We start from the raw sequence: 144179 nt of genomic DNA on the forward strand, positions 1-144179 counted from the left end.
TGTGGAGACAAAATCTTCATAGGCTTCTCTGACTTCTGCATCCATATGTAGACAAAGTCAGAGACTGTAACAAATCAGTGTCAGAGGAGGGAAGATCCCAGCTTGATAACATGTGTCAGAATGTCGACCCTAGCACGTTCCTGAAGTTCTATTTGAGTGAAGTGTTGGAAGAGTAGATTATTCTATTGGGCAAAGGAAGACAGTAATATCAAAACTCTATGTACGCGCTCCAGTTGACCAGGTACGAGATGCAGCCTCAGCACAACAATACAGAGAAACTTCAAAGGAAGGGGTCTTCATTTTGGGTCTGAAACAATCTTGTTATACTAGTTGAGACCCTCATTCTAGATTTGTTGGGCGGTGCCTTTACATTCAAGTCTTGTTTTTCAGAAGTACAGACACATTCCAACCGTAATGTCATTATCATGCATCTTGGATGCTACAGTTAGCCTCCAGCCTCCTGCCATCTCCTTCTCCCAGTTAGCCTCCAGCCTCCTGCCATCTCCTTCTCCCAGTTAGCCTCCAGCCATCTCCTTCTCCCAGTTAGCCTCCAGCCTCCAGCCTCCTGCCATCTCCTTCTCCCAGTTAGCCTCTAGGGTCCTGCCCCTTCTCCCGCAGGGATAGCTAGACCCTGCCAGAGCTACCCGCCGACACCACAGCTTCACTAACACAAGCCCAAAGCCAGAGGCTTAAGTTGCCCAGTTAGGAGCCTTTGGTCTACTATATTCTGATGAAGTTTCTTCTACAGATTCATGGATAACATCTGGCTTCTAAAAGAAAGGCTTTTCAATCACTTGCTGATAGGGTGAAACTGCACTGTTACCCATAACCATATGACCTAATTTAGAATAAATCCTGGCATCATGACTTTTGTTTCTGATCAAATTCACAATCTGTCTTTCAGCTTCAGAACAAGTCATGTTCAGTTTATCTGATAACAAGTTAATGCTGATACACTAGTGGATGCAACAAAAAGTCTCAGCTATGAAGATATGGGCATTTCCAATGAAATGCTCAAGACAAGCCACCAAGAAGTCATTCACAAGCACTGATTCACATTCCTTCATCTTTTTTTTAACCCCTCAAAGTCAAAGTTAATATATAAGCATTCAGCAAATTCTATCATTGTGTCTTTGTATCTGTAACACTCTTGTTGAATAACTTTTACTAGATCTTTTAGCACTGCCCGCATTTTAGGATATTCTTGTTTGGCTTGGCGCCTGTAGCTCAGCCACCTAGGGCGCCAGTCACTTACACCAGAGCTGGTGGGTTCAAATCCAGCCCAGGCTTGCCAAACAACAATGATGACAACTACAACCAAAAAATAGCCAGACATTGTGGCGGGCGCCTGTAGTCCCAGCTACTTGGGAGGCTGAGGCAAGAGAATCGCTTAAGCCTAAAAAGATTTTGAGGTTGCTGTGAGCTGTGATGGCGAAGAATATGTGGACACTTTGTCTGATTTGCATTAAGATACTGTGGTTGGGCTGGCCAGGTGGCTCACACCTGTAATCCTAGTGCTCTGGGAGGCCGAGGCAAGTGGATTGCTTGAACTCACAAAATCAAGAACAGCCTGAACAAGAGAAAGACCCCGTCTCTAAAAAAAAAAGACTAGCCAGGCATTGTGGCAGGCACCTGTAGTCCCAGCTACTCAGGAAGCTGAGGCAACAGAATCACTTGAGCCCAAGAATTTGAGGTTGCTGTGAGCTATGGTGCCACAGAACTCTACCAAGAGTGACAAAGTAACACTCTGTCACTCCACCCCCCTTAAAAGGTACTGTGGTTGGTAAAGGAAGAGATCAATAATATTATCATGACTGGGTAGTGCCTGTGGCTCAGTGAGTAGGGCGCTGGCCCCATATATAGAGGGTGGTGGGTTCAAACCTGGCCCTATCCAAACTGCAACAAAAAAATAGTTAGGCGTTGTGGCAGGCGCCTATAGTCCCAGCTGCTCAGGAGGCTGAGGCAAGAGAATCACCTAAACCTAAGAGCTGTGAGGTTGCTGTGAGCTGTGACATCACAGCACTCTACCCAGGGTGACAAAGTGAGACTCTGTCTCTAAAAAAAAAAAATAATAATAATTATTATATTATCATGATCTTTGGGATAGTTGAAGTAAACAAACAGACCAGAGAATGAGCCATGTTCTCTTCTAAGGAGACTGAAGTGGAGAACTCGCAGAATTATCATCTATGGCCTTTTTTTTTTTTCTTTTGAGACAGTCTCATTTTATCACCTTTGGTAGAGTGCCATGGTGTCACAGCTCAGAGTAACCTCAAACTCCTAAACTTAAGCAATTCTCTTGCCTCAGCCTTCTTAGTAGCTAGGACTACAGGAGTCCACCACAATGCTCAGCTATTTTTAGAAACAAGGACTCACTCTGACTCAGGCCTGTGAGTTCAGGCAATTCACCCGCCTTGGCCTCCCAAGTGCTGGGATTACAGGCGTGATTCACTGCGCCCAGCTCATCTATGGTCTCTTTTAACCGTGTAAGGTCTTCCATGGCTGCATCCCAATTCTCCATTAAGATTTCAGATGTCAGTTTTCTGCCATAGTGGATTTAAAGCATTTGTATCTATTACTGGAACCAACACTCTAAAAAAAAAAAAAAAAAAAGATATTCTGCTGCTCCTGAGTAACTCCCACATTCATACTGGAATTTTGCATACTGTGCAGTGTATCTAAATATTATGGCTAAAACCAAGCTTGTCCATCAGGTAGTCAAACAGCATCCAGCCATCTCTGATTGACTGTACTTGCCTTATAGTTTCTGCATCTTCAAACATCTCCACAATTGGTTCTGTTTCCACCTGTAGCTGTTTCAGGTATGCAACAACTGTGGTTCTTTTTTTCTCTCAAAGCATGAGGAATATCACTGGGATAAAGGTTTTTGTATACATCCATAGCAAAGTCTTTCACGCTGGTATCTCTAAGAAGACCCAATTGCCCTTGTAATAATTCTTTTTCATTCTATAGCTCCTTCACAGACAGAAACTCAAGGGGGGCGGCACCTGTACCTCAGTGGGTAGGGCGCTGGCCCCATATACCAAGGGTGATGGGTTTGAACCAGAAACTCAAGGGGCAGAAAGACAAGATGCTAACCCAAAAGAGCACAATTCACGTAGTGAAGTTGTACTCCACCATCTTGCCAAAGAAAGGGCAGAAGCGTATCTATTGATCAATTATTTTATCTTACTCTAGGAATTAATGAATTTCATATAAGTGATTCTTCACCATAGGAAATATTAGTTCCTAAAAAATCCTCCAAAGACAAGGCCAAGTAAGCCCTCAAATGTGTGAAATTTAAGGATGGAGAACAGGCTGGGGCACCTCCATCTAAAGACGTTCAGATTTTGAAATATTTTAAAACATTGAACTGGCCTTCCAAAACCAAAACACAGCTGCAGGCCAGTCTGGCACACAGGTGCTGGCTTTCCTCTCTGGCTCTCAGGTTAAGCAAAGAGATAATAAAAATCATCATAAGTCTGAAAACATTTTTGTTTTTTTTAACCACATGGTTTAAGTTTAGATAGGATGGTTTGACTCCCTGCTATGAAAGATGAGGTGATACAACTTCTTAACAATTTCTTAACAATTTCTCCTCCCTACAATTTTCCCCACTCCTTTTCTCATTAATTATATTTTACTTTGCCAGGTTATAAACTATCACATCATATTCTATAATTATGACACCCTTGTTATTTAGTCTTTGTTCTATTTTAAAATAGATCAACTGCTTATTTTCAGTTCTTTCACCACTCCTAATTTTTTATCTTGATTCATTTATTTGGCTGAATTTTGATGTCAAAAGTTTTGGTTTGGTTTGGTTTTGGAGAAGGGCTTACAGGTTCTATATCTTTTACACACGGGTTTCTAAATACTACATTCCCTCTTCTTTTTCATGTTTACGAAAGGCTGTTTATTGACTTTATAACCAGACAACAATTTTGCTGGTCCACACTTCCTCATCCTCGGAAGTTTGTAAATAGTGCTCCATTGCTTTTGTATAGCAGGCCCGGTTTTCCTCCTCATAGAAATACAAATATTATAAATTTCTTATTATTTTACAGTCTTTGTTCTCTATATTGACTGCCTTCTACTTATCTTAATCTCTTTTTCCCTTTTCTCTGTATTCACTGATTACTGTAAGGATGCCGTGTCATTAATTCTGTTTTCAACTATGTCTATCCTGTTCTCTGCCCTTCCAAAATTATTTGTGAGATCTGCAGTGGCTGTATTTCTGGTTTCAATTAGTTTCCTTAGCTCTGAAAATTCCCCCATTCATTTCACTCTGGTATTGAATTACCTCATTTTGAGCCTTAGTGTTCCAGAATAATAGCATTATAAAGTTATTCTATACCTTAAAGCACTTCCAGGGAATCTTTTTTTGTTTGGAGGAGGCATATTTCCATTATTTTAAAAGCTATTTTTTACTTTGAAACATGTGTCTTTTTACACCATGTTCTTTCTTTTTTCTCTTTTTCTTCTCCTCACTTCTTTTTTTTTTTTTTTTTTTTAATCACAGCTGTGTACATTAATGCGATCATGGGGCACCATACACTGGTTTTATAGACTGTTTGACACATTTTCATCATACTGGTTAACAGCCTTCCTGGCATTTTCTTAGTTATTGTGTGAAGACATTTACATTTTACATTTACTAAGTTTCACATATACCCTCGTAAGATGCACCGCAGGTGTAATCCCACCAATCACCCTCCCTCCGTCCACCTTCCCCTTCCCTTCCCTTCCCTTCCTCTTCCCCTGTCCCATATTCTTAGGTTATAACTGGGTTATAGCTTTCATGTGAAAGCCATAAATTAGTTTCATAGTAGGGCTGAGTACATTGGATACTTTTTCTTCCATTCTTGAGATACTTACTAAGAAGAATATGTTCCAGCTCCATCCATGTAAACATGAAAGAGGTAAAGTCTCCATCTTTCTTTAAGGCTGCATAATATTCCATGGTGTACATATTCTCCTCACTTCTTTTCCTTTTTGTTCTCATTCCTCCTGCTCTCACATGTTTGCTTACTCGCCCTGTCATTTCTTTTCATTTTTCTCAGTTTAAATTGCATAGCCCTGTCCTGACTTCTCATCTGTTCTGATACACTGTCTCTACTTTATTTAGGACCTGTCTGGCTTCCCTGTTTGGAGCTAGTTCAAGGCCTTGGGTTGCTGCCAATCCACTTATCTTTAGCCGGAGTGCATAGTGGGGGTTGAGTGAGGAGAGGCTTGCACCAGGTCAGAAGGAGCTCTGATTTCTCTTTTGAAGTCCAGTTAAGAATATGCAGCAGTGAACACCTTCACCTAGCTGTGGATCTATCCCTCTTGTTCTTCCAGCTCAGCACAAGGGCCTGGAAGATGGGAAACTATGGAGGCGCCCCTGCCTCTGTCAGGCCCCACGGGGTAAGCAGAGGCTGGTATCCTTGCCACATTTCCTTCTACCTTTCCCAGGACCACCTGTTTTCTTCTTCTGACTGCTGCTTTCCAAACTGGAAGACGTTAATAAAACTTAACCATGTTCTCAGCACTATCCCTGCCAGGGGTGGGTGGTGTCAGAAAGTTCTGCCATTTTCCTTGGCCATAGCTTTTTGATATTTATGATGAAAAGTTCTGCTCTGTTTTTTGTTTTTTCACCACTTCTGCTCATTTCATTAGATTTGGAGGCAGAGTACCTAATCTGGCTTTATTTTGGCCTTTGTAGTCAAAGATCTCTTTACTTTTTCTACTTACAAATCTTATATACTTATAATATTGAATGGACAGAAAATATTCAGAGAATTATTACCAATCTATAACTTGTCAAAAAATAAAAATTCTTGATCATACTGTTTCTTGCTCTTGGGTAAACATTCCTCAAAACTGCCACTGTGTGACAAGTAAGAGCTTGTACAGCACGGACTTCAGCTTCCGAACTCTGGAGTGTGACAGACCCATATCCACAGCCCGTCTCTGCCACTCACTCGCTGTGGGATTACCTAATGCCTAGAAGTCTTGGCTTTTTCATCTATAAAAGGGGCATGATAATAATACCTACCTCATCAATTGAAGAACTAATTCACATTAAATGCTCACATAGCACCTGCTACCAAATCCACCTATTTTCTAAGTTTTGTTTGCTGCTTCCCCTTTCCACGACGCAGCCCATGGAATAGGATCTTTTAGAAAGAAAGGAACCTTAAAGGTTATCTTATCCAAACCTCTAACATTACAAAAGAAGAATTAAAATCGTGAGAAATGACATCAGAAATTATATTATATACTGGAATTAGATTCTTGGTCAATGGATATGAACATTCTGATCGTTGGGAAGGGGAATTTCTCTTTGTAAATTATTAACTAGGTGTCCAATTTATTAAAAACACAACCAAATATTTTCAGCAGGACCTATGACAACAATCTAGGACCTCTGAATGTAGGTCCAGTATACTTTTTTTAAATTTCAGATTAATACGAGGGTACCCATGATTAAGTTACGTTGTTTGGGTGTCTAAGGTAAAGTTCAAGTTGTAGTTGAGCCTTTCGTCCAAGGATGTGCTGTATACCCTTACATTGTGCAACTTGTATGAGAGCTTACCAGTCCTCCCCTCCTTCTCTCATCCCTCTCTCACCTGTTCCCTCCCCCCGACTTGAGTATGCTTGTGTTTTTCTCTCATGTGGGCATATAGCTATTTTTCTATTGGTTTCATATTAGTATTAAATACTTGTATTTCCATTTTTGTGACACTTCACTAAGAAGAATATATTTCAACTCCATCCAGGTAAACACAAAAGATGTAAAGTCCCCATATTTTTTCTGGCTGAATAGTATTCCATGGTATACATATACCAGAGTTTATTAATCCATTCATGGGTTGATGGACACGTCGGTTGCTTCCACATCTTGGCAATTTTGAAGTGAGTTGCAGCAAACATACTAGTGCAAATGTCCTTGTGATAAAATGATTTGGTTCTTCTGGGTAGATGCCTTGTAATGGGATGCAGGATCAAATGGAAGATCTACTTTTAGCTCTTTGAGGATTCTCCATACTTCTTTCCATAGAGGCTGTATTAGTTTGCAATCCCCAGCAGTGCAAAAGTGTTCCCTTCTCTCCACATTCAGCTTTGGGATTTGGGGATGTGGGCTATTCTCACTGGGGTTAAGTGATATCTCAGAGTGACTTTTTTTTTTTTTTTGAGACAGAGCCTCAAGCTGTCACCCTTGGTAGACTGCCATGGCATCACAGCTCACAGCAACCTCCAACTCCTGAGCTTAAGCTATTCTCTTGCCTCAGCCTCCCCTCTAGCTGGGACTACAGGCACTCTCCACAACGCCCAGCTATTTTCTGGTTGTAGTTGTCATTGTTGTTTGGCAGGCCCGGGCTGGATTTGAACCCTTCAGCTCTGGTGTATGTGGCTGGCGCCTAAGGCACTTGAGCTACAGGCACAGAGCCTCCGAGTGGTTTTGATTTACATTTCTCTGATGATTAGGAATAATGAGCATTTTTTCATGGTTTGCTGGCCATTCATCCATCATCTTCCAAGAGGTTTCTGTTCAAGTCTCTTGACCACTTACAAATGGGTTTGCTCTTTTCTTACTGATTATTTTGAGTTCTCTGTAGATTCCAGTTATCAGTCAGATTCATAGGATGCAAATACCCGGTGAACAAGTCCTATACTCAAGGTTCTATAAAATGCTGCCTCCTCATAGAAAACATTAACATAGTCTGTTAGGGGAGTGTGCCTCCACACTGAATTTGGTTCTTAAGCTTTTGCAGCAGTTACAGTAAAAGCTAGAAGAAAGCCTTCCAATCATTCACGATAAGCAAATAATTTCCTGGTGCTAAATCTTACTAGTGGACATAATCCAATTACTTAAATCTATATTTAACAACTTTTTGAGTTTCAATTTTAAAGTTACCAAGAATAGTTTGCTCAGAAGAGATAATGGGCATGTTCAAAAAGTTTCTGGTATTAACTGAGATGTTGTAATTATAAACTCTTTCAGAAAGTAGATTGCTATTGGATGCAAATCCCATTCATAAATAACTCAGCTAGGGAACTGAGAAAGTTACTTTTGAGTCATTTCTTTCAGATTTATTAATACAAAGAAGCAGTCAGGAAAAGACAATCATCTTGAAATAAGAACACTAGTGCCTAGAAGTTTTATGTCATTGTGATGCCCAACATGACCATAACTTCTATTTCTACTGTGGCTACCACAAATAAAAGGAGTAGCATTATTAGAAGGAGAAAAGAAATGTGTAATTCTAATTCTTATATTTTTCTCTGGACTGCCACAGAAGGTAAGAATGGTAAGAAAATAAGAGCCTTGAATGGTGATGAAAGAGAAAGATATTGTATGTCTTCAGAGGACCTTCAGGAAACATCTGGAGAAGCTAGAGGACTTCCAGTTTTTCAAATTCTGTATAAGTCCTAAGAGTAACCTCATTTCAAAGTGAGGATTATTAATAGTGAACTACCTTTCCTCATCTTCTCTATTTTCACTAATGGGACAGTGATCACCATGTGACTCAGTCACAGAGCATTAGTCATCCATGGTTATTCCCTCCCCTTTACCCCACTTATTACTGTCACTGCTCATTGTTACTCGTTGTCACTCTTCCTCTTTATTCCCTCCACCACCGAGTGTAGGCACTTAGTAGCTCACATCTTAAACCATTGAAACAGCCTTCCTCTCACCCAAATTTCCAATTACCACATTCATTAATTCATTAGTTCAACATTTATACTAAAGGGTACTACAGAAAGTGCTAGAAGTACCACAGTGTACAAGTCAGACACCCTTCCTACCCCCATGGAGCTTATGTTCTAGAAAAGGATGTTGGCAAGCCAATTTTATGACATACTTGTCTTCAAATCAATGGAATAAACCCAGGTTTTATCCTATGCTATAAACAGAATTGTATTCCCTCCCCTGCAAATTCATATATTGGAGCTGTAACCCCAGTGTGACTGTATTTGGAGATGGAGCCTTTAAGGAGGTAATTAAGGTTAAATGACATTATATGGATGGGTCCCTAAACTAACAAGACTGGTGTCCTTATAAGAAGAGGAAGAGACATCAGAGATCTCTCTCTCTCCAAAGACACACAGAACCAAGGCCATGTGAGGACACGGCAAGAAGGTAGCCATCAACAACCCAAAGAGAGGCCAGAAGAAACTAATTCTGACAGCATTTGATCTTGGGCTTCTAACTTCCAGAACTGTGAGAAAATAAATGTCTGTAGTATTCTGTAATAGCAGCCTGAGTTGTCTAATACATCCTTTTACTCTTATTTCCATCAGACTCAGGCATTCTTCTTTAATACCATCTCTCAGCTCCACTTCAGTAAAATTCTCCAAAGATGCACAACTTCCTTTCTGTTCTAAACCTACCCTCCAGGTGCTTTTCATCATCACTAGACCTAATTCTCTTTTTTTTTTTGAGAGAGAGAGTCTTACTATGTCGCCCTCAGTAGAGTACCATGGCATCACAGCTCACAGCAACCTCACACTTTAGGGCTTAAGCGATTCTCTCACCTCAGCCTCCCAAGTAGATGGGACTACAGGCGTCCTCCACAATGCCTGGCCATTTTTTGGTTGCAGTTGTCTTTCTTGTTCAACCCCAAGCTGGGTTTGAACCTCCAGCTCCAGTGTATGTTCTATGTTCTAGCCACTGAGCTACAGGCACGGAGCCTAGACCTAACTCTTTTAACAAAGAACTCCATTATTTCTTAGAGCAGTGGTTCTCAACCTGTAGGTCGCTATCCACAGGAACTGTATTAAAGAGCCCCGGCATCAGGAAACTTGAGAACCACTGTCTGAGAGCATAACTTCAGGCAAAGCTTGTTAATATCCTTCTCAGAAATAACTGTCTATTATTGAAGTCTGAGTATTTGGAAGGGGAGGTTATAACTAAAGCATTGATAGGGGAGTTTCTTACTCTACTGTAGAAAAAATAGGGAACAAAACAACTTCTTAGGAATAAGAATCATAAATACAAGATAATTGGTTGCTTGGTAGATTTGCACCTGTCCAGTGCTTTCACTTAAATTTAAGAAATTTAAAATCTTAAATTTATTTCTTTTTGGGGGGCGGAGTTGGTTGTTTCTAGTGGGGGTTATTTTCTAATTTTTTGCAGAAATGGGGTCTCACTGTTGCTCAGGCTTGTCTTGAACTCCTGAGCTCCAGTGATCCTCCCACCTCAACCTCCCAGTGCTAGGATTACAGGTGTAGCTTCTGTACCCAGACTTAAATTTTATTTGTTACTTATAGAAAAGTAAAAAGCTGACAATTATCTTGGCCAAAACTAGGTACAATTACACATTTTATCTTAAAATAACTAGATATTTCACATTATAGCTTTTTGTCTTTATTCTTCCAAGAAAGTAATGCCCTAACATATTTATCTAAAAAAAAACAAAAAAAACACATTACCTATCAGAACTATCTTTTATGGTAATCGTGACAGCTTTGCACTGAAGCTCTCATACATATTTCACAAAATGGCTTATCTGGATTAAGGCTCATAGCAGTGACCAAATGAGTTTCTCCAAATAGTAATCACACTTGCAATTCACTTTCACCAGGTTTCAATGAAAAGAAGAGAAAAAAATGTACTGGGTTCCAGTAATTCATCAAATGTAGGATTTATTAGATAAAGCAAGGCCACGTGGTAAACTTGCTAACTGCCAAAGCTGAGTTTTCAGATCACACTCTCAGCTCTTGCGTCCACTCCAGCCAGCGCATCTGAGGTTACTAATTTACATGAACACTTTTGTCTTTCCCAGCAGGGACAGCTGTTTCTTTCCTTTCTGCTCAGCCACCAGAATAGCTACTCATTTTTTTACAGACCTTAGGTCTCAGATGAGGTTTGAAATGTTATTTTTTCCTTTCTGCTGGAGAAACTACTTATTATCTTCTTTATTTTTTGTTTTTTTGTTTTTTTTTCACAATTCACACTATTGGAAGTTCACAATATTTATCAACTTCTAAAGAAGTTTTTCCTTTTGGTGATGAAGGTTTCACCATTTTAGAAAAATATTATAAAGAAACTGAAAGCCTCTGGGTATATTAATAAATGACATGGATTGACATATCTTAACACTTAGCGGTAGTAGTGGTATTGTTTGCCAGCCTAGCCTCCATAAAACAGCACACATAAATAAATATTACAACTCTTTTCTTTTTTTAGAGACAGAATCTCACCCTGTCGCCCTCAGTAGAGTTCTGTAGCGTCACAGCTCACAGCAACCTCCAGCTCTTGGGCTTAGGTGATTCTCTTGCCTGAGCCTCCTGAGTAGCTGGGACTATAGGTGACCACCACAATGCCCTGCTATTTTTTTGTTGCAGTTTGGCCAGGGCCAGGTTTGAACCCGCCACCCTCAGTATATGGCGCCGGCGCCCTACTCACTGAGCCATCTGCGCCGCTCAATATTACAACTCATAAAAAGTGTTTGCAGAGCGGCGCCTATGGCTCAGTGAGTAGGGCGCCGGCCCCTTTTAATGAGGGTGGGGAGTTCAAGCCCGGCCCCGGCCAAACTGCAACAGAAAAATAGCCGGGCGTTGTGGCAGGCACCTGTAGTCCCAGTTATTCAGGAGGATGAGGCAAGAGAATCGCCTAAGCCCAGAAGTAGGAGGTTGCCGTGAGCTGTGACGTCACAGCACTCTACCGAGGGCGATAAAATGAGACTCTGTCTCTACAAAAACAAAAAGAAAAAGAAGAAGAAGTGTCTGCCAGGGAGGCATTTTAAATTTATATCTTGCTAACTAATAAATATCAGGGGTACCAAGCGGTGCCTGTGGCTCAAGGAGTAGGGCGCTGGCCCCATATACCAGAGGTGGCGGGTTCAAACCCTGCCCCAGCCAAAACCTGTAAATATCAGGGGTACCAAAAAATGTAAACATTTTAAGAGATATTGTCTTTGTATTACTTTTTGAAGTTGAATTGAATTACAATAGTAATGTATAGTATGACGTTAATCAAACGTCATAAGTATAGATAGTGTTAATCAAATGAATGCTAGCAGCACCACATGGCAGAAACACAGTTGTGGGTTGAGGAACATAAGATACCATTTTGAAGTGGTATTTAACGTTCTCCTGGCTTAAAACCCCTTGACTTCTACCTGTGGGGGACCTTAAAGCGTGGGGTGTGCCATAGAACACCAGCTACGCTGGCGGGACTTCTGGAAGAAAGTGAAAAGCCTGCGCAGATGCAAGTGGACACGCTGGTCAGCGTTGCCTGAGCAGTAAGTAGTTCACCATAATCAGAAGTTTCTGGATGCTGAGAGTAACCACCCTGAGCACCTCCTGTAGTTGCAGAAGTCAAACATGACTTGTCTTAATCCTTAATCTTTTGTTATCAGTACATATTGAGTATTACAGTTTTAATACAGTTTATTCCTTTCTTAAAATGTGTATACATATTTTTGGCACTTTGTTTTTTTGGGGGGAGCAGAGTCTCACTTTATGGCCCTCAGTAGAGTGCTGTGGCATCACAGCTCATGGCAACCTCCAACTCCTGGGCTTAGGTGATTCTCTTGCCTCAGCCTCCCCAAGTAGCTGGGACTACAGGCACCCTCCACAATGCCCGGCTATTTTTATGTTGCAGTTTGGCTGGGGCTGGGTTTGAACCCGCCACCCTCCTTGGTATATGGGGCAGGCTCCCTACCCACTGAGCCACAGGCGCCACCCAGCACTTTCAATACTACTTAACACTAATAATCCTCTTGAGACAAATTTTTCTGTGATCAACAATAAGCTTCTTCCTCAATTTTAAAAGACAAATAAAAACTTATTTTATTCTGGTTAATTATTTACATAAAATATTCAAACAATTCAGAAAAGTATAAAGTAGCAGTTCTTAACATGTGGGTCGCCACCCCTTTGGGGGCCAAACGACCCTTTCATAGGGGTCGCCTAAGACAATCCTGCAGAGATATTTACATTACGATTCATAACAGTAAAAAAATTACAGTTATGAAGTAGCAACGAAAATAATTTTCTGGCTGGGGTCACTACAACATGAGGAACTGTATTAAAGGGTGGTGGCATTAGGAAGGTTGAGAACCATCTGATAGAGAAAAAAGTAAAAACCACTCCAAATCCTAATTCCTAAACGTGGCCATTGTAAACTACTGTAAAAATTTTGGGACTGTCTTTCCAAATGTCTCTCAATCCACATATACACCTACACATATTCTACAATGTTAATGAATTTAAGGCCTGGCAAGGCCGCTGACCCCTGTAATCCTAGCACTCTGGAAGGTCAAGGCAGGTGGATAGCTTGAGCTCAGGAGTTTGAGACCCAGCCTAAACAAAAAGGAGATCCCATCTCTAAAAACTAGTGGGGCGTTGTGGCCGGCACCTGTAGTCTCAGTTACGTGGGAGGCTGAGGCAATAGGACTGCTTGAGCCCAACAGTTTGAAGTTGCTGTGAACTATGATGCCATGGCACTCTACTGAGGGTGACAAAGTGATACTCTGTCTCAAAAATAAATGAATAAATAAAATGTTAATGAACTAATATTTATTAGTGAATGACCTAAGCATGCTATTTTTTAACCTGATTTTTTTTTTTTTGGCTTAGCAATGTGGCATTCATTTCATGTCATTGAATAATTTATGTTCATAGATACACTTGTATAGCATATTCCCTAGCAGCTGCACAATATTTCTATTCTTGTATGTTACAGTATGTTCAAATAAACACTCCTTTAGGTTTCTTCCATTTTTTTTTTTTTTTTTGAGACACTCTGTTACCCTGGGTAGAGTGCTATGGCAACATAGCTCACAGCAACCTCAAACTCTTGGGCGCAAGTGATCCTCTTGCCTCAGCCTCCCAATTAGCTGGAATGACAGGCACCTGCCACAACACCTGGCTAGTTTTTCCTATTTTTTAGTAAAGACAGGGTCCCACTCTTCCTCAGGATGGTCTGGAACTCCTGAGTGCAGGTGATACACCCACCTTAGCTCCCAGAGTGTTAGGATTCTGGTCTTCTTCCAATTTGTTTAAGGTTATAAACTACAAATGTAATAACTATGTGATTTCACAATTTTTCTTTTTTGGATAGTTTCCTAGCAGTGGACTTAAGTGGATCAAAATATATTTACTTTTAGGATTTTGTTTTCTTTCCTTTAAATTGCCTTCAGAAAGCTGTGCTACAATTTGCTCTCACCAACATTGTATGACAATGCCTGTCTCCCAGAATCTTGCAAATACTGAGTATCTTTTCCAACTTTGGCAGTATAATAGGTAAGTTCTTCCTATTGCTATGTAACAAATCACCACAAACTTAGCTGCTGAAAACACATTACCTCACAGTTTCTGTGACTCAGGCCTCCAGCACACTTAACAACTGTGTCCTCCACTTGAAGGTCTCTCACAAGGCTATAATCAAGGTGTTAGCCAGGCAGGGCTGGGGTCTCATCAGAAGGCCTAACCAAAGGACGCACTTCCAAGCTGCTGCATGTGGTTGCTGGCAAGATTCAGTTCTTTGTGAGTTGTTGGCAAGAGGGCCTCAGTTTCCAACTAGCAGCTGGACAGAGGCTGCCCTGAGTCCCTTGACACATGTGCCCCAACATGGCAACTTGCCTCATTAAAGCCATCAGGGAATAAAGTCTGCTTGCCAGATAGGAGTCTGGATCTTTTGTAATCTGATCATAGCAGTGATGGTCCCTCAACATTGAAGTATTCTATGGGTTAGAAGCAAGTTACTTAAGAGAAAGGGATTACATAAGATTGTAAGTATCAAAAGATAGGGATCATTGAGGACCATTTTAGAAAATGCCTACTGCAGTCTACCCCTTGGTCCTTCAGTACATTCCCTGAAGCACAACTCCTCTCTATCTGCAGACCTGTGAAACTAGAGACAAGTTTTCCTTCCCTGGACACCCAACGTACAGTGGTGGTACAGGCAAAGGAAAACAGCAAGAGATATTCCCATTCAAAAGTGGAGGCTGCGGGGAATGGGAGGTACAAAGGCAGTGGCCTATAGCAATGCTGAAATGCACCTCAGCAAATGCTGGAAGTTCCTCGATTAGGTTTTCTGTGAGATTTGACGCAACCTTCTGCGCTATTGGTTCTACCTTCTGAATCTTCCTTCCTTTTCATGGAAGGCGTACGTGCTTAAAGCTGAGTAGTTTCTTGTGCTGCTTTCCATTAGTAGAATTTTGGAAGTCCAACATCTTTCCATTTTCTACTATTTCTGTCCCTTTTAGTCCAATCTTGCAGTGCTTGGGGTGATAGAATTGTCTCAAAAACTTATGTAGGCCTTCTGTGAATTTCACTGGGGGTTCACCCATTAGATAAAAGCCAGATCCAAAAATGTTATCAAGCTCCAGTGGCACAATGTGTTAGTTTGGGGTACTTGAAATGTTTTCTAGGTAAGATCTTCTCTACCTTGAGCTCCTGTATGCTGAGGAACAATGTCCTTAAACTGAAATATTCCTCGAAGCATAGTCTTAACATTTTTCAAGGGCTCTTTGTATAACTGAATACTCTGATTCTTTGGTTCTTGTGAGGATGTTGGTTTTGTTTTAAGAAACAGATCTTGGCTTGGTGCCCATAGCTCAATGAGTAGAAAGCCAGCCACATACACTGAAGCTTGCAGGTTCGAGCCCGACTCAGGCCTGTTAAACAGCAATGACAACTGCAATCAAAAAATAGCCAGGCGTTGTGGCGGACGCGTGTAGTCCCAGCTGCTTGGGAGGCTGAGGCAACAGAATCACTTAAGCCCAAGAGTTTAAGATTACTGTGAGCTGTGATGCCACTGCACTCTACCATGGGTGACATAGGGAGACTGTGTCTCAAAAAAAAAAAAAAAAAGAAAAGAAACAAGTCTCTGCTCTGTCACCTAGGCTACCACGTGGTGGCACCACTGAAGCCTTGAACTGAGCTCAAGAGACCCTCCCACCTCAGCCTCCAGTGTTGTGGGGATCACAGGTGTGACCCACCTCACCTGGCTAAACCACAAGTTACACAGTCATGCCCTAAGCTTTCTCTCTTTGCCACTTTTCCTGACAATGCCCTGAAGCCATTCATGTTCTAGCATCTTCTCCCATCTGAGAAGACTGAGAATCTTCAAAATCAACTCCCAGATCTTTTGTTTCACAGTTCTTCTCTCAATTTATTTCTTTCCTCTCACATCTTACTATAAATATCAAGAAACCCAGTGACAGCTTCAACAGTTTGCTCAGAAATGTCCATTACTATATGAAGGGGGTTGGGGTTACCAAACAGGGGGGCTTGGCACAAGGAATGAAGAGGCTTGACACAGAGTCTATGTCTAGGGGCGGAGGAACTCTGGGTGGAGCCCTCCTGAGTAAACCTCCGGGTCCCTATTTATTATCACAAAGCAGGAAAAAGTAGTTAAAAGTTACTTATCAGACATCAGCGTTATGAAAGTGTCAGAATGTCTCCGATTTGTTTCGCAAGATCTCTGCTTCTAGTCAAGACACCTTTAGAATCTAGAGAATCTTTAGTGTAGCCATTGGACCTGGTATTGCCACACCTCACATATACATTCTCCCTTGGAGGCCAGTTTTTTCATCTTCTGCATACAGACAACTCACATGCCATTCTCGTGATTCTCCAGGTCTCTCAAGCAAGAAGCGAGTCTTATGCTAAAGATCAGAGCTCAGTTTCCTCTTCAACTATATACCCAAACCTATTACTTACATGTTCTGCTTTCCACGTAACTGCAAGAGACAATACAACTAAGTTTCCTGCCATCAGATAGCAAATTCCCTTCCTCCAGTTTCCTAAAACATGTTCCTCATTTCCTTCTGAGCTTAGGAATATCTTTAAAGTCCACATTTCTTTTTTCTTTTAATTCACATAAATTTGAAGGAATAAAGTCCATATTTCTACCAATAACCTGTTCCAGACAATGTGGAGTTTGTCACCCTCCTCCAAATTCTTCTAGACTTGGACCGCTCCTTGGTTTCAAAGCCACTTTCACATTTTGGGGTATTTGTTAGAGCAGCACCACTACCACGTACTAAAATACCAAAATGCCAGAATCAGAAGTCTATCAAGGTGTAACAATATCACCACAAACTTAGCAGCTTAGCACAATTCACATGCACTGTCTCCTAGTTTCTGTGGGTCAGGAACACAGGCATAGCTGTGCCGGCCCCTCTGCTCTGGGATCTCTCCAACAGAGAGATTTGATACTCAATCATGGAGGATCTATTTGCAAGCTCAAGAGTTGCTGGCAGGATTCAATTCTTTCTGGGCTGTCAGGTTGTAGGTCTTGCTTTCTTATTGCCACTGGAGGAGGCCAACCTCAACCTCAAGCCTCAACCACATGAGGCTCTCCTCACGGATACTTAACTTCACCAAAGCCAGCAAGGTGAAGGGAAGACAGTCTACTAGCAAGATGGAAGCTACACTCTTTTTTTTTTTTTTGAGACAGAGTCTCACTGAGTAAAGTTCTGTGACATCATAGTTCACAGCAACCTCAAACTCTTGGGCTCAAGTGATCGTCTTGCTTCAGCCTCTTGAGTATCATGTGCCATCACACCCAGCTAGTTTTTCTATTTTCAGTAGAGATGAGGTCTCACTCTTGCTCCAATTCCTGAGCTCAAGTGATCCACTCACCTCGGCCTCCCAGAGGAAGCTACAATCTTATGTAACATAATCATGAAGCAACAGACCATCACTTTTTGCCATATTCTGTTAGTTAAAGCAAGTGCGGGTCCCTCTCATACTGAAGGGTATGAATACTAGGAAGTGGAGCTAGGTGAGAGCAATCTCAGAGTGTTTCCTTCACAAAATACTGCCTGATGTCTTCAGCTAGAGATGTACCTTTGTTTGCACCATGTGTAAATAGCTATTTTTATTCACATTAACATTAACACAAACTATCCTATAAATATGTTCTGAACACCTATCATGTGAGGTAGGGATTAAATTATGTTAGGCCTAGGTATAGTACAAAGGTGAGCAAGAACAGACACAGTTGTGTCTGAAAGAAAATTACATAAATAAATGTGAAATTATTCTATAATAGACATACTCTTATTTGACAATGTGAATGTTACTTTTTTTGCATTATTATTATTGCTCAATATTTTATTGCAGCAAACGTCTGATTTCTTTTCTGAATGTATTTATCTTTGTTCATTCTTTACGAGGTTTTTGTTTCTAGTCCTTATCTTAAACATTGTTATTGTTATTAAATTTTAAGCCTTTTTGATTTTGTGAAGGCAAAAAGTGGAAACCAAATAAACATGTATATGTTAAACAATTTTTTAATTAAAAAATTAAATGTAAAATTATGATTTTGACAAATACTATAAAAGTTCATGGTGCTATAAAAATAAATAACATGAGGAAGTGACCTGATTGGTCATAGCTTCTGGGGAAAAATATTTCATTTGAGATATAAAAAATCTGAGCAAGAGCTGGGCACAGTGGCTTGTACCTGTAACCCTAGCATTTTGGGAGACCAATGTGGAAGATCACTTAAGTCCATGAGTTTCGAATCAACCTGGGAAACATAGGGAAATCCTATTTCTTAAAAAAAAAAATTAGCCAGGTGTAGTACCCTCACCTGTAGTCCCAGCTACTCAGGAGGCTGAGCCAGGAGAATACCTTGAGGCCAGGAGTTCAAGGTTGCAGTGAGCTATGATTGGGATACGGCACTCCACCTGGATGATACAGTGTCTTTCTGAAAAAAAAAAAAAAAAAAAAAAGTAGGAACTAGCAAAAGCAAGAAAATGCATTCCACTCAAAGGGAAGAGTGCGTGCAAGGGGCTGTGACTAAGGAGAATATCAAGTGACTGATGAAAAAAAAGTTGGAGCAAGGAAACCAAGAGGTCCCTCCAACTCTGATCTCTACTTTGGGGTCTATGCCTATAAATCCACTCGCCTATTTGGTATCTTCATCTGCATAATTTTTACTTCTCAAAATCAATGTGTACAAAACCAGTCCTGGCTTATAAAACTTAATTCTTTCCCAACATTCCCTGTTTCAGCAACAGCACCACCACCTGTCCAATTGTGAGAAATCTAGGAGTCATCCTGACAATTCCCTTGTCTTTAATCCCTCACGAAATCCTACAGACTTTATTTCTAGTCTATTTATAATTTCCATTTAATCCCGATATACCATGTTGTCATGTTCCCAGACCTTCCCTTTTTCTTGTCCCCATGCTTGGAAATGCCCCTCCATCTTCATCCTATTTTCTTCTTAGCAATGTCCTAACTTATCCTTCAAGATTTAACCCAAATACATTGCATTTAGTGTTCTGCCATACCTATGCTGAAATAATCTCCTCTCCTCCATGATATCAAATACTTCATAAATACCTCCTCAACCCTGTTACAGGTTGGTTGTCTAAGAAGCACACTTGGAGACAGATCAGCATCTACGACATCGACAAGTACTCTTAGAACCAATGCCAGTGGAAGGAGGAGACAGGACTGGGCAGGGGGAGAACTGAGTTGACATGCAGTACCAACAGTCCTCAGCCACGCCCCTGCAGTGCTCTGAAACTGGTATGGTCCTTGTGATTTTTCCAGGTTTGGGTAAGAAGGCCATTACATTAACCCCCACCCTCCAACCAAGGCTAATGGGTCATTGGATATGGGCTATCCCTGGAAAAGCGACATGACCTTGGCAGAGAGTTTTCCTAATTTCCTCAAAAGTATAACAACTTAGGGATGTCTTCTGGGAATACTCCCAGGATCAAGGAGTACTCCACTCTTGAAAAGGAATCTAGGAGATGCATCACAGTACCCATTACAATCCCCAGGTTCAAATCAACTTACTGTAGTCATATTCCTTTGCACTAAGGAAGGCTCCAACATTCTCACTAGGTTTTGAGATTTTTGAAGATACTATGTATGTAAAGCTGAGAGTTAAATTTAGTAGAAATCTGAAGGAATGATTGAGTAAATGACCTGGAGAAGCCAAATGCAGTGGCTCATGCCTGTAATCCTAGCCCTCTGGGAGACCAAGACAGGTGTATTGCTTGAGCTCAAGAGCTTAAGACCAGCCTGAGCACGGGCCAGACTCCCAGCTCTACCAAAAATAGAAAAACTAGCTGGGTGTGGGTGTGATGGTTTGTGTCTGTAGTCCCAGCTACTTGGGAGGTGGAAGCAGGAGGATCACTTGGGCTCAGGAGTTTGATAATGTTGTGAGATACGATGACACCACTGTTGCACTCTACCCAGGGTGACAGAATGAGACTGTCTCAAAAAAAAAAAAGTATATATGACCCACAGAGACCGATTAACCAAAAACCCAGGACCCTGACAAAGCAGAGTGCCGTATTCTTCCTTTACACCAGTGTTTCTCACCATTTTTTAAATCATCACCTCCTAAGTCTTTTTTAATTTTTTTCTTTTTTTTTAATTTTTTTATTAAATCATAACTGTATACAATGATATGATTATGGGGCATCATACACTCACTTCATAAACCATTTGACACATTTTTATCACAGTGGTTAACATAGCCTTTCCGGCGTTATCTCAGTTACTGTGCCAAAACATTTACATTCTACATTTACCAAGTTTCGCAAATACCCCTGTAATATGCACCACAGGTGTGATCCCACCGATTCCCCTCCCTCTACCCACCCCCCCCTTTCCCACTTCCCCCTATTGTTAAGTTGTAGCTGGGTTATAGCTTTCATGTGAGAGTCCCAAATTAGTTTCATAGTAGGGCTGTGTACATTGGGTATTTTTTCTTCCATTCTTGGGATACTTTACTAAGAAGAATATGTTCCAGCTCCATCCATGTAAACATGAAAGAGGTAAAGTCTCCATCTTTCTTTAAGGCTGCATAGTATTCCATGGTATACATATACCACAATTTATTAATCCATTCGTGGATCGATGGGCACTTGGGCTTTTTCCATGACTTAGCTATTATGAATTGGGCTGCAATAAACATTCTGGTACAAATATCTTTGTTATGTTATGATTTTTGGTCTTCTGGGTATATGCCCAGCAGAGGAATTACAGGATTGAATGGCAGATCTATTTTTAGATCTCTGAGTGTTCTCCATATATCTTTCCAAAAGGAATGTATTAATTTGCATTCCCACCAGCAGTGCAGAAGTGTTCCCTTTTCTCCGCATCCACGCCAACATCTCTGGTCTTGAGATTTTGTGATATAGGCTAGTCTCATTGGAGTTAGATGATATCTCAAAGTAGTTTTGATTTGCATTTCTCTGATGATTAAAGATGATGAGCATTTTTTCATATGTCTGAAGGCCGTGCGCCTGTCTTCTTCAGAGAAGATTCTCTTCAAATCCCTTGCCCAGCCTGCGATGGGATCCCTTGTTTTTTTCTTGCTGATGCGTTTGAGTTCTCTGTGGATTCTGGTTATTAAACCTTTGTCAGAGTTATACCCTGCAAATTAGAACTGGGCTAATTTTTTTCTTGATTGCCCCTCAGGGCAGATTTTAACACCATAGATATATTTTATACCTGTGTATCTACTATATCTGAATTTTATACTTCAAGATTTTTTCCTCCAAGAACCAATAATTTTCAGCCCCATGGGAGCCATAGTGCTCCACCAAGAATGATGATTTATGCCAGTAATTGCTAAGAGGGTCAGTTTTACTAAAAGTCAGCTCTTCAACCCACTCTCTCTTACGAAGTAAAGTCTACGTAAGAAGCCACATTACCTTCTGGGTGTAGTGCACGGGACATGAAATCAGAGCAAAACGAAATACCTATTGAGCTAAGATCCTCCAATCTAGTTTCCCCCACTGTACAATTATAGCAACTCAGCAATTGTGAATCAGGGAGACCCCATTATTTTATCTAGACTCTTTGCAAACTATTGCCTTTGTCACTTAAATTTTTTTCTTTATTAAATCATAAAGAGGTAGATCATGTATACATTAATGCATTTATGAGGTACAATGTGTGAATTTCATATACAATTTGGAATGCTTACATTGTACTGGTTAAAATATCTCTCACTACATTTACTTAATTATTGTGTTAAGACATTTATACCCTAAACTTAATAGATCCAACATGTACCCTTGAAATATGCACCAAAGGTGTGATCCCACCATTCATCCTCCCTCCATCTGGCCTCCCCCTCCTCCAACCCTCCCCTCCCTCTTTCATCCTGGGCCATAGTTGTGATCTATTCTTCATATGAAAGTGTGAGTGCGGCGGCGCCTGTGGCTCAGTCGGTAGGGCGCTGGCCCCATATACCGAGGGTGGCGGGTTCAAACCCGGCCCCGGCCAAACTGCAACCAAAAAATAGCCGGGCGTTGTGGCGGCAGCCTGTAGTCCCAGCTACTCGGGAGGCTGAGGCAAGAGAATCGCTTAAGCCCAGGAGTTGGAGGTTGCTGTGAGCTGTGTGAGGCCACGGCACTCTACCGAGGGCCATAAAGTGAGACTCTGTCTCTACAAAAAAAAAAAAAAAAAAAAAAGAAAGTGTGAGTGATTGTAAACTGGTTTCATAATAGTACTGAATACATTGGATACTTTTTCCTCCATTATTAAGATACTTTACAAAGTAGGATATGTTCCAGCTCCATCCAAATAAACATAAAAGAGGTAAAGTCTCCATCTTTTTAAGGCTACATAATATTCCATGGTATACAAATACCACAATATATTAATCCATTCATGGGTTGATGGGCATTTGGGCTTCTTCCATGACTTGGCTATTATGAATTGAGCTGAAATGAATAATCTGGTGCAAATATCTTTGTTATAAAGTGATTTTTGATCTTTTGGATATACTCCTAGTGAAGGAATTGCAGGATCGAACGGCAGGTCTAAGATATCATCTAACTCCAGTAAGAGTGGCTCACATAACAAAATCCCAAAACTACAAATGTTGGCGTGGATGTGGAGAAAAGGGAACACTTCCGCACCGCTGGTGGGAATGCAACCTAATGCGTCCCTTTTGGAAAGAAGTATCACTTAAATTTAATTACAAAGTATTTCAGGCATGCAAAAAAAGAGAGATAATATAAGGAGCACCCTTACACCCATTGCCTAGTTTAAGAGACACATTATAAATGTATTTGTAGACCCCTATATTCTTCTTGCCAATCCATCTCTCTCCCACTCTCCCGTCTTTCAAGTTCATTATTCCCATGCATCCATGTATGCTGTTATATTCTTATTATACATGTATTTCACTATGTGAATATATCACAATTTACTTTGGTTATCACTTTCACAGCCTCAGTGCTTCCACTGACCCGAATACTGATGTTCCTGTGAGAAACAATTGATAAAATTTCAGTTTTTAGTTCCATTCAGATTCTTTTTTCTTTGTCACCCTCGGTAGAGTGAAATGGCATCACAGCTCACAGCAACCTCCAGCTCTTGGGCTTAGGCGATTCTCCTGCCTCAGCCTCCTGAGTAGCTGGGACTACAGGCGCCCACCGAAACACCCGGCTATTTTTTTGTTGCAGTTTGGCCAGGGCCAGGTTTGAACCCGCCACCCTCAGTATATGGGGCCAGCACCCTACTCACTGAGCCACAGGCGCCTCCCTCCATTCAGATTCTTAACGCATTTTCTGATCTCTTAAAGGACTTGGAAACATCCTGGCCCTTTCAGTAACACATTTATAAATATTTCAGTTTAACACTGGTGCGGTGGCTCACGCCTGTAATCCCAGCACTTGGGAGGCTGAGGCAGGTGGATTGCCCTGAGCTCACTGGTTCAAAACCAGCCTGAGCCAGGGTGAGATCTTGTCTCAAAAAAAAAAAAAAAATCCAGTCATTGTGGTTTGAGATTGCTATGAGCTATGCCACAGTACTCTACCAAGGGTGACAAAGTAAGACTCTGTCAAAAAAAAAAAAAACAACTTTTTTTAAATAAAATAAATAATAAATATTTCAGATTAGGATTCTGAGGATACTTCCAAGGATAATTTCATTTTTTCCTTTTCTTCTTTTTTTTTGAGACAGAGTCCCACTTTGTTGCCCTGGGTAGAGTGCCATGGTGTCGCAACCTCAAACTCTTGGACTTAAGCAATTCTCTTCCTTCAGCCTCCCAAGTATCTGGGACTACAGGCACCTGACCCAACGCCTGGCTGTTTATTGAGAAAGGTCTCGCTCTGGCTCTGGCTGGTCTTGAACCTGTGAGCTCAGGCAATCCACCCGCCTTGGTCTCCCAGAGTGCTAGGATTACAGGTGTGGGCCACTACTTTTTTTTTTTAGACGGAGTCTCACTTTTTTGCCCTGAGTAGAGTACCATGGCATCATAGCTCACAGCAACCTCAAACTCCTGGATTCAAGCTATCCTCTTGCTTTAGCTTCCAAGTAACTGGGTGTTGTGGATAAGTTAGTTACCCACAACGTCCAGTTAGTTTTTCTATTTTTAGTAAAGACATGGTCTCACTCTTGCTTATGCTGGTCTTGAACTCTTGAGTTCAAGCAATCCACCCGCCTCGGCCTCCTACACTGCTAGGATTTACAGGCATTAGCCATCACACTGGCCAATTATTTACTAATTCTTACTAGATTTATTCTGAAGATAACCTCTTCCTGACCATATCTCAAAATTCTTGCCATACTCAACTATAGTTTCCTGCCTTACTGTAAAATTATCCCCTTGTGTATGTAACTTAGTGACAATGCAGTTTATGATGGCAAGAATCTACATTGTGAAGACCTGAACCAACATTCTTCTTCACTCCCCCTCAACATAAGCTACTTAAGTGGAAGTCAGCTTCCCATATTGCAATGGTCTGAATGTTTGTCTCTCATAAAACTCATCTGCTGAAACCCTAATCCCCAGTATGCCTATATTTGGAGATAAGGCTTTTAAAGAAGTAATTAAGGTTTTAGGGGTCCCAAGAATAGGGTCTTGATATGATAACATTAACATGTTCTTTTTCTTTTTTGAGACAGAGTCTCACTTTATCACCCTCAATAGAGTGCCATGGCGGCATAGCTCACAGCAACCTCCAGTTCCTGGGCTTAGGCAATTCTCTTGCCTCAGCCTCCTAAGGAGCTGGGACTACAGACGCCCACCACAACGCCCGGCTATTTTTCTGTTTTGCAGTTTGGCCGGGGCTGGGTTTGAACCCTCCACCCTTGGTATATGGGGCCAGCACCCTACCCACTGAGCCATAGGAGCCGCCCACATTAACGTGTTCTTATGAGAAGGGATATCAGAGACCTCTCTTGCTCTCTCTCTGCCTCATGAGAAAACACAGAGAGAAAGTAGATATTTGCAAGTAGAAAGAGGGCCCTCATTAGAACAAACCCACACTGCCACCCTAACTTGGACTTCCAGGCTCCAAAACCGTTTAAGCCACCCAGTCTGTGGTATTTTGTTATGGCAGCTGGAGGAAACCAATACATGCAGTACTCTAAGAAATGACTACACAGTATACTGACAAGAGTCAACAGCAGTGGGAGGTCTGGGTTCTAGTCTGCGCTCAGGCAACCTGACTCTAGGGTATGACGTTTAACCTTTGGAAGCTCAGGAAGCAATCATGGATATTCACAAAGTTACAAGTATGTTCATGACAGATTGCATTTAATAGCAAGAAACAGTATGTTAAAGTACAGTAGAAAAAGACAATAGACTAGCCTGCCATTAGAAACGATACTGTAGGGCTGGGTGCAGTGGCTCAAGCCTATAGTCCTAGCACTCTGGGAGGCCAAGGTTGGTGGATTTCCTGCGCTCACTGGTTCGAGACCAACCTGAGCAAGAGTGAGACCCTGTGGCAGCTGACTGTAGTCCCACTTACTCAGGGTGCTGAAGCAAGAGAATCCTTCGAACCTAAGAGTTTGAGGTTGCTGTGAGCTGTGACCCCACGGCATTCTACCAAGGGCAACAAAATGAGACTCCTGTCTCAAAAAAAAAAAAAAAAAAAAAAAAAAGATACTGTATTAATCATGCAAACCTGTAAGAAAAACTTTTGCTAATTAACATCAAGACATGCAGTATCAAAAATCTTGTTCTGTGAAATCACAGACTGGCAAAAACTTTGTCTGAAATCCCATTAGTGAAAACAGAACTCAGTCATCTCACTTTTGTTAGGATCTGAGCCATATGAGTTACTTTTTAAAAACTTTTCTGAACTGCTTTACTGGAGTATAACTGACCCTATCTAATTAAACTGCAAAACATAAAGTATACGATTTGGTAAGTTTTGAAATAAATATGTATCTGTAAAACCATCATCACAATAAAAATAATGAATACATCCATCGCTCCCAAAAATTTCCTGGTGCCTCTTGGTAATCCCTCCCTCTATATCTCCTTGCTCCCATCCCACATCCTCCAATAAAAACAAATTTGCTTTCTGTCGCCATAGATTAGTTTGCATGTTCTAGTTTTATATAAATGGACTCTTTTGAATATGTATTCCTTTTTTGTCTACCTTCTTTCAGTCAACTAATTACATTGAGATTTATCCATGTTGTTGCATGTATTTATAGTTCATTCCTTTTTATTGAGTGGCATGCCAATGTGTGGGTCACTCCTAGAATAAAGTCCTTATATCCATCCCAGGTGCAAAACTTCAGTTAAGGGGTTTCGAACACAACATCTTAACTTTGTCACTTACAAGGAATTCGGATTTCCAGTCTGCTTAGGACAAACCTGATATTAACTCCTTTACATTCTTTGCTTTGAGTCTTTCAAAGCATTGCTTCATTTAAATTTTACCTAAACTCCACCCTGCTGTAAATGAATAAAGCTAACTTTGCAGGACTATAGGTGTTCATGGTGGGTTTTATCAGATAGGCTTTGTTAGTTGACATGCATGTTCAGGACCGTATTAAGTGCAAGTCAGTAAACAGTAAATATGACTCCATTTTGTTTTTAAAATGTAAACACATGGAAAGACAACAAGAAAGTTATGTATGAAAAATGAGGGCCCAGTGCCTGTAAGTAAGTAGTCAGGGCGCTGACCACATACATTGAGGCTGGCAGGTTCAAACTCGGCCTGGGCCTGCTAAACAACAATGACAACCACAACAAAAAAATAGCCAGGCATTGTGGCAGGCTCCTATAGTCCCTATAGCCCCAGTCCCAATTCTCCTAGAGAAAAGCTTAAGCCTTAGAGTTTGAGGTTGCTGTTAGCTGTTATGCCACAGTGGTCTACTGAAGGCCCATAGTGAGATTCTGTCTCAAATTAAAAAAGAAAAATGCGTTTATCTGTATTAACAAACACAGTAACCATATTTTTGTTTTTTTTATTTTTAAGATTAAAGGACAGTCACAGAAAAAAAAGAAAGACGATTGATTTACTGAATCAAGACTTACTAGTCTACCAAAGGGACTGGATATCCGAGTATAATTACTGTAAAAAGTGTAATTCCTAAGTCCACAGGTGTTAATCTAGAATAGTCAGTGGAACTTCATAGAATATCATGACCCTTCATGTCTCTGGAAGCCAAATATACAGGTAGGATTATAAATCTTATTTCACAATTATAAGGATAATTTAGAAACTCTAAGAGTTAAAGCAGGTCCTGATGACATCTTCTAAGTTTTTGGCCTTGTAATTTAGTCTATAATTATAAGCCTGTATAAAACTTAGCAAAAGTAGTTTATTTTTACTATTTATTCTTTACAAAACTCCCTTCCAAGCATTAATCACAGCATGCATTACAACACCGTTGGAAAATAGGTCAAGATACTTCCTAATAGATTTTTGGCATTCAGTGCTAATATTACCCGTGTCATATTCTTTGAGAAAGCCTGTATTTAGTTGGATTAAGACACTTGTTTACGGCTTGGTGCCCGTAGCACAGTGGTTACGGCGCCAGTCACATACACCGAGGCTAGCAGGTTCGAACCCGGCCCAGGCCCGCTAAAAAACAATGACAAATGCAACAAAAAATAACCAGGCTTTGTGGCAGGCACCTAGTCCCAGCTACTTGGGAGGCTCAGGCAAGAGAATCGTTTAAGCCCAAGAGTCGGAGGTTGCTGTGAGCTGTGCCACCAAAGCATGCTACCGAGGGCGACATAGTGAGATTGTCTCAAAAAAAAAAAAAAAAGGACACTTGTTTGCATGCTAATTATCATTTAATGATAAGACAGTTTTCTTACACAAAAATGGAATTTTATAACCCACCAGCACCCTCCAGACATTTTCTTTGTGATCAAAATCTGAAAAGCAATTCCATTCCTTCTAGCGCTGCATCCCAAAGATGGTCAACACAGAAAATAAAAATAGGATTTTGTAAAACTCTTTTTGCAGTGTATAAAAGCTTAAAATAAAACACAACGAAAAAGTTACCTCTACATGTAAATACAATCTAATGTGCTTCCTCTTATTTCTTATTAAAGCTACAAATGAAAAGAATAGAGCCGCCCACCAGCTTTCCAACTTGTGAACAGTGGGGACTAACAACACTGAGGAGAAAGAATGAATGAATGAACGCACCCTAGCCAGGCTGGCAAATGGCAAGTACACAGTATGTCAGTGGGCCCTAATGAGAAATATCCAATTTGTGAATTAAACCTAGGCCCTGCAGTAAGAGTGTCCGGCTTCAGTTCCGACTCCGCTGAGTTCACTCTAGAAGCACCCTAGAGTGCTTCCATCCCACACTTCCAAGCCACTTCCATCCCAACACCACTGCCGAAAAAGAACGAAAGCCCTACAACTGCCGGGTTGACTTTGACTTAGACCGGGTGACCTGGTTCCTCACTCTTCACCCTCCTCCCCCCGCCCGCCCCCACACTCATTCCGAGCGCCACGTCTCCTAGCACCGCGCCACCAGCCACCCGGCGGAGGCTTCTCCCACACAACCCCTCCCAGTCCCATGTCCACGGTTACCGGTTCCCAGGCTCCGCGTCTGAACCAGGCCCAAAGAGCCGACGCCAACCGCAACAACTGTGCCTTTGCTCCAACAGCGCCCTGCCCGCCCGACCACGCCCACGGCCACGTGACGGTCATGCCACGCCCATCGGAGTCCACGTGATCCGCGATAGTCCCCGCGTGCGGCGTGGATCGCGGCCTGAGCCGCCCTTTTTCCGCCCGGGGAGGACAGCGGGGCCTGGCGCTGGCGCGGAGACGCCGCTTAGCGGCGGCCGCTGCAGACACTCCCTCCCGCCTGCCCCCCTCCTTCTGGCGGCGGCGGAGTGAGGCTGACTAGGGGAAACCTGGGAGCCCCCTCTCCCCTCCCCACGGCGACAGCGGCCTGTCCCCGGCTCTGGCGCGAGGGGCGGCCGCGATGCGCTCGGCCTGAGGCTGCCCGGCCCAGCCCCTCCTCGCTTCCCTTGACTAGTCCGCGGCGTCTCCGCGCCCCAGCGTCATCCTGTGAGTACCCCTGACAGGAGGGAAGATGGCTGCGCGGAGCTGGCCGGATGAGCTGGCCCAGCAGGCCGAGGAGGGCTTCGCCCGGCTGCAGGAAATGCTCTCAGTTGGCCTAGGCTTTCTGCGCACCGAGCTGGGCCTCGACCTGGGGCTGGAGCCGAAGCGATACCCGGGCTGGGTGATCCTGGTGGGCACGGGCGCGCTCGGGCTGCTCCTGCTGGTACTGCTGGGCTACGGTTGGGCCGCGGCTTGTGCCGGCGCCCGCAAGAAACGAAGGAGTCCGCACCGCAAACGGGAGGAGGCGACAGCCGCGCCGGCCGCGACCCCTGGCGACCTGGCCTTGCTGAAGAACCTCAGAAGCGAGGAGCAGAAGAAGAAGAACCGGAAGAAACTGCCTGAGAAACCCAAAGTGAGTAGAGGAGGAGAAGCGGTAGAATAGGGGCTAGTGCCGCGGGCAGGCTAGGACAGACCCTCGAGCTAGGGCAGGCCGAGCCTCAGCTGAGAAGGGGAAAGAGAGGGGTTAGTCGAGGGGCACATCTCCCAAAGTGGAGAAGGTGATAGGTGGATGTGTTGTTTTTGGGAATGGGGAAACCCAGGAAGTATAGGACGAGTGGCAAAGATCAGTTTCCAGGAAGGAAGTTAGAACATCTGGGGGTCCCCTTAAATAAGTGCCCCGGGGTCAAACCCTTTTCGGAAAACTTGACCGCTGGAGTAACGTCCCAACCTTCCTTAAGATCTGCGAGGTAGTTTGTATATGCAGGGTAGTGGCATCGTAAGGCTGGAAAGTTAGGGAAAGACTGTGCTTGGAAGACCGATGTCTATCTCAAGTCACATTGAGACGGTAGCCAGTGGAGGAAATACGGTGACCTAAAAACTCCGGGGCTTACAGAGGATTAAAGGTGCCCGCGTCTAGACGTGCTTCCGTTTTAGTTGGGACTGTTAGAGGGAAATGGTTGCCCACTCATGTTCTGTGAATGTGGCCAACTGAGACCGGAACAGAAGCAAGGCAAGAAAGAATCGGTTGCCTAATAATACTTCGGGGTACATGGCCCTATGAGAAAAAGGTACAGCGAGGTCCGCGAAGTGGTCTGTGGTACCCCCTACCGTGTGGGAGGTTTATGAAGTAGAGTAAAAGGGGATGACAGGGCAGAATGGTGAAAGCTGAGAGGGGAATTCAGGCAGTGATTTACTGAGCCACGTGTGGAAATGCAGAGAGCATCACATCGGTTTTATCAAGCCTTCGTGTTTTACTTCTGCGTTCTTTATTGCCATTCCCATGATATCTATCATAGGTTTATATATATATATATATATATTTTTTTTTTTTTTTGTAGAGACAGAGTCTCACTTTATGGCCTTCGGTAGAGTTTCATGGCCTCACACAGCTCACAGCAACCTCCAACTCCTGGGGCTTAAGCGATTCTCTTGCCTCAGCCTCCCGAGTAGCTGGGACTACAGGGGTTTTTATATTTTTAAAAGACTTTACAATTGAGCAAATTAAGACTGTGGAAGGGTGTGCAGAATTGAAAACAGCTTCTAACCTATTTTTATAACCACTGAATTAAGTGCTTTCCCTTCTCAGTACAGTTCTGTAAGCCATTAGCAGGGCCTTATTGTGTATGTGTGCTCTGGTGTTTGGTGAGCAGGCAAGGTATACACATAGGAGAGTTAATCATGGGGACAGATTCATAATTACAATTTTACGTAGACTGATAGGTACTATAAAGTTTGAACAAAATGTGTGGAGGTTGGAAGACATTCTGTTGGAGGTCTTCAGGAAAGTTATTGGAGGAAATGGGGATTGAGTTCAAACTAAGAGTACTGTAGGTAATAGTACAAAAAAGTACACTACGTTAGAAATGTGACAGGTCACAGTGCGGTATTAGGCCTAGATAAGCATTCACATTTTGCTGATTAAGAAGTTGTGAGATAAGGGGCAGTGCCTGTGGCTCAAAGGAGTAAGGTGCCGGCCCCATATACCGGAGGTGGCAGGTTCAAACCCAACCCCAGCCAAAAAAAAAAAAAGATGTAAGATACATTCAAAACCTAGAAAAGGGCACAATTTTGTTAATGAGAATACTCCCTTAAGTTAGGAGAAGAGAAAATAGAAACAATTTGGAGCATACATAATTTAAAAATTTATAGAGAGAGTGGGCGGCGCCTGTGGCTCAGTAGGTAGGGCGCCGGCCCCATATACCGAGGGTGGCGGGTTCAAACCCGGCCCCGGCCAAACTGCAACCAAAAAATAGCCAGGCGTTGTGGCGGGCGCCTGTAGTCCCAGCTACTCGGGAGGCTGAGGCAAGAGAATCGCTTAAGCCCAGGAGTTGGAGGTTGCTGTGAGCTGTGTGAGGCCGCAGCACTCTACCGAGGGCCATAAAGTGAGACTCTGTCTCTACAAAAAAAAAAAAAAAAAAAAAGATTATAGAGAGCATCGGGGATTATCAAACATAATGTTCTGGTGGATATAGAGATCCTGGCTCCAAAGTAAGGGAAGAAGGGCCATGCACAGTGGCTCATGCCTGCAATCCTAGCACTCTGGGAGACCTATGAGGGAGTATCCCTGGAGCTCAGGAGTTTGAGACCAGCCTGAGCAAGAGCAAGACCCCATCTCTACTAAAAGTAGAAAAATTAGTCAGTTGTTGTGACAGATACCTGTAGTCGTAGGTACTCAAGAAGCTGCGGCAGGAGGATGACTTGAACCCAGGACTTCAAATTGGCTGTGAGCTAGGCTGATGTGCTAGCCCAGTAGGCTAGCCCATGACAGAGTGGGACTGTCTCAAAAGAAAAGGGTGGGGGGGAAGAAGGTAATCTTGAAAAAAACACATTAAGCATAAGCCTGTGTCTGAAGCAGGTTGTAAAAATTTCAGAGCCCTATTTGGGACATCTAAAATTTCAAATAGACTTGAGTCAAGAAACAGGTGCTCCAAGAGCCCATCTTAAGTGCATCATAACGTCAGATGACTAATCGAAGAAGGAACACAAACTGGTGAATGCTTATACAGTGTCGTGGAAAATGGTCATTAGACTTCAGACTTACCCTCTCCTTTTCATCTGAGTTAAGGAAATGGAAAATGAATAAAGCTAGTGTTACATTTATGTAGTAGAGAATGGGAAGACTGGGTGGGTGAGTATTAATCAAGTGAGAAAGTATCTTTGCCTACACAGTGTTTAAAATGTATTGGAGAAGTTTAGTTTAATCGACATTTACAAAACTGTGGCTTTCTAACTTTTTTGACTGCAATCCACAGTGAAAAATATTTTAACAATACACACCCAAAACTGGGGGGGGGGTGTTGTTTTTTGTTTTTTGGTTTTTTTGAGACAGAATCTCAAGCTGTCGCCCTGGGTAGAGTGCTCTGGTGTCACATCTCACAGCAACCTCAAACTCTTGGGCTCAAGCAATTCTCTTGCCTCAGCCTCCTGAGTAGTTGGGACTATAGCCACCCGCCACAACGCCCGGCTATTTTTTTGTTGCAGTTGTTTAGCTGCCCTGGGTCGGGTTCAGAACCTCCACCCTCCGTGTATGTGGCTGGTGCTGTAATCACTGTGCTATGGGCACCGAACCAAACTTTTTTTTTTTAATATTTTTTGTGACCCACAAAATTGGTTTCACATTTAATTGTGAGACATGACCTACAGTTAGAAAAACTACTGTTTTACAAGGCTAAGAAGTATTTTGTAATTTTACTGCCTTCAATCTGTAAGATAGTGCCTACAAATTGAAGGCAATAAAATGGAATACAGTATTAGTATATCTCACTGTGAAGGAGATACAAAAGTAAAGGCTCAGTTTCTCCCTGGGAGGTTTTTTTTTTGTTCTAGTTGTGGGAAAAGATATTCTTGAACATTTAACAATACAACCTTAGTGTGGGTCCAGGTGGGCTTGACAGGCCTTATCACAGAAGTGGCTTTCACAGTGGGTAGGAGCAAGATAGTGGGAGGGAGCTGAGAAGCAGCAGAGGGCCAGGGATTGGAGGAAGACTTAGCGCTGTCAGCCTGGCAGAAATGAGGAACTCTCAGGTTGAATAAGGCATTTAACCTTGCTGTGTTTAGCTTATCTTGTTTATAAGTTAGAGATCTTAGATGAGTTAAAATACTATAGGATTCTTCAAGTGTTATCTCTGTGTAATTGCAGTAGAGTCACTTTGAATGCTTGTTAAAATGAATAGATTCCTGAACTCCACCATAGATCTTATAAATTCAGAGTCTTTGATGGATGCAGGAAATCTACATTTCTAACAAGTTCTGTTGGTGAATCTTTGCCTATTAGTTTGAAAATCACTAGAATAGGGCTATAAGATTTCTTAAGTGGAGCTATGTATAATCTTATAATCCATCTCTTTATCACTGCATCATCTGATATACATTTTAGGATATATTTTGATTCAAGTGGATTTAGTGATATAAATAGCTACAGTTTCTTTCAAAGGACATTACATATTGTTTTAAAACATTGCTTAAATATAATTTATAATTTCATCTTTTTATTCCATTATTTTTAGCTTTTTCTTAAATCATTCCGATTTTGCTCCCATTTTCAAAAAAAAAAAAAGTTTTTTTTTTCTTTTTGAGACAGTCTCAAGCTGTTGCCCTGGCCAGAGTGCTGTGGCATCATAGCTCACGCAACCTCAAACTCTTGGGCTTAAGCAATTCTCTTGCCTCAGCCTCCCAAGTAGCTGGGACAACAGTGCCTGCCACAACACCCAGATATTTTTCTTGTTGCAGTTGTCATTGTTGTTTTTCAGCTGGCCCAGGCCATATTTGAACCCGCCAGACTTGGTGTTTGTAGCCAGAACCCTACCCATTGAGCTACAGGTGCTGCCTTCTAATTGATTTTTATTTGTAGAGTAGATATAACTTTTTTATTTGAAGAGTAGATTTAACTTTTTTAAATCTGTATTTACTTCAGCCTAAGCATTTTTAGAAATTATTTTATCAATATGGTTTTTATCCCCTAATAAAATCTTGTCATATGTCTTTTAGAGTATAAATTGTGGTTTACTCCCTTATTAAAAGGCGGAGGGGGGCATTTTTCATTGGACTTAGTCCTTGCCATTTTTGGAAATCATCGTTGTATGTATTTTTCCATGACACCTAGTTTGGTGCGGGTATAACTTTCTGCTTGATTTTTTTTTTTTTTTGAGACAGAGTCTCACTATGTCACCCTTGGTAGAGTGCTTTGGTGTCACAGCTCATAGCATCTGCAAACTCTTGGGCTTAAGCACTTCTCTTGCCTCCGCCTCCCAAGTAGCTGGAGCTACAGGCGCCTGCCACAACGACCAGCTATTTTTTGTTTGCAGTTGTCATTGTTGTTTAGCAGGCCCAGTCCAGGCTTCAACACGCCAACCTCAGTTTATGTGGCCGGTGCCCTACCCACTGAGCTACCTGTACCGCCTTTTGCTTGATTTTTTATCTGAATAATGATGAGATGGATGTGAGAGCTCAGATAACTGGTATATAATAATCATTGCTCTATATTTTTGCTCATTTTAGTGAACAAGTAATTCATATATGAGTGTAGGAGTTTTTATAAAGATTAGTATAATTGTCAATGTAGCTTAGCTTGGATAGTAAAAGGAGAGTGTTTCCTCTTGTTTGCTTCTATATAACTGCACAGTGCTTAGAACTCAAAACAATTACTGAAAGAATAATACACTAAAGTGTCCCACCAAAATATTTATACAGCTTGCTCCTATTCTTTATGCCTGGTAAATAGCCATTTTTTTTGGGGGGGGGATTTATTGAGGGTACAATACGCCAGGTTACACTGATTGCAATTGTTAGGTAAAGTCCCTCTTGCAATCGGTAAATAGCCATTTGAGTGAACGTTTTATTTCTGCAATAGAAGATGGCTGTTTGCCTCATCTGGCTATCATTTTGTGAGGTCCCTTCTAATATATGTATTACAGTCATATGCTCCTAATAATGTTTCAGTCAACAATGGACCCTATGTATGATGTGGCCCCATAAAAGTATAATAATTTTACTGACTTTTTCTGTGGTTAGATACACAAATACTTGTCATTGTGTTACAGATGCCTACACTATATAGCACAGTAACATGCTATACAGGTTTGTAACCTAGGAGCAAAGGCTGTACTGTATAACCTAGGTGTGTAGTAGACTATACCATCTAGGTTTGTGTAACCACACTCTGTGATATTTGTACAACAATGAAATCACGTTAAGTATGAGATTCTCAGAGTATATGCAATGTCTTATGTGGTGATTACTTCTGTTCCAGTTTCAGTGCCACTGCTCTACTTTAGGACTTTTACTACCTTTTGCTTAGACTGGTCTAATGTCCTACCTGGTTTTCCTGCTTCCAGTGTCTTGTTGCTAATCTTTTCTACCCACTCGTGTCAGTTGAATATTTGGAAAACCAGCCCTTATCATATGACTTTCGAAAATGTTCACATCTTTTCATTCTGTGGCCCTCAACACACACCCCCACCTACCATTACTGGTCTGTGGCCTATTAAGAACCAGTAGGAGGTGGGCTGTGGGCAAGTGAGCAAAACTTCATCTGTATGTACAGCTGTTCCCCATCACTTGCATCGCTGCCTGTGCTCCACCTCCTACAGGCGTTAGTAGCTAGAATTCTGCTGTAACCCTGCTTGTGCCTGCAAGGGATCTAGGTTGCACACTCCTTGTGAGATTCTAATCCATTCCCCCACACCCTCCCCATCAAAAAATTCTTCCATGAAGCCAGTTCCTGATACCAAAAAGGTTGGAGACTATTATTGTAGTAGTTCCCCTATCACCTGTTGAATAAAATCCAGAGTCTAGGGTGGCGCCTGCGGCTCAGTGAGCAGGATGCCAGCCCCATATACCAGAGGTGGTGGGTTCAAACCCAGCCCCGGCCAAAAAAACTGCAAAAAAAAAAAAAAATCCATAGTCTGTAATATCACTCAAACCCCTTATATCTCTATACCAATTTCTCCCTGTCCTTCAAGGCTCAGCTGTAGTGCTGCTTCGACCATAAAGCCGCCTTTAGCTCCTGAGCTAGTTATGTTACTTGTAACACCTACCATAGAAACTGTGCAGTTGCTGTATTTTTAGATCAAAATGGTGTAATGTCACCATTTAATGTGGTTCTAATAGTCATTCAGCAAGCATATGAGCATCTGTTAATTTATATTAGTAGCATACAGCACAGTGCTAGTCGTTTACACACATAAAAGGTACTTTATAAATAGTAATGAAAGGCCTTGTATGGTGTTTTACACTTGGAATCCCAACACTTTAGGAGGTCAAGGTGGGAGGATCACCTGAAGAAAAGAATTTGAGACCAGCCTGGGCAATATAGTAAGACCCTGCCACTTAAAAAAAGTAGTCTAACAGATCAATATGGTGAATTTGTTGTTTTAATGTTCTTTTTTCTTTAACCTAGTTATTATTTGCAGTAGTTTTGTAAAGGGGCCACAACTTTTAATTAGTACTGAACTAGTGCTGCAAGGAAAAACCAAGGTTAGGTTCCTATAAGCCTCTGGCCACAGTATTTTCATCAGCCAATCACTACGTGCCCTTATTTTACATTGGTTTATTTTTAAAGACATCTTAATATGCTTGATTGATTAACCTTGAACTCATTTCCAGCAGCACTAGAACCATATCTGAACAAAGCTTATTTAATGTACACATTTTCTTTTTTTTTAATGTACACATTTTCTTTGTAAGGTATGTTACAACCTTCATACACTTAGAAACACTAGGCCCAGGGGTGCTCAAACTATGGCCCACAGGCCACATGTGGTGGTGTGATTGTATTTGTTCCCATTTTGCAAAAAAAAATAAAAAATAAACTTCTTTCCATGGTCGATGTGTCTAGCACCTACTTTTCTTTTTAAGTTTTTTTTTTTTTTTTTTTGAGACAGAATCTCACTGTATTGCCCTCAGTAAGGTGCTATGGCGTCACAGCTCACAGCAACCTCAAACTCTTGGGCTCAAGCGATTCTCTTGCCTCAGCCTCCCTAGTAGCTAGACTACAGTCTATGTTCATTTGTTTGTTTAGCAGGCCTGGGCTGGGATCAAACCCACCACCCCTAGTGTGTGTGGCCAGCGCCCTAACCACTGAGTACCAGCGTTGAGCCTCTAAGTTTGTTTTGAGTTAGTTTCCTTTCATTTGCTACTTCCAGCTACACCGATCTTTTTTCAGTTCTTCCAACTCCTTCAAAACCCAATGCCTTTATATGGGAGCTTTGGTTAATACTTCTGGAGCAACCTCCCCACCACAATTATCATTAGTCTTTTTAGCTCTCATCTTAAAAGTAATTTTCCCAGAAAATCCATTCCTGATCATCCTACATGAAATATGGATCCCATTTTGTTTTCTCTCTCAGCCTCTTGTGTGTTTCCTTCATAACAGGTATAGTTTGTAAATTATTTGTTTACTTATCTGTTTGCTTTTGTGGGGTTTCCCTCCTACCCCCAGATTGCAAGCCAGTGGCAAATAGTATCTAATATGTAAGAACTTTTGGTAATTATTTGTTGAATTAAATGCTGACTGAAGTGGCTAAAATGACATCTCATAATTTAATTGGATATTGAATTGGATATATGTTATTGAGCTAAATAAATTTATGTCTTACTATATTCCCAGTAGAATTGTGGGTTTTAAAAAAATTCCTAGGTTAAAAGAAAACAAAAAACAACTTCTTAGGTAATGGTTTTGCTGATCAGTAAATTATATCACTTAACCATCTATAGGATTTTCTTTTTACCTGTAAGTCACCGTCTTTCTGAGTTTAAAAGAATAGTCATTTGATTAGAAAATGCCAAGTGATAGACAAAATAAATATTTGTGATTTTACAGAAGAGTAATCCTAAGATTCAGAGACCTATTCAAAGTCATAGAGCAAAAACGTTTCAAGGCAAAACATTATCCTGATTTCTAATCTAAGAACGTGTTATTTTTACTCTACCTCTCTGGCTTCAGTGGCATGTTCCAGGATATTAAATTGTATTCAAAGAACAAATCCAATTTTCACAGTGAGTTATAACTTTTGTTATTGCTTTTAAAATTTACTTTTAGAGTCAGAAGTTTCTGTTAAAAATTATAATGACCGGGCGGTGCCTGTGGCTCAAGGAGTAGGGCACCGGTCCCATATGCCGGAGGTGGCGGGTTTAAACCCAGCCCCGGCCAAAAAAAAAAAAAAAAAAAAAATTATAATGACCTTTACAAAAGCACCAGAATTTTGGCTCCATTTGTTTGGTTATGTGGCAGGACTTTTTCATTTTATTCTGCCAGAGGCCTAGCATGAAAGACCTTTAATAGTTCTGACAGAAAAGACCTTTCTTTAATAGTTGTGCTCATCTTAGATATTAAGAATAGCGGTAAACCCTTAGAACATTCATTTTTGTTGTGCTTTGGTATTACTAATGAGTGCATTATTTTTCAAGGTTGTGAAAGCCTTGATGAAAGTATTTTTGAATTATTTAAGCACAATTAAGAGATGTGAAGAATTGGTATTACTTAAAATTTGTTTTCTTTCCAGCTGTGTTAGTAGTTTTCAAACTGTTTTCCTGGAATGCCAGGCTTCCAGAAGGTATCCATCTGTATCTAAGAAAGGAATGGCATGGATGTGTGTCTACTGTATCACTTAAATAGTCTTTATCTCAGTGTCCATCAGATATAAAATCTTGAAAACCCATACTTATATATATACCTACATATGTTTTAGAGGTCAGCTTTAGTATAATTTGGCCACATGACAGGTATTGTCATCTCCCCATCTCATAAAATTAACCCTGAGCATCCCTGATGTAGTCAGCTAAAAGATAGTTTGGGATTCCCAAAAAGAGTTGAATTTTTGGCTGGTTGTATTTTTGATCTTCACCACTAAAGGAAATATCTCAGGGAGTATAGGAGGATTTTGCAAATTTTAAGCATAGGTCACATTTATAAGATTGTTCTCTTAGTTATTGAGACTTTAAAATTGAGATTAAACTTAAGTAGATAAATTACGATGCCAGGAGCTGTAGTTTATGTGTATGTTTATGTGTGACTCCCCCTCAGCCCAGTGCCCTCTCCACACTCTCGTGCCTCAGAGTCAGCGCTGACCAGTTGCAGCTCGGGGACTGTCCACTCCCCTTGAGAAATCACCCAAGAATCCGAGCTCCTGGGGGACAGGCCTCCAGACCTCAGTGAGTGGGAGGGGAGTGTTGGGGATTCAGGGTTGTCGGCAAAGGATTTTTAAAGTTTTATACAGTTTTATGCCCGGCAGGAGAACGCCATGGCACCCTAGTAGGGGAGGTAGGTCTAGTTTTTAGAAGGTCTCTCCCGTGGAGTGTAGTGGGAGGGCCTTTAATTTCTGCCCGTTTGTTTAATTGTGGGGCTCTTGAGCCGGTCTCATGGGGGAGGGGGACTCCCATTGGCTTGGTGGTGGATTTTGTACCTTTTGTTTGCGTCCTTGTGATCACAGCTTGCCTCAGCGGTGTTGATGTGCGTTCTTCAACCTTCTCTCTTGGTGCGGCTCAAATCCACCAGGATACTTACTAAATTCCTGTCCCTTAACTCTCCTTCTGGACGGGAGCCTCTGTTGAAAGATGGCTTCAGTCCGCCATCTTGTCTCTTGCCTGTGTCTTGTTACTTTCATAGAACATGTCTTCAGGGTTTCTCCACTGGTAAACAGTATGTTTTAATTGCATATTTGGACATGGCTAAGGTAGAACAAAGAAGTGTCATTTGTCTTGAGGGACGAAACCCTGAAGTATTATGTTTTAATCTGAGATGCCAGGAGATTTTGCATTTTGCTCATATCTCCATAAGGGTCACTCATGATGACTCAGCCCTCCTCACAGCTTCTTCATAAAAGATTAACTTCCTGAAACTTTGCTGTAAATCCCACTTATGTTTTGAAACCTCCAATGAGAGACAATATAATAATTCCTTTGTCTGCCTTTCTGGAAACCCTATAAAAGGACAGAGACAAAGCAGGCCAGAGAGGTTGGTCTTCTGGGACACTAGTCTCCAAAACTCCACTGGCTGGAATAAAGCCCCTTCCTCTCACAAACGGAGGTGTTCTGGTGATTTTTTCTCTCCACTGGGCCTTGTCTTCCTGCAACAGTCTTAGCTTACTGAACAAAAAGGAGAATGTTTATTTTTTCTTCGAGTCTAACACAGATGAACAGATGCAAGTATTGCACAGACTATCGTTTCTCTGAATTCTAATCTTTCTCACATTTTGGCTCAAACACCAAGTTTGTCACTGAAATACTTTCAGACTCTGCAGACCAGGGTGGCTTTCCTGTTACATACTCTCTGAGCATTTATAATATGTCATCCTAACATTCAACAAACTATAATACTTAGATATTGATGACTACTATATTGAAAATTTCAAGGAGGTAAAGGCAGTGTTTGTCTTATTTGCCACTAACATTATCCAATGCAACACTCAGGACACAGTATGTAATAGCCATGAGGTGAATCAATGGATAAATAAATTAATGAGTTAGTATGAACAAATGCATTAATACTAAAATGTAATATATATGTTGCAACATTAAGAAAGTTTCCCAAATTAGGAAATTCCACGTTAGGAACATTTTCTGAAGACCCAGATAAGTACACCGATATTCTCCAAGGGTTAGGACAAAGTTTTGAACTCTCTTGGAGAGGTGTAATGCTAGTACTAGATCAAACTGTAACTTTTCATGAGAAAAATGAAGTCTCAGATGAGGCTAGAATGTGGGGTGATTTGTGGTTCATGTCCAGTCCTGATAGCAGTATGTCTTTGGAGCAAAGGGACAGATACCCCACAGAAAGACACACAGTTCCCTTTGAGGGTCCTGAATGGGACCTTGAGAAACAGTATGACTGGTGCCGTAAACATTTTCTAACATGTATCCTGAAAGGTTTACGTTGATCCAAGAAAAAGGATTCTCTTTACAGGAGAAAAATAAAAGTCCCTCGGCCTTTTGTTTGTTTGTTTGGATGTTTGTTTCATTGTTGAGGATTCATTGAGGGTACAAGAAACCAGGTTAAACTGATTGCATTTGTTAGGCAAAGTCCCTCTTGCAATCGTGTCTTGCCCCCAAAAGGTGTGGCACCACCTCCCTCCCTCCTTCCTTCTCTCTGCTCTCCCCTTCCCCCACCCTCACTGTGTCCTTAATTGTCATTAATTGTCCTCATATCAAAATTGAGTACATAGGATTTATGCTTTTCCAGTCTTGTGATGCTTTACTAAGAATAATGTGTTCCCCCTCCATCCAGGTAAATGCAAAGGATGTAAAGTCTCCATTTTTTTTTTGAATGGCTGAATAGTATTCCATGGTGTATATATACCACAGCTTGTTAATCCATTCCTGGGTTGGTGGGCATTTAGGCTGTTTCCACATTTTGGCAATTGTAAATTGAACTGCTATAAACAGTCTAGTGCAAATGTCATTATGATAAAAGGATTTTTTTTCCTTCTGGGTAGATGCCCAGTAACGGGATTGCAGGATCAAATGGGAGGTCTAGCTTGAGTTCTTTAAGGGTTCTCCATACTTCAATCCAAAAAGGTTGTACTAGTTTGCAGTCCCACCAGCAGTGTAAAAGTGTTCCCTTCTCTCCACATCTATGCCAGCATCTGTAGTTTGGAGATTTTGTGATGTGGGCCATTCTTGCTGGGGTTAGATGATATCTCAGGATGGTTTTCATTTGCATTTCTGTAATAATTAGGGATGATGAGCATTTTTTCATATGTTTGTTGGCCATTTGTCTGTCTTCTTTAGAGAAGGTTCTATTCATGTCTCTTGACCATTGATATATGGCATTTTTGGCTTTTTTCATGTGGATTAATTTGAGTTCTCTATAGATCCTAGTTATCAAGCTTTTGTCTGATTCAAAGTGTGAAAATATCCTTTCCCATTGTGTAGGTTGTCTTTTTCCTTCAGTTGCTGTCTCCTTAGCTGTATAGAAGCTTTTCAGTTTAATGAAGTCCCATTTGTTTATTTTTTGTTATTGTTGCAATTGCCACAGCAGTCTTCTTCACGAAGTCTTTCCTAAGGTCAATATCTTCCAGTGTTTTTTTCTATGCTTTCTTTGAGGATTTGTATTGTTTCATGCCTTAAATTTAAGTCCTTTATCCATCTTGAATCAATTTTTGTAAGTGGAGAAAGGTGTGGGTCCAGTTACATTCTTTTACATGTGGATATCCAATTCTCCCAGCACCATTTATTGAATAGGAAGTCTTTCCCCCAAGGTTTGGTCTTGTTTGGTTTATCGAAGATTGGGTGGTTGTAAGTTGTTGGTTTCATTTCCTGGTTTTCTATTCGATTCCAAATGTCTATGTCTCTATTTTTGTGCCAGTACCATGCTATCTTGAGCACTATGGCTTTGTAGTATAGCCTAAAATCTGGTATGGTGATGCCCCAAGATTTATTTTTATTACTAAGAACTGCCTTAGCTATATGCGTTTTTTTCTGGTTCCATTCAAAATACAGAATCATTTTTTACAAATCTTGAAAGTACGATGTTGGTATTTTAATAGGAATGGCATTGAATAGGTAGATTGCTTTGGGAAGTATAGACATTTTAACAATGTTGATTCTTCCCACCCATGAGCATGGTATATTCTTCCATTTGTTAATATCCTCTGCTATTTCCTTTCTTAGGATTTCATAATTTTCTTTATAGAGGTTCTTCACCTCCTTTTTTAGTTATATTCCTAGGAATTTCATTTTCTTTGAAACTATGGTGAAGGGAGTTGTGTCCTTAATTACCCTCTCATCTTCACTGTTATTGGTGTATACAAAGGCAACTGATTTGTGCACAAAGTGATTTTTGATCTTTTGGATATACACCTAATAAGAGGAATTGCAGGATCAAATGGGAGGTCTACATTTAGATCCCTCAGTGTTCTCCAAACTTCTTTCCAAAAGGAATGTACTAGCTTGCATTCCCACCAGCAGTGAAAAAGTGTTCCCTTCTCTCCACACCCATGCCAACATCTATAGTTTTGGGATTTTGTGATGTGGGCTACTCTCAATGGAGTTGGATGATATCTCAGAATGGTTTTGATTTGCATTTCTCTGCAATTCTTTGCAAATCATGATTTGCATGATTAAAGATGATGAGCATTTTTTCATGGGTCTGTAGACTGTGCGCCTATCTTCTTCAGAGAAGCTTCGTTCGTGGGTCTTGCCCACAATGAAATGGGATCACTTGTTATTTTCTTATTAATGATTTTGAGTTTTCTGCGAATTCTGGTTATTATAGGCCTTTGTCAGAAACATAACCTGCAAATGTCCTCTCCAATTCTGAGGGCTGTCTACTTGCTTTACTCCCATATTCCTGGCAGTACACAAGGAAGTCAACAACTTAATGGGATATCTCAAGCAACTGGAAAAGGAAGAGCATTCCAACCCCAAACCCAGCAGAAGAAAAGAAATAACTAAAATTAGAGCACAATTAAATGAAATTGAAAGCAAAAGAATTATACAATAGATCAATCAAAAAGTTGTTTTTTTGGAAAGGTCAATGAAATAGATAAACCTTTGGCTAACCTAACCAGAAATAAAAGAGTACAATCCCTAATTTCATCAATCAAAAATGATAATGGCCAAATAAAAACAGACTCCTCAGAAATTCAAGAAATCCTTAATGAATATTACTCAGAAGTATAAAAATCTGTAGGAAATAGACCAATACTTGGAAACATGCCACCTTCCTAGACTTAGCCAGAAAGAAGAGGAAATGTTGAACAGGCCCATATCAAGTTCTAAAACAGCATCAACTATACAAAATCTCCACCAAAAGAAAAGTCCAGGACCAGATGTTTTCACATCAAAATTCTACCAAACCTTTAAAGAGGAACTAGTACCTATATTACTTAACCTTTTCCAAAATACATAAAAAGAAGAAATACTTCCCAACACATTCTATAAAGCAAATATCACTCTGATCTCCAAACCAGGAAAAGAACCAACAAGAAAAGAAAATTATATCTATTATATCTATAATGAAAATATCTATAATGAATATTGATGTGAAAATATTCAATAAGATCCTAGCAAACAGAATCCAGCAACACCTCAAACAAATAATACATCATGACCAAGTGGGTTTTATCCCAGAGTCCCAAAGATGGTTCAATATACGTAAATCTATAAATATAATACATCACATAAACAAAATAAATAGCAAAGACCATATGATTCTCACAATTTATGCATAAAAAGATTTTAATAATATATCCAACATCCTTTCATGATCAGAATGATTAAGAAAATAGGTATAGAAGGAATGTTTTTTAAACTGATAGAGGCCATCTACAGCAAACCCACAGCCAATATCGTATCGAATGGAGTAAAATTGAAATCATTTCCACTCAGACCAGGAACCAGGCAATGTTACCCACTGGCTGTACCTCTTTTTAACATTTTAATGGAAGTCTTAGACATCACAATCAGGCAAGAGAAGGCAATTAAGGGCATCCAAATAGGATCAGAAGAGATCAAACTGTTAGTCTTTGGAGATGATATGATTGCATATCTGCCAAACCCCGGGGACTCAGCTACTAAACTCTTAGAATTGATCAAGGAATACAGCAGCATCTCAGGATACAAAGTCAATGTTCACAAATTTGTAACCTTTATATATACCAACAATAGTCAAGCTGAAAAACCAATCAAGGACTCTATTCCATTTACAGTATTGCCAAAGTAGATGAAATATCTGGGAGCGTACCTTACAAAGGATGTGAAAGATCTCTATAAAGAGAACTATGAAACTCTGAAAAAAGAAATAGCTGAAGATGTTAACAAATGGAAAAACATACCATGGTCATGGCTGGGAAGAATCAACATTGTTAAAGTGTCCATACTACCCAAAGTAATCTACAGATTTAATGCAATCCCTATTAAAGCACCTCTGTCATACTTTAAAGATCTGGAAAAATTAGTACTTTGTTCTGTATGGAAACAGAAACAACCTCGAATAGTCAAGACATTACTCAGAAATAAAAATAAATCAGGAAGAATCACGCTACCAGACTTCAGACTATACTATAAATCTATAGTGATCAAAACGGTATGGTACCCGCAGAAAAAATAAAGAAGTAGATGTAAGTAACAGAATTGCAAACCAAGACATGAACCCAGACACTTATCAGTATTTGATCAGTATTTGATCTTTGATAAACCTATCAAAAATATAAATTGGGGGAAAGATTCCCTATTTAACAAATTGTGCTGGGTGAATTGGCTGGCAACTTGTAGAAGACTGAAACTGGACCCACACCTTTTTTCCCTACTAAAAATTGACTCTCACTGGATGAAAGACTTAAACTTAAGACATGAAACTATAAAAATTTTTGAAGAGAGTGCAGGGGAAATACTTGAAAAAATGGCATGGAAGAATACTTTATGAGGAGGACAACCTGGGCAGTTGAAGCAACACCAAAACTACATTAATGGGATCTGATCAAACTCAAAACCTTCTGCACTGTCAAGAACACAGTAAGTAAAGCAAAAAGACAGCCCTCAGAATGGGAGAGAATATTTTCAGGTTACGTTTCTGACAATGGTCTAATAACCAGAATCCACAGAGAACACAAACTTATTAATAAGAAAAGAACAATTGATCCCATTTCATTGTGGGCACGACCCACGAACAGAAGCTTCTCCAAAGAAGACAGATGCACAGTCTACAGATACATGAAAAAATGCTCATCATATTTAATCATCAGAGAAATGCAAATCAAAACCACTGAGACAACATCTAACTCCAGTAAGAGTAGCCCACATCACAAAATCCCAAAACTACAGATGTTGGCATGGATGTGGAGAGAAGGGAACACTTTTTCACTGCTGGTGGGAATGTAAGCTAGTACGTTCCTTTTGGAAAGAAGTTTGGAGAACACTGAGGGATCTAAAGGTAGACCTGCCATTTGGTCCTGCAATTCCTCTACTAGGTGTATATCCAAAAGACCAAAAATCACTTTGCAACAAAGACACTTGCACCAGATTGTTCATTGCAGCCCAATTCATAATTACCAAGTCATTGAAGAAGCCCAAGTGCCCATTGACCCATGAATGGATTGATAAATTGTGGTATTTTTGTGAGTGGGAGAAGGTGTGGGTCCAGTTTCAGTCTTTTACGTGAAGACATCCAGTTCTCCCAACACCATTTATTGAATAGGAAGTCTTTCCCCCAAGGTATGTTCTCGTTTGGTTTATCGAAGACTAGGTGGTTGTAAGATGTTAGTTTCATTTCTTGGTTTTCAATTCGATTCCAAGTGTCTATGTCTCTGTTTTTGTGCCAGTACCATGCTGTCTTGACCTCTATGGCTTTGTAGTACAGACTAAAATCTGGTATGCTGATGCCCCCAGCTTTATTTTTATTACTAAGAGCTGCCTTAGCTATACAGGTTTTTTTCCAGTTCCATACAAAACGCAGAATCATTTTTTCCAAATCTTGAAAGTACGATGTTGGTATTTTGATAGGAATGGCATTGAATAGGTAGATTGCTTTGGGAAGTATAGACATTTTAACAATGTTGATTCTTCCCATCCATGAGCATGGTATGTTCTTCCATTTGTTAATATCCTCTGCTATTTCCTTTCTGAGGATTTCATAGTTTTCTTTATAGAGGTCCTTCACCTCCTTTGTTAGGTATATTCCTAGGTATGTCATTTTCTTTGAAACTATGGTGAAGGGAGCTGTGTCCTTAATTAGCTTCTCATCTTGACTGTTATTGGTGTATACAAAGGCTACTGACTTGTGGACATTGATTTTATATCCTGAAACATTACCGTATTTTTTTGATGACTTCTAGGAGTCTTGTGGTTGAGTCTTTGGGGTTCTCTAAGTATAAGATCATCTTGTCAACAAAGAGGGAGAGTTTGACCTCCTCTGCTCCCATTTGGATTCCCTTTATTTCCTTGTCTTGCCTGATTGTATTGGCTAGAACTTCCAGCACTATGGATAGCACTTGATATCCATCAAGATGGATAAAGGACTTAAATTTAAGTCATGAAACAATAAAAATCCTTGAAGAAAGCATAGGAAAAACACTGGAGGATATTGGCCTGGGGAAAGACTTCATGTAGAAGTTTCATTGCAACAACAACAAAAATAAACAAATGGGACTTCATTAAACTGAAAAGCTTCTGTACAGCTAAGGAGACAATAACCAAAGCAAAGAGACAACCTACACAATGGGAAAGGATATTTGCATATTTTCAATCAGACAAAAGCTTGATAAGTAGGATCTATAGAGAACTCAAATTAATCCACATGAAAAAAGCCAACAATCCCATATATCAATGGGCAAGAGACATGAATAGCACTTTCTCTAAAGATGACAGACGGATGGCTAACAAACACGAAAAATGTTCATCATCTCTATATATTAGAGAAATGCAAATCAAAACAACCCTGAGATATCATGTAACCCCAGTGAGAATGGCCCACATCACAAAATCTCAAAACTGCAGATGCTGGCGTGGATGTGGAGAGAAGGGAACACTTTTACACTGCTGGTGGGACTGCAAACTAGTACAACCTTTCTGGAAGGAAATATGGAGAAACCTCAAAGCACTCAAGCTAGACCTCCCATTTGATCCTGCAATCCCATTACTAGGCATCTAACCAGAAGGAAAAAAATCCTTTTATCATAAGGACACTTGTACTAGACTGTTTATTGCAGCTCAATTTACAATTGCCAAAATGTGGAAACAGCATAAGTGCCCACCAACCCAGGAATGGATTAACAAGCTGTGGTATATGTATACGATGGAATACTATTCATCCATTAAAAAAATGGAGACTTTACATCCTTCGTATTAACCTGGATGGAAGTGGAAGTCATTATTCTTAGTAAAGCATCACAAGAATGGAGAAGCATGAATCCTATGTACTCAATTTTGATATGAGGACAATTAATGACAATTAAGGTTATGGGGGGGAAAGCAGAAAGAGGGATGGAGGGAGGGGTGTGGGGCCTTGGTGTGTGTCACACTTTATCGGGGCAAAACATGATTGCAAGAGGGACTTTACCTAATAATTGCAATCAGTGTAACCTGGCTTATGCTACCCTCAATGAATCCCCAACAATAGAAAATAAAAATAAATTGTGGTATATGTATGCCATGGAATACTATGCAGCATTAGAAAAAGATGGAGACTTTACCTCTTTTATGTTTACATAAATAGAGCTGGAAAATATTCTTCTTAGTAAAGTATTTCAGGAATGGAAAATAAAATCCAATGTATTCAATAGTATTATGAAACCAATTCATAATCACTCACACTTTCATATGAAAGATGAATCACAACTATAGCCCAGGATGAAGGAGGAAAAGGGGTTGGGTTGGGATGGGTGGTTTAATAGAGGGAGGGTAAATGGTGAGACTACACCTATGGAGCATATTGCAAGGGTACAAGTCAAATCTATCAAGTATAGAACACAAATGTCTTAAAACAGTGATTAAGTAAATGAGATGAAAGCTATCTTAATTAGCTGAATGAAACTACTTCATTTTGTACAAAAAAATCAAGACATTGAATCCCACAAGGGCATAAATGTATTCATGATCTATGTATATATGACTTAATAAATGGAAAAAATTAAAAAATAAATTTAAAAATAAAATAAAATAAAAAGATGTTGAAGGTGGATGACCATGCTCTCCTGGCTTGGAAGGTTTCAGTTGAAAAGTCAGCTGTCAAAATAATGGTTCTGCCCTTGTAGGTCAATTGGTGTTTTATTTCTAGCTCCTTGCAGGATCGTCTCCTTCATCTTGAGTTTGGACAGGTTTATTACAATGTGTCTTGGAGAGGTTCTTTTAGAGTTGAGATGACCCAGGGTTCGAGTTCCATCTGAAAGGAGGTTGTCAGGATCGTTAGTAAAACTTGGGAAGTTTTCCTTTACGAGAGTCTCCAATAGGGCATCCATACTTCAGGGACAAAGTTCTTCCCCATCAGGGATTCCTATTACCTGTATGTTTGAATGCTTTATGGCATCTCATAGTTGTCTAAGCACCTGCTCTGCTTTCTCTCCCTTCTTTTCTGACTCTGTTACTACCTGTGTTAACTCAAAGACTTTATCCTCTAGCTCTGATGTTATTTTTCTCCATGGTCTAATCTATTTTTGATAATTTCTACTGCTTCTTTGCATTCCCTGATTATCTCCTTCATTTCTTTAAGCTCATCCATATCTTTTCTATATTCTACATATCTCTCATTAAACTTTTGCTTCTGTCTTTCCATTTTCTCTTCCAATCCCTTGATCATCTTCATCATCCATATTATAAATTCCCTTTCTGTCAAATCCATTAATTCTTTATAGGAGGAGACATCTTTAAGAATTGCCTCACCATCCACTGGTGGAGTTGCTCTAATTGGGTTATTCATGGTGCCTGGATTTTTCTTTTGGTTCCTCCTCATGTGTGCTTTCTTCTTCTTCACTTCCTTGTACACCTTTTCCCTTCTCACTTCCTCCTTATCCTCAAGTTACCTTCCTCAGAGTTCAGGTGAGAAAGAGGCCTCTTGATATTGGGTCAAAAGGCAGAGAAGGATTACTGCAAGTAAAAAGAAGGAAAAGGAAAGGGGAAAACAAAGAAGAGAAAAAAATGAAAATGGGGGAAGAGTAGGAAGAATGCAAAAGAAACAGAAGAGAAAGAAAAGCAAAAAAGAGGGGGAAGGGGGATTAACAGAAGAAAATGAAGAACAGGTGAGATGGAGGACATGAAGGAAAGTTGAAAGTGATACAGAGATGTTGTTGTTCTGCAAGGTGCTAAGGCCACATCCATACCTCAACGGTTTTGTGGAGCTGAGCTGGGTGGGTTCCTCAAAATTAGGCACTCCTTACTTGTCTGTCCACAGCCAGACTCTTCCTCTTCCAAAATTAGGAAAAGAGCAGACACAAAACCCCAAGAATAATAAATTGAATAAGGAAGAAAAGAAAAGTAAGAAAAGTTCTTCAGCATGATCTTCCCACTACTTTATTCCTGGGGCCAAGAGTAGAAAGTTCTCCTGGCCTCTTTGAGCCAAGCTACTGCTGCAGTCTACCTGCCAGACCACCACTGTGTCACAGCCACCCTCACCAAAGAAGGGATGGGAAAAGGAAGAAAAGAAGAGGAAAAAGAAAAAAAAATATATATATATATATTCATATATAATCACAGATAAAGGAAAATTAAACATACCATTGAACCAAATGAAGGAGAGGGAGGTAGGAGGGATGAAGAAGGAAGAAAGGCAACAAACCAAGAAAAAGAGAAAGAAAAAACTAGAAACAGCATGAGGGGAATATCTTAGCTGATGCTGAAGGACTTTGTGTGGGACAGAGGAGATGAGTAGAAGAATCTCTAACTGAGAGAATGAGAGGAGTATACTAGGGTAAGAGAAAAATTTAAGCTAAAATTCTGCAAACCCCCCCCAAAATTAAAAAAAACAGAAGTCCTTGCTCTTGTTGAATGTAAAAATGGAAGATAGGAGAAGATCCAACCACACAACTTAGCAAAAAGCAAAGCACATTGAAACAAGATATAAGAAAAAAAAAAATTAAATGATAAGACAGCCTGATGTAAGCAATCTCAGCAACCAATTGAGGAAGAAAAGAAGAGAAAGAAAAAATAATAATAATATAAGCTAAAATAAAAAGCAGAGAAAAAGAAAGACATAACAACCAAAACAAATTTATATACACATATATGAGGTAGGGATCCGATTTTTGTAGGAATATATTTATGCTGCAATATACCTCCTGGATAGCAGGTGGCGCTGTGAATTTGCGGGAGAAACAACACAGCTGTTAACCTCTCACTGGTTCCCAGCCTTAGAGCAGTTTGCCAGCTTATGTGTTCCTGGTCGCCTGTTCACCCCAGCACTCAACCCCACAGATCTGGGATTCCACAGTTCTCAAGAATTCTTCAGAGATTACCCCTCCAACTATTCCCATGGACAGCAGGGTATCCCTGGGCCTGTCTCCTGTGGAAGACTTCTCCCTGCAGGTGGAACTCAGAGCACCACTCCTCAGGCCCTGAGTAAGAGGCCTGCACAGGCTCCTGTGCCCTTTACCACAGCCGCTTTCCCCTGTCTGGGAACTTTCCCCATGTGGATGCTTCATCGGTTGCCAAACTACTGTAAGCCGCTCCAGCCAGCACTCCAATCTGGCCATCAAATATTGCTCTGAACACCTAGCTTCCCCTATGAACCTCAAACTATGAGAAGTTTCTTCTAGGACCTCCTGCCGCAGCTGCCACTCCGGCCTGGGTATGCTCACAGAAACTTGCCCAAGTGTGTTAGTTCTCACCTTCGGCCAAATCCAGCCATCTGCTTCCATGCTGCACACTCCAGACCACGACTGTACATCAATACTCCACACTGGAACTGATCTAGCCCTTGCCTCTGTCATTTCACTCTAGGAAGGCTCAGCTAAATGGCCTTCCCATCCACCATCATGCTCCACCCCCCTGCCCTTATCTTTTAATATGCTCACTGGAGTGGTGTCCTCCAGAAATGATGTCATCAAGACAAAGAGTAAAAATGGTTCCAGTCCAAGACCTGATTCTACTGTGGACCTTTAGATCGCCCTCCCTCCAGAGAAATCCTAACTACCCCCTTCTATCATTGCCCAGTTCAGCAGGAAGCAGATTAAGTCAATGTTCTTTTTCTACTCAGAGAGGGAGAATTGATATAAGGTGGGTGCACTCCGGCTTGGTCAGTGTCATCCACCTGGGAGGACCTTCCCCACCTTCTGCTTCTCCCACAGAAGGAAGAGATGGAGAGGGCTGGAGAGTAATGTACCATGGAGAAAGGCTAGCCCAAAGGAAGGATGACGGGCCTCCTTATTTCAGAGGAACCACCGCACAGCCTGCATCCCAGGCCCCCTCTACTTTTCCCTTATTTCATGGTGCACTTCTGCCTGTGTGTGGCTGCATTCTGAGTCGCACACAGCATCTGTGGCTGGGAGTGGCCCTTGTGCGGATTCTGGCTCAGGGATGAAAGGGAAGCCTTTTCAATTTCATGTAAGTTTCCTAGGCCTGGGACATTTCTTCAAGAGAAGGCAGTGACATTTTGAAGGAACGCTAGGGGAAAGGACTGTATCCATTCATTTGTCAACACTTTCATTAACCTTGCCCTAAGGGAAGGGACTGTATCCATTCGTTTATTAGGATATATATACACCGCAATGTATATATATATACATCCCAAAACAAAGGACCCAGGTAGAGAGGAGATATTTCTACTTGTGTTTTTTCCTCTACCAAAAGCTCTGATACTTTTTCTATATTCTTTTCTGTAAAATAAATCCTAACTTACGACTGATCTGTGTCCATGGATTCATTCTTTTAATCCCGGAGACCAAAGACCTACTGAAGAAGAAAGTCCAGGAAGAATACTATGAGTGAGACGAGATACAGGTGCCTGCAGACTCGGGCATGGTCACCCAGCCCCTGCAAGCCTGGCCCCAGGTCCTAAGAGCTCCAAACTCGCAGCCACAGTGTCCACACCATCCAAAGCCACATCTCAAGGTCTAGAGGGCTGGGTAAGGTGGTCGTGGGGGCTGTTGCCCATCGAAGCTTCAGAGCCCAGATTTCCACTTTGCGCTTTGCCCTCCAAGGCTCAGCCAGAAGTGTGGCCTTGACTCTGGGAGCTGGCCTGGGGACAGTGCTCAGCAAGCGGAGTGGCCTGCGACCCCCAAGTGTGCATGGAAGCCAGGCTGATGTGGGAATTGTACCTCTCCTGTCCTGTATTTAGTCTCCTGTGATGCCTTTTGTCCACTGTCTGAAAACTATTCTTTCTTACCATATTTCTGGTGTTTACTTGTTTAGGATAGAAGAACAAAGTTGGTCCTTGTTACTACATTTTCGCCCACAGCAAGTCTGTGGGGGAGATTGTCGAACTTTGGATTCAATTTTTTACTTCACACAGCTATTCATTGTATCTGCTTTTATCTTTATGCAGCTTAGGTAGTGCTTAGAGTTCAACGCATGGATCCATTGTCCTGTCAGCTGTTGAGTTTATCAACTTTGGCTTTTGTTAGATGTGTGTTGCTGAATCGATTGTGTAAGCCTGGTGTTTTTGGTGTGAGGGCTTCCAAGAGGGTTTCTACAGGTGAGGCTGTCTAGGCCTGTAGCACTGTGAGGAGTGGCCCCCACTGAGGGTGGCCTCCTCAGCACAGCCCTATGGCATGGAGGGCCAGGTAGAAAGAGAAGCCCCGGGGGACATCACTAAGTGCAAAACCAAGGCAGGAAAGGAGGCAGTGCAAGGGTATGGTCCAGTCATGACCCTCCTTGCCTGGCAACTCCCAGGAGTAGAGAGTCTTTTAATAACCCCTGACCTGGAATCCTTCTCCCCAGTTACTGATTCAATGTTTAAGGGTCCTCCAGCCAAAACTGCCAGGCACCCTCATGCCTAATAGCACTGTCCATATCTGGTGACTCCTGGTGATGACTAATATAAGAAGGAAGTTTAAGGCACTGGATTATTCCCCATGTATCCCAGTATCTGAAGCCACATGCCACCAGGCAACATCCCTTTGAAGACAACGCATGCAGCCTTCGGACTCCCATAGTGCCAGCCACCTGCCCTCCCCCATGTCACTGCCAGGTGTTTCTTTTCCCTGTGGGGTAGACACCGGGACCCTTGGCCTTGGCCCTGAGCCCAGGACAGTGCTGGGCTACAGGGGGTGGCTAGGGCTTCAGAAAACTCTGTCCAGTATGACTCCTGGAGAAGATACTATAGTCAAAGCCTGTGAGTTTAGCACAGGAGGAAATTTTCAAGATAGGTAAAAGGAAAGTGGGGCGGTAGAAGGTAATTCCTTCAGTCTTCCCATTGGAGTTTGCCAAATTTTTGGCTAATAAGACTATAGTTGTGAAGCCCTGTGCCCTTCAAGGACCTCACAGCTACGGGGCTCACAGCACAAGTCCTTCTGGAACTAGCAGCATCACCCTGTCCCCAGGCCCTGGTATGTCAGGGAATCCGCCCTTCCCCCATCCTTCTGCTCTGGGAGAAGTTAAAGGAGGCACCTGCCTGGTGATCACCAACCTTGCTCCCAGCCCAGCAATTCTCCACACACATCCTCTGCTCAGTCAGCCAACATCTGGTTCCTGTCCAGGTTCAGCAGCTCCCACCTGTAATCCTAGCACTCTGGGAGACTGAGGCAGGAGAATGTCTGAACTCAGGACTTCAAGACCAGCCTGAGGATGAGTAAGACCCCATTTCCAGTACAAAAAGGAAAAGTAGTCAGGTATTGTAGTGGGTACATGTAATCCCAGCTACTTGGGAGGCCAAGGTAGGAGGATCACTTGAGCCCAGGCCTTGGGGGTGCTGTGGGCTGGGATGATGTAGGCTGATGCCACTGCACTCTAGTGTGGCAACAGTGTGTAACTGTCTCAAAAAACAAACAAACAAAAAAGATCTGGTTTGTAGCATTAGCAGAACCAGGAGCAGACAGGGAACATCAGTGTGCCAGGGCCATACTTTGGTTTCTGTGGTTTATTGTGGTTATATTCATTGAATACAGGGTTGCTAATTTTGATTTCATATTTAATAAATAGAAAATAATTATGAAATATGTAAATTTTATTTATAAAAAACAGGTTGTCAGATACTGTGATTCTTATCTCTCAGGTCTAGTGTGTCAGACACCTGTCTTCGCCACACATTCAAAAATAAAATGTCCTTATCTCTCAGGTCCAGAGTGTCCCTCTTCCCTGGCCCATGGCCCTCCTGCCCAGGGCATCAGCTCTAAGGCGGCTCATCCTGTACCACACATTTGCTTGCCTTCATCAGAGTAGGGTGCATTAGTGTCATAGCTCACAGCAATGTAAAACTCTTGGGCTCAAGTGATTCTCTTGCCTCAGCCTCCCAAGTAGCTGGGACTACAGGTGCCCTCCACAATGCCTGGCCATTTGTAGAGAGGGCGTCTCACTCTGTCTCTGGCTGATCTTGAACTCCTGAGGTCAGTCAGTCCACTCACCTCATCCTCCCAGAGTGCTGAGATTACAGGCATGAGCCACAGCGTCCAGGCAAAACCTATTATTTGTAAAGCCTTTTAAGTGCTATGCATTAAAATATTCTTACCTGAGGGCGGCGCCTGTGGCTCAAAAGAGTAGGGTGCCGGCCCCATATGCTGGAGGTGGAGGGTTCAAACCCAGCCCCAGCCAAAAACTGCAAAGAAAAAAAAAAAGTTGTATCACTTTGATTGCACTAAGTATATCTGTTGCATAAATGACAGTATTTTAAAATTACATTGCAAGTCACGGCTTTTATTATAGTAAAATGTATATAAAATTTCCCATCTCAACCATTTTTAACAGTGCCGTTCAGTACCATCAGGAAGATTCACATTGTTGTGCAGATGTCTCCAGACTCTTCTTTGTCCTCCAGACCTGAAGCTCTGCCCGTTACCCCACACCGCCCACCTCTCCGTGATCCCGGCAGCTCTCTTTCTTTCTCTCTGGGATTCTGACCACACCAGCTGTCTTATACAAGTCAATTCATGCAGTATTTATCTTTTGTGACTGGCTTTTTTCACATAGCATAATGTCTTCAAGTTTCATCCATCTTACAGCATGTATCAAAATTTCCTTCCTTTTCAAGCCTGAATAGTATTTTATTATAGCCCAATACCACATTTTGTTTATCCTTTGATCTGCCTGTGAACACGTGGGTTACTTCCACCGTTTGGCTTTGTGCATAATGCTGCTGTGAACTCATGTGTGTGAATATCTCTATAAGTCTGTGCTTTCGTTTCTTCTGGGTATTTAACCAGAGGTGGTGTTGCTGGGTCATATGGTAATTCTACTTTGGATTTTTCAGGGAGTACCTTTTACTGAACCTGTTATCTAGAAATGGGGTTTTCAGAGCTTTTTATAAATAATTTGGCACTGCAATGGATGTTTGTGCAGTGCTGCATTTATTTGGAAACTGGGTTATGAAATGAAGGCAAAGCATGGAAGGGGTCTACAGTCGCCCCTTCCCCAGGGCTGGGCTTTCTTCAGGGTCAGCGCCCCTCCCCTGTACTCAGGACAAAGCTCTGTGCGGGTGGGCAGTTTAGAATGAGGGGTTGACCATGTTGGATTAAATTTGTTTTAGTTCTTTTAAATAGAAACCACTGACTTTTCTAATGGTTTCTTTCTATTCTGCCATCAAAGATATGAGCCCTTAATGAGTAATGGATCATAACATTGACCCCTCTGGCTGGTGCGTGCTAGTTCCCCCTTCCTTGTGTGTTTGCATCTACACTTGCAGATCAGTTTTCTGAAAAACGCTCAGAGCTTGCTCTCGCTCTCACGGTGTTCTTGCTCTGTGCACATATCAGTTCTGTTTATGTTGTGATAAACTTCAACTTTCATATCTGATTTACGCTCGGATTACCTTAAACTCCATAATTAATCAGCCTCATCATTATCAAAACATATTTATTATATGTGTAATTCTGCATGACATTGAATTTAGCTCCCAGCTCTTTGAACTGTGTCCATGCTTTAACTCAAGAAGATACTGCTCTTTTTACCCTTTTACCTCCCTCCCTCCCTCCGTCCCTGTCCCCCCCTTCCCTTCCTTCCTCTTTTTAGACATCATTGACATTGGTGTTCTTTTTCTCATGGGGCTTACGGCTACTGGCATAGTACATAGTATCAATGGACTCAGTTCACTTTTTAGCTTCAACCATCTTTATTTCTATCCATTCCTTATATTGTTGGATGAAGCACTTTAATGGAGGTGGAGAAAACAACACAAATAAAATAACTTAAACTTCCACTTGTGCTCACTGTTACTGCTCCTGTGTAGATGTACTTGAAGAAATAGTTATAAATAACTATAGTCAATAGTTACAATTAAAGTGAATAGAGAAGATCCATTGTGCGGGCATTGTGCTTAAGATTAAACTGAAAAATACGTAACAAAAGACCATCCAGGGTCACTGTTGGGAAGGGATAATGTATTTCTGAATGTCATAAATTCACGTGGATGAGACACATATTATTTTCTAAGCAGGTGACAACCATAGCCTTTACTATGTCATTTACTATGTCAGATACAGTGTCTGTTTCTATTGATACTCCAATAGTATGTGTCTCAGATTTAATTCCACTAGTACGTAAAGATGCACTAGTGGACTTCATCCTAACATTAGTCATTTTTACCCATGAAATATAGTAGGACCTCTGTAGTTAGCCACCTCCTTAACTGACCTGATTTTCATAGACAGACATGTACCTATCAGTACAGTGGGCCTGGTTCCTTATGCTGACCACCTCCATGTGTTGACCAGTTTGTTACAGTCCTTTGGGTGGTCAGCTTACAGAGATTCTACCATAGTTATACTTTGTGTATCTTATATTTAAACCTCAGTTTCTAATAAATAGTGACTATATTGTGAATTTAAATTTACAGTGATCTATTATATATCTGTTAAAAGAACAGAGTGAGTTTAATGGACCAGGCAATGTAAATTATCCCATTTAAAAAAAAAAAATTCAGATTAATGTGGATTTCATAGTTTGCACTTGCAAGATTAAATTCTGGTTAGAGGGCATGTTGTACACCAAGGTAGCGTGCCATATACATGTACCCATGCGGTGGGCCCTTGGGGTGAGAATTTGCCCAGCACCTTTCTCCCTTCCCCCACCGCAGGCTTGAATTTCATCGAGTGTTTCTCTTTATGTGAGTATGTAGGTATTAATATCCTAGTTCCAGTTTAGTACTGGGTACAGGTACTATTGTTTTCTATTCTTGTGATACTTCACTTAGGAAAATGTTTTCCAATTCCATCCAGGTTGTTGCAGACAATACAAAATCTCCTTAACTTTATGGCTGAAGGGTACTCTTTGGCACACACATATCACAGTTTTTTAATCCATTCATTTGTTGATGGGCATGTGGGTTGTTTCCAGGTCTTTGCAGTTGTGAACTTTCTGCTGTAACATTCGAGGGTTTCTGGTAGGATGCCTGCAGGGCCAAACGTAAAGGCGACTTTTGGTTCTTTGAAGACACTCCATCCTGCTTTGCAACCATTTATTTTTAATCACTAGAAATGTAAAATTTTTGTTTCATTTGCGATAGTGCCTATCTTGTTTTTTCTTTATTAGTATTATAATTTTTAAAAGCAACAATCTTCTTTTTTTTTTTTTTTAAGAGACAGAGTCTCACTTTCTCGCCCTTGGCAGAGTTCTGTGGCATCACAGCTCACAGCAATCTCCAGCTCTTGGGCTTAGGCGATTCTCTGGCCTTAGCCTCCTGAGTAGCTGGGACTACAGGCGTCTGCACAGCTATCTTTTTGTTGTTGTTGCAGTTTGGCCAGGGACGGGTTTGAACCTGCCACCCTCAGTATATGGGGCCGGCACCCTACTCACTGAGCCACAGGCGCTGCCCATAAGCAACAATCTTCTTAACATAGTAATTTAAAATTTCTTTTTAATTAAACTTAATAGTTTTTGTTCGAATGGTTTCTAATATGGAACAATGTAATTTTGTTTTTATTTGTGGTCTTTCTCCTAGAAGGAGTTTCTTTCTTCACCTTGTATTTTCAGGTCATTCTTTCCCCACTTTTCCAATATGATTCATGAATCTGGAGCGATTCCCTCTGGGCTGCTGACCGGGGGGACAGGCTGCGTAGCTGGGACCTTTGCTTATTTTCTTATCAAGCCCTATAGTTTAAAAGTTTGAGAAATTGTTTTATGTGTACTGTTGACTAAGGAGCCTTTGGCCTTCTGGAAATGTTCTGACACATATAGAGAATCCTGATTTCAATGGAATTACAGTAAAAACTGAGACAAAAGGACACAGATGTAGTTGATCACATCAGCCTCGTCACCACTGGTGACTAATTGAATTAAAAGCCACAGTCTTGGTGCCTGTAGTCCCAGCTACTCGAGAAGCTGAGGCAAGAGGATCACTTGAGCCCAGGGAGTTGAGGTTTCTCTAAGCTATGATGATATGATGGCACTCTACTCCAGGCAACAGAGTGAAACTCTGTCTCAAATAAATACATAAATAGATAGATAGATAAAAATAAAAGTAAATAAATAAATAAATAAAATAAAATTTTAACATTTGCTCTTCCACCCCTACTTCTCATTTTTTTCTTTTTTACTTTATATTTTTTCTGTAGAATTTGTTACTTTCTAATATTTTACTATTTAATTATGTATCTTTTTTTACCGTTCCTTTTTTCTGTGTACCCATAGTAGGATTCAAGCTCCAGGAGGCTAGTTCTGTGCTATTTTGCTGAAGGCAGTGAGGAGAGTGCCCAGCACAGAGGAGGCTCTGAGCATCCCCGAAGGCAGGAGTCTGTCCATTTCGTGTCAGGGAAGAGGACGAAGCAAGGGGACTGCTTCATTTCCAGCAAATCTGTACTGCGTGATCTAGTTTTTTTTCTTTCTGCCTTTATGCTGCCAAATTTGAAGATGGTCCTTGTTAACATTTTAATAATTGAGAAAAGAGATTTTTCAACCAACTCTGCCAGCCATTGCCAGGATTCAGGTTTCGTAGTTCCGTGGATTCTCTCTGATTCCCACAACCTTCCTTGTATCTTTTAACATTAATAACGGGAACTTTCCTTAATTTAAGGAATTGTGTGTTGAATGATACTTGACAAGATGTGAAATTTTCTATGGTGTAGTTTCTGTGCTTTCTTGATGTAAATATCTAATAAGCAGCTGACTCTATTAATTCTTCAGGGCCTCTGTGAATATGCAAAAACCAAGTATTTATAAATTATCTCACAATTTTTATAAGAATTTATCAGCTTTGGTTCTTTGTTTTTCTTTCTCTCTCTTTTTTTCTGAAGAAGTTCGGAGCCAAAACACAGGTCCATGAATGTGTAGTTCTTCTTGAAGTTTCCTAGTTTAATAATATGACCTAATACAGTAGACCTCCACAGCTGACCTCCTCCCTACGCTGACCACCCCTTCCGTTGACCTAATTTTCATAGCCAGACATGCGCCACGTGTACGTAACAGTGCCACAGCCTCGTTCCTTATGTTGACCACCTCCGTATGTTGACCAGTTTAGTACAGTCCCTTGGATGGTCATCTTACAGAGGTTCTGATGTGTTTTCATTCAGTTATTAAGGAAAGAGATTGAGTTGTCCCAGGCTGAGAGGCTGATTCTACCATTTCGTCTTCCTAGATGCAGCCATGCAAAGTATGGGTAAAGAACTTCACAGGCAGGCAGGATTTGTAAGCTCGTGTTCTCAGATTTCCCTTTCAAAAATAGATCCATAACCTAAAATTGTGCTATATTTATCAAGAGAAAATTTCAAGTTCATCTTTTCTATGAATAAAATAACAGTTTTATTACAGGCAATGTTTTAAACTATGTTTCAGAGCAACTATGCTTCGCTTGTGGTCTTGTCTGGCTGAGATTCTTTTTTTCCATGAGGAATAAGCTTTTATTTGTAAATAAAACTGCAGGAAAAACAGCTTTTAGATGAGAAGAATAAGTACACATATACTTCTACAAAATTTCAGTAAGGGAATGATATAGAGAGGGCTTCAGATGCAGAACTGGTTAAAATAAAGGCTCTCGTTTGCGGGGTGGAAAGTCCAGAGAGGAGGTGGGTGGACAGTGTCCTGCACCCACACACACTCCACAGCACCCGCCCTCCCTTCACAGAACAACTGCGGTGTGACGGGCCTGCTTCTTGGTCAACATATTTACTCATAGTTTTAATTCTGGATATTTTTTGGCTCTGCTTACTGAAGAATTATTGATTGCAGTTTCATTTTCTGTCTTTATTTTTTTCATGTCAGATGGCACATTAGCCATCTGACATCTTGACAAGGTTTGAAGGGAGCATGTCTTGCATGTGAGCGTGAAAGCCCAGCCATCACTCTTGTGAACCACACAAGGGTCTAATTTTCTTTTAAAAGACAGTTAACGGCTGTGGATCCTGACTCCTGTGGATACAGTGTTGCAGTGGCTTCTTTTTTCTTTGCCTCGCTACCAGAACGATCCTCTTCATTCTCGTGCAGTGTGGCTTTCACAGTGTACCTCACGGGAAATGCTCCTGTGTGTTCATTGTATATAAATCACCCTTTATAGTTGACGTCACTAGGACATGCATAGCCCTGGAAAACTTGCGTCTTCCTGTGGAAATTACTTTACTAAAAATGAGATAATATGTTCGCATATTTTTATTGTTGCAGATCGAAAGTCACGACAACTGTGCTTATGACTACCTAGAAGTTCGAGATGGAACCAGTGAGAACAGCCCTTTGATAGGGCGTTTCTGTGGCTACGATAAACCTGAAGACGTAAGGTCGACCTCCCAACATCTTGTGGATGAAGTTTGTTTCTGACGGGACCATGAACAAGGCGGGGTTTGCTGCTAACTTTTTTGAAGGTGATAATTGGAAATAATTTATAAATGTGAGATTTTCCTTGTCAGGAATGAATGGAGTATTTTTCTTTGAGTTAAGGGAGAACTAGAGAAAGTTGCACTAAAAATTGAAGTTTGTACAAGGATATTTTGGTTGGTTTTGATGGCAAAGTTATTAGTAAAATACGAGTGTTGCGGACTTTGTGGCTCAGGATAGGCACTGCCTTAGGGCGCTCTGCCATCTGTGTGTTTTGTTTTTTTGTTTGTTGGTTTTATGAAATAGTCAGAATAGCAAAACCAGGAGAGGGTTATACAAACTAGAAAAAAATGTGTAGTTGATCCGTTATTTCTAGATGCCAGGGCCAGCATTATCCAAAGTTTCCTTTCAGAACAGTATTCACCCATATTAGAAATAATTTGTCATCTCCTCAGCGGAGCATCTAAATATGATACCTGAAATGTCTTTTTGACAAAGAATTATTCCTGATCACTTTAATTTTGAATTTTCTAATTACATTGTAGTTTATTCTCATGCCCCATCTTTGGTGGGTGTTCCTAAGGTAATAAGAAGGCAATTTTTGTTCAAACAATAATATCGGATTTTCATTTAGGAAATTCGTAGTCATTTTTGTTTCATTATAGAAAAACATTTTTCTACAGTGAGAAATTTTGCATTGCATTAATTTTTATAGGAGAAATGATATAGAATAGGATAAAGGGTTTGATAGTGTATGTCAAAATTTAGAGTAGATATAGATATCTAGACAATTTCTTCCTGTAAAGAACTCCACTATACTGATTTTCCCTGGGCCTTACAGGAGGAAAAGCTTGGCCTTTTACGACACGTACTGAAAGTGTTCATTAAAAGGTGCGCTTACATGTTCAACAGACTCTGTATGTATCGCACAGTAGAAGGAATTTGGCTCTCAAGATTCTTTCATGTGATATTTATATATTTAATTATCAAAAATGCTTAATGTTTTCCTGATGCATAATGTCTCCAAAGGATGTTTACTGCTTTCCTGACTCATTTTAGGTTATTCCTTAAGAGCGCGGTTATGAAGCGTACTGCCATCGGCATTTTTAGAAGTAGTATATATCTTTAATGTATATTTGTATTTAGTTTCATGTTACTGCATGTAATGAGATTATATAGTATTTATAAAAACATGAGATTATATTTCATGGACCAAAATGCCTATATGAGAAACATAATGTTTTCAACTTAAAAAGAGATAATGTTTTCAACTTAAAAAGAGTCCAGTTATTCAGTAACTTCAGAGTTTTTTTTTAATTTGCATTTGCCACATTCCTTTAAAGCACTTTTTCTATCTGGAAAAGTGTAATGTGAAATCAGGTGATGCTATACATTTTTTAGGAAGGTCTTTTTATTTCAATCCTTAAGACACTCTAGGCTTTAGTATTCCCCACCTGTCCTCAGATTCACAGAAACAGGCAGGGTGTCTGAGCCAGGGCGCCCTGTCACGCTCCGTGTCTGAGAGGAGGAGCTGCCAGCTGTGCCCGCGGGCCTCTCTCTCTTCCGCCCTCCTGGCCGGCTGGCATGTGCGTCCCCAGGGCTCTGCCTTGTCCCCACGCGTTTGTTGAAGCCACGCATTGTCCCCGTTTACCCAGAGCCATGAAGCATCGTATTTTTCAAAACACTGACACCCTTGTATGCAAACCCAGTCGCTGTTCCGTAACTGTGGCCGTTTTTGCAGAGGAGGACAAGTGTGCCCGGCCTGACCACGGCGGCTGCGTGCAGCGGTGCCTGAACACCCTGGGCAGCTTCCAGTGTGCCTGCGAGCCGGGCTACGAGGTGGGCCCCGACCGCAGGGCCTGTGAAGGTACGGCTGCCCCTCCTGTGTGCTCCGGTCTCTGTCTGTCCTCTTTCCCCCGTAGGGTCACCCTGTCCTCTGCTCAGTTCAGCTGATGCGGAACTGGCCTGGGTTCCTGCTCAAGGTCAGTCCTTTCTGTGGGTGGGCAGTGTCGCTGTGACATCTGGGGGGTGCTGTGATTCCACTATGCGGCAAAATGCCGCCCTTGGAGGGAAACTGGATAACGTGTGCACAGCGCCTTTCTGCTAAACTTAAGAAAAATGGAAAAAACCCAGTCCTTCCCCTGTGGTTACCAGACTACCTTGTTTACACAGATGAGTCCACTAACACATCTCTATCTATTTTGGTTTTATCTCTATCTAGATCAGTGTTTTTCAACCTTTTTAATCTTTTTAACCTCATGGCACAGTTAAACTTCAGTTCAACTACAGTTAAATTTCTACAGCACCCTTAAATTATGTTGATAAAAAAAAAACGAGTTAAAAAAAAAGAAAATACTGTGCTCTGAACTTTTTTGGAAAATAGTTTGATTAATGATCTTTAAAAAAATTTTCATAGTACACCTAAGGTCCTCTCACAGCATACTAGTTGGAAATCACTGACTAGGTCTAAATTTCCATCCACCCATCCATTTGTTCATCCACCCATCCTTCCTTCCAATGATCCATCCATCCGTCCATCTGTCTATCCATCTGTCCATCCATCCATCCTTCCTTCTATCGATCCATCAATATATCCATCCATCTATCCGTTCATCCATCAATCCATCCATCCATCCATGTCAATCCATCTATGATACAAGGCCACTATGTTTATATATATATTAATACAAAAACTATGTTTGTATCTATGTAGATCTAGATTTTTATCCATCTATACATCCATCCATCTTTCAACCCCTCCCTCTTTCCGTCTGACCACCTCTTCACCCATCCCTGGTTTGTATCTTCTTCGTAACATGGTCTGTGTTAAGTGTCTCTTACTGACGTAACCAGTCCTGAGTGGGATTCACCTTTGTATGTCCATCCAGCACAGTCAGGAATGGAATATACATTCATGGATAAACGATTAGTTAAACAGGGACATTTTGTCACCGTTACCTGCGTTTTCTCTTTCTAAAACGAGGTTCCTGGCACACTGTTTATTACCTTTACCTGTGGTCTCTTCTTTCAGAATTTAAGCCTGGCTGTGTTGAATTCCCCCAACTCTGCCCTTTTATAGGCGCCATATCTCAAGTTGCAGACAGAATCAGTTGGGTGATCTTCCTTCCTCCTTTATTTCTACCGAATTCATCTTCACAGAACTTGTAGCAATTTAACATTATTTATATTTATGTATGAGGTTGACAACTACGTTTGTGAACTCATCCTAGAAAAAGGGCTACATTCCTGTTGCTGAACATCACTTCAGTCACTGTCAAGCACTCCCCGGACAAGCTCTTCTCTGACACCAGTGCCTGCACCATACTTCACAGCACTGTCTGTAAGATGAGTTTGTGAACTCATCTTGTATATGCCGTACCATATACAAGAAGAACTCTGACGGTCATTCTGGAAAAAGAGTTCCACAATTGCTTTGAAGATTGGACTGGCGTCAGCGCTTAGCTTTTCCAGGGCAGCACATCAGAGTGGCCACAGTGAGCATCAGCAGCCGGCTGTACAGCACTTTGTCCAGGGCAAGTTCACACACTTAATTGTCAGCCCTTATATTCATTGGTTTACTTGTGGTGTCTCTCACTACAGTGTGAATCCTCTGGAGATGAGCACCTTGCTCTTTATTGTATCCTAATAAAGGATATAATAAATGACAAAGGTGCCAAAATCATTTGCATGTATGTCACACGCCTGCTCACCTATTACAAACTCTCACTTACATATATTCTACACATGTACCCAAAGGCAAATAATGGGACCAGTTATCTTAGGAACTTTTGGCCACCTAGGAATTATGAGCCGTGTACAGTTGTGTATCATCTTTTCATGCAGCTTGCTTTTGGAGACCATGATTTTACTAATTTCACTGTCAGTAAGGAAGAAAGGAAATTTAAGAAGATCACCAAAAGGGAGAGAAAATTAGGTGTTGAATAGAGTTTTGGAATAACAAATATATTCTGTTTACCTTAATTTATTGTGCTTGCTAGTAATACGGTGTTGTCTTGGGGGGAGGAAAAGAGTTTGGGGAAATAAATTAATTTTGTTCTTACTGTATCAGACTACACTGTGCTCTACATGTGTCCTTAATTCTCGTAACACTACTATGAATTCTCCCCAAATGAATTTTCTCCTCCTAATTCTTTAGTTGCCGAGGAACTGCAAGATATAATTATACCCATTTGAAAGATAAGAAAACTGAGACCTACTTTTCTTTCTGTTACTTACTCAACTTTAAAATGGTTTAAAGTATACCATAGCCATAATATATTTGCCTCCAAAGCTACAAAAACAATAAAGTGGGGCTGACGTGCTTGGTGATAAGAAGGAAGTGACTTTATTAAAAGGACTTACCCTTCTCTTTTCTTGGCTTTTAGCTGCGTGTGGTGGACTTCTTACCAAGCTCAATGGCACCATCACTACCCCCGGCTGGCCCAAGGAGTACCCGCCAAATCAAAACTGTGTGTGGCAAGTGGTCGCTCCAACCCAGTATAGAATTTCTGTGAAATTTGAGTTTTTTGAATTGGAAGGAAATGAGGTAAATGAACAATAAATCTAATTTTTATCATGTTTTGGAAATCTCTTAACGAATTGGCAAACGGGAAAACAGAATGCGATGTAATTGTGCAGGTGGGGTAGGCACCCTTTGCCCTTCTGATCAATTCTGCCCTGCTGTGGTTCTTGTTGGTTGTTGGATGATATTTTAGACTTTTGGGGAGGTTGAAAATTACACGGGGGGAGTTGTTACTCGGTGTATTTAATACGTACCATTTTCTTGATTTATTAAAGAACTGTGGAGTATTTGGGGTCAACTTCATTACACATAGACTTTTCTAGAAAAAATAAACCAAAATCCACTGGCTGAGTCATATCAAAAATATCCATTTGGGAGAACTTTGTATATTTTACTTGTGGAGATGGGTATATTTTCATTGGATAAGTAGTTTTCTATTATGCTTATGTTTTATAAATAATGATTAATTTTTTAACCTCAGCAAAAGATGCATTTAGCCGAAGCTGTTTTTCAGAATAGAGCTTACTACACATGTTTACTTTACAGCACTAAAGGTACAGTTTCTATCAGATAACCACATTTAAACAAATGGAATCATTTATTTGAACATCCCTGTGTGCTAAGTACACACACACCAAATTCAAATGCAATGCCACGCCTGAAATGGGGACTTTTAGAAGAATGTCTTTTGCATGATTGGTCAACTCTGGTTTAATTCCAGGGAAAAGATTACAAACATTTGTTTTATTTAGTCTTTTTTGTTGTTGCAGTTTTTGGCTGGGGCCGGGTTTGAACCTGCAAGCTCCGGTATGGGGGGCTGGCATCCTACTCCTTTGAGCCACAGGCAGCACCCTGTTTTATTTAGCCTTTTGTGCTCTCTTTCCTTTTTCTGACTAATTTTGCATCCTTTCACCACCAACTTTTTCCTGTGTGTACTTTTAGCATAAACACGATTCAACCCTTCTACAAATGATAAAATTAACTCAAAACTTAAGTTGTCTTTCATGTACATCTATTGAACCCTTACAGAGAGGTGTGAGAACAGAAGTGGAAGTGCATCTGTGCCCCTTGGGCACTAATTTTTGGTAATATTTGTGGGTTTTATACCAAAATTTTACATATCTATCTTTGCTTCTTTTTTGTCCACTTTTCTTTCTTTTACTTACATTTCCCACCCCCTTAATTCTGCCTTTAGTAGCCAAGGCACTTCTGTTATTTTTTGTTTAATCTCTTACTAGTTATTTTGAAGTAGCTCGCTTTTGTGTTATCTTAAAGGAAATTAAAGTCTGAAATGTGATGAACTTACATATATCAGAGAATTGTAAAATCTTAGAGCTCAGGGAGCCTTTTGAATTATTTTGTTATTGTTAACATTCGTAAGTTTTATGATGGGAAAGACAGCAATTTATTCTTTTAGCATAATTTATCCACGTGAAGTATCATTTTCCTTTAATGACTACTTCAAGTTTAAGGAAATATTTACATGAAAATAATAATTTTTATAATATTTTCAGAAAAAAACTTTTGCATGAGCTACATATTTTGAAAATGATAATTTCCCTACCAGTCCTGTGGTTTGACATGAACTCAGGGCTGTCTGAACTCCACCCCCATAGTTTTCCCTAAAGCTGTGAGTGTGTCCTCATGATTCATTAGTTGGTAGATATTTCTAAGAAGGCCTGAGGTTTGTATTCAGGAAGGAGGAGGGTGACTGGTTCTATATAAATGGAGTGTTGTGTTCTGAAAGCACTACCCTCACAGCGGTTGTCATCATTCGTAGAAGTGCTCTTTACAAACTTGGTTAACACAGCCCAGAATTCTCTGATTTATAATGGTGCTACTTTCCGAAAAGCTGTTGCAGAATTCTGTGAATTTTCATACTTCTATATCTTGGCTGTTTGAAAGTCTCAAGCCAGAATAAAAAAAAAAAAAATAAAAAAAATAATGAGTTATAGAATCACCAGGTCAGTTGAAAACTTTACTGCTTTATTTATTATATTGATATGCCAAAGGAAAGTCAAAACAAAAAATCTTTTGGCTTTGGAAACATTGTTTTATACTGCACAGAATCCTCTGTAAGCATAAATGGCAGTGGTAACCAAGCAGATAGAAAGGCGTTTCATTTTTTCTAGAAGCATTTTGCTTATTTATCACCTAATTAATATCACAAGAACCAGTAATTTGAGTTGACATATTTCAAAGTACAGATCATGCCCTAGGGTTCAATAATATGCGTTGTTAAATCCTGCTAAATACACATTTATGTAATAGGGTCATTCATGCAAGATGTGTTCTTTCCAACCTGCCCTCCTGGAACTTTGTGAAAGTGTAGTATAGAAACATCTGTTTGTGGTCATAAAATTGCTTAAGAATACCTGGCATTCATTTAGCTTCTTCCATTTTATTGTTGTTAGCATATCACACATAAATCAGAATCAGAATACCTCATTCTAGTATAAATTCCTGCCTCCATCCCCCTAGACAGAGTTCTATGTGTTTGCAGTTCTTCAGCAAGCCCGCAATGTTCACGGTACCTAGAAACTCAGAGAAATCAAGGAATGGCAGTCCTTTTAATAAGTTCGAAAGGCGAAGGACCTTTTTTGTTATATACTAAGTACATGTCTTTCACTTTGAATGTTAGTAATGGCGCTGTTCTGATTAGAATGTAGCTTTTCAGACCAAGCCAAATGCTACATTATTAATCACCACAATGCCATCTATAATTTTGGACAAGTTATATAAAATTTTCTGAACCTCAGTTTTTTTAATCTCTGCAGTGGATGAGATTATTTCTATCGCTAGTGATTTTTTCATAGACTAAATGTACCAATTTCATGTTATTGTTGTCAGTATTAGTGGAACTGGGCCCAGTTGGCTCATGCCTGTAATCTAAGCACTCTGAGAGGTGGAGACGGGTGGATTGCTTGACTTCAGAAGTTCAAGACCAGCCTGAGCAAGAGCTTGACCCCATCTTGACTAAAAATAGAAAAACTAGCTGGGTGCTATGGCGAGTGTGTGTGTCGTCCCAGCTACTCAGGAGGCTGAGGCAGGAGGGTCACTGGAGACCAAGAGTTTGAGGTTGCTGTGAGCTATGTGATGCCGTGGCTACCCAAGATGACAATGAGAGTCTGTCTCAAAAAAAAAAAAAAAAGGCACATGACAAGTGTTTTCATAGTTCCTGATTGTCAGTGTTAAATAAGCCAGCACACCACAAGTATTTCCATAATTCCTATTGAAAAATAAAAATGCTTTTTTGAAGGGCAGCAGCTGTTGCTTTCCTTGTAACCATCAGCATTATTCTCTCCACAGCATTCATTAACAGTTTTCCTCAACTTTTCATATTTTTTTGAAAAGTATGCTTTTAATACATAGAAATGAAGCATACATTTGCATATAAATGTCTCAGACCTATCCAGAGGAAAATTCCCCTCTGATTTATCTTTCTTCAAGCCTTTTGCCTCCTACTTGAACTTTTTTCTTGATTTTTTTTTAAGATGTTAATTCCAGTTACTTCCAGGGGAGTAAAGAGGGATAAATATACATTTTTCAAAAATAAATATCAGTCATCCAGGATTCTCAAATCTGGCAAGTCTGACAGCCGGGCTTTTCCTAGGTGTGCAAGTATGATTACGTGGAGATCTGGAGTGGTCTTTCCTCCGAGTCCAAACTACACGGCAAGTTCTGTGGCACCAAAGTGCCAGAAGTGATCACATCGCAGTTCAACAACATGAGAATTGAGTTCAAATCCGACAATACTGTGTCCAAGAAGGGCTTCAAAGCACATTTTTTCTCAGGTATTCACATGTTGTGTGTGTGAGTGTGTGTATCCTGTTTCCCCAAAAATAAGACAGTGTCTTATTTTAAGGTGTTCTCCCAAAGATGGGCTTCGTCTTATTTTCAGGGGACGTTTTATCTTTCCTGTAAGTAGGTCTTACTTTCAGAGGATGTCTTATTTTGGGTAAAACAGGGTATTACAGATTTTCAGTGTGGATGGGCTTAAATTATATATTATCTATTTTTATATATAGATACCTAAAAATGTAAATTGGAAGTACAAAGAATACATGGCAGTTTACCATAGGGGTTAATAATATTTACTTACAAATTAGAATGCTACATATTAATAATAGAGACTCTTGATGAAACGTTGCCTCCAAACAATTAGATTTTACACAAAATCTAGTCAAACATTATGAAGGTGGATACAAATAACACAAAAATAAGTATAATAATATTTTCTTACAGCTCCTTTACTCATTACAAGTGGATGGGAATAAAAATACCAGGCTTCACAAACATGGCAGATTTCTATAAATAACTTTTCTTTGTTTTTATAAAGTGTGGTGCTATTTGAGCAACACGTTAATTCTTATGATTTAGCAGTATGTCTTTTTATTTTATAGTTGTATTGTTAAGCCAGTATTACAGTCATGCTTTGCCTCATCTCTATATAAATGATTGCAGTATGAAACTTAAAAATATGGAAATTGGGCGGCGCCTGTGGCTCAAGGAGTAGGGTGCCGGTCCCATATGCCGGAGGTGGCGTGTTCAAACCCAGCCCTGGCCAAAAAACCACAAAAAAAAAAAAATATGGAAATTTTAATTTTACAAAATTTAATATCTCATGAGGTATATTTACTGGTCTGTATTTCTGTGTTTGGAATTTAACAGTTTAACCAACTCAAACTAGATTCCTCTCTTAAAAAGTAGAAATTTGACAAAAAAACTCCCCAGATTTTATGAAAATATATGAAAACATCAATGAAATTTCCATATTTTCTCAATCTCAGAACTTTGCTGTATTAGAACATTATTCTGAAACTTCAAAACTAGATAAAATTGTAATAAACCTAAGACTGGCAATGTATTTTGTCTTTTTAACTGGCAAGCAATTTAAAGCCACTGAATACCAATTATATTTTAATATTAGGCAATTTGGATTGAGTTAATTCAAAGTCCATTTATTCTGGTCCCCATGTGTTTAAAATTAATGAGATTTACAATATTCTGGTTTGTCTGGGGTTTTCAGTGTAATTGAAGTTTATGGTTCGCAAACTCCATTGAGTTCCAAGTCATACAAAAAGTGCTTTCAAGATACAATGGATTTCAGCTCCCCTGCTCTTGTTCTTTTTCTTTCTCCCAGAGTTAATTACCTTTTAAAAATTTTTCTCAGGCATGCATTTAAGATTTATGTTATTCAAAGTACAATTTCAGTTTCCTATTTTAATGAAAGGGAAACTTTTTTAGGCTTCCAAGTTTAAATGATTCAATAGTTAAATAGATACAAAATTACTTATCTTAAAGTCATCTAAATATTTGTTTAAAAAATTAAAATTATGAAATAATTCTGTTGTAATATTCCAAGTATTTGGGACCCTTTTCATGTTACCTTAGATATATGTTTCATTTTTTTTTTTTTCAGCTCTTTCTTTTTTTTTTTTATTGTTGGGGATTCATTGAGGGTACAATAAGCCAGTTACACTGATTGCAATTGTTAGGTAAAGTCCCTCTTGCAATCATGTCTTGCCCGCATAAAGTGTGACACACACTAAGGCCCCACCCCACTCCCTCCATCCCTCTTTCTGCCTCCCCCCCCATAACCTTAATTAATTATCATTAATTGTCCTCATATCAAGATTGAGTACATAGGATTCATGCTTCTCCATTCTTGTGATGCTTTACTAAGAATAATGTCTTCCACTTCCATCCAGGTTAATACGAAGGATGTAAAGTCTCCATTTTTTTTAATGGCTGAATAGTATTCCATGGTATACATATACCACAGCTTGTTAATCCATTCCTGGGTTGGTGGGCATTTAGGCTGTTTCCACATTTTGGCGATTGTAAATTGAGCTGCAATAAACAGTCTAGTACAAGTGTCCTTATGATAAAAGGATTTTTTTCCTTCTGGGTAGATGCCCAGTAATGGGATTGCAGGATCGAATGGGAGGTCTAGGTTGAGTGCTTTGAGGTTTCTCCATACTTCCTTCCAGAAAGGTTGTACTAGTTTGCAGTCCCACCAGCAGTGTAAAAGTGTTCCCTTCTCTCCACATCCACGCCAGCATCTGCAGTTTTGAGATTTTGTGATGTGGGCCATTCTCTGTGGGGTTAGATGATATCTCAGGGATGTTTTGATTTGCATTTCTCTAATATATAGTGATGATGAACATTTTTTCATGTGTTTGTTAGCCATTCGTCTGTCGTCTTTAGAGAAAATTCTATTCATGTCTCTTGCCCATTGATATATGGGATTGTTGGCTTTTTTCATGTGGATTAATTTGAGTTCTCTATAGATCCTGGTTATCAAGCTTTTGTCTGATTGAAAATATGCAAATATCCTTTCCCATTGTGTGGGTTGTCTCTTTGCTTTGGTTATTGTCTCCTTAGCTGTACAGAAGCTTTTCAGTTTAATGAAGTCCCATTTGTATACTTTTGTTGTTGTTGCAATTGCCATGGCAGTCTTCTTCATGAAGTCTTCGCCCAGGCCAATATCTTCCAGTGTTTTTCCTATGCTTTCCTTGAGGATTTTTATTGTTTCATGCCTTAAATTTAAGTCCTTTATACATCTTTAGTCAATTTTTGTGAGTGGGGAAAGGTGTGGGTCCAGTTTCAGTCCTTTACATGTAGACATCCAGTTCTCCCAACACCATTTATTGAATAGGGAGTCTTTCCCCCAAGGTAAGTTCTTGTTTGGTTTATCGAAGATTAGGTGGTTGTAAGATGTTAGTTTCATTTCTTGGTGTTCAATTCGATTCCAAGTGTCTATGTCTCTGTTTTTGTGCCAGTACCATGCTGTCTTGAGCACTATGGCTTTGTAGTACAGACTAAAATCTTGTATACTGATGCCCCCAGCATTATTTTTGTTACTAAGAACTGCCTTAGCTATACGGGGTTTTTTCCGGTTCCGTACAAAACACAGAATCATTTTTTCCAAATCTTGAAAGTACGATGTAGGTACTTTGATAGGAATGGCATTGAATAGGTAGATTGCTTTGGGAAGTATAGACATTTTAACAATGTTGATTCTTCCCATCCATGAGCATGGTATGTTCTTCCATTTGTTAATATCCTCTGCTATTTCCTTTCTGAGGAGTTCATACTTTTCTTTATAGAGGTCCTTCACCTCCTTCGTTAGGTATATTCCTAGGTATTTCATTTTCTTTGAAACTATGGTGAAGGGAGTTGTGTCCTTAATTAGCTTCTCATCTTGACTGTTATTGGTGTATACAAAGGCTACTGACTTGTGGACATTGATTTTATATCCTGAAACATTACTGTATTTTTTGATGACTTCTAGGAGTCTTGTGGTTGAGTCTTTGGGGTTCTCTAAGTATAAGATCATGTCGTCAGCAAAGAGGGAGAGTTTGACCTCCTCTGCTCCCATTTGGATTCCCTTTATTTCCTTGTCTTGCCTAATTGTATTGGCTAGAACTTCCAGCACTATGTTGAATAGTAAAGGTGACAGAGGACAACCTTGTCTGGTTCCAGTTCTAAGAGGAAAAGCTTTGAGTTTTATTCCATTCAGTAAAATATTGGCTGTGGGTTTGTCATAGATAGCTTCAATCAGTTTTAGAAATGTGCCACCTATGCCTATACTCTTCAGTGTTCTAATTAGAAAAGGATGCTGGATTTTATCAAATGCTTTTTCTGCATCTATTGAGAGGATCACGTGATCTTTATTTTTGCCTCTGTTAATATGGTGGATAACGTTTATGGACTTGCATATGTTAAACCAGCCTTGCATCCCTGGGATGAAGCCTACTTGATCATGATGAATGACTTTTTTGATGATAAGCTGTAATCTATTGGCTAGGATTTTGTTGAGAATTTTTGCATCTATATTCATGAGTGAGATTGGTCTGAAATTCTCCTTTTTGTTTGGGTCTTTTCCTGGTTTTGGTATCAGGGTGATGTTTGCTTCATAGAATGTGTTGGGGAAGATTCCTTCTTCCTCAATTTTTTGGAATAATTTCTGCAGTACAGGAATAAGCTCTTCCTTGAAGGTTTGATAGAATTCTGGAGTGAAGCCATCTGGACCAGGGCATTTTTTAGTTGGAAGCTTTTTTATTGTTTCTTTGATCTCAGTGCTTGAAATTGGTCTGTTCAGGAGGTGTATTTCTTCCTGGCTAAGTCTAGGGAGAGGGTGTGATTCCAAATATTGATCCATTTCTTTCACATTGTCAAATTTCTGGGCATAGAGTTTCTGGTAGTATTCAGAGATGATCTCTTGTATCTCTGTGGGATCAGTTGTTATTTCCCCTTTATCGTTTCTGATTGAGGTTACTAGAGATTTTACTTTTCTATTTCTAGTTAGTCTGGCCAATGGTTTATATATTTTATTTATTTTTTCAAAAAACCAACTCCTTGTTTCATTAATTTTCTGAGTGATTCTTTTGTTTTCAATTTCATTGATCTCTGATTTGATTTTGGAGATTTCTTTTCTTCTACTGAGTTTAGGCTTAGATTGTTCTTCTTTTTCCAATTCCATAAGATCTCTTGTGAGATTGTTGATGTGCTCTCTTTCTGTTTTTCGAATGTAGGCATCTAAAGCGATGAATTTTCCTCTCAAAACTGCTTTTGCAGTATCCCAGAGGTTTTGGTAGCTTGTGTCTTCATTGTTGTTATGCTCAAGGAAGTTAATGATTTCCTGTTTTATTTCTTCCTGCACCCATCTGTTATTCAACAGAAGATTGTTTAATTCCCATGCCTTTGTGTGGGGTTCGGCATTTTTGTTAGAGTTGAGTTCCACCTTTAGTTCCTTATGGTCTGAGAAGATACAAGGTAAAATTTCAATTCTTTTGATTCTGTTGATATTTGTTTTGTGTCCCAGGATATGATCAATTTTGGAGAATGTTCCATGGGGTGATGAGAAGAATGTATATTCTTTGTCTTTGGTTTGGAGTGTTCTATATGCGTCTATCAAGCATAGTTGGTCTAAGGTCTCATTTAAATTTCTTGTATCTTTGTTTAATTTCTGTTTAGAGGATCTGTCCAGCTCTGTAAGAGGAGTGTTAAAGTCCCCTGTTATGATGGTATTATCAGATATCATATTGCTCAGACTGAGTAAGGTCTGCTTCAAGAATCTGGGAGCATTTAAATTGGGTGCATAAATATTTAGAATTGAAATGTCTTCTTGTTGTAGTTTTCCCTTGACCAATATAAAGGGACCATCTTTGTCTTTTTTGACTTTAGTTGCTTTAAATCCACATGTATCTGAAAATAAGATTGCAACTCCTCTTTTCTTCTGAATTCCATTTGCCTGAAAAATTGTCTTCCAACCCTTGACTCGGAGCTTTAATTTGTCTTTTGAAGCCAGGTGTGTTTCTTGCAGACAGCAAATGGATGGCTTGTGTTTTTTAATCCAGTCAGCCAATCTATGTCTCTTCAGTGGGGAATTCAAGCCATTAACATTTATGGAGATAATTGATAAGTGTGGTAGTATTCTATTCGTCTTATTTTGTGAAAGTCCATTGCTTAGTTTTATCTTTTACATCAGTGTGGAGGTTAGGTTCTGTCCTTTGATTTCTGAGTTCTTACTTTGCTGCTGATCCATTGTGGTGATCAGTGTGCAGAACAGGTTGAAGTATTTCCTGTAGAGCTGGTCTTGTTGTGGCGAATTTCCTCAATGTTTGTATATCCGTAAATGATTTGATTTCTCCGTCAATTTTGAAGCTTAGCTTAGCAGGGTACAGAATTCTGGGCTGAAAATTGTTCTGTTTAAGTAGATTAAAGGTAGATGACCATTGTCTTCTTGCTTGGAAAGTTTCATTAGAGAAGTCTGCAGTCACTCTGATGGATTTGCCCCTGTAGGTCAACTGGCGCTTACTCCTGGCAGCTTGCAGAATCTTTTCTTTTGTCTTGACTTTGGACAGGTTAATCCCAATGTGTTTTGGAGAAGCTCGGTTAGAGTTGAGGCGACCTGGGGTCCGATAGCCCTCTGAAAGCAGTGTGTCAGAATCTTTGGTGATGTTTGGGAAATTTTCTTTTATAATATTCTCTAGTATGGCTTCCATTCCTCTGGGGCATTCTTCTTCCCCTTCTGGAATTCCTATAACTCGTATGTTGGAACGCTTCATAAAGTCCCATAATTCTGACAGTGAACGTTCTGCTTTCTCTCTCTTCTTCTCTGCCTCTTTTACTATCTGAGTTATCTCAAAAACTTTGTCTTCTACCTCTGAAATTCTTTCTTCTGCATGGTCTAACCTGTTGCTGATACTTTCCATTGCATCTTTAAGTTCCCTGATTGTTTCATTTTCTTCAGCTCTGCTATATCCTTTTTATATTCTTCATATCGTTCATCTCTGATTTGATTCTGTTTTTGGATTTCCTTTTGGTTAATTTCCACTTTATTAGCAGTTTCCTTCATTGTTTCCATCATTTCTTTCATTGTTTTCAACATGTGTATTCTAAATTCCCTTTCTGTCATTCCTAACATTTCTGTATAGGTGGAATCCTCTGCGGTAGCTACCTCATGGTCCCTTGGCGGGGTTGTTCTGGACTGGTTCTTCATGTTGCCTGGAGTTTTCTGCTGATTCTTCCTCATGAGTGATTTCTTTTATCTCTTTCCTTGCCCTAATTTTCCTTTCACTTCCTCTTGCTCTTTAAGTTCTTGTGCCTGTGGACTAAGCATTACAGGACCAGAAGGGTGAGAAGGTTGTGGAGCAAAAATGGTATGAAAGAAAGGAGGACCGAGTGATAAGAAAAAAAAGAAAGATAGAGAAAGGAGAGGGTGTGGGGATAAGGAATATTGACAAAAAGAAGAGAGGTACAGAAAGAGGGAGACAGGGCAATATAGGTGTACAATAGGGTACTTTGACACAACCTTAAGAAACCCCACCTTCTGGGAGTGCCCAGTTGGGTGGTTCCCTTGAGGTCAGCAGCTCTTTGCTAACCTGATCAGACGCAGTACCCCGCCTCCACCAAGTAGAGAGGAAAGACAAAAATGCTATAAATCAAACCAAAACAAGCAAACAGAAAACTTTACGGGGATAAAATTGGGTGAAAAACCAAATGATAGCGGAATAAACACTAGCAAAAATGAAGTTGTAGTTATTAAAAAAGGCAGCAATGGGAAATTATAATTAAACTAGAAAAGTTGAGAAAGAAAAAAGGATAGTTGTGGGCGGGTTTTGACGGATTGAACACACGTGACCACTTGCCGGTTTTCCACTCTTTTAGTCCTCCTCTTGGGGTCCAGAAGTCTCTCGCTGACTCCCTGTATCTTCATAGGAGTGATGATAGGCAGTTCCCACCAGCCAGAGATGCCTGGAGTCCTATCTCCCCAGACTCACGGTGCCCAAATGCAAGGAAGCTGTTACTCGGCTGCCATCTTGCTCCGCCTCTGATATATGTTTCATTTTTAAAGTTTTTGGGCGCATGCCCCAAATATTCACTAGGAAATATAATTAAATTTAGCTGCTCTGGAAATTTTAAGTTCACTTTCTGGTATTATTGGTCAGGCAAAAGTTTTCAAATCTTCATAAAATAACACTGTTGCAATATATGATGAAATATATGAAAAAAGAACAGAGAAGAAAGCCCATGCAGAAGACGCCATTCTCTGGCACGTACGCGTGTCCAGGTATAGTCTTTCTTTTCTTTTCTTTTTTTTTATAATCTCTGTGCAGCTGTTTTTTGTGAAATCAACTGAGTGCCTTGGTTTTCCTTGGGGTCCTGTCAACTACTGTGCTGTAAATTGTGTTTACTAATATCATCATCTCAAGAAATCATCTGTTTTTAGTATTTATCAGAGCATTTGAAAAATATAGAAATTATTTACATGGCAATATTTAATCTTGAAAACATCTAGTCTAGATTGTTTGATGGAGTGCAGGCAGTTAGCTAAGCTGAACAAGGGAGTCCAAGGGCAAATTAAATCCCAGAATTCATGTTATGTTGCCACGTTCGTTCGTATATGTTTATCCCACAGATGAGGTAGTGAAGGAGCTAAGTGAGATGCTGGGTGGTAAGGACCACCTGAGCCTTGGTGGTCTTGGTACACAGAGCATCTTGTTAGCTGTAGAGCTAATCGTGAACTTTGCACATGACATCGTCAACATGTTACTCCAGCACCCTTATGACCTGAGAAACAGCTGCAGACACACGATTCACTTCTTTATTGTTGTTCTGTACAGTCAAAGACGATTATCATTAAGTATGAACTCTGTGTTCCCTTTTGAATATATTGAAAAGTCTTAGCAGTTTGTCAGATTCATATTTAAAATATTGTGGCTTGGGGAGAGTGTTTGAATCTATTTCACATTAAATTTCCTGGGAATTTCTGTTAGTGGGAAAGATGTTCGCTCAGGAAAAGAGAAGGTAAAAAATTTGCATTTGTAATAAATCGTTGCAAATTACTAGGAGATAGCAGCAAGTAAGGATTTAGACGCCGTAATAGCCTAAGTATGATGATTTTATAAAGTCACAGTTTATAAAAGATTATTCCTTTTAATAGATGTCTATTCACATTGAAAATATACATCACAGTACTAGTAATGTTTTAAATATTATATAATCACATATTAAAAGCCAGATAATTCACTTTCATTTCTTGGAAAGGAACTATGTAAATCATAGTGATACTGGATTTTCCAAACAAAATAGAAGGAATTTTCAGTGTCAAAACTCAGTCACTATTGGACTATTAGGGGACTGGATAAAGCACATTACTGGGTTTATTGTCACAAACCCTTTTGAAAGAAATTTAGCATAGGACTATCTGGAGTCATTGTATTGACCATTCTGTTTGCCTCAGAAATAACCATTCTTGGGAATTTTTCTTAAGGAAATATTTCAGAATCTAAAAGAATGATTTCACCATCGTGAGTGTGACAGAGATGTGGTGCAACCTAATGTTGGGAAGCAGGAAAATCGTGCAGAAGTTATAGCAAATGCTCTCTTTAGGGCTCAACTACAGCTTGAACTTTTTTACCTAAAAAACTCAAACAATGTAACCCAATCTTGTGTACCTTTATATGAATCTGAAACAGAAAAGATGTTTCAAATGATTCCATGGTGTAAAAAATGAACATGATGAAATACATATTAATGGAGTTCCAGTATATGCACTACCATTGTGCAAACAGCCACGCAGGTGGGCAGGAGCAGACCTGAAGGTCGCCATACGAGATACACAGGTCACCGTGTTAAGGTGGAAAGCTGATGCATCACGGTTTTCTCCAATTTTTTTGAAGAGATTTCCAGATTTTTTTCTTCTGGAGCTATATAAAAATAACTCCAGAAGAAAAACACTTACGAAATATCGTATTCCATAGCTGGGCATTGTGGTGGGCGCCTGTAGTCCCAGCTACTCGGGAGGCTGAGGCAAGAGAATCGCTTAAGCCCAGGAATTGGAGGTTGCTGTGAGCTGTGTGAGGCCACGGCACTCTACCAAGGGCCATAAAGTGAGACTCCGTCTCTACAAAAAAAAAAAAAATATATCGTATTCCACTTACCTGTTGCCCAAGGTATTCCTACTGGGCAAAAAATGCCTAATAGACTTTGATCATCTTTCCAAGTATAGGGATTTTTAAATCCATCTATTTACTCATTAGATAATAAATATTAACTAGGGTAATTTTGGCAAAAGCATATTGAGGCCTGGTGCCTGTATCAGTGGCACCAGTATAGTATCAGTGGCACCAGTATATCTTTCCAAGTATAGGGATTTTTAAATCCATCTATTTACTCATTAGATAATAAATATTAACTAGGGTAATTTTGGCAAAAGCATATTGAGGCCTGGTGCCTGTATCAGTGCCTGGTGTCAGTGGTTAGGGCGCCAGCCACATACACCAGTGCTGGTGGATTTGAACCCAACCTGCCAGCTAAACAACAATGACAACTTTAACAAAAAATAGCTGTGTGTTGTGGCGGGCACCTGTAGTCCCAGCTACTCGAGAGGCTGAGACAAGACAATCTCCTAAGCCCAGGAGTGGGAGGTTGCTGTGAGCTGTGACACCACAGCACTCTACCAAGGGCGATAAAGTGAGACTCTGTCTCAAAGAAAAAAAAAATAGCTGGGCATTGTGGCAGGCGTCTGTAGTCCCAGCTACTCAGGAGGCTAAGGCAACAGAATCTCTTGAGCCCATGAGTTTGAGGTTGCTGGGCCCTCTACCAAGGGTGACATAGTAAGATTCTGTCTCAAAAAAAAAGAAATTGAATTAAGTTTCTAGGTATCTTGTTACAAGCAAGTTAATATGTTAATGTATTATATATATTAATCAAGAATTAATTTATGAAGACAGTCTTAAATATGTTTATAGCCAGTGTTATAAAATTTTTAGTAATTAATGGCTTTATGGAAACTTAACAAAGAATGTAATATGTTCAATTAATTTTTGCCATGTTCTTTTTCCAAGAACATCTAACAATTTTCAAATAATTTAATAATAATTAAAACATTTGCTAATAAGTGGTTTCATAGTATTTGGGAAGAAAATTTATTTAAAAATAAATTGTAGAGTTGGACACAGTGGCTCATGCCTGTAATCCCAGTACTCAGAGGCCAAGGTGAGTGGATCGCCTGAGCTTAGGAAGAGGAAAACAGTGTGAGCAAGAGCAAGAACCCATCTCTAAAAATAAGGCAGGTGTTATGGTGGGTGTCTGTAGTCCCAGCTACTTGGGAGGCTGAGGCAAGAGAATTGCTTGAGCCTAAGAGTCTGAGGTTGCTGTGAGCTGTGATGCCACAGCACTCTATCATGGGCCACAGAGTGAGAATCTGTCACAAAAAATAAATAAATAAAATTTAAAAATAAGTAACTTCTAGTTTTCATGTAGTTAAGTGATATGGCAGGAAAAAAGGTAAAGAAATATATTTAAATCCCTAATCATCAGAGAAATGCAAATTAAGACCACTCTGAGATACCACTTAATTCTAGTGAGAATGGCCCACACCAGGACATCCTGAATATGCAGATGCTGGCGTGGATGTGGAGAGAAGGGAACACTTCTACCCTGCTGGTGGGACTGCAAACTGATACCACCTTTATGAAAAGAAATATGGAGAATTTTCAAAGAACTAAAAGTTGACCTTGCATTTGATCCCACAATCCCATTACTAGGTTTCTGCCCAGAAGAAAAAAAATGATTTTGCCACAAAGACATTTGCACCAGAACATTTATTGTAGCTCAGTTCACAATTGCCAAGACATGGAAGCAATCCAAGTGCCTATCAACTCATGAATGGATTAATAAAATGTGGTATAATGATTACCGTGAAGTACTACTCAACCGTAAGAAAAGATGGAGACTCTTTATCCTGGATAGAGTTGAAACACATAATTCTCAGTAAAGTTTCACAAGAATGGGGAAAAAAATCCAGTGTACTCAATGCTAACATGAGTTAGCAATATATAAACAACTGCACGCCCACATGAAAGAAAAACACAAGTGTAGTCTAGTAAGGGGGAGGGAGGAGGACAGAAGAGGGAGGAGGGAGGGCGATCGGCGGGATCTCACCTACTGTGCGCACAACGTGAGGGTGTTCAGCACAGCCCCTGGGTGAAGGGCTCAACTAGAACTGGAACTTTACCTTAGAATTGAAAATAGTGTAAACTAAAGATGTGTACCCTCATATTCATCTGAAATGTAAATAAAGACAGATAAATAAATATCAGTGTACAGAATGAAATAATGTATTTATAGTATTTTGTCTACATAACATCTCATTATCTAATAAAATAATCGCAGAAGAGATTTAGGTGGTTTTGCACATAGCCTCAGATTTTAAGTAAGCATTTTCATGGAAAGGATAATTCTAAGAATGTGTTAGCAGAACAATTAACATGATTTCTGTCATTTTAATAGCCATAAAATTAAGAAACACTCATATCAATTCTGATGAAGCATCATAAATTAGTCACAAAAATTGCATACCTTGAAAATTGGAAGTTATTGTATTTTACAGAAGAAAATTTAGAAGGCCTTGTGCAAAAATCAAAATGAAATGTGCTTTCTTGATTTCGTGGTATATTTAAAGACCAATGCAGTATAATTAAGAAATATTAAAACAAAAAAATTAGAAATGTCAAAGTGGGACTATTTGGACATATGGGAAATCATGTGTCTATTTTTCTTTGTATATTTGAGAATGTAATAACCTACGAATTTCCTGGAAGATTTGTGGTCCAACAATATATTACTGTTATTTTCTTGGACTGAATGAAATTTGTTATTATATTAACAATAATTATTTACTTAATATGATAGTAAAGCCAAACTTAATTTTATGTAACGTGCTTGAAGTTTCGAAGTCTGCCTGGGCATATAAGATGTAGTTTACTTAATTTAAGTGGTAAAGAAAAGTTAACTGTGTTCTGCTCAGAGCAGAATTACTTTTTTTAATGGGTTAAACATAAAGGAACTATTAGTGGGACTTTATATATGTAAAAACAAAAATATTTGGGAACTTGACACAGTTTTATAAGCTTAATTATAGTATTCATTATTTGGGTGTAATGCAACAAGTGACTTCAGGCCGTGGGAGTTGAAGGCAGGCCTTCCACCTCTTTCAGCAGCCTTGTATTAATGAAAAGACTAGTTCTGACTCCTGCACTAGTGAAAACAGAATTTGAAGAACAAATCCCATTTAATAGCAGTCTCCCTCGGGGATAAATACAGTGGGAATGTGATCTATTACTGATGCGCCTAATGACTGCTCAGTGGCAGAAATGGAATCAAATCCCTGACTCCCCATTTGTTTCTGTCTATAACAGATGTAGGAGTCAGATAAAATAATTTGTGTCTTGCACACATTTACATTATTTCAGATGGTCTGCTTGTCTTATCTGCCTTTCGCTGTGGGTGGATTTTTCCTTATAATTGTTCTGTTAGGTCTAGGCTAAAGTAGAAAAATACCAGTTAACTCCTGGCAAATTTCTGGGCTGCAAGCCCTCAACAAAATGGAGTAAGTCTGGTTCACTTCCAAGATAGATGGGAAAGTACTCACTAACTTCTTGCTTGACTAACTCCCCTGAGAAACCGGGAAGTACCAACTATCCCTGGACTGACTTTTAAGAAATACTAGGTGGGGAGGATATTAAAACAAAGAGGTATGACGTATGGCTAACTAACTGCAAAATTCTGATTCTGGACAATGCTTGCTTGGTACTCCACCCGGATGCACTTTGACAGCTTGCGTGTCAACCAGGATGCAGACTAAGCCTAGAAATCTTGACCCCTTAAGCACTTGGGGCTGCTCTGAGAAACACCCTGCTGGGACGCTGAGGCAGTCGCAGGAGGCTCTTCAATGAAAGGACTCTGCTGTGCATTTGGCTTGTTTGGCCGTGTGGTCTTTGCGGAACTCTTAGGCACAATATTTCTTGTATGTGAATTTTCCCATAGAGCTTTTGCTGGTATTTGTAGATGAAATCGAACCCAATATAACTGATAAAACTTTAAATATTAGTGTGATTTAATGACAAATGGTGAAACTACTGCAGCTTTCTCATTTGATTTTTGAATCCTGCTTCCAAGTTTCTGTGACTAGTGGAATTGAAGTATCTGCATGTTTATTGAAAGAGCGAGTTGTCTCTGTTGTAGCTCTTGGAGGAGTTTACTTGTGCCTTTTGAAGGGGATTATTTACACGGCGGTTCTGAGTTGAACCTGTGTGTGCTCTGCTGTGTGCAAGTGTTTATTTCAGATCCTGAACATTCAGCTGGAGCTATCTGCTCGTGTGTGTTTCAGTTCTGTTGCATGGACTGTCGACTTCTTTCTCCTACAGATAAGGAGGCTCTCTGCAATGAGAAAATTTTTATTTTTGAATCTTGCAAGAACTTGATGCAAGTTGCCACTTCAGTTCCACCCAGTATGTATTATTCACAATCTGACAGCCTGGGACAGGCTCAGAGGTGCTGCAGGCCCCTGGGAGGTGGGGGGGGACACCCCCTTCATTTTCCCTGATGAGGGACCTTTTTCTGTATCTAACCCAGAGGAATGGAAATCAGATATGTCCATTCCAAAGAAAGGACTAATTTCCACATGTTTATTTCTCCCGAACAAAACATTTATTTCTAGCACTAATAAGAACTATGTAATACTGCTTCTTTATTTTGTGTCTAGTGTATGAAAATGCCAGAAAATTTCACACAAATTATTGATAGACTTCTCAATTGTGTAATTTATTATGCAGACACTGTGAGAGACGTTTAAAGCCCTCCATCTGCCTCACTTTTCTCCTTTCTTGGATTCTCATTCTTCAAAACACAAAGTTGTTGCCCCGAGAGCAGAAGAGGAAGTGAAAATGGAAGTCAGTTGTGTTTCCTAACAGTTTTTCCCCTAGTTAGGTGACCTTTCTAGGGGAAAAAGTATAGAATGTGCTAGGCGCGGTGGCCCACGCCTGTAATCCCAGCAGAGGCAGGTGGATTGATTGAGCTCAGGAGGTGGAGACCAGCCTGAGCAAGAGTGAGATCCCATCTCTAAAACAAGCCAGGCGTGGTGGTGGGTGCCTGTAGTCCCAGCTACTCAGGAGGCTGAGCCCGGAGGGTCACTTGAGTTCAGGCGTTTGAGGTTGCTGTGAGCTGTGACACCAGAAACACCTGGATGATTTCAAGTATCCCAGTGACTTCTTGGGATTCTCTTTCCATGTGACTCTGACACACAGGCAGCTTTAGCACCTTCTGCTCATGTGGGCATGGCGACGTTCCTCTGCTGCTTTCAGTCACTCCTTCATTAGTCTAGCTTTGAACTTGAGCTTAAATTTCAATTAATCCATAAATACATTATAGCACATTCAACTTTCATGTGACTTTGATTAAATTAAATTAGGCAATATCAGATGTGGGGAAGAAGGCAAGAAACAGTGTTAACCTGGGAAAGTAAAAAATAACAGATGCTTAGGCAGATGTGACTATATAAATAATAACAACGCATCTTCTTCCCATCTTTCCTCCCCTACTTCTTCTTTTCTTCCAAAAATTATTGAAATTACTATTTTCTAGCACAACAGAAGTATGATAATGGGCTACAGAGCCCTGGCTTTACTTCAGGTTTTATGCCCCTTTAGTGACCATCACCTTAGTCAGTTTATGTTCTATCAAACCTTCAAACTATTGTACTTTGAAATATCATTTAATGACTTGACAGTTCCACTACAGTGAAGTTTAGACATTGGGAGTATTTTACGTCTTGGCAGAGTTTTCATTATGAAATGATTGTGGATTTAAACACTCAAACAGTAATGCACATGTTACTGAGTAACACATGTGCACAGGTTTGTCTTTTAACCTTTTTGTGTCCCTCATGTATGGCCATTCAGACGCTACTGATAACATGGTGATTCCGGAGATCTCTTTCCTCCAGAGGGCTAGTCTCTGCACAGTCCGTCTCGTCACCAGCCAGTTACAGATGTGAACTAGTTTCCTCCAAGCTATTTTACTTACCATTGTTAGGTTTTTAAACAACTCTCAAAAACCTGGCTGAGCTGGAGTTCAACTAAAGCTCATCCTATCAGGTCTTATTTTAAGTACAAAAACCATCATTCTGTAAATATTTTCATAGAGATTACTATTTCAGAGTAATTCTGGCACCATAATTTTTTTAATTGGCTCTTTCCATTTACCAAATATAAAGTGTATTTCTGCACTCAGAGGGAAGCATTTTTTTCTGATGCTTCTTAAGTAAATAGCCCCAGCAAATCTATAGTAATACAATATATTTAAATAGTTTACTGCTTAACTTTCAGTATTAGAAAATGCAGTCACTCGCACCATTGTGGTAGGAAGTATGGTTTACCAGCCACCCTTTCTGGATAGGTCTCTCAGAATTTATAAACTATTAACATTATTCTCACTGTTGTTATAGTTAAGGAAATAGGGGTTCAAAATTATGATGAATTGCTCTAAAATTGATTTTACAAAACTATTTCTCTATTTAGATTTTGGATTTTTATACATTTTGGCATTTGGTGCTCTTTTAAAGAATAATTTTCTTTCTTTTTTTAGAGAGAGTCTCACTTTGTCACCCTGGGTAGAGTACCATCGCGTCATAGCTCACAGCAACCTCAAACTCTTGGGCTTAAGTGATTCTCTTGCCTCAGCCTCCTGAGTAACTAGGACTACAGGTACCTGCCACAACACCGGGCTATTTTTAGAGATGAGGTCTCGCTCTGGCTCAGGCTGGTCTTGAACTCCTGAGCTCAAGCAGTCCACCTGCCTCGGCCTCCCAAGTGGTGTGATTTCAGGCATGAGCCACGGTGCCCGGCCAGAATAATTTTCTTTAGTCTGCTTTTTATGTTGTTTTTTCATAGTACGTGCTAGAAGAGCAGTGGATAAGTCACAAACACACTGATTCTGATGTCTCCTTTAAAACCTGAGATTGCCTGTATGTATTTGAAATATTCTGATACAGCCAGCACTTGAATAGCTCTTTGAAGCATGTATGGTCTATGCCATGTAATCCATCTCCCAAAGGAGAAAAGTAGATGCACTTTTAAAAACTGACGCCAGGTTCTCTAACAAAAACATCTTCCCTACACCTATTTCCGTAGAGTAAATATTGATTTGATAAAAAAGGAAAAATAGCAGACTGTGCATGCCACCAGGAGCTCACCAGGAAGAGCAGCTGAGAGAGTAAAACTTGAACCCAGCCTGAGTTCTGTGACTGTCATGTGTCCCTCCTGTTCCTTCTGTGTGGGAGTGGTGGGCGCCTCACGTGCCGTCAGACCGTGTGTTAGGAGCAGGCTGCCAGTTTTGACTATAAGGGACGAGCCAGCCGTAGGATGACAGCTGCCGTGATAGCTGACACCTCCCCCTGCACAGACCGCTTGTTAATGTAGCTTGGCGTTTTTCCCTGTAGTGAATTTGTTGGCTGTTTCTTAAAGCTCATATTTCCTAGTCTAACTTCACTTCTAGCGCACTAAAAGTCCTTTTAGGGGATTACGTATTAATGAACTGGAGTGCCAGAGTAGATTTGTTTAAAATATATAAATTAATTTTCTTCTTGAGAGTAGTCTAATGATGCTTTTTCCTGTCTTGGAATGTTATGGAATGTCCAGATTCATTAATGCTAAGCGCAACTGCAAGGTTAATGGGGAAAAAAAATCAACCACAGTAGTTACACTGAATGATTTTTTTGAAGTGATTACATACAAAACTTGGAGCCTTGTTTAGCCTCTGTCTATACACCATGGTAAATATTTGAATGATTTCCCTCTTACTTAAATACTACTCCTTGCCTTTATTCAAACTAGACAGAATTTGAAGTTCCTTTTTCAAAATTAGCAATAAATACTTAGGAGGAATTTGCAAAAAGATCTGTCGATTTCCTCCTCCTTCTCATCAGCATAGGAATGAAAGAGGATTACAAGTTGTCATTGTAGCACAAGTGGTCGCGGACACCCAACCCATGGTGCAAGGCTTCAAACTAAACAAGGAAAGGGTAAAACTAAGAAATTATAATTTTTTTTTGTTTTATATTGGGAATGGGAAAAGCTGTAACTTAGTTTACCCTTTGCCAATGTTAACCACAACTAAATGACTCTCCTTCAACATTCTTTGTTTTTAAAATTACTTACTAAACTATGGGGTTTATCTGTCTGCTAGACAAAGATGAATGTTCTAAAGACAACGGCAGGTGTCAGCCCGAATGCCTTAACACGATGGGAAGCTACACGTGTCAGTGTCAGTGTCGTAACGGCTTCGTACTACATGAAAATAATCACGATTGCAAGGAAGGTATGAGAAGGGACACTCTTTTCTTGGTAACATGTGGTATTTCACATTGTCTGGGTAAAGCACTGCTTCTAAGTAAAGTTCATCATTTCAGTGAATGATATCTTGGTTGACTATTCAAATGGCCAAAAAAAAAAAATTGTGTAATGTCCAGACGTACCAGAGGTACTGCTGGACGCGTCCTTCACACGTAGGTGGCATTAGAGTATAACAGATGCAGAAGTTGCTAGGATGCCATCTGGTAGCCAGAGAAGCCCCTATTATCCCGAGTCTCTGTAGAGCAGACTTATAACACTGTCTGTATTCCAACCTAATTCAGTTAAATGTTTAACATTTCATGTAATATCCATCCCCAAAATACTCACATATGTGCTACTTCAGTGACGCCCTTCGAAATACCAGGAGTATCAGACTCAAATGCCGACCAAAGTAAAGACATTTGAAAGTGGTAGAGACTCTGTCATTTGAAGTTTTAAGTCATGGTGTTGGCCCCAAAATGTATACTAGTAGCACAAAGATACCTACCAGATTTTGTCCCCAACACCTTACAAATTCCAAGATCTCTTGAAAACGATGATCTTACTCCCCTTAGCCACTATGATGAAAAGATCACTGACGGGGGTCATGTGGGAACAAGAAATACTCATTCCATTCTTACTTCCCTTGAGGGTCTCATCTTGAATTTTTTACTTGAATTCGATTTATACCTCTTTTGAAAGGAGAATTACCAAGACAAATTTTATAACTTTAGCCAGCAGCATGTAGAATGGCGGTTAGATAACAACCTTGGTGTACCTATTCAAATCATATTCTAATTAATATACTAGTCTAGTAATTTAAGTCATTAGAGATTATTCTGATTGATCTTTGCACCATTCAGCTCTGTTTAAATACGATCATGTGTCAGTGATCTTTTCTCATTTTCCATTGAGAAATGGCCCGGTGCAGAGTCGTATGCAAGCAGAATTGTGTTTCCTGTATGAGCACTATATTTGTGGCTTAGTAATATATTCTATTAAATTAGTAGGTTGGGCAACAGGCCAGTTATTTTTCCCCAGACATGAAGATAATTCAGAAGAAAAGAATGAGACAAATGAGGCAGCTTTTGCAGATTGTATGGGTAGCCTGTGGCTCACAGGTAGCAAATACATCTCTGGTTGTAGAAGCTAAACTTTCTTTCAGATAAAATGACATCCAGGTACCTCTAAATGAAGTTCATCCCTATTGCTAGGAAATGGGTGGGATTTTCTTTAACCTCTGCTATCACACATGCTTTTTGTACAGTTTAGCAGAGAACCTCTGAGCTTTCTCTCAGGCTACTTGCCAAATTCTGCAGAGTTCACATTTTACGTGGCAAGGCAAAGAGGGACAATGGAATAGAAGCCCTATCAGGACTGGGACCAAAGTTCTGAGACTGTTGTCTTGATACCATTTCTGTAGATAGTTTGACAGGAGCTGAATTTCACCTGTCTCTTTTTCTGTGATGAATTCAGATCTCTGCATGGAAACTTGGCACAGTGACGGCAGGTGTAGTCTCAAGGAGTGAACGATGGCCGCAGCCACAGCAGCAAGGACAGAAGCTAAGGCTGGACAGGCGTCCCTTGTTTGCAACAGTCTAGAGTAGAGAATCCCAGTCTAAACCAGGTGTAAAGGGTACAGCATCATAAACCACATGGAATGGAAAAAGTCTAAGAATATCAAATATCTTTGAAATTTGATATTAACAACGTGGAATGGTCTCGTCTACAATGACGTTTTCATTCCAAAAAATAAATAAACAAACTAAAAAAAAGTGCTGATCGAATGAGATACTCTTTGAAGTTAGTTCAGAAGTTGTCTCCAGGACTAGTAGCTGTTCACTTATTTTTCCCTGTATTCTTCTTTTTGCTTTGATAAAATTAAGGCTTGTTTATCTTAGTAGCTAAAATTCTGAGTTAGGTATTCAGGTGTACACTTAGCTAAAGGAGAGGGGAAAAGGTAAATATGTGATTCATAACTTGTCTTAAGGATGTTAGCTGTGAGTGATGTTTCAGTTAATAGAAAAAAAGAATTGGAAATGGCATGGCCTAAGGTTTTTCTTGGGGTGTTGTGTTAATATCTCACACATACCCAGTGTTGATATTTTTGATTGTCGATATCTCTTGCTCTGGAAAAGTCTGAGCTACAGACTCCTTAGTTGAAAAGCAGGTTCAGTTTTGTTTAGCATTTATTATTTATTGCTAATAATGAGGCAGACAGCAAACGTTGACGGTGAGGAGCACTGTACTTCCCACAGCAGCGGAGTGTGGCAACAGTGGCGTGACAGCCGGTCAGTCGTTGGGAAACTCTCCAAACAGGGGAGCAGGAACACGGGCCACTCGCACTCGGGCCGATCCCAGGCTGGATTTCTGCACTAACTCGTGTTCCGGTTCTTGGCACAGCTGAGTGTGAGCAGAAGATCCACAGTCCCAGTGGCCTCGTCACCAGCCCTAACTGGCCCAACAAGTACCCCAGCAGGAAGCAGTGCACGTGGGGAATCAGCACCGCCCCTGGCCACCGCGTCAAATTAGTAAGTGAGCACAGCCGTTTCCTTTCCAGTACGCTGACTGCCCCTGTCTTTTGTGGCTGGCACTCGGAAATAAAATAAAACGTTTATTCAATCAAATTGAATCACTAGGCAGCTGGAAAAGATGTTCCTTCTTGTGCTTTCCTACCTACACTAAACAAATCCTTGGTTTTGTAGGTCAAGGTGACAGGGTGGATGCTTCACAAGTAATTACTGGAAGTCCCTGCAGTAGGCTACACTTCCCTGTGTGTTACTGGTAATGATGTCTCCAAATGTGGAAAATAAATGAAGTAACGAAAAAGAAATCAGAAATTCAGCAGGAAAGTAATAGAATAATAATTCACTTAAACTCGGCGTAGTATGTATGTTCTGCTGGTGGCACCACAGATGCAAAGCATACGTCTTTTGAGTATAATCTAAAGAAATAAAATTAGAGGACTATAGACATTTTAACAATGTCCTGCAATTTGCTGTTCTCAGAAGCAGATCAAGTGGGCTCTCTAGTTGAGGACAAGTGTTGTCTGGGCACTTAGCTCCCTGAAGCAGTCCAGTCCTGACGCTTTTAACACTTCTGTTAGGACCCTTCCCTCCAGTGAATTTTTTTTTTTTTTTTTTTAACTGAAAGGCCTTATTATCAGAGACAGTTGCCACGCCATTCACGTTCCCAGCATGGAGTGGACTTTCCAGACAGAGATTGGGTTCCCATCAACCCCTCTGCTGAAGGGCGCTGGGTGCTGAGATGACAGCCCCATGGGGGTGCAGCTGCTTTTCGGTACTGCCCACGGTCCTGATTGAGAGAGGAGCCCTCTGAACCTTACGGAGAAATACAGAGGCAGCGTCCTTCTCAGCAGTGCAGTTTTTAAGGGAGTCGAGGAAATAGATTTTAACAAAGACATTTCCTTGGGTAGAGTAAAATTTTGTTTGGTTTCATATTCTTTATCTTTAGAGAACTTCCTTTTATAATATATATACGGAATGTGTATAATGGCCCTTTTGAAAGCAGTTTCATGTGTATAGAACTTTAGGGTGACAGTTCACTTTCTTCATTTTTTAAACACCTGACTCCACTATTTCTCACCTTTTATAGATTCTTATAATTGTGTTGTAAAACTTACCTTTATTTATGTGTAAGTAATGATACTTTTTTCTTTGGCTGCCTTACAAATTTTCTGGTCATTAGAGGTTTAGGTAACGTATCCAGGTGTCTGTGTCCATCTGCGGCATGTCTCTGGTCAGGGATGCCCTGGGGTTTATTCTCTGCATTTGTTGAGTTCTTGCATCTGTGTTGTGTCATTAATCTTGAAAGCTCCCGACCTTTATTTCTTCACATAATTCTTCTGCATCACTGACTCTCTTCTTCTGGGATTCAAATTACACCTATGCCAGATTGATAAATCCTGCCAATCTTGGATGTTCTGTTCATTTTTTGTCGTTCTTTGTAATTTCTTTTGAACTGTCTTCAAGCTTAGTGACTACTTCCTCAGCCATCCTAAATCTATTGACAGACTTGTCAAAAGCATTCTCTATCTTTCTTACCATATATATATTTTTTTATTTCTAGCATTTACATTTGACTCATAATCATAGTTTCCATTGTGTTACTCTGTCTGGGCTGCCTTAACGATATACCACAGACTCCTTGCTTAAATAACAGAAATGTATTTTCTCATAGTTCTGAGGACTAGAAGTCTAGCTTTTCCGAGCTGGTGTCCAGTGCGGTCTCTTATTCCTGGCGTGTGGGTGGCCACCTGCCCCCGAGTCCCCACAGGCCTGGCCTTGGGGTGACACTGTGGGGAGAGAGGACACTCCAGAGTCTGTCCCTTGTCCAATAGGGACACCAGCCCTGTGGCACTAATGCTCCTCCCGTGGCTTCATTTGGCCATAATTCCATCCCTAACTATGCTGTCTTTAAATATGTACAGTCACATTGGGGGTTAGGGCTTCAACATACGAATTTTGAAAGAGCACAGTTCAATCATAGCACCATCTTTCTGCTGAGATTTCCCATCTGTTCTGATACATCCCTGCGTTACTCTGTTCAGCCTTGTAACCATAGTCTTTTCACATCCCGTTTGCTATGAGCAGGGCCATGTCTCCAACTGATGTGTCAGGTGCTCTCAGCAGAGTGCTGTGGTGCTGTTGTTGTTGTTGTTTGTTTTTTCCTGGCCTTTTTGTGCATCATGTAATTTTTAATTGAATACTAAGCATTGTGTATAACAGTAGACGGATGTTCTCCCTGGAAGTGGCGGCATCTCTTTAGTTAGGCCGTTAGTGGGTGGAAGTGTTCAGGGCATCTACTTGGAGCACTTTTTTTGGCGCTGTCTTTGCCATCAGCATGGCCACTGGCTCCACAGGCCTTTGCTGCAGGGTGGAGGCTGGATCAGAGGTGTCTGCTCAGCCTTCCGCACTCAGTTTCTCTGTTCGTGTCCTCCACACATGGTGTCTCCGTGCTCTCTTCTTTTCCTCTGTGGTGGATGGCAGCTGCTTGTCTCCTGGGGTGTCTGGTGGAGAAGGTGAGGAACTCTCGGCTGTTCCAGGCAGCCCTGGCCCCAGCCCTGAACGGCTGGGTCTCAGGCTGGGCCTCCTCTCTGTGATGGCGCCAGGCTCTGTGTGTGTTCCCTGCACGGCTGGGTCTCAGGCTGGGCCACTTCTCTGGGCCTCCTCTCTGTGATGGCGCCAGGCTCAGTGTGTTCCCTGCATGGCTGGGTCTCGGGCTGGGCCTCCTCTCTGGGCCTCTCCTCCATGCTGGCCCCTCTGCATATTCTCTGAATATGAGAATTCTCTGAATGAGAATATGCAGAGGGGAATACGGCTCTGCATATTCTCTGTTGGTCTTCTTTGGAAAGGACTTTCTTTTCCCTGCCCCAGTGACAGAAGATCTCAAGTGTGATTGGTTAGTGTCCCACATCCAGGACTTCCCCAAGGGCTAAAATGTTTTGTTTTTGTTCATTGGTTTTGTCTAGTTTTATTTTTAACCTTTCCAAGGCCTATGGTTGGTCTGCACCTTGGCCCTGGAAGTGACAAGGTTTTCTGATGCTCTCTGGGAGGCTTAGACTGATTTGCACAGCAGGACTGCAGCAAGCCTTGTGCCTTCCTCACTGCTGTGGCCGCTCCCCTCCCCAAGCCTGCAGCAGCGGGAAAGACCTCTTGTGGCTCCTGCTCTGTCCATAGTCTGTCTGGGAGAGGGGTCTGCCAACCGGGCCAGCTTCCTCGTGTCTGCAGCTCCCAGGTGGTATGGCCTACTCTCACTCCACCTGACCTTAGGGATTTGTCACAAGTTTGATCTGAATGCCTTTTACCCGAGTATATGACACCAGCATCTCTTTTTCCTGTGGTCTGCTGGAGAGGGCCCAGCACACGTCCCATCCTTTTCTGGGAGGAGCCTGACACTGAACAGATTGAGACGGCGAGGCTGGTCTGTGACCGCTGCTCTGGGGTGTGCTCAGGCACGGTGGAGATTCTTCCCAGCTTGCGGGTAGGGTAGAATCAGTGCCAGCTGCAGGGGTCTGTGCCGGGGGATGAGAACTGGTGATGTGTCCCAGTTTCAGACACCACAGCCTTGGTTCATTCCTGAGTGCGCCTATCTCAGCTCAGGCACCTCCTTCCAGCTCCAGGACGGCCTGTTCCTTCACTGATTCCAGGCTTTCTTCACATGCCAGGATTCTGCTTGACATGGGGAAACAAAGCATGTCTGGTCAACAATCCTGCTTGCTGGTATCCTAGGAAGATAGAATAGAAGCTTAATGAGAGCCTTCGTGCCAGTGCTGATCTTTGGGGTGTTTGAATTTGTGGTTTGTGTGGAGGTGGTTACGGTGTAAACCAGGTCATTACCACTCATCAGATTTATCATGTTACTGCCACTTCAAAGTTCCCGAAGCCCTCCTGCCGCGTCACTCAAGTTCATGTGTAAAAACTGACTCTTAGTGTCACCCAGAAGGTCAGGGTCAGTAGAAAGAGTGTTAAACACCTTAGCCACTAACCCCAAGTGATATTAATATTTTGACTCTATATTTTGTAACTTAACCAGTTCAAATCATTTACTCACCTACTTAAAATACTTTGACATTTATTATTATTTATTATACAGGAAATTTCATCAAAATGCTACGTAGTATAAAATGAATACGTTTTGCCTGATTTCTTTGTGAACCTTAATTTTCCTGGAAGAACTTCAACCTGAACTGAAGTTTAGAAAATAGATTCCAGTGAAACTTGAAAAATCATGAAATCTTTTAATCTCCCTGGACCAAGAGCAGATACTTACCTACCCACCAGAGCTTTCCTGAGCCAGGGCAGAAAGGAAAAACAAAGGAAATATTCGATATCTCTGGGAATACAATGGACCCTTCTGTACAACTCAGGGTGGGAAAGTGAGGGAACTTCTTTTTTTAATTTTTTTTTTTTTAATTTGACAGAACAGAATGCATTTACCATGTACAACATGATGTTTTGGTGTTTATGTACTTTCTGCAATGACTAAATCTAGCTAATTAACAAAGTTCATATTTGATTATCTTTGTGGTGAGAGCTCCGAATATCCACTGTCTTAGCATTTTCAAGACTACAATATACATAGTGTGATTAACTATCATAGTGTAACTAACTGTCCTTGCCACACAGTACAGCAGAGCTCCGGAGCTCACTCTTTCTATCCAGCTGCAACTTTGTATCCTGTGCCACTAATGAAGGGATTTTCTTCTTGTCACGGCTGACTGGTATTCCAGTGGGTGTGTATCCAGCCTTGCCTTCATGGCCTCTTCTATCTGTGAACACTCAGGTTGATGCCAGTCTTGCCTGGTGTGAGCCGCGCTGCAGTCGGCTCCAGAGTGCGATGTCTCTTTGACACACTGATATCGTTCCTTTGAATATAAATCATTAGTGGGATTCCTGGATTACATGGTAGTTGTATTTTAATTTTTTGAGGAAACTTCAAACATTATTTAAAAATAAAGCCTATACTAATTTACATTTCCACATCCTTGCAACGTTTGTTATCCTTCGTGCTTTTGATAATAGCCATTTTAATGGGCTATTGCAGACAGTATCTTACGGTGGTTTTAATTTGCGTTTCCCCGATGATATGACATTACACATTCCTTCATACACCTGTTGGTCATTTGTACCTGTTCTTTGGAGAAAAGTCTGTTGAGGTCATTATCCCATTTTTAAATTGGCGTTTATGTGTGTTTTCTCACTGCTGACTTACCTGATTTTCTGTTTTTGCTATTAACACTTTATCTGATAAATGGCTACAAATATTTTCTCACAGTCTATAGGTCATCTCTTCATTCTGTTGATTGCTTCCTTTGCTATATAGAAACTTTTTAGTTTAATGTAACCCCATTTGTCTATTTTTGCTTTTGTTACCTGTGCTGTTGGGATACAAAAAGTCATTTTCCAGACCTATGTCATGAAGCTTTTTCTGTGTTTTCTTTAGTGATTTCATAGTTAGGCATCTTACATTTAAGTCTTTGCTCTATTTAGAGATGATTTTTTATACTGTGTGACGTAAGGGTCAAACTTCATTCTCCCACATGTGAATAGTCTGTTTTCCTAGCACTATATGAAAACTGTCCTTTCCACATTGCATGTCCTTGGCATCTTTGTCAAAATCAGTTGGCTGTAAATTCATGAATTCTTTTCTAGACTCTATTCTGTTTTACTGGTCTGGGTGTCTGTTTTTATGTCAGTACCAGTACCATGCTGTTTGGTTTACTATAGCTTTGTAGTATATTTTGAACTCATATAATATGCTTCTAAATTTTTCCCTTTTTTTATTTTTGAAGATTGCTTTGGCTCTTTGGGGTATTATGCAGTTTCATACAGTTTTTAGAATTTTTTTTTTCTATTTTAGTGAAAATGTCATTGCTGTTACCTTTCATTAATGTTTTACAGTTTTCATGGTAGAGATATTTAACCTCCTTGGTTAAATTTATGTGTAAGTATGTTATTCTTTTTTATTAAATATAAATGGGATTGTTTTCTTGACTTCTTTTCAGAGAGTTTGATGTCACTATACAAGAATGCTGTGAATTTTTGTCTGTTGATATGATATCCTGCAACTGTATTGAATTTGTTGATTAATTTCTAACAGTTTTTGGTGGAATCTTTAGGGTTTACTCTCATTGGTCTATGATGGTCAAATGCAAAGAGGAACAATCAATTGAACTTCTTCCTTTCCAACTTGGATGATTTTTTCTTTCTTTCTCTTGAGTAATTGCTCCTGCAAAGACCTGAGTACTCTATGGAAAAGAATAAGAGTGGACATTTTTGTCTTGTTCTGGATCTTAGAGGAAAAATTGTCAGCTTTTCTGTTGATTATGGGTTTCACATTATGTACTTTCCTTATATGCCTAATTTGTTGAGAGTTTTTATTGTGAAAAGATTGTAAATTTGTCAATTTTTTTTCCATTTGTTGAAAACAGTGTTTTTTCTTTCATTCTATTAATGCGGATCATGTTTATAGATTTGCATACGTTGAACCACCTTTGCAACTTTGGGAATTCCCACTTGATCATGGTGAACGAGCTATTAAATGTGCCGTTGAATTTGGTTTGTTTGCATTTTGTCTAGAATTTTGCACCTGTGTTCATTTCATAAGTGATACTGTGGCCTGTAGTTTTCCTTTTTTTGTGGAGGTGAGGTAGTGTCCTTAGCTGCCTTGGGTAATAGGGTAAGGAGACATTTCTAAATGGTTTACCCTATTCAGTATAGGGTAAAATTTTGTGATATTATTTTTAAAAAATTAGAGGACCTAGCAGTTACGGTTAACAAGAATTACAATAAAATTCAGTGTCCTTTGTAACCCCTGAGCGCTGTGGTGTGCCGTGTCTGCAGTGCTCACTGGCTGCCGTGTGTTGAGTCCACCGTGTGATTGTTCAGCCCTCAACATGCAGCAGGACAGCTGAGCCGTCATAGGCCACTGTGGCACAGGCTGATGGAATGTGAGACTTGGCGTCACCGTGCGGGTATTGTCTTTTGTGCACGGTTAGTGGTACCTATTGCTGAACAGTGAATTAGCCCTGAACTTCTTGCCTTCAAACAGCTGTTACATCTCATGGTTGTCACTGCCTGAGTGGCACTTTACTGGCAGTTCTTCTGTCACCAGTGGCATTCATGGAGGTTGGTCAGTGACTCTCACCCGAGGCATGGTCTAATTTGAAGGGGAAAGATGGCTTCGGTTGTACATCTGTCACCTTGGGAGGGAGGGCTGGAAAGGCTGACTCGTCCTGGGCCACCAGATCCCTACACTCGACCCCCAGCATCGTGGTCTCAGAGGAACCAGAGTCTTCACTGGCAGTCCTGGGCCCCAGAGGGTGTTCCAGGAGGGCACAGGAGCCTCAGAAGCCCCTGAACATCACCTGTGAACATTCTGTTGATAAAAGTAACCAGTGAGGCTGACCGGGGCTCAAGGGCAGAAAAGTAAACCTAATTTTTATTGGGAGGAGTAACAAAGAATTATGTAGACATTGTTAATCCCCCACATGCATTTAAAGGCAGCACATAGTCGAGGAAGTGAGGACAACAGAAAGGAGTCACTGCAGTACGCTCTCCTGAAGAGTCTGCCACAGTCCATACGTGTAGCCAGAATACTAGTAGGTGAAAGTCCACCACCTAGTACACAAACAGGAAATGCTTCAAGGTGAATTTTTTTTTTAATGCCAGATTAAATACTGTCCAATAATAAAAAGTAATAATTTGAATATGATGACTTAAATTATGTTTATACTGTATAATAAACGTATTAACTCTTGCCCTTACAATAATGCAAAATATGAAAATGAAAAGAATATTGTTGTGTTTAGAAGTGAGCATTTTAATAGTGGAGGATATTTTTTGTATTCCCTCACATGTATTTTCTGATACACACTTTCTCTCTCACCTTTGTAAAACCCCAAACCAGGTCAGGTGAGGTGGGTCCCACCTGTAACCCTAGCACTCTGGGAGCCAAGACAGGTGGATTGCCTGAGCTCATGGGTTCAAGAGCAGCCTGACCAGAGCGAGACCTCATCTCTAAAAATAGTCGGGCATTGTGGAGGCCACCTATCGTCCCAGCTACTCGGAGTCTGAGGGAAGAGAGTCACTTGAGCCCAAGAGTTTGAGGTTGCTGGGAGCTATGATGCCAGGGCACTGTACTGTGGGCGACAAAGTGAGACTCTGTCTCAAAAACACAAAAAAAATCCAAACCATTCTCTTCATATAAATGAAGCAAGCTGGGATCCAGAGATGCTGGGAGCATCCTTTAAAACATTAAAAAAAAAAAAATAGAGCACTCTTGGGCGGCGCTTAGGGCTCAAAGGAGTAGGATGCCGGCCCCATACGCTGGAGGTGGTAGGTTCAAACCCAGCCCTGGCCAAAAACTGCCAAAAAAAAAGGAATTGCAATTTTTCTATTTATTGAAAGTGCCCCACAAATAGTAAAATGTAGCTTGACTGGGAATATCTTGTGCCACATAAAAAACTGCCCTTGGGCCAAACAGCACTGGATTCAAGTTGGAGTCAGAAATGAAACGTAGGAAAAGGAAGCAGACCCGGGGGATTTACGTGACTTGGCAAGGGTATAAAGCTCTAGAGTCTGGCCCTCAAACTCAGTCATTCTGTGTCTGCATTTTATCTTATTTCTCATTAAAGATTCCTGCATTTGAAAGGAAAGGGATTCATAATTGCCATGTGTGTGTTCTCAGATAGAATTTACATGGAAAACAATTATAGTCATCCCTCTGCTTCTGTAGGGGCTCGGTTGCAAGACCCCACTGGTACCCATATCCACAGATGCTCATATCCTTGACATAAATGGTGCCATATTTACATGTAACCTAAACACACCCTCCCATGTTTTTGGAATCATCTCTCGGTTACCTACAAGGCCTAATACAATGTAAATGGTTGTTATACTGTATTTTTCTTTTTTTTGTAGTTTTGGCTGGGGGTGGGCTTGAACCCACCACGGCGGTATATGGGGCCAGCGCCCTACTCCTTGAGCCACAGGTGCTGCCGGTTGTTATACTGTATTTTTAAATGTATACTGTTTCTTCTTCTTGTATTGTTGTTTCTATTGATATTTTTTAGAATCTGCATGTGTGGAGGGCTGATATAATAACTGTTAAGTAAAACGAACTACAGCAGAGAATAAAGAGAGATCAGGAACATATATTCTGAATTCGGAGAGACTTCTGCATATCCTAGCCATGTTATCCTGAGACAAACACTTATCTTTTTAACCCCTTGATTTCTTCATCTGTAAACTGGAGATATCGTGAATTTTGTGTGTCTATTAAATTATCACGTAAGCGTTTGGCATAGTGCGTATGAAATGCCAGTAAGTATTGACATATGATAGCCCAATGGCCATGATAATGATGATAGTAATTAAGAAGAATTAGATATCTTTTTATTGAATTATTTTTTGAACCACAATAAATGGGAGTTTTTGCATAGTCTTGTGATTTGAAATTGAATCCCAACAATTAAAACTGTAGCTAATAATTACTTTTCAGAAAACATTGTCTTTAAGTGCCAGGGATTAAGTGTTGGAGACCTTAACAACAATTTAATATTAAACAGCCATCCGTGATGCACTGTATTCCAATTCTTAGAATTATTGTGTTGCAATAAAAGTTTTATTTCAAAAAAACAGGCTATAAGCCACCTTTGGCCTGTGGGATGTAGTTTGTTGTCCTCAGAGCTAAAAGGGTCTGGGAAAAAAATGAAATCATGATTTCTAAGCGTTAAAGCTCCTTTTCCATGAATGTTACGTGTGCTGAAAGGGTGATGACATTTCACCCTTCCTCTCTGTGGGAGGCAGAATAATGGCTCCCCAAAGATGTCCATGTGTTACTTCCCCAAACCAGTAGATACGTGGCAGGGGACTGTGCAGGTGAAGGTAAGGATCCTGACGGGGGAGATTGTCCAGGATGATCTAGGCGGCCTTATACGGTGCGAACAGGAGGTTGGAGAGGAGAGACGCTCCGTGATGGGTTCTGATGCTGGAGGAAAGGGGCCGAGCTGGGGGAGGCAGTTAGACTGAAGAAGATGAAAACTGCAAGGAAGGAGGTTCTTACCTGGGGCCCCTAGACACAGCACAGCTCTGCCTCAGACCACCGACCTCCACCCCTGTAGGAGAAAGAGTCTGTGATGCTTTAAACTGTTTAGTTTATGGTAATTTGCTACAGCAACAGTAAGAAACAGATAAATTTGCTTTGATTTTTATTACGACTGTGTATGTTGGGGGAGCACATTTAATCCTGAGATGCTGACCGTGTGGTTTTAGCTTTAAAGTACAAAGAAATCATAATCAAGAGATGCTTTGGGGGAAAAAGTCTTAATAGAAAAGGGATAAAGTTTTGAGTGAATAAGAACCAGTATCGATTTTCCTGCCTTCATCCTTTCTTGGTTCTCAGAGTCTCACCTGATCATTGGATCGTTTGGAAACTTTTTTTATATTTTGATTGGATGTTCAGTAAATGCAAAGAAAAAAACAAAACAGAAACAAGAGAAAGTTCTAGACAGAGGGACATACTGTGATAGACTAATGTGTTCATATCATTTTTATTTGATTTATCATGTCTTTCAGCTTTGCCGAGTTATGTACCGTTGCAATTTATGTTTCATGTATTAAATATTTAGGAAACAAAACACCTGTAACTATTAAGTATTGATCATAAATCCATAAAAATATATTTGAGCACAGAGAAGATTCATGGGAAAGAAAGTGTCTTTGGAACCAGAAGACTGGGGTTTGCCTCCCCTCTGCCATTTTTGCAGTGGGTTTTGATCCTCCAGTCTGTTGTGGGAAACCAGGTGTCACTTCTTACCCCAAACAGGAAACAGTGAAAGATGGTGAGAACAACCCAGGGCACTCTGAAGCTTCTCTCCCTGCTGCGCAAATTGTGTTAGTCTCTTAATTCTCTTGGCTTAAATGTTCACGCCAGCTGAGTTTTGTTTCTGGGCAAAGTGGCAAAGTGCTATTATTTCATTATCTTGTCCTTTGTGAATATACATCGTCACTCTGCATGGCCTCAATTAACCAATGCCAACATTTGCAATAGAATAACCCCTACAGATGTTCATATGAGGGAACAGCATGGGGAAGCCTGGCCAGTGGCCAGCCAGGCGGATTAGGCTTGCTTGGTGCTCCAGGAACACACAGTTATTTCCACGGCTATTACCGCACTTCAGTTTTATTCCTTTTGAATTAGACTCCTTAATCTCTTATCTTGCATGTGGGAAAAGCATGAGGATTTCTCACTAGAGGTCATAGTTATTCATAATTTTTCAGCCCTTCTAAAACCTAGATTAATAACCCTAAAATCATAGAAACACTAAAGTCCTTATAAAGTCATAGTGTAAATGCTTAAGAAAAATATGTAAGTACAACAAAAGACAGCAGTGTTTTAGCAGAAATCAGAGCTCTTACAGCCTTGTGTGTTAGGTCTTGGTTGTCCTGGCCCGATTGTGAATTTGAAGGACTATTTGGAAATCTCAAGTGTCTTCTGAGGACATGTCTATGGCATTAGTTTCTGGTAGCTGGTGATTTTCATATTCTGTGAGATTTGGATGTGGAGTTTCATGGCTAAGCTTGTGTCCTAGAGGAAAGTTAAAAATGGCATATAACCACTTCATTTTGAATCCTAAAATAATTTGTACCCTAAAAACTAAAACTCATCTTGAACTCTAAAAAAATACTTTAAAAATTATCCCAGTCTCCCAAGGGTGTCCTGCAACACCTTTGTGTGGCCTCGAAGTATTTTTTGTTGATATAAAGTCACTGTGCTTGGAGGTTTCTCTGTGTGGCATCCTGATGGTGTGAGAGCCACACCCCTGGGACCTCACTGTATGTCAGTCAGGGACACCTTGCTTCTGTGCGATGTGGCTGTTACATCAAGTGCATTTCTGGAAAAAGACCACCCAGTGTGTGCAGCAGACACTGAGGGATTCTAAGAGGGAAATTCATTAATTCCTTAATGAATGAGAGCTTTCTGTATCACATGAGCATGTGTCAAGTCCAGAGCCTCGACTAATTTGACTCTTACAGACCCAGTCTGATTGGTTAGAAATCTGATGAAGAAGTGGAACCAATTGGCTCCAGACCAGGTGTCAGCAGTGCCCCCGGGCCTCCGGCCCAGTGTAACTCTGTGCGGTGGTAGCTCTGTTCCGTTAAACAGACATGACCAGGTGTCAGCAGTGCCCCAGGGCCTCCGGCCCAGTGTAACTCTGTGCGGTGGTAGCTATGTTCGGTTAAACAGACATGACCAGGTGTCAGCAATGCCCCCGGGCCTCCGGCCCAGTGTAACTCTGTGCGGTGGTAGCTCTGTTCCGTTAAACAGACATGACCAGGTGTCAGCAGTACCCCCGGGCCTCCGGCCCAGTGTAACTGTGTGGTGGTAGCTCCGTTCCGTTAAACAGACGTGACCAGGTGTCAGCAGTACCCCCGGGCCTCCGGCCCAGTGTAACTCTGTGCGGTGGTAGCTCTGTTCCGTTAAACAGACATGACCAGGTGTCAGCAATGCCCCCGGGCCTCCAGCCCAGTGTAACTCTGTGCGGTGGTAGCTCTGTTCCGTTAAACAGACATGACCAGGTGTCAGCAGTGCCCCCGGGCCTCTGGCCCAGTGTAACTCTGTGCGGTGGTAGCTATGTTCGGTTAAACAGACATGACCAGGTGTCAGCAATGCCCCCGGGCCTCCGGCCCAGTGTAACTCTGTGCGGTGGTAGCTCTGTTCCGTTAAACAGACATGACCAGGTGTCAGCAATGCCCCCGGGCCTCCGGCCCAGTGTAACTCTGTGCGGTGGTAGCTCTGTTCCGTTAAACAGACATGACCAGGTGTCAGCAGTGCCCCCGGGCCTCCGGCCCAGTGTAACTCTGTGAGGTGGTAGCTCTGTTCCGTTAAACAGACATGAGCATGTGTCAGCAGTGCCCCAGAGCCTCAGGTCCAGTGTAACTCTGCTGTGGTAGCTCTGTTCCGTTAAACAGACATGACCAGGTGTCAGCAGTGCCCCCGGGCCTCCGGCCCAGTGTAACTCTGTGCGGTGGTAGCTCTGTTCCGTTAAACAGACATGAGCATGTGTCAGCAGTGCCCCAGAGCCTCAGGTCCAGTGTAACTCTGCTGTGGTAGCTCTGTTCCGTTAAACAGACATGACCAGGTGTCAGCAGTGCCCCCGGGCCTCTGGCCCAGTGTAACTCTGCGGTGGTATTTCTGTTCCGTTAAACAGACATTATGATTATGCCAGACGCCCTGCGCTTGTTTCGGGAGTGTAACCGTCACTTATTTATCTTAGGCACTTAGTTTTCAGTGGGCCAGTCAATGCACTGAACATTGTGTGGTCTGTAAATTCTGATCCTATTTTTAGCTATTATCTGTCGGATGTACTTAGAACATCATTCCCCCCACCTTTCTGGCAGTTTTCGGTTCCACACAGACAAGTTCCCTGGTGTTTGTGTTTATAGAGGGGTGACCATGAAGCACAGTCAGAAGAGGCAGTTTATCCAGATGTGTTGGTTTTCAGATGCTATTTTCTGAAACAGTATTTTTTTCCTGTTGAAATATCATTATTCTTATAATTTAGAAATTTGGTTTCATATTTATAAAGAACTCTGTGCAGTTAAGCCGATTTTCTCCTAGTGGTTTCTTATCAATGACACACTGATATTAAACAGTGTGCGAGGTGGTGGTGATGGGAGCCAAGTGCCATCCTGTGAGAGGCAGGAAACGAGCAGTTTGGGTCGGCCGCGCCCACGGCACTTCACACCTGAGGCTGGTCATGAACTGGAGGTGGGTGGCAGGTAAGTGAGGCTCTGCACCCACACTGCAAGGTGTGTGCTCCCCTGGGCGGCAGAGATGGGCTCCTCCAGCTCACCTGCTGGGGGGCTGTGTGTGCTCCAGGCCAAATAAGCTCTGCTGAGACCCCCGTGTTCACTGCTTTCCCTACACTGTCTTTCTGTTTCCAGTGAGATTCTTTGCACTTCATTCAATCTTTTTGGCACTATCCAGTGTGAATGCAGTGCACGTTTTTGCCCATGTGATTATAATAATGGCTCTAATGCTTATGGGCTGTCACACTTTTGTTTCTACTTTTTAAGAAGGTTGCAGTGGAAACAGATGGAAAAGAAATCGGCCCTTTTTTTCTTTAGTTTCTCCTTTTAAGTGACTGTATTTCTTTCTACGATTCCCTATTTAATATGAATTGCTTCTTTCCTGTCTCCCTTGCTTCTCCAGAGTCCGAAGTGACAGTGAGAGGGAGGGTGGTGTGGGAGAGGTCACAGGTCGGCACTGAGAACCGTCCTCTGTCATTGCTTGGGTGTCTTCAGTTAAACTGAGAAGCAAACACATAAAACATCATATATTTTGGCTGCAGGGATTGTAGGAAAATTAATGAAGATTGAAGCATATTTTTTCATGTTTGTTTATAATTTTTCACCTTTGCTCTTCTAACACAAGAAGTATATGGTCCAGTCATGACCCTCTACTGGCAATTCCCAGGAGTAGAGAGTCTTTTAATAACTCAAAAAAAAAAAATCTTGTTTATAGCATTAACAGAACCAGGAGCATACTTTGGTTTATGTGGTTTATTGTGGTTATATTCATTGAATATAGGGTTGCTAATTTTGATTTCATATTTAATAAATACAAAATAATTATGAAATATTTAAATTTTATTTATAAAAAACAGGTTGTCAGACACTGTGGTTCTTATCTCTCAGGTCTAGCGTGTCAGACACCTGTATTCTCCACACATTCAAAAATAAAATATCCTTATCTCTCAGGTCCAGAGTGTGCCTCTTCCCTGGCCCATGGCCCTCCTGCCCAGGGCATCAGCTTTCAGGCGGCTCATCCTGTACCACACATTTGCTCACCTTCATTACTCACCATCTGCACTGCTAACCCTCAATGTTAGACTGTACAGTTGTGCAGTTTTGCATGTTTTAAAATTATTGAAAATGCAAATGATGCATTTATTCTACTGTTTCTGTTTTTGTTACATCAAGATTTTGGTTTTTCGATTTATCCAATTTGTAGCAGGTAGCTGTAGTTTGGTCACTGTCACTACACACTGTTTTCTTTAATAGGATTGTACTATGGTTTGTTCATCAATTTCAGCACTGGGGAAATTTATATGGATCTCTGTTTTTCGTTTTTATACTTGTTATTTCTCCCATGACTGTTAATTTTGTTGTTAGAATAAATTTGTACCTGACACACATAGTCTAGTTTAGAGGATTAATTGGGAGTCTAATCGCATACAATGAGCTTTACTAGAGATTAGACCAGGCATCCTCAAACTGCGGCCCATGGGCCACATGAAGCAGTGTGAATTTTATTTGTTCCCATTTTGTTTTTTACTTCAAAGAAAGATATGTGCAGTGTGCATAGAAATTTGTTGATAGTTGTTTTTTTTTTTTTAAACTATAGTCTGGCCCTCGAACGGTCTGAGGGACAGTGAATTGGCCCCCTGTTTAAAAAGTTCGAGGACGCCTGGATTAGGCTCTAAGAGATTTCTACAAAACGTAACTCCCATATCGTGACATATTCTGGGTTTCTCCACGTGTCACCAAACCTTTCTATTTTTTCAATATTTATATAAAGGAAGTAATTTTTTATTTCATGGTTTTTATTTATCTGATTGCAGGTGGGTTGGAGCATCTTTTTACATGTATTTCAGACATTTTTCCTGTGAACTCATTACTGTAGACTCTTGTACTTAGGAGAGGAGACTGTATATCTTTGTACTGTCAGTCTGCAGGCTATATGTTCTGGATATTTATACTTTGTTACACATTTTTTGTGTTATAATATTTTCCCCAGCATTTCTCTTCCATTTTTGTGTCTTACAGACTTTCTTATTTTTCCAAGTCATGTTAAATTAATCATCATTTGCATCATTTATTATGTAAGTTTTGTTTCTTTATTTAGAAATGTCTTTCTAACATAAGGCTAAAATGATAGACACCTATTCACGTTTTTAAAACTCTAAACTTGCCCTTCACATTGAACTAAGTTGATTCATCTAAGGTGATTTTTGAGGCTATCAGGTCAGTATCTCAGCATATTTGCTGTGATCCACTTGCAGTACCTGACCCGTCAGTCATAAGCCAGCACTCACGCATCAGGTGAGCCTGAGCCTTTCTCTGTGGTTTCTGGGGTCTTCATTCTCCATCCCCACACCAAGGGACCATGGCTTAATTGGTACAGTACTCGGAGACTATAGCATCTGCCACTGAGATTTCAGAATACATATTTGGTATTTTCACTCATAAAAGAACACTGCTCTAGCATTGCTGCTACTCACATCATGTACAACATTTATATGCATAAAGAAAGCCGTTGGAGTCTTGTCATCATTCAGTGGTATTTTTCAGAGAGGTAAGAAAATGCAACCAACTGGCTAAGGATGGTGGCTCACACCTGTAATCCCTCCCTGTGGGAGGCCAAGGCAGGAGAATTGCTTGAGTCCAGAAATTCGAGACAAGCCTAGGAAAACATAGTTAGACCGTCATCTCTACCAAAAGTATGAAAGAAGGAAGGAAGGAAGGAAAGAAAGAAGGAAGAATTCTAACTATGACAGAAATGAATATTTGATTGCAATGTCTTCTCCAACTAATATTTAAGAAAATAGATGGAAGTCATGAATTCATTGTTCTGCTTATACCAGGACTGTTTTGGATACTGTGTTTTTCCTAAACTAAAGAAAGGAGATTTTCCCTTTATTATATGAAGTGAATGAGTCAAAATGTAAAAGACCATGTGGATGTTCCATGAACATGTGTTTGTTCCATGAACATAATCTTTCACTGAAAATGATGGACTTATTTTCTGATTCCCCCAAATTCTCCCTCAGAAAACTTCATCTCGCCTAATAGATATACATATATATATATAGATGTGTATATATATATATATGTATATATATATATATTTTTTTTGAGACAGAGTTTACTCCATTGCCCTCTGTAGAGTGTTAGTGTCACAGATCACAGCAACCTCTGGCTCCTGGGCTGAGGTGATTCTCTTGCCTCAGCCTCCCAGTAGCTAGGACAACTGGCACCTACCACAATGCCGGCTATTTTTTGTTGCAGTTTGGCTGGGCCAGGTTTGAACCCACCACCCTCAGCTATATGGGGCTGGTGCCCTACTCACTGAGCCACAGGTGCCACCCCTCCTATTATATTCTTTTCACTGAGAAATGCACGATCACTTATATAGAATCAAATTGACTCGATGGATACCTAGGTCCTCAGGTGGAAGAAACGTACTGAGATTTGCCTCTCTACATCAGCCAAATCAATGTTTCTCAAATCATTATCGTTCATTACAATCATCTGGAAGATTTGGTAAACCATAGATGGCTGTCCTCACCCATTGAGTGTCTCATTCAAGTGGTCTTGGGAGGACCCCCGAATTTCCATTTCCAACAAGTTCCAGGTGATACTGATTCTGCTGGAGCTGGCAGCAAACCACTAGCCACAAACATTTATTCAATCCACGTTGTCCTTAGCATTTTCTAACTGACTGGTTACACTGTATTTTAGCACTGCATGTGCTTTATAGCAATTTTTAATTTACTTTTGGTTTTGATTAATATTCTTGATCAGTATCTACAAACGTTGGGAAGCACGTTTTGTTTGAAATCACCTTTTTCTTGTAATGATGTAATTCCCTGAGGAATTTTGTTCTATGTGACCACTAGGAGAGATGATGGAATAGCACACTGGGAACTCACACTGTTGGAGGCAGCTTGCTTATACCTTTATTCACCTACACCTATTCACTCATCAAATATTTGTAAGTACTCACTATGTCCTGCACAGTATGTTACCTGCTGAGAATGGGGTCTGAATAGGAGATACAACCTGTATGTCTTCTAATTTACACTATTGAAAAACGACCAGCTCTTCTGTGTTTATATACAGAAAGACTGTCCTCCCTCTGAGGGTCAGTCAAAGTTTCACTGTGAAATAATTTTTTCTCCTAAGGTGGACTGATGTATAGAATTTGTTAGACTGACAGGAGTTAATATCAGGCTGATAGGAGCAGTGTGGCCAACCAGGTCTGTCCAGAATATAGAAACTGTGTTCATTAAGGTGGAATCACACACCCAAAGATTTTCAGAACCGCAGGGAGCTCACAAAGCACGTGAGCAAGCTGAGTGCAGTGTACGTTTAGGTAGCAGACCACAAGAGATGATTTCAATGTAAAGAAAATGGGACAACAGAATTTTGCGTTTTATACTGTTTTACTGAATAACAATAAAATGAGATTCCATGACAGTACAAAACCTTCAAGACAGTAAAGTAGGGTTGATTTTCTTCAGCTGAGAAGGGCTCCCAGCACATGGAGGTCCCAGACCTGCAGTCAGATTCCTGCCTCATCCCTGCTCATTTGTGTCCAGTGATAATGAAAGGCCTGACAGGGAAACCCAAGGAGCCAGCGCGACACTTCCATATGAGGGAACTCTTGGCAACGTTCACAAAACTCACACTCCCACTCTGCAAACCAAGATACACACCAACCCGGCCCACAGGTTTCTGTACAAACTGAGGAATCGCTGGGGAGGTTGTGCAGAGAGTGTACTGATTATCCTGCTTCACACATGCAAGAAGAAACATGTCCCCAGATACAAGCATTGTGCCAAGTCTGCGTATCGGGTAATCTCTAGAGACCCCTAGAGCCCAGTCCCGAGAGTCGTGCACATCCAGCTCCCAGTAATACTTCCCAGCAGTGAAGACCTGGTCTCCCCAAGCAGCAAAATAGTTAGATTTCTCAGGATTCAAAGACTGATCTTGACTGTGAGATCTAAATGTGAAGTCTCTCAAATCATCAAACAGCCTGATGTGCTGATTGCTTACTTCATTGTGGAAATAAATCTCCACTGTGGAAAGGAGACAATAGTTCAGTCAACATCTATTTTACAAATAATTTTTTTTTTTTTTTGGCTGGGGCTGGGTTTGAACCCACCACCTCCAGCATATGGGACCAGCGCCCTACTCCTTGAGCCACAGGTGCTGCCCCTTTACAAATAAATTATCTCTGAGATATGAATGTCTGCCTGATGGTCAGTGGAATAAATAGGCCAAGACAACCAAGAAGGCAGTTCTGGCAGAACTGTATCAATTCACAAGCTACCCATAAAAATGAAGCAGAAAGAAGGATCTAATCACAGTGGGGAGATTCCTTCAACTTCAGAGACTGTAGAGAAGGAGGCCATGCCTACCGCTCCCTGGTTACATTTCATGGCACATGGAATTCTGGAGCTATAATTCCATAGCAATAAACTTCCCTACATTTCCCTTCCTGCTTCCTGCTTTCTCGGAAGGATCTGAGACCTGGAGAAATGGTGATCACCCTGCCCATGTTACTGTAGGCTAGCTCCTGAGCACTTAAGCTAAATATGCCTGTGAGAACGTGACTTCCTACTAGGAATTCTGTGCCTTTCACTCCTAGTTTCATGTTACAGCTAATCTGCCACTCTGCCTCAGGCTTAGCACACCTGCCTCAGCCTTAGATGTGCTGCTGGGCTCTAGGTCCTGCCTCCTTAACCACTGACTTTCTTTCTGTTTATAAAATGCGGTCTGCATTTACTTAATTTATTCATGCATTTTTATGATAATTTCAATTGAAATTCCCAATATATGAAGTCCAATGTTTCAAAATTTTACAGGAAATATATTTTAAAATGAAACGTCAGCATCACTAATTGCATTTAATAAGAGCTCAGAGGTACTGAACACATTCACAGTTCTGCACGATTCCATGCATTGACAAGCTCCCTAAGAATGATTCCAATTCTAATGGAGATCTTTTGCTTGATATTTTTTTTCTCCTTCTAGTTTTGCACCCGCTTCCTTTTACTGTAGTGCAATAAACACATGTCTATCCTGTTCACGGCATTACTTTCTCTCCTAAAGGAAAGACCAATGAAGAAGGAAACACTGGCTATAGGAAACATGATCAGAGTGGACTTGGGCATTCCCAGTCACACCGCAGGCTGACACTCACCCCGGTAGCGGCCCTGTCTGTCCATTAGTCCAGTGATGGCTCTGATGCCGAGCACTGGACGCACAGGCCGGGGCATGTGCAGCTGCACAGACTCCCTCCTGGAAGAATAAGGATTCAGATGATACTTTGGCTCCCAACACTTCATCATGGTGCTTAAGAGAGACATAAGTACACAACAGAAAAGACTTTCTCAAAGACTACTTCCCAATTATGCTTACCTCCACAAACTCCTTACAGGATTCTACTATTCATAGGGTACCCTTCTTCCTTTTCTCTTTGCTTAAATACTTTTACCTCATGACTCTCAGAGACACTTGATTTTAACTACAATCCTGGGGAAATCTAGTCCACACCCCTGAAGATTTGTCTGAGTTTGATGCCTTCTGGCCACTTGTGAATTCAACCCGTCAACATACCCCTCTGAGCCACCAGGCAGAGATCAAGACTAACTTGTGGTAAAGGGAGTACAGGACATGGTATTCAGAACAGCACACGAATGCTTGGTCACATAAACAATGTAATAGCTATAATGTAATATGTAATGGCTTCAATTGCTAGAAACAGCTTGATCTCTGTCCTAACCAGGTACCCCAGTTCACATTGAAGGTCCAACTTACCTCATCAGTAGGGCTCCCAAATCCTGTAAAGAGGGAAAAAAAGAAAAGTTAGATTCTTCAGACATTGGATGTTGTTCCTATCCAGGCTTAGGTTTTGGGAAAGTAAAGAAAATTACTCATCACAAACATTCCCTAAACCTTCTTATCAACCACGTCTCTTTTTCCTCTTAAAGGATGAGCCCAGTACAACCTGGTAACAGACTGAACTCTTGATGAATTCATAACCCTGAGGGTGACATGAAGAGAGAGAAGCTAATGGATAGGAACCACAGTCACCAGCCTCCTGCCACCATCCAATGTCTGCCAGGGGTTCTTGCTAGGGGTTATCCCCCAAGGCCAATGAATTAGGACAATTCAAATCTAGGACATCCATAGAGAATGAGGAAATCAGTGGGAGCTTGTGCCAGATACTTCTGTATTTTCCCTAACAGACAAAAATGGAGGGTGGCGCCTGTGGCTCAGCGAGTAAGGCGCCAGCCCCATACACAGAGGGTGGCGGGTTCAAACGCGACACTGGCCGAACTACAACAACAAAAAAAATAGCCGAGTGTTATGGCAGGCGCCTGTGGTCCCAGCTACTCGGGAGGCTGAGGCAAGAGAATCGTCTAACCCCAGGAACTGGAGGTTGCTGAGAGGTGTGACGCCCTGGCACTCTACCAAAGGCAATGTAGTGAGACTGTCTAAACAATAATAAACAAAAAATGACTCCCAACAAAGATGTGGAAATAAGGACAATTATTTTGGGGACCAAAGTAATAATGGAGATTAACGTAGTAGCAGGGTGCCGCCTGTGGCTCAAGGAGTAGGGCGCTGGCCCCGTATACCAGAGGTGGTGAGTTCAAACCTGTCCCAGGCCAAGAACTGCAACAACAACAACAAAAAGATGTAGCCAGTGAGCGGAGGGCAAGTCCTGACCTGCAGCAGCTCCTCATCTGGTTTGTGGCACATGCCCATCAGTTCCTCGTGCATTTCCTTTAGTTGTTTCCGCTTTTGATTTATTTGGGCCACACTTCTCTTGAGTTGCTGAAGGATATTCCAGCTCTCCCTTTCCAGTTCCTCCAAATGTTGTTCTTCTTCCTTATAGAGAACTGGGTGAAGCTCTGTATGTTCGGTCCTGGTCATTTTTCTCACTAGAAGCACATATTTCTGTAAGGAGATAGAAATGGGTTACCCATGTCACATTCCAGGCCACCTTAACTTGCACGCACACCTCGCCTGTTTCTCTTTGGCTCTTGCTCTTCACCCATTAGCAGTGCACAGCTTAAATTCATATTGTCCAGCTGTCACAATCCACAATTCATCTCTTTATTTTTTTTCTTCCTTCCTTTTTTTTTTCTTTGTTAATCGTGACCAGTTTATTAGCCCACAGCCTAAATAAATCATTTTTAAATCCACCATGTGCTCCTTGGTCACGAGCACTCAGGAAGCATTATTTGTCATAGTAACCTTAGTTATGCTTTCTTTAAAGATGGAAGCTATTTGGAGCACATTGATTTTCATTGTTATGTGACCTTTTGACAGGAGTCATCTTTACTCACCTCTGATATTGGAAAAGATATGGGCGTTATTTTTTTTTCTCTCCTATCTATAAAGGTGTTTTTATTTCTGCTCCTATTACATTAATTACCATTCAAGATTTCTATGTCCTCTATCATATCAAATATTATTCAAAGCTTTTATTCATTTTACTATAAAGATATGTCAGTATTATTTACACTGTCCTGTTTTTTGCTATCTAGGAAACAATTGGTGAAGTAATATATTTTAAAAATTTAGAATGTTTTTCTCTTCAATACACAAGATAAGTGCCCTGATTACACAACGTGTGCCTAGATATAGCATTGTCTTATGATTCAAACCACCACCCTGGACAAAGTATTTCTTTAGATTTTCTTAGTGGAGTTTACATTTAGTACTTGGATAAACATTCTTGGATAAAATTGATACTAATCATATTTACAATCATACTAAATAGCCTGTCATAGGCTTGAGGCAGATCACATATTTTTCAAGTAAACATTACAAATAAAAGTATAGTATCCAGTAATTTGAGAACTGAATTACATCAATATTCACTTTTGAATAAATTAAAATACTTTCAATAGAAAGCATCCATGAGTATATTAACAATTATACCTTTTAACATAAATGTCTAGTTATTCAGTGTAAAATTCTGGGAAAAAGATACCAAAATTTTATTGGATACGCAATCTTTTTCCAATTATTTATTCCTTGGTATTTGATTAAGCAATGATAATTAGATAAACATTTTACCATACTGATCCCCGTTGTAGATTTTGGCATGTAAAGGTAATATTGGTTGGAGGAAATATAACAAAGTTTTAATGAATGATTCATAAAATTGATGGCATTCATAGCTATGCTCTTTGATTTTGTATCTCTGGCCATCAGAAACACTGAGGCTGGGTGTGGTGGCTTACACCTGTAATCCCAGCACTCTGAGTGGGTGGATCTGGAGGTCTGCAGTTCAAGACCTGCCTGAAGGCAGAGCAAGACCTCATCTCTAAAAATAGGCAGGCACTGGAGAGTCAGTTACTTTCTTTAATACATATCCTCTCAAATCTGAAATCCGACATTCAAACAGTTGAAATTTAAGGTTTCTTATTAAAACTTTGTATGAGCTATTGTGATCTGTTTAACTCATTAGTCTCCCCACTCTGCAACCTGATTGTTTAAATTAGAAGAAATATTGTATATTACACATAGGATTAGAAGCCATCAGACAAGAACAACATATCTAAAATTTCTGAACCTAACCCCTTAAAAAGATTTCTATTCTCCTAATTTCCATGGTGCTCCTAAATATGACCTTGGGCCTCATATGGCCAGCCATTTTAAAAACAGGAATTCTACTTTCATTGCGTCTCCTCCCAATAATCACGTATTTGTTTTCTAAGTCCGCTGAGTATTTTTGCTTTTGTTCTGTCCTTCTTTGTCAATCTCTCCACATGTTCTATGTTCTCCTACCAGTATCACTGTCTAGCTTCTGTGCAAACCGTTTTAACCATGGCAGGCACACTTCTAAAATTGCTGTTCATGCTTTTCCATCCAATGAAAGGCTTACAATACGCAATTACATACTCTGTATTTTCTAGAATTCATCTCCCACATAAATCTTTGCCTGAGGCACCCATGGAATTTTTATCACCTATTTTCCTCTCTGAAATCGGATTGATTTTCAATCAATATTGGGGAATTTGGGAAAGCTCGGTGGTTACTGAATTTCCTCAAACCGTGTGTGTGCCTTCTCCACCTCTCTTTGGGTAATTTTTGTGGTTGTTCTTACCTTAGGGTCTAGAAATCCTCAGAAAAATGTGACCCTCCATTGAAAAGCCCAACAGCAGGGTGTCCCAAAGGTCACCATATAAGCAAAATTCATATATTCATATTATATTTTATATTTTTATATTTCATATGACTTATATTTATACATATATGTATCTACACATAGAGAAATGTATTATACAATTTTGTAACAAATGTTTTGCATATGAAGCTACATTTGGCTAAAATTTCTCATCTTCCCTATGTATGTGTCTTTAAGACAACCTGCATTTTCCCCATAAACCTATCAATTCATTGAATGTAAGAACTCATGGTTTCAGGTCAGGCGTTTAATGGCTAATGTTGTAGCATGTCTGTCCCAAGCCAAATCTGATGGAAACATTTCCTGTACTTACCATCCAATGGTTAATCATTATTTGTTCCTCTCTCAGGTTTCTCTGATTTTCCTCGATCTTGTTCCATAAAGATCTCATTTGCTTTTTGAGTTTAGCCTGCCAGAAAGATACAAATGTGAGCAGTATTAAAACAAACAGTATAGAATTCTGACCTCAACTGATGCAGAGAGTCAAGGGATGTTCAATAAAAGTATGTTGGGAAGAGCAGCAGGATTATTTTGTACTTTTACTCTGCATAACTTTCTATATTAGAAGATTTCAGACTGTAGCACACATATAATGTAACCACTATCAAGGCAAAACAAATAAATATTTGATATATTTGGGGAAGTTTCAGGTAAGCATCCTGCCTCATGATGTCCATCTACAACTGCTTTTCAAATGCCCATTCCAATGTACTTAAAGCTAACATGTTTGTCAAGTTTTGGTAAATGTGTTTCCAATACAAAATTTTCTTTACATAGTTTTCATAGTCAATGATCTCTGAACATAAGAGCATAATCCTCTTAATGAAAATAATAATCAATTCGCATTATCATCCTTCTATTGGAATGCTAACCTCATGGAGGCGGCTATATGTATAGCTGTTAGGCATGTACCAGTACACGTTAGGCATGGTAAAGAACGGAAAACTCTTCCTCATGATCTTCATCTTCCTTCTACCCTCTTTAATTCTACCACCCTCCAGCTCTCAACATGATCTCAGAAGCATCCCTTACCCGCTGGTCCGCAGCTGCCCCTTCAATGGGACAGTGTCTGTGAGCCCCGTGCTCCTGGGAGTTAGAGCAGAGCGAACACAGCAGGCTCCTGTCCACTTCACAGAACATCTTCTTCTTCTCCTTGTGGGTTCCACACATTTGTTCCTCAGAAATTGCCAGAGACTGGCTTTTCTGGCAGCGGACACCAGATTCTTCAGAACAATATTGGTTTTAAACTTTCTCTGCTGTTATGGTTCTCTGCACTCTGGGGAGTGGGCAGGACTTGGGGCTCCTTCCCAGGAGAGAGAAAGGCAGGGCCTGCAAAAGCTGTGTCCACAGCCTTTGGTGACTGGGTCTATAAGGTAGTGCAGGCAGATGGCACAGGTGATTTCCCTCTGGAAGGCTTGCAGTATATCTAGGTCCATGTTACTAAAGAAAGAAAATTAGAATTTATTCTTCTGCCCTAAAGAAGCAAAAGTCTAACCCAAAATACACTCACATGTTGACTGAATAATAAACTCCTATCTAGAGCAGAATAGGCTTTCCTTTGCATGACACAAATGGGAAACTGAGGCACAAACACATTTCTCAAGCTTTGTAGATAACTGGTTGGGTACTTGTCTAACATGTATCTACCTTACCAAACCGTTTCTCCTCTAGAAATGTACCAGTTTTCAGCTGGGCGCCGATAACTTAGTGATTAGGGCACCAGCCACGTGCACCAGGGCTGGTGAATCAAATCCAGCCTGGGTCTGTTAAAATTGAATCTGGCCCATGCCTGGTAAAAGAAAAAAAAAAATAGCTGGGTATTGTAGCAGGCACATGTAGCCCCAGCAACTCAGGAGGCTGAGGCAAGAGAATCACTTCAGCCCAAGAGTTGGAGGTTGCTGTAAGCTATGATGCCCATAGTTTTATCACCTATTTTCCTCTCTGACATCAGATTGATTTTGAATCAATATTGAGAAATTTGACAAAACCCAGTGGTTACTGAATATCCAAAGTGAGACTCTGTCTCAATTTAAAAAAAAAAAAGAAAGAAAGAAAGAAAAAAGGAAAGAAATGTTTTGTGCTGTATTACTTTCCTTTAAGTTGCTCAAACTACAGGAGATTAACCCAATCTGTACCTCAAGGAGTTTGGTCTGGAGGGATATGAAAATCAGTCAATTCTCATTGCCAGTCATTGACTTGACAATGGAAGTAGGGGCTGAGATTTGATCTCAATTAATTGTTAGAATCCCCCTACCATGACACGTCTCCAACATCACTCTAAAGTAAGTGTTAAGGTTTCAGATCTAAATTAAAATTAGCTACCCAAGCACCTGTTATTCTCTAAACAATTTAATTCAATCAACAATTATTTTCTGGTACATTTCCTCTTCCAAGCCCTATGTCTCAATCAACTCAAAGATATGCTGCTGACTACAACGTCCTTATAGATAAGAAATGTTTCACAAAAAGAAAAAAAAATTATAAAATGCAGTAATGTAGAGAATGCCACTGTGTCTTGTGTGTCTCACTTATGAGGTAGAAAATACCTTCCAGCTAACCAATTGATAAAAATGAATAAGAAAAATGTATATACAACATGTTTATAAAACAAATTTTCTCCATTGATGTCTTTTGTTGTCTCTAACAGATTCCCTCCCCAAATCAACTTTTGAATACAGGAGACAAACTTAACTTTGTAAAATTGGATCATATTTCGACCAGTCTCTTTTTATATAAATACCCTAAGTGGTTGAATCTGTTCTATCTTTATTATCTATATCTTGCATACAAATCGAATATCTAGAGCCTGCTTGATGGAGAAAAACCAAAGCGATAATGGTGGGCAACTAAGAATAACAAGAGAAACATAAATATAGGATTGGGAGGAGTGGTGCAGCCATGCTCATCACCAGCCTCAAGCAAAGAAATCAGCTTTAGTATATAGGGAAAGTTAAAGTTGTTTGTGCACAGACAGTGTAACCAAGGAAAAATATCTTCAACTTTATGGGCTTCTGTAGGTGCTAAGGAAAAGGTTACAAAGAAGGTAATGAAAAACAATCTAGTCCATTACAATTGTTTCATCACAAGACTTCTGTCCAGTGAAGTAAAAGGTAAAAGCTTCCTGGGAGAGGATGAAAAACAAGGTGAAGAAAAACATGTTGTTCTTGAAGGAAGAGGGCATGTGGCGGTCATTCTTAGAATGTTTCCAAGTCGTGGGGGCCCCCACCACCTCATGACTGTTCTCCACCACAGACCAGTAAATAATCGTGGGGGCCCCCACCACCTCATGACTGTTCTCCACCACAGACCAGTAAATACACTATTGACATTAGATCTTCCAGGTCTTTGAAAAACACCAGGCATACTTTCACATTGTGAAGAAATAATAAATATCATGTAATAAAATTCATTGTACAATAAAACTGAAGTCTGTTTTCTATAGTAGATAAATGCAGATAGCATTCTCATTACTGAGGTTCCTTCATGATCACTAATATCATCTTTTTCAGTGCCTAAACATTTACTCATTTTTAGTATTTAAGTTTATAAATGGAAGCTTCTAAAGTGACAATATTGCCACCGTCAAGAGCAATATTTTCCTAAGAAAGTTAACAGTTATTTGAATATCTCTTCTATGTGTACATGAAGCACCACTTATAAAGTAGTATGTAATGTATGTATGCATGTATAACATATTTATAGAATAAAATGTTCCTGGCCAGTCTCCAGAAACATAGCTCAGTGTTTAGGGTACTGGCCACATACACCTGGGCAAGTGGGTTTAAACATGGAACGAGCCTACCCGATTTAAGGGTCTCAAAGACCCCTCGGGATTGAGGAGAACACCCAATCAAACGCGGAGCCGATCCTTGATGCAAAAGCAGGAGGAAGCTTTATTCGAGTGCAGCACCCGGACGGACTGTTTTACAAGAGTCCGCCCCGGTTTGGGGCTTCAGGCCCCTTTTAAAGGAAAAAACCGCATAGCCCACGCGCAGGTGGGGCAGTTGGGCAGTTTCGGCGGTCACATCGTTCCGGGAAACATAGCCCACGCGCAGGTGGGGCAGTTATCCACAGACAGTTGAGTCATCTTAGTAGGGGGGGGTTGGCCGAGTTCTGATATCCTAACATTCCCCCCTTTGTCTTGTTGGGGAAGTTTCAATCCTGAAACTGAGAGGGATCTTGGGGGAGTGGTTGATACCTCTGCTGAAGGACCAATACTTGGACCGCACTGATGCGTTCTTTTACAAAGTTGATTAGCCTGTTTAGGATGCAAGGGCCGAAAGTGAGTAGGAGAAATAAGAGGACGAGGGGGCCTGTGAGTGTGGACAGGAGAGTGGTGAGCCAGGGGGATCGGTTGAACCAACTTTCAAACCAGCTTTGTGCGGCTTCTCATTCCCGTTTACGGGTGTCCAGACGCTCTCTAAGTTTGGACATAGAATCTCGAATTACTCCCGAGTGGTCTGCATAAAAGCAACATTCTTCTCTAAGAGCTGCACAAAGTCCACCCTCCTTGAGAAGGAGGAGTTGTCGAATGCAGAGGTACCACGGACTGCAATTCCCTCATAGTAAGGGGGGTTTGGGTTCAGGCATAACCAGCAGGGGTTGGTTAGGTTTGGGTTTGAGGTATTGAGGGTGCTAAAGGCTCCCTGGACTAGGTTAAAAAGTCTTTGGCTTATGCTCGTATTGGAGGGGGCAGCCTCTATGGGTTGGATAGAGTGGTTGGTGGATGGTAGCGACTCAGCTAGAGGCAGATAAGGGTTTCTTTTAGGGAGAATGGGGTTAGGTCCTACGGGCTGAGGGAGGATCGGTTGGGCAAGGAGTCTAATTTTAAACAGTAGTCCAGGGTCAGGGTCGTAGGTAAGGTAGAAGCGGAGACCCCAAGTACGGCCCAGTAACCAGTTTTCTCGTTGCTTTTTCCCCTTTTCAGTGAAGGTAATATTGAGGGTGCATTGCCCTGAGCTGTTGTGCCGTACAGTGATCCAGTCCCACCGTGAGGAGGGATGCCAATAGGCGTCACCGGTGGTTTCACAGCCCCATTGTGCACAGAAGAATTGATCGGGTCCCCCGCAAGCCCGTTTAAGGTTTGGGGGTTGTCCATCTTTGGGGCAGACATAAAAGGGAGTGCGGCTCAAAAGAGTGCGATGCCCAGTTGTCTGGCATCCTATGGCTCCACCGCTTCCCGTGTCTACTGACCCCAGGAGACCGTACTGGATGTGTGCCGGGGGTCCGGAGGCACGAGCTAGAGCCTGTTCAATGCTTAGTTCAGGGATGTCCCAAGTGTTTGAACCTGCGACTAAGGCACACACATTCGGGGTGAGGGGAGGCCACCAGGTATGTAAGGGGTGTTCCCCCTTGGTTTCCCAGGCTACCTCACCTCGGCTGGTAAGGACTTGCCAGGTTAAGCGTTTGGGCTCATGTGGGTTATAGCTTTGAGTATTTATCAGAGGGAGGCCTAGAATCAGGAGGAGAAGTCCGTTTGACGCGGAGCTTGAGGGGATTCTCCATCTTCTCCACCGTCCATTGCTGGCCTGCAGATGGCGGGGCGGGTTTGATGTGGGATGCATGGATCCAAGATGAGATGCCGTCGACTTTGACTGCAGTCGGGGTGGTGAGAAGGACTATGTATGGTCCCTTCCACGACGGCTCGATGTCGTCTGACGTAGACTGAGTCCCCAACTCGGAACTGGTGTGGCACTTGGAGATCACCAGGGATGTATGCTTCAGCTACTTGGCTCCAGATTTCTTTCTGTATTGTTTCTAGGGCTTTTAGTCTGGTGTGTAGAAACGGATAAGATTGAGAATCGGGTATAGGGGTACAAGAGGCAGTTAAAGGAGGGGGGCGCCATATAGTAGTTCAAAAGGGGTCAGCTTGAAAGGGGTACGAGTGTTTCGTACCCGAAAGAGGGCGTAGGGGAGGAGGACTGTCCAGTCTGTTATGCCAGTCTCTACGGATAATTTAGTCAGGACCTCTTTTAAAGTTCTGTTCATTCTTTCTACCTGTCCTGAGCTTTGGGGTCTATATGCACAATGTAATTTCCATTTGTACCCCAGGATTTTGGCCAGTCCCTGACTTACCTGGGCAACGAATGCTGGGCCATTATCTGAGCCAAGTACCTTAGGTATGCCATACCGCGGGATGATATCTTCTAAAATTTTCTTGGCCACGATCTGGGCGGTTTCTGTCTTTGTTGGAAAAGCTTCCGCCCATCCTGAAAAGGTGTCTATAAACACTAGTAAATATTTGTACCCGTATTTGGCAGGTCTTATTTCAGTAAAGTCTACTTCCCAGTAGCTGCCAGGGTGGTCTCCCCTGAGGCGTTTGTTGTAGGTTGCTGTACTGGGGTGGGCATTTACTAGCTGGCAGGGTTGGCAGGTCTTGGTTATTTCTTCAGTTAATTTATTCAGGTTAAAGACACAGTAAGGGGAGGATCGGACTAGAGCTCGGAGGTGCTTGGGTCCCAAGTGAGTGAGTTTGTGTAGGTAGGTGATGAAGGACCGGGCTTGTTCTTCCGGTAGGATTTTGTCTTCCGAAGGGGTTCGTCTGACTCCTTCAGGGGTCTCTTGTCTGAGTCCCAAATCCTCCATCCTCTGGAAGTCTGCTTCCGCATAGTTAAAAGTTAAGGTGGGAGGTGCTGCGATGGGGGGGTGCAGATACACTGAGAAGGTGGGAATGCCTTGGGCAGCCTGCTTGGCTGCGAGGTCCACACGGCGGTTCCCGGTGGCTATGCTGGAGGCCCCTTTTTGGTGTCCGGGGCAGTGAATTATGGCTACCTTCTTTGGGAGGTGTATGGCCTCCAGTAAGTCTAAAATTTCCTTCTTGTTCTTAATGTCTTTTCCCGCCGAGGTGAGCAGCCCCCATTGCCTGTAAATAGCCCCATGTATGTGGGCCGTGGCAAAGGCATATCTACTATCAGTGTAGATGTTTACGTTTTTGCCTGCTGCCAACCGGAGGGCCTGAGTCAGAGCGACTAGTTCGGCCCTCTGGGCTGAAATGTTTCCGGGTAGATGCTCGGCCCATATAGTTCGTTCAGTGTCCACTATGGCAGCCCCGGCGACTCGCTTACCTTCTAGGAGGTAGCTGCTTCCATCCGTGAACCAGGTGAGTTGTGCGCCTGGTAGAGGTTGATCACGGAGATCTTGCCGTGTGCCTGTTTCTTCGGCGAGAATGTCAGAGCAGGAGTGCAGGACCTCTCCTGAGGCCCCAGTCTCCGGTAGTAAAGTAGCCGGGTTAAGGGTGACGGGAGGGCCAAAGCGAATCCTGTCTTGGTCTAACAGGAGGCTTTGATAATGAGTCATGCGGGCATTGGACATCCATTGGTCAGGGGGTTGGCGGACAATGCTTTCGAGAGCGTGTGGGGCAATTATTGTCAAGATTTGCCCCATGGTTAGCTTGTCAGCATCCTTGATCAGCACGGCGGCTGCCGCTATTGCTCTCAGGCACATTGGCCAGCCACTGGCGACTGGGTCGAGCTTTTTTGAGAGGTAAGCAACTGGCCTCTGCCATGGTCCTAGAGACTGGGTCAAAACTCCTTTGGCTGTCCCGTTCCTTTCATCAGTATACAAGGTGAAAGGTTTAGTTACATCAGGCAGAACTAAGGCTGGAGCAGATAGTAGTGCCTTTTTAATACTCTCAAAGGCTTGCTGTTGTTGGGGACCCCATAGAAATGGGGTCGCCTCTTTAGGAAGGGGATAAAGAGGAGCAGCGAGAGCAGCGAAACCAGGGATCCAGAGACGGCAAAACCCTGCGGTTCCCAGAAACTCACGTACATGACGAGGTGTCCGGGGGGGTGGAATCTGCGTTACTGCATACTTCCTTGCCGTCGTCAGCCATCTTTTCCCTTCTTTGAGCTGGTAACCGAGGTATGTGACTTCTTTCTGGCATATTTGGGCCTTTTTAGCGGACACTCGGTAGCCTAGGGCTGCTAGTTCCTGAAGTAGACGTTCTGTGCCTTGTTGGCAGTCTTCCTCGGTATCCCCTGCAAGTAGTAAGTCATCTACATACTGTAGGAGGGTTACCTCTGTGTTGCGGACACGAAAGCAGGCTAAGTCTTGATGAAGTGCCTCATCGAAGAGGGTGGGAGAGTTCTTGAAGCCCTGCGGTAGTCGGGTCCAGGTGAGTTGCTCCGTGCTGCCGCTATCCGGATCTGTCCATTCAAAAGCGAAGATGTCCTGGCAGGAAGGGTGTAAGCGTAAACAAAAGAAGGCATCCTTGAGGTCTAAGACGGTATACCAGATTTTATCTGGGGGGAGGGAGCTAAGCAGATTGTAGGGGTTTGGCACTGTGGGGTGTAGGTCTTGCACTCTCCTGTTCACTTCTCTTAGATCCTGGACTGGACGATAATCTTGGGTGCCTGGTTTCTTGACAGGGAGGAGGGGGGTGTTCCAAGGGGATTTGCATGCTCATAGGATACCTTGTTGAAGAAGGCGTTGGATGCGGGGCCGTATCCCTTCGCGTGCCTCTCGGGGCATAGGATACTGGCAGACCGCAATAGGGGTAGAAGTTGACTTCAGTTCCACCACTATGGGGGGGCGATTTATCGCCAGTCCCGTCCCAGCTGTTTCAGCCCAGACCTGGAGGTACTTGGCAAGTAAGTCAGGCGGGGGTTGGGTGCTCGGCCTGGTGTCTTCAAAAAGCCGGTGCTCATCACTTAGTTGGGTGGTTAAAGCTGTAGTTACTTGGGGCCCCTCGGAGGTAAAGCTGATTTGGGCTCCCATTTTGGTCAAGAGATCTCGTCCCAAGAGTGGCATCGGGCACTCAGGAATCACCAGGAAGGAGTAGGTTACTGTTCCCCTACCCAGGTCAACTGTCCTATGGGTGGTCCATGGATATTGTTGGTGTCCCGTTGCCCCTATGACCCAAGATTTTTTTCCCATTACCGGCCCAACTGGTGTAGTCAGGACAGAATGTTGAGCTCCTGTGTCTACTAAAAAGTCAACGGGCTTCCCCTCCATACCCAAGGTTACCCTAGGCTCGGGGAGGGGTTCCGAGCCCCGTTGCCCCTAGGCGTTATGCCCTCCGAGGGTCAGGATAACTGGGTCCCCTTTACCCCTTTGCTTGGGACACTCATTCTTCCAGTGTCCTTTTTCCTTGCAGTATGCACATTGGTCTCTATCCAGTGGTGGTTGGCTAGTCTGTCTTCCTGAGTTGCCCAGGTTCTCTGCCTGCCTTCTCCTAAACGTAGTTTGACCTGACTCACCTATTACTGTGGCCAAAATGCGAGTTAAATTCCTTTCCTGTCTGCGCTCCTTCCTGACTTCCCTATCTTCTTTTTCTTTTAGTTTACGCTGCTCCTTCTCCTCCTCAGTTTCCCTCTTATGGTAGACTCTCTCGGCTTCCTTAACTAGGTCTTGCAAGGTATAGTCCTGCAAGCCCTCTATTTTCTGGAGCTTCTTCCTAATATCTGAGGCGGATTGCCCTATGAATGCCATAGCAACAGAGGCCCTTTGCCCCTCTGAGGTTGGGTCGAAAGGGGTATAGCGGCAAAAAGCATCCATGAGACGCTCAAGGAAGATGGAGGGGGACTCCGTGATTCCCTGGGTCACTTCCCTTACCTTAGCCAAATTAGTAGGGCGCCTTGCTGCCCCCCGGAGGCCTGCCACTAGAGTCTGGCGATAGACTGTCAGTCGCTCCCTACCGTCAGCCGTGTTGTAGTCCCAGTCTGGTCGGGAAAGGGGAAAAGCCTCCTCGATGCGGTTTGGGAGTTGCGTTGGTCTCCCGTCCACCACGGGCACGTTTTTCCGCGCCTCAAGGAGGATCCGCTTCCTTTCCTCTGTAGTGAAGAGGGTTTGCAACAACTGCTGACAGTCATCCCATGTGGGCTGGTGCGAGGACATCAGCGACTCCACCAGCCCAGTCAAACGCTGGGGTTCCTCGGAGAAAGGGGGGTGGTTAGTTTTCCAATTGTATAGGTCGGCGGACAAAAAAGGCCAGTACTGGAAGGGCTGGAGGGGAGCGGGACCCTCATCTTCAGGGGGAGGAGCAGGGGGTCCATAGGCTCTGAGGAGGCAAGTAATAGTGGAATCTGGGGAGGGAAACTCTCCTCGTCGTCCGCGGGTGCTTCTGGTTCCGCGTACCGCCCTCCTGGGGGAGGAAGGGTTGGCGCGGAGGGTAGTATGACCTCCTCCTGTGGGGCGCTTGGGGGCGGCGGGGGGCGAGGATAAGGAGGTGGGACATCATCTAGGAGGAGCTGGTCATTCTGGGGGTCTTCCAAAGGCTTCTTGGCTCCTGGCGAGTGGAGGGCTAAGACCTGTGAGGTGGCTGGTATTACCCATGGACGGACCCAGGGGGGCGGGTTCCGCACCAGATCTTGCCAAACGATAATATATGGCTGTTGGTCCGGGTGCGAGCCAGGACCTGCTTGGAAGACAATTTTTTTAACGGTAAAGATAAGGGAGAGGTTAAAGGTACCTTCAGGGGGCCAGCCCACATTGAAGGTGGGCCATTCAGAGGTGCAGAAAGTTTGCCACGGTCCCTTCTTTATGAGGACCGAGAGATTAAACCCCCGTTCCTTAACCTCCTTCCAGTGGTCCAAGGTGAGAGATAGAGGCGTACTCATCCCCTGACCCATTTTAAGAGACAACAAATGAACGTAGGACAACACACAGACAAAGAGGAAGACAAACAGAAAACACAGACACCGAACCCAACAGGGCCGACACGTTAACCTGACAGCTTCCAAAGGGCTAAGCCCTCCTGACCGGACACGGCCGGACCCTGACAAAGGGCCCGTCGCCGTACTGACGGTGACCAACAGTAGGTGGTCACCTCCTGATTCTGGGGCGTCCCCCAGCCTGACAGCGGCACGTCCTCCTGAACGAATATACCGCTCTGATATCCTAAACCTGACGCCGGCACCTGTTAAAAGACTTACAGACACGGACAGACCACACAGACTCACAGAGGCCTCTTACCTCCAAGGATAGCGGGTCCAGCGCTTGAGGGGGTGGTCGTCTCTATTCTCGGTGGAACCCCCAAATGTAAGGGTCTCAAAGACCCTTCGGGATTGAGGAGAACACCCAATCAAACGCGGAGCCTATCCTTGATGCAAAAGCAGGAGGAAGCTTTATTCGAGTGCAGCACCCGGACGGACTGTTTTACAAGAGTCCGCCCCGGTTTGGGGCTTCAGGCCCCTTTTAAAGGAAAAAACCGCATAGCCCACGCGCAGGTGGGGCAGTTGGGCAGTTTCGGCGGTTACATCGTTCCGGGAAACATAGCCCACGCGCAGGTGGGGCAGTTATCCACAGACAGTTGAGTCATCTTAGTAGGGGGGGGTTGGCCGAGTTCTGATATCCTATCACCGACACATAGCAGAAAATAACACAGCTCTGTTCGGCCCCATAATTACTAGCTTTCCACCCCTGGCCTCCCCCAATTTAACCTGCTTCAATCCCACCAGTACAGGAGGGTTTATAAAGCCTGTTCTCTCTTCCTCCAACTCAACTTTTCCATTAGGTCTAACTCCTTCTGGGAATATGTTTCCTCTGCAGCCACTCAACCTATCAGTGCCTGGATGCTAACCATTCTGGTCTTTCCACTTGAGTTTTCCTCACTCCCAAGTCTCTTTTCTGAATGAGTCCTCCCTAACTCAAGCCCTGATGCATCACCCTACTTCCAGACAAAAAAGAGCCTTTTCCTCCCCGTACTCCTCAGAACAGGCGTAGCAGCTGGACTTGGCATAGGCATTGCAGGCATCGGTACGTCAACCCACTTTTACCACCAACTCTTTTTAGAACTCAACGAAGATATGGTAAAGGTAGCTGAGTCTTTAGTTACCCTACAATCCCAAATTAATTCTGTAGCCGAGTCTTTAGTTACCCTACAATATCAATTAATTCTGTAGCTGCAGTAGTCCTCCAAAATCGCCCAGCCTCAGATTTAATTACAGCAGAAAAAGGAGGCACGTGCATTTTTCTGGGGAGAAGAATGTCATTTCTTTGTTAATCGGTCAGGAATAGTCACCGGCAAAGTAAAAGAACTCTGAGAAGCAATCAAACAGCCAAACAAATCTTGAGTCATCTACTCTCTTTTCTGTTCACCATCCTCTAACTGACATTTACACCCTGAGGCAGCCGGTAGCAGATGTGGGTGCTCCTGTTGCTGCAGGGAAACTGCCCGGTGAAACCAACAGACACTTTTACACCAATGCTGGAGGGAGGAACTTCAATCACGGAGGAAACTCAGCTGCCTTGGGGTGTAAAACAAGTTCTGGGGAATCTTTTCCCCCCTCAAACTCTTTCATACTTTTTTTTTCTCAACTCTGTAACAGTTAAAAAAGTTACAGTTATACAGATATTAGATCATGGGAACATTTTTAGGTAGCCGGGGAAAGAAAATCACAAAGTTAATGATTATATTTCTCAAGAAACCAGGGTGCTGATATTTGTTATGTTGACTCTTTCAAGGTTATTCCTGGTCAGTGTAAAGAGTTTTTGTTGTTGTTGTTGTTGTTTGTTTTGATCTTTGGAGGATGCATTCCTCTGCAGCTGTGTGCTGCATTCCCAGGACCACTAAGAAAAGTAAGATTTATTTCTCCTTCCTCACTATCTCATTCCTAATGTTCTGGGGCTGTGTGGTAGGTTTTGAAGTAAAAGATTGTGGACTAAATGCAGAGGAATAAAGCAGAAGTGAACTGAGATGGGAGAGTGTTGGCAAGGGGAAGAAAGATGGAGAAAAGGGGAGGCAGAGAAGAAAAATCAAAGAGGAGAGACAGTGAGAATGAGAAGGGAGAGGTAAAAAGAATGACACATGGACAAGAGAGAGGGAGAATAAAAGTAAATAAATGAAATGAATGAATGGTGACCAGGATCACACTATCTTCAGTCTGTTTGGGTTCTGCCCTGCTGGTCTCCCATAGTGATGGGATGCAGTGGGGGGTGGCTGCCCCTGACCTTCTGGAGTAAAGCAAACCAGGTCACAAGAGCTGGGGCAGGGCCTGGCTCAGAGGCCTCTTCTGTGCTAAGCCCACCTCTGGCTGATTGCAGGGCTAGGGTCAGCTCTGAGAAGAGTGCCTCCTGCCACCTTGGTGGTGACCGATGACCCTTCATGACTGGGCAAGGATTGCCTCCTCTGTCTGCCCAGAACTGGCACCGCTTCTTTCATGGTTCAGCCCATTCTGAGCCCAGACTGCCTTTCCTATGGATTGTAAGCTTCTTGAGGATGCTTTAGCTAGCCCGGGGGCCCTTCACTTTGCTGTGCATGGTGCTTTGGGCAAGCCCACTTGGATCCCTTGTCTGAATGATATTTTTAAATGCACGGAGTAAAACACACAGAATTAACAAAGAAAATGAATTACACTGAAATAGAATTATCAACACATTAAAATGTGATATAACAGATATGCCTCTCTATTAATATAGTATAGCAGTGTATCTGATCGGCATCATAATTTCAAAATAGCTATCAGCGTAAGTGATGCATTGTGTTATCTGTAACAATTTTGCTGTGACAGCTAAGTCCCAGGAACTACTAATAATGTTAGAAAATGCTAAATTTCAGTTAGAGGATGGTGAACAGAAAAGAGTAGTTTTTCCTTCCATGCTCACAGACTCACTGGATTCTTCCCATGGACTCCTTGGTGGTGGTGGTGGGGGTGTGTTTTTGGACTCAAGCTCGCTGGTCAGGCCCTCCTGCCTTCCCACCTCATCTCTTGCCCCTCTCTCTACCACCCTGCCCCAGGCTCCTGGCCTTCGGGCAGTGCCTTCTTGCATGCAACAAATTCTTCCTAAGTAAGGGTCTTCACACCTCTTGTCCCTGCTATCTGGAATTCTCTTTAAGCCCCTCACCTGGTCCCTCACTCCTGTCATCTCAACTTATTTCCTCAGAGAAGCCTTCTCTAATGTCCCAGGCTAGATTGGAGTATTCCTGTTTTTCTTGTGACAAAATTTAGTGTATCATTTTTCCAGTGCTTATTATAATTTAGAACTTATTATCAAGCAAATGGACACATAAACAAGCTATGTTCAGCCATGAAGACTCAAAGCTTCATGGGAATAGTGACCACATCTGGTTTGCTCTTTGCTATAAACCCAGAGTTGGCAATGTCTGTTGCCTAACAGTGGTCCGTGTATGCTTGAAGAATGGATGAAAGGATGAATGGATGAAGGTTGGGACAATGTCTGATTTGTCTTTGTACCCTCAGTTTTCAGCCCCACGTCTAGTGGATGTTGGTGCTCACTTGCTTATAGCTACATGAATTCAAGTTACCTGGCTGGATCGAAGGTTGATGAAGGTAATGCCTCACAGCTGTGTCTGGGCCCAGCCTGGTCCCCAAACCTGCTAAGACAGCACCCAGCCCTGGGACTGCCACTCCTGGGCCCAGCTGTTTAATTCCCTTGATGTTTCTTTATTTATTTTTTAAAATATGTGATATAACAGATATGCCTGCAGATTTTTTTAAGTAAATTAATTTCAGGTTAAAGTGAGAGTACAAACATCCAGGTCTAGACATCCAGGACATCAACCAGGTTAGGTACAGTCCCTCTGTGTTTGTGACTCACAGCAAAAGGTGTGCCAAACACCCACACCCCATGTCCATTCAGTGAGAGGACCCCAACCACCTTTCCCTCCCCCTCCTTCACTACCCCGCTCCCCAACTTGAATTGAAATGGATATTCCTTTATTTTTGATTCTGACTCCCAATTTCTGGTTTCGGATTTGTGTGGCTGACTTTGGGATGAGTTTTGAGCACTGTGTTAGTTGCTGTATAGACCATCCTCATCAGCACCCCTCTAAGTGGGTTTGGTGTCTTGTGGACATGGGGCTGGGCTGGGATGTGAGTCTCTGGCCTAGACAGGAGCAGAGAGATCTGTCTCTACTCTGGAGAGCTCAGTGAGAAACTTAGCTCCCTCCTGGCAACTCGCTCATAGTTTACTTCTGATCTTTGTCGCTGTGCAAATACTCATGCCTTTGATATGTCTTTGCTTCTATTTAGTGAGCAAGCCGCTTAGCCACTTAGTGTCTCAGGACAGTGTGGCAGGGAGGTTGGGTGGAGTGGGGGCAGGAGAGCACTGAGAACAGAGAAAAGAGCCCGAGAAAAGTGGGGGAGAAGGCCCAGTCCTCCACCTGCATCATGACGTCTTCCTGCCCAGGGCAGGGGCTTGTCCTGCTGCTTTTTAGCAGTATTCACCTGATTGAGTCTTGACCTTTCTTGGTCAAGAAAAAAAGGCATACTGGGGAAATTCAGGCAGAAATCTAATACTCATGAAGTGCCACTTATCCACAGATTGGAGGACAGTGTCTTAAAGTATATAATGTCAGAATTGCAAAAGCTTTTAATAAATATGTATGCTTATGGGTCCAGGCAAAAGTGGAATAAAGTCTAATTGCTGAATAATTCCACATGAAGTCATGAAATAGGGCCTGTCACAGCCTACCCATCATCAGGTGTAGGGCTTGGGTAGAGTGTGGTTGTCTAACGTAATGACACGTGGCATGCAGCATTCACCTAGCAGATGTCCTTGCCAGCCCAGCACAGGGAAGGCCTTTAGTTAGAATCACAGCAAACTCTCAAGTTGTTGTTTAGCTTTCTATAGTTCAAGTTTGAGCCACTTTTCATAGGTGCTGATTAGTGTTCAGGGAGCCTGCTAAGGTTTGGTTAGGTACTCACTGGAATTAAAAGTTTTTCTTCCAAATGGCAAATGAACAAGATATTATCAGTAAAAAAATGTATATATATTAAACATCAGTTATCACTCACACTTAGTTTGTATTTAATTTTCCTTCTTATTCAAGCTTCTTTGGAGGAAGCAACAAGAAAATACATTTGAACAAATCCACCCTGCCCCAAATATTTTCCCCTCATGAAACCAACGGCATTCTGACAAATCTTTTTCCATTAATTAAAAACATATCTTGTATGATGGAAGGAAAATTTAATCCACAAACTCTGGGTTAATTTCCTCTTCAGATACCTGCATGTAATGTTTCTGAGAGCTGATCTGATCTGATCTGATCTCAGTGATTTTCTTTCAGTGCTCTTTGACCAAGGGCCAGCAAACAAATATGAGAATGGGAGCTGCTCAGATTTTCTTCACTTTTGCTACAAAGCATCCTGTTGAGTTTGCAGAGAGAGAGGGAGAGGAGGACTCCAAGCTTTCCTCCCGGCATGGAGCAGTCTCTGGGCATTCCAATGCACTTCCTCCTCAGAGCCTCCCTCCTGGATTCCCTGCCTCCAGTATTTACCTCCTTTCGATTAATCCTGTACAGAACTATCATGTATACTTCTTTTAAAGTGCAGGTCTTGCCATGTTCTTTTCTTGCTTTAAACAAAACTCTTTCTGGAGTCAAGTGTGAACTCTCCAAGGTCCTCATCCTACTTTTTATGATGCTTTGGCCAAGCCCTCTGTTTCTTTTGTAGAAACAGGCCTGGGACCCTCATCCTCGCTGGCTTTGCTTGGACCTTCCACCATCCCAAAGCAGGGAGTCATTGTCTTTGTCCTTCCCCAGATCTCAACGACCTGCCCTGGCTTCTTGCTACCGTTGGGGAGACAAAACTCTACCTCGACCCTCAGGGGGTCTTCTGGCTGGGCCTGAGTATTATATTGACATTAAGCAAATTGATAGGAGAAAAGCATGCAAATTTATTTAATACAAATCTTACCTGACCACAGGAGCTTTCATAAGGAAATGAAGATCTGAAGATGCAGTTGGAGTTCAATATTTAAATACCGAATTGGAGAAAGAGTAGTAAATTTTGAATATAGGACAAGGCAAAAGGGTTTTGGCCAGTGTAGTTAATGTCTTGGAGAAGTGGCCAGGGGGATAGGGCTCGTCTAACCCGGTTTGTTTGTACAGATTTCCCTTGGACTCAACTTCTCATCTTCAGTGATAAAAATGATACTTTCCTTCTGGTACAGAAAGGACATCTTTCATATGGCGATTTTATCTCCTTTTAAGTTTCCTTTTAAGAAAGTGAAAGAGATTCAGAGTAATCTTCTAGTACTTGCTGTTTTTTTTATGTGTCTTTGACTCAAAATAGTCACTATGCTTAAGTGACATTCTGGGGGTAGCACTATGGATTCCATTTCTTCTTAGTATTGGTGCTTCCAGTCAGAGGCTGGCAGGACGCACCTGTAGTTGACATGTTGGGTTTATTATTGACTCAGTGAGGGAGAATGTTCACTCAGTAAGAGGACATTAGATCAAACCTTTAATAGCGTTTGGGCTTTGGATAAGTAATTTGGGGAGAGAGTCTAAGGAAGTGGATGCTTGCTATGCACTGAGAGGGCAGGAACTATTTTTTGATTTGGTATCTTAATAACTGTTACTGGCAGGCAGGACAGACCTGAGTGAGAACAAAGCCGCAATTAGCAAAGCAGCAGTCACTAACTTTAGCCCAGAGAGGGAGATGTTAAGTAGGCTGCAGACAGTACTCTTCTCATTGTCTGGTGACCTTGCCTGATGTCAGTGTTCTGGGAGATGAGGTATACGTAACATAAGGACAGCATGGTCTAGCTGTGTCAGAGCAGTTCTCAGATGTCAGGGGCCCACACTTTCCTTGGGGACCCTCCACCTCTTGTTTTATGCAACAGTCCTCTAGGGAATGGCTTTTTTCTTCACCTAATTTTATGAGCTCCCTGAGGCCAAGCCTCGGCCTGACCCATGTCTGTCTCTTGCAGTGCAAAACCTGAGGCTTTTCCTATTTAAAAGTAGACACAATGGAATATCAAGTCAGAAAGTTAGCTGAGTGTGGTGGCTCATGCCTATAATTCTAGCACTCTGGGAAGCTGAGGTGGGAGGATTGCTTGAGCTCAGGAGTTCAAGACCAGCCAAAGCAACAGTAAGACCCATCTCTACTAAAAACAGAAAAGTTAAAAAACTTTTAAAAAATAACAAAAATAAAAGTAAAATGTTAGCCAGGCTTTGTGGCTACTTGGGAGGCTGGGGCAGGAGGATTACTTGAGTCCAAGAGTTAGAGGTAGCTGTGAGCTAGGCTGATCCCACTGTGCTTTGTGGTGGGTGACAAACTGAGATCCTGACTCAAAAAACAAAAATAAAAATAAAAAACCCAAAATCCAAACCAGAAAATGGCTGGAAAACACCTTTTAAAACTTTAAGAGACATAGGCATGAGAACCTCAACTCTCTGAATTGCACATGGCTCCAGAAGCCACATTATTGCTCCTCCCTATGTTGACATCGACAGGGGATGGAGAAGAGGATATTCATTGCCATGGTTTCTCCCTGCCTGGCTGGGGCTGGCAGTGGCTGTGTTTCGAGGGTAGGTCTCTCCAGGTTTTAGTAAACACTCCCTCCACTGCCCTTGGATTTAATGCTGCACACATTCTGCAAACAGTCCCTTTGTTAGATGATCCTTGAGTGTCATCTATTTCCAGTAGGATTCTAATATGTATCAGTATGAATTGATACTATTAGGTTTTCATATTAAGTCAGAGCCACTGGTTCCACTTACACAGACCAATAGCAGTGAAGTGTATCGGCATCTCCTGGTTGGTAGTTTCCTGACATTTTCTTTGATCCCCTCAGAGTGGGCTGGTTTATCTAGCTATCAATCTGAGTGGCTTCTTGTATCTTTAGTGTTTCTCAAACTGTGCAGTCTATGGAATTGATTTAGAGCATCATGACCCAACACTAAAAAAATAAATAAATAAAAAGAACAGAAATCGTTAGAATACATTCCACAAAGTAAAGGTAAGTACTGTTTTACTGAACTTTGGCTTCAGCCGTGTGTTTGTATGTGTGTGGGAATCTGCATAGAGTTGCAACGTATAATGTATTCTTGCTGTACCCCAGCCTGAAGATTCTGAAAGCCCTTGTTCCAAAGACAGCTGCAAAGGTCTCAGGAGACCTGACTGGTTATTGGAGCTGCAGCCTGTGCTGCACCCCCGCATTCACTGTGGGTCTCAAAGAGGGATGTATGCTTCAGACACCTGGGACGAGGAAGCCTAAAGCTCATACTGTGGCCCCTCTGTTCTGAGTGATACAGGGCACCCCCATTCAAGACTGGACAGGGGACCCCAGTTTCCCAGGCCTGGGCAAATTCATTGAAGGAAAGCCCTGACCTTTTGCCCCAAGCTGGGGGGACTGCACTCATTGATCTGTCGATAATGCTCATTAACTGCAAGTCCTGGCCAAATGTAATTTTCTAGGCCTTGTACACCTAGACAAAGGACCGGCACAGAAACCTCTCACTTGTGTGTTTCCCTCTGCCAGAAGCTCTGATGCTTTTTACTCCTTTTGTATTCCTCCTTTCTGTCTAATAAAGTCCTATCTTACCATTAATCTGTGATCCGCGGGTTCACTCTTCGAATCCCGGAGACCAAAGACCTACTGAAGAAAGAAATTCTGGTAACATGAAGACTGCGCTTTGGGGGACACTGCTTCTAGAAGAGGTGAATTGGAGAGGAAAGCAGTGGTCTTCCCTTTGGGTGACCCTGTGCTGCTGGAGGCAAGTCAGGGTGGTGGGGAGGGTCAGGAGCAGAGCAGGAGGTCCTTTGTTCACTTAGCTCATTGGTGCTGGCTGCCTTGCAGACTGCTGGAATCCCCCAGAGGCACCTCAGGTTTTAGGCATTCTTATATCCCAGCACCAGCACGGGACCTCGGCACTCAACATGCGTCTGCTGAATACACAAATGACTCCAGTCCTGCTCCTGACCCTCTAGGGAGGCACTATGGAAGGAGAAAGGGCTTTGTAGTCAGAACCACGCACCCATGTGTCACTTTGGAATTTGTTCTTTAATCTGTTGAAGCTATACCAAAATGCATTTTTTGGGGGAATAGTTTTACTTTGTCACCCTCCATAGAGTGTGGTGGCATCACAGCTCACAGCAACCTTAGTAGCTGGGACCGTCCCAACCAAGTAGCTGGGATTACAGGCAACCCACCTTAAACCAAGCTATTTTTTTTAGAAACAGGGTCTTGCTCAGGCTGGTCTCGAAACTGTGAGCTCACGAAGTCCACCCGCCTCCGTTCACCTCGGCCTCCCAGAGTGCTAGGATTACAGGCACCAAGCCCAGATGTAAAATGCATTTTAAATGAAGTCATGACTTCAAGCAGAGGACCTGACACATATTCGATGTCTTGGCAATGTGATTTTTCTTCTCTCCCTGAAACTCCCTCTCTCGCTTACACACCTGCTATAGTTTTACCACCATTTAAATAGTCTATGGTCTGCCTGCCTCCAAGGAGACCACTGCCTTGTATAGCAACTATTTCTAGTTTTGTGGTTAATGTCTATCTCTTTGTAGTGTGCCTTCATTATTCCTGGTTGTATTCACCTTGGCTTCTTTTATTGGAGATTAAATAATTGGAAAGGCAGAAGAGTGAAGAATGAAGCATGGTTTGTTTTGTTTTGTTTTCAGGCCCTCATCTCCGGTTCAGATGAGCCAGGACTGTTTGTCCCTGTACTTCCCTGGGTCTGTTCCTGTGCGTTTCCAAGCTCCCTCTCTAATCCTTAGTACTGATGTGCACCACATACCTGTCCCCATCTCAGAGCAGCAACTTCTTGTTGTAATGTTGCAATCATTGCACAGTCTGTTGGTGGTAATAATGTGAAATTTAGCTTTCTGAGAAATGTAGGGGTTTCTTGAGGACAATAGTTAACAGTGATAATCTTTATGTTCATCTTTTTTTTTTTATTATTTTCCTGGGGGAGTGGAGGGAAAGTCATTAACTGTTTGGTGAGCATCAAGGGGGCTTCAGACTTGGAAAGGGTTTGAGGCAGTATAGTGAATAGTTTTTATGGGAACCAGTGAGTGACTGAATGGACCTGGAGCAGGGAAGAGGTGTTAAGTGGAACAAACAGGCTGAGCGCCCAGATATCACTGGGCACTGCTTCCTAGTTCCCCTTCCCCAAGGCACTGCCAGTGCTCAGGACAGAGAACAAGACTGGATCCTCCCACAGAGAGGCCAGAGTCAGATGTGGAGACCAAGGCAGGGCACCTTTGCTTGCTATTCCAGGGAAAGTCTGCAGATGCGACCCTGGCCCAGGGGCTCCTAGGAATGACAGGGGTGTTCTAGATCCAAAATCCCATCTCTCATTTCCATCAAGTATCCCCCACACCCTTTACACAAACCTACACCATTAGATGGGGAGATCTTTAAGACCCAGACTCTGGTCGCCGGATTTGGTCTTACTCTGAGCATGGTAAGCAGCATTAGCCAAGTAAACATTTGCTGAAGGACTGACCCAATGAACAACTGAGTGAGTGAAAGAAAATAGGTCTGCATGCCCCAGGTTGTGTTGGGGATTTGAGTCTTTCTGGATCCCATGGTCCCCACCGTGGTCATGCTGGGCTTCGCTGTTCCCTGGAAGGCTGAGCCCCTCCCAAAACAAATGCAATGGAGTTCCTGGACACCACTTGTGCAAAAGACTGAGGGAATTCGTTTTGATGTCTCACTTTCAGCCAAAAGGAGTGTTAACTCCTGTAATGAAATAGCCTGGGTTACATGGAAAGATGTTTGTGAAGATTCTAGGTCTGTGTGGGGCAGGAGTTGGAGGCGTGATTGAGAGCAGCAGTGACTTCTTCCAGAGAACCCTGGTGCAGCTTGTCCTTCGTGTACGGGAGGGATTGGGCACACAGGGCCTTGTGAGTTTTTTTTCTCATTCCTCCTGTAAGCTAATCTCCAACTTGCTGTGCTCCCTATTCTGGTTTCCCCCAGGAGGCTCTAAGCTCCTTGCTAGCAGAGGCCACGAATACATTTCCTTGCAAGACCCAACGTGTCTCTCATATGGTTGGCGTCCGATCATTCTGCAATTGCCAGATGAATAGGATGTTTAAAGGCAAGTGGTGTTTCAATTATTTTGGCTTTCTAGAAGAGCCAGGGATGGAAATCCTTCAGTCTTTTCCTGTGCTTATCTCTGAAGAGTGAGAAGACAGGCTCAGTGCCTATAGCTCAAGTGGCTAAGGCACCAACCACGTACACTGGAGGTGGCGGGTTCACATCCAGCCCAGGCCCACAAAACAACAATGACAACTATAACCAATAATTAGCCAGGCGTTGTGGCGGGCGCCTGTAGTCCCAGCTACTTGGGAGGCTGAGGCAAGAGGATCGCTTGAGCCCTAGAGTTTGAGGTTGCTGTGAGCAGAGATGCCATGGCATTCTACCCAGGGTGACAGCTTGAGACTCCATCTCAAAAAAAAAAAAAATAAGAGAGAACACATAGTAGCATCTGCTGACAACAAATCAAATGTCATTATGTGCACGCTCATGGCAGGCCGTTTCTTATTTCCCCAAATGACCAATCCCATTGTGCTATGCCCATGTTAGATTGTTTAGGGAAAACAGAGGAGAGATGTTATAATACTCAATAACCTGAAATTGCACCAGGATGGAGACTGGAGGTGTTTGTTTCTTTTTAAGTGAAGCACGCATGGCATTCAGGAATGACTGACTGGTGAGGAGGGAGGACACGGAGGGGAATGCTGCATGGTTGCTGTAGGCTATGGATTAAAGCAAATGACTGCCCCCAAACAGATGAGTGGCCTCCAACCCCTGTTACCTGAAGGGAGATAAATTGGCCAAAAATTTGGCCAGACAAGGCTTAGTTTCCACAGTAGCCTTTTATTCTTGAGCTTAAAAGAAAACTCACAATGCCCACATTGCGCCCCAGGTGAGTGAAACCAAACTCTGTGGGGACAGAACAAGTGCAAGTGAGGCTGAGCCCCCCGCCAACATTATGGTACAGGTGGTTCAAAACTCTTAACTGGCCAGGTGTGGTGAATCATGCCTGTAATTCTAGCACTCTGGGAGGCTGAGGTGGGTGGATTTCTTAAGCCCAGGAGTTCAAGACCAGCATCATTACTAAGAGCAAGTCCCCATCTCTACTAAAAATAGAAAAAACTAGCCAGGCATTGTGGTGGGTGCCTGCAGTCCCTGCTACTTAGGAGGTGGAGGCAGGATAATCTCTCTTTTTTTTTTTTCTTTTTTCTTTTTGAGACAGAGTCTCACTATGTCACCCTTTGGTAGAATCCCGTGGCATCACAGCTCACAGCAACCTCAAACTCCACAACGCACAGCTATATTTTGTTTGTAGTTGTCATTGTTGTTTGGCAGGCCCGGGCTGGATTCAAGCCCTCCAGCTCCAGTATATGTGGCTAGCGCCCTAGCCACTGAGCAACAAGCCCCGAACCAGGATAATCTCTTGAGTCCAAGAGTTTGAGGTTGCTTTAAGCTATGTTGCCACAGCACTTTACCCAGGGCAACAGAGTGAGACTCTGTCTCAAAAAAAGAAAACCAAAAACATAACGCCTTAAGCGACCTCTTGGATCTGCCAGAAAATGTGGAATACAGAGGGAGCATGATTATCAAAAAGCGCCCACCAGGCTGGCCACCCATAGCTCAGTGGTTAGGGCTCCGGCCACGTACACCAGGGGTTTTTTGGGTTTGTACCCAGCCCGAGCCTGCTAAACAACAGTGACAACAACAACAACAACAAAAACAAACATAGCAGGTGTTGTGGCAGGTGCCTGTAGTCCCAGCTAGTTGCAAGGCTGAGGCAAGAGAATCACTTAAGCCCAGGAGTTTGAGGTTGCTGTGAGCTGTGATGCCATTGCATTCTACTCAGGGTGACATAGTGAGAATCCGTCTCAAAAAGAAAAACACCCACCAAACATGCTGTTTGGGCTACAAAGGGAGCCCTTCTGAGCCTGCTGCCCATCTCTGCCCCAAATTTGGGAAAGTCCTGATGTGATGTTCTTTGTTCAGAGAAGAGAAAAGGTCCACAGATCAGACACCTCTGGAATGAGGGCTCCATTTGGAAAGTGATAAAATGTATTATTTGGTATCAGAGAGAAAGCAGGAGAAGTAGATGCAGTCCCTGAAGTTTGGCACTTTCTGCTGGCATGTGGCAGAGCAGGGAGCAACCTCTGGAACGCAGATTCATTTGGGAATGCCACCATGGGCGGAACGCAGACTTTAAATTCCACTCACTCAAGCATTCACTACCTTTTTATGAAAACTCCACTTCTCATTGAAATTACCAGTTTAAAATTATGGTCTTTTGTCAAGTATATCTAAGAAATGACCTTTCTGCATTTGAAATGCTATAAAAATTAAGTTTTGCTAGGCTGTGGGCTGTACTCTTGGGACAGGTTTTTTTAAAAAGTACTGGATATTGCTTTCAACATTCTCTAGTTGCCTAAATTAATAATGGCATTTTTTTCTTTGGCTTCTGTAAGAGACAAATGAATTTGAATCTCTCAAAAGACCTGAGTCTTCAGCTCTCTTTCTGATTGCATTTTGCATTCGTTATAGATTTTGAAATTATCTGCAAGGTCACTTCTTCTACATATGCCAACCTCCCCCAACCCTACTTTTTCCTTCTAGCCTCTAGTTCCAAAGGTTTTGCTTGGAAAAGGAAATAGAATGAAACTTTCTGGGCTTTTCTAAAGTCATGTTGGCCACAAATCCCCACAGACCAGATGTTCATTTTGATTTTATTACAGAAAAAAAAAATAATTCTCCTTAGGGAAATTACAGAGAGACAAACAGAAATACAAGCACTTTATATTGTATTGTTAAATGAGCTATTCAGCCTGCCTGAAAAGTACTATATACTTATCAAAAAATATCTGCCCCCCCCCCTTTTTTTTGAGATAGAGTCTCACTACGTCACCCTGAGTAGAGTGCTGTGACATCACAGCTCACAGCAACCTCAAACTCTTGGGCTCAAGTGATTCTCTTGCCTCAGCCGCCTGTGTAGCTGGAACCACAGGTGCCTGTCACAACACCTGGCCATCCTTTTGGGGGGTTGTTGTACTTGTCAGTGTTGTTTAGCAGGCCCGGACTGGGCTCGAATCTGCCACCTTCGGTGTATGTGGCCGGCACCCTACAGTGAGCTACGGGCATGTGGCCCTTTCTTTAATGTGTTTGTTACGACCAACAGGACCTTAACTAACACACATAAATATTGCCTTTTAAAAACCCCAAAGATACAAAGGACACGAGAACAACAACAACAACAAAATGCTGTCTTTGATGTCCTTATGGGAAGGTATAGTAAAGAGGCTGACATTTTCAGATGTCTAAGATGTCCGTGTTAAGGGAAATAAAATACAGTTATTGACTTTGAAATGGATAGCCATTTGCTTAATTCAGAGAATCTTTGCTCAAATGGGCAGTTATGCTGATGAAAGAAATTGATTTGATGAGCTCATTTAATGAGCTTTTAGTATAGAAATAACTGGTCCTGGGTGGCGCCTGCAGCTCAAAGGGGTAGGGCACCAGTCCCATATGCCAGAGGTGGCAGGTTCGAACCCAGCCCTGGCCAAAAACTGCAAAATAAAAATAAAAAATAAAAATAAAAAAACTGGTCCTGTGGATAGCCTTTTTATTCGAGAACACTATAACCAAGAAATCTTTCAAATAATCATTATACAATGAATGCCCTGAGGCTTTAAAAAACATTTATTTCAAAATTATCATAAGCGTACAATGATTCACCAATGCAAAAGCAAGAGAGAGAGAAAAAACAACTAAATGCTAAGTGCCATCAAATTTTCCCAGCTGAAAATAACTGGACAGATTTTTTTTTCCTTTTCTAAAGTAATGGTACCCAAAGATATTTAAAATCTTATTGCTTATGGATATGGAGCTTAAATATGTTTTTCATCTTAAATTTGATATTAGAGTAACAAGATTATAGAAAATGATACAATGTGATTGGAAGAAATATAGTTCCATTAAATTTGTAACATATCAATTAAATGTCATCTGAAATTTTATAAAAATCGGCAGTAGTTTCTTAATTTAAGTTTTGCGTTGGTGGGAAAGAATATTGGGAGTAGGCCACACTTGTTAGAGACTTTTCCTGTGCATTTTCTACATTTCCCAGCCTCCTTGCAATCAGGGAGGCCGTATGACTAGTTCTGACGAATGGGCTATAAGCAGAAATACTGAAGCATTTAGGAAGTGATCAGCACTTTCTTGCTGTGGTGAACTGGAAGCCAACTTTTGATGTAGTGGCACTGCAAACATGAGGTTTCTGGATCACAGAGTCACAGCATGGAGGACTATGACTCTGCAAAACTGTCTGAGCAGCATCACAACTCGCCTTAGCAAGAAATCAACTCTTAGATTTTTTTTCTTTTTTGCAGTTTTTGGCCAGCGCTGGGTTTCAACCTGCCACTTCTGGCACATGGGGCCAGCGCCCTACCCCTTTGAGCCATAGGTGCCACCCTCAACTCTTAGATTTTTAAGGGGCTGAGATTTCAGGGTTAATTTGTTACTGTGAAATAGCCAAAGCTATTCTGACTCATAATCTCATCATAGGGTTGTTAAGAGGAGCTGATGGAGCCCAAAGTCCTATTTGCAGGTATTCAGCCTGCCTGAAAAGTACTATATGCTTCTCAAAAAGTTTTGTAGTTTTCTATTGTAAAGGAGGAATTGATCTTTCCAAAGGAAGGCTGAACCTGCGTAGTCAGGCAAAATTTACACTTAAGGATTCCTATGGACAGTCCAAATGGTTAATTTAGGAGAACCAGTCCAGAATTTATTTGTTTTAATGGCAGATTTTCCTATTTCCACTGGTTTTAAATAAGGTACTTATTCAGTTTGTGGTGGGCACCCTACAACCCTTTGGTATAGGTTGCCTTTGACACTGAAGAGGATTCTTTAGGAGATATTAGTGGATTTTCAGCAAGAGGCCCTGATCTCTTGGTCCTTGCCCATACTATCCCTCACTTGAACTGCCTCTGCGTCTGTCACAGTTTCAGAGGCCAGAAAACTGTGATGAGACTCCAGCGCACTGCAGTCATCTGCCAACTTGGAGACACCGTGTGTGTACCTGTTCCAACTGATGGCCCTTTCCACCAAAATCTTTCTCAAAATCAACATTTGTTTCCATGTCTAAATAATTTTGTTTTTCTGACCCAATAAGAAACAGAAAATCTGGCTGACTTTACCTCTGGGGTGCAGAAAATAATAAACCTGCCTTCCCAGCACAGGGCCGTGGCTCATACCTATAATCCTAGCACTCTGGAAGGCTGACAGGAGGATTACTTGAGCTCAGGAGTTTGAGACCAGCTTGAGCAAGAGCAAGACACTGTCTCTACTAAAAATGAAAAAACTAACCAAAAGTTATGGCGGGCACCTATAGTCCTAGCTTCTCAGGAGGCTAAGGCAGGAGGATTGCTTGAGCCTAAGAGTTTGAGGATGCTGTGAGCTACGATGCCAGATCACTCTACCCAGGGTGAAGAAGTGAGACTCTGTCTCCAAAAAGAAAAAAAAAAAAAAAAAATCTGCTTTCCCTTAGTATCCAAATGGATTTTTGTCCTAATCATGTGCCAGTATGTATCCTTGTTAACCTTCCCTCCAAGTGACAGGCTTGTAAGGGAGTCTGACCACAGTCACTAGTAACTGTGAGAAAAAATTAAAGTTTACATTCTCTAAAGTATTTTAAAATTTTAATACCAGGCTTAACCCTTAATTTAATATGTGGCCATCATTAACACAGATATAAAGTTTTCTAGAACCAAAGCATTCCAAAAGGTAAATCAGTTGTTACAACTACAAATTATATGGTTTTTCAGTTTCCTGCCTTGTAATTAGTAGCCAAACCTAGAAAAATTTACTAAGCAATGTGTTACAGTGAAGAGCCTCGAGTCTGAATGATGTAGGTTCAAAGCCAGGCTCCCCCATTTACTGTGTGATCTTGGCCAAATTACTGAACCTCTTTGAGTCTCCACTCTTTCACTATAGAAAAAGGCTAATGAGAGAGCCTTCCTCAGAGAGATGTCTTTTGGAGACCATCTTTATAATGTACTCAGAACAGTACCTTGAATATGTGTGTTGATAGCTGCTCCTATCATCATTATTATGTTAGGAAGAAAGATAGAAAGAGTTAGAATGGTTAGTTGTGATGAGATAAATAAGAAAGTAAAAAGTCTTGACCTCAATTCATCTTTCATTATTCCTTCATGTTCTAATCGCAATATTGGAGGCAAAAACTTGCAGACACCCCATCTTTGCTATGTTTGTTGTTTGTGTGCACTCTGGCACACATGGAGGGTGTGGAAGTGACAGCAGAGGTGCCATCTTTCTAACAGTGTCTGCGGCTGCTGCAGGTGTAACAGGCTGCGACTGATCATCCACTCAGCAGCTCATGGGCAGGAAGGAGGGGTGGCAAATAGGTTGTAGTTATCTATCCTGTATTTAGATGAGGGGATTGAGGTCATGCCAGTAATGACAGCAAGGCTAAGTGCCACATAGATCACTGTCCCAGAGACCTTGGGGACAGGAGGAGGGACTGGATTGTCCTTGTTGGCTGCAGGGCTTGCCACTCTGAAGGGGCAGCTAAGGTGAGATCTGCACCTGACAAGAAACCCTGCAAACCTCCTCATGTGTGGTCCTTTGGGGTGTGTGGAGTGGGCTGGTGACCTCGTTGTGGGGGCTCTGCTGGGACCAGTGCTGGGGAGCATGGCAGCCGGGTGTATTCACAGAGCCCACCTGCTCGTGTTGTATTGCAATGTAAGTTTTGGAAACTAGAGGCAAAGTGAATTGTAAGGGCATCCCTGGGTGCCCTTGGGCTGGTAGGAAATGGTAAAGTCAGACCAGGGAATCTTGTTTGCTGAATAGAGGAGGAAGCAAGCCGGCCGTGCCTCTTCTCATGTGCTAAATTATTTCTCCACAGACATAAATGACATCATGGGGATAAATTTACAGCCTGGCTCCTGTCAGCAGGGAGGAAACATAGTCAGGCCCCTTATTAATCACGTGGTGATTAGCCAAGTGGTAGGTACGTTGGGTACAGAATTTCTAATGCTGCTCCGACTGTGTGGGAGGTCCAGGCTGTGCAGAGATGCTCCCTTCTGGAGTTTCAGACATAGAGATGTAGTTGTTGGGAAATTACCTGATTCAATACAAGATCTAATAACAAATATTAAGAGCATGGATTATAAATGCTAACATTTGTGCAGCATGCTGCTGCTTTTTCTTTTTTAAATGTCACTCTGTCACCCTGAGTAGAGTGCCATGGCATCGTAGCTCTCAACAACCTCAATCCCAAATAGCTGGGATTATAGGTGCCCACCATAATACTCAGCTTGTTTTTCTTTTTTTTTCTTTTTGTAGAGACAGAGTCTCACTTTATCGCCCTTGGTAGAGTGTCATGGCATCACAGCTCACAGCAACCTCCAGCTCCTGGGCTTAGGTGATTCTCTTGCCTCAGCCTCCCCAGTAGCTGGGACTACAGGCGCCCGCCACAACGCCCGGCTATTTTTTTGTAGCAGTTTGGCCGGGGCTGGGTTTGAACGTGCCACCCTTGGTATATGGGGTTGGCACCCTACTCACTGAGCCACAGGTGCCACCCTAGTTTTTCTATTTTTAGTAGAGATGGGGTCTCTCTTGTTCACCCTGATCTTGAACCCCTGAGCCTTGCAAGAATGTTGGGATTATAGACGTGAGCCACGATGACTGGCCACAAGCTACATTTTTAAAGGAGTTTTTACTTTCAGTGTCTCAGGATTTTCACACACAGACGTATAAGGGCTGCACACAGGTGTTGCTGCCAGTCTTTTAGATGTCGATAGAATTTTGTAGAGTATTGAACTTGTGCTTCGACTGTGCAATCCACAATTCAATTACTGTCCTGTTCCTTGGTTTCCACATCTATAAAGGTCAGGGGTTGGACTATCGACATTTCTGGCAGGTAATTCTTTGTCATCATGGGCTGTCCTGTGAATTGCAGGATGTTTAGCAGTGCCGCTGGCCTCTCTGCAGTAGCCTCCACCAGCAGTGACAACCCAGAATATGTGCAGACATTACAAGATACCCCTGGGGGTGTAGATCTCTGGTCTGGATAATGGCATATTAATGTAGTGGGTGATCTGGATTTTTTTTTTTTTTTTGAGACAGAGTCACGCCAGTAATGACAGCAGGGCTAGGTGCCACATAGATCGCTGTCCTGGAGACCTTGGGGACAGGAGGAGGGACTGGACTTTCCTTGTCAGCTGCAGTGCTTGCCACTCTGAAGGGGCAGCTAAGGTGAGATCTGCACCTGACAAGAAACCCTGCAAAACCTCGGTAGAGTGCTGT

The 144179-nt window shown here is 41.7% G+C and overlaps 1 protein-coding gene, 1 non-coding gene and 1 pseudogene across 2 annotated transcripts; 1 reads left to right on the forward strand and 2 right to left on the reverse strand.

Annotated features, from left to right (window-relative positions):
- Nucleotides 1-515: 515 nt before the first annotated feature.
- LOC128588801 (eukaryotic translation initiation factor 3 subunit E-like) lies at nt 516-3966 on the reverse strand (annotated as a pseudogene).
- A 25272-nt stretch (nt 3967-29238) lies between these two features.
- Nucleotides 29239-92787, forward strand: LOC128588802 (tolloid-like protein 1). The gene is given in 9 exon segments (XM_053595598.1): nt 29239-29619; nt 61308-61430; nt 61432-61504; nt 63199-63324; nt 65843-66003; nt 69593-69773; nt 87520-87651; nt 90069-90196; nt 92548-92787. Coding segments are annotated over 9 exon segments (1545 nt in total).
- Nucleotides 60906-61013, reverse strand: LOC128589547 (small nucleolar RNA U13). The gene has a single exon (XR_008381094.1). It is a non-coding gene; the product is annotated as a small nucleolar RNA U13 (small nucleolar RNA).
- Nucleotides 92788-144179: the final 51392 nt, after the last annotated feature.

Source organism: Nycticebus coucang, chromosome 6 (genome assembly GCF_027406575.1).
Source record: "Nycticebus coucang isolate mNycCou1 chromosome 6, mNycCou1.pri, whole genome shotgun sequence".
NCBI lineage: Eukaryota > Metazoa > Chordata > Mammalia > Primates > Lorisidae > Nycticebus > Nycticebus coucang.